The sequence below is a fragment of the Pogona vitticeps genome, chromosome 5 (assembly GCF_051106095.1).
Source record: "Pogona vitticeps strain Pit_001003342236 chromosome 5, PviZW2.1, whole genome shotgun sequence".
NCBI lineage: Eukaryota > Metazoa > Chordata > Lepidosauria > Squamata > Agamidae > Pogona > Pogona vitticeps.
In genome coordinates this window covers 22,995,603-23,117,498 of record NC_135787.1, presented here as the reverse complement: position 1 = coordinate 23,117,498, position 121,896 = coordinate 22,995,603, and the positions used below count along the sequence as shown (strand labels likewise).

Genomic DNA, 121,896 nt, shown 5'->3' with positions numbered 1-121,896 from the left:
AAAAGACATCCTGTGACTGAACAGAATTATTATTGGGTTAAAATGCTTTTTCAAACAAGGCCAAATTAAGGCATTAGTCCTGCAAAGGTTGGTTCTCAGCAATTTCCGTGAGTCAGTTCAGTATATAAAGTGAAAAATATTAGAAAGTCATTTCAGGAACAGGACCTTTGCCTTATCATATATTGCACTGCCAATAATTTAGGCATAGAGTTTACATTTTTTAAATGAAAGCCCTCATAAGAGCTGTTTCTCTGGATCAGACCAACAGCATATCTACTCTTCATCCTGTATCCTCCAGTGGCCAGCCAGAGGAGTAAGAAAAGCCTAGGAACAGGACAGCAACATTTCCCCTCACCGTGGTTGAAGAGTGTGCTGTTTCATGTTTTTGGACTGCAAAGCTCAGAAATCATAGTTTTCCTATCCATTAAACTCTATAGAGGCACCTCCTGAAGAACTATGACTCCCAGGAAGCACCACAATGAACGCAGCTTATGGCAGGAGCACAGCACCATCTGAGGCAAATAATCAGAAAGTCCTTCTCTGGGGTGGGCGGTGAAATATAGAGGTCATCAGACTTTTATCAGTGGGCTACAACTTAAAGAATTTTGCCTGAGTAATTCTTTTGAGAATTCTGGACTCTGCAGTCCCAAAATATGAAAGAACACACTGTACTATTGTTCCCAGGACCTGGCATTCAAAAGTAAACTGCCTATGATGATCCCAGAACTGGCCTATATGATCATCATAGCAGTAACCCCTACTGGCCTTCTACTCCTTGAATTTGTCTAATCTCCAGGTCATATTGCCTGCTGTTTTATTTCATTCAGTCTCCTAATAAGGCAAGATTAGCGAAAACTTCAAAAGAAAACAGCAACACAGAACCCTCTTGTCAATGGGTCAATTGCCATATCCCTACTTTTACATTTTCCCTTTTGTCAGCTCAGTGCATTCTACTTTGTCTGTTTTGTGTGAAACATACAAAAACCAAAAAAAAAAAAAAACCCAACAGAGTTAAAATGTTACAATATTTTCATTAACATAAAAAGGAGAAAATGAATTTTTAAAATAAAAGTTTTAGTTAACATCAGTACATTTACAAGTAAAATTAGAAGGATTAAAAAACAGATTAAATTCTTAAAAATAATAAAATTGTACGTAAAAAAAACCTTCCCAAGGAGAATATATTTATCAATTTATACAACAGATCTTTATACACACACTCCTTTTTCTCTTTCACACACATGGATGATATGTTGGCTTACTAAGGAGATCATGAGCTGATATATCCCTGAAATTTTTAGAACAAAAACATAAAGTCAAAGTTCAAGTTGTACTTGCTATAATATCAAGTATTAAGATTTGTTTTTCCCAATGATAAGGGGGCAGAGAGTTTGGAGAAGATGGTATAACATGTTATTAATTTCCACTCTCAGCTTAATATCCTATTGCCAACTAGTGTTGAGGTATTTAACAAGTAGGTACATCATTCAAACATTTTAATGATTTTTTTAAGCTCACATTATATTTTAATAGCAAGCTGAGTAGCACCATGATGTGAATTCAGCTCCAAATCCATATATATATATATATTTATATTTATAGAGATATATATAATATATAATTATGTATTTGTACAGTATTAAAATACTAAAGCATTAAAAATCTGTTTACAAGTTAAGTTACTATACATCTCTTTTGTTTACACTTTTAAACAAACTACCTGTTTAAAACCCACCACAGCAAACCAGCTGCCTGTTCTATATCCTTTTTTTTCATCAATAGAATCATACAGATTAACCCTGTGTCTCTTTCTTTGATAGTATTCAAAAGTCTTCCTTGGAAAGAGGGACAACATTAGCTGAGCAGTCATGTATACTGTAAGATAAAAGCTCATCGAACCCTAAAGCAGTCTGCCCAGTTATTATGGAGAGCTCTATGGGTCATTAAAAAACACACAGTAGAAATGAACTACTGCACTCAATTGTCAAGTCTAACCCATACAGCTAATTATAATCAGTGACATAACTTTTTAAAAACTGAACAACTTAAGGAATAAGCTTGTCATACTTACAAAACAGAAAATTCACAATATTTTTGTAAAATAAGCACCAGAATGTGGGTTCTGAGTAATAAAATTATTCCCTTGTATCCAGTGAGCCCCAGTTTGACTTTGATCATCAGTATAAAGGGATGCTTCTCTTCTCTGCTAATTGCAGTAAAAAGGCTAATAATATGTTTTCAAAACCCATGATGGGGGAGAGAAGCAACAGGGAACAAAAATGTAAAGTGCCCTTCTCTGCTTGTCCTCAGTGCCAAAGTCTGCGCACACTTGTGCCTATTTGCCTATAAAAACAAAATACTTAAAGGCTGTAATTTTTAAAGATCTCTTGGTAACATGCAAGTATGATTTTAAAGTTGTTTTATAACCTTAACACCCTTAGCTGCCAATGCTGAAGGTAGGCAAAGTTTTATCAAGCACCATTAAGAAGTATGGACAGAATCCAACTCATGTTTTACAGCTGTATCAAGTGAAAGGGTGTGAGTCATGATGACAAATTGCATTAATTAATGAGTTACAGGTTATGTTCTTGAATGTGTGCCCAAGAATGCAACCAACACCTTGTTAATTAGCAGCAATTTACTGCTGCAACCATCACCATTTCACTTACACAAGCATAAATGCCAGATGGACTCTGACCTATATAATTCATCTGTTTCTGGTTCATAATCAGGTTTTAACTGGATGGATAAACTCCAATAAGATCCAACAAAACTTCCAGAGGCATTGGGAATAGCAGTGCAAGCAATGGGAATCAAGCATGAAGTTTCTTTGGACCTTCCTACATATTGTAGTCTTTAGCACCATATTGCATAAGCCAGTAACATTTTTTTCACTCCAATATGATCAAAAGTAAAGTGTGCTGCTTATATACCACCCCATAGTGCTTCAAGCACTCTCTGGGCAGTTTACAAGTTAATTATGCAGGCTACACATTGCACACACCCCCAGCAAGCTGGGTACTCATTTTACCCACCTCAGAAGGATAGAGGGCTGAGTCAACCTTGAGCCGGCTACCTGGGATTGAACTGCAGTACAGCAGTTTAACAACTGTGCCACAAGGCTCTTTTCTCTCAAGAGAAACCACTTTGCTGAAACTGGAATAGTTAAACTTCTATTGTGCTGAGTTTTGAGTGCAGTTTATAATTAATTAATAATAACATGCTGTCAAGTCAATGCTGACTTAAGGCAACCCTTTTCAGAGTTTACCAGATAAGGAATACTCAGATTTCATTTCCCATTCTCTTCTTTTGGAGGGCACCCTGGGACTGTGCAGCTTGCCCAAGGCCACCCAGGCTGGCTCTACTTGCAGGAGGAACAGTGGGGAATCCCAGCCACTGGCTCTGCAGCCAGATGCCTAAACCTCTGATGCAGCTTCAACGTCAGTACTTGTAGTCTTTATTGGTAAATAAGGGAGTAACAAAGTCACATTTCAAACTAACATGGCCAGAATGAAGTTACTTTATGCTTTAATAGGCAATGCTCTCTAGTTCAAGCTACATTTAAAGGCATTTTTGAAGCTTTTTGACACATTGTTCATGGTTTTTATGTTGTTCTCCCATCAATCCTAAGAAGTTTTCTTTTTCAAATACTAAAATAATGAAAAGTAATTTCATTCAACAGCATTGTTGTTCTCTGCCATCAAGTTGGAAATGACTGATAGTGACCATACGTGAGCTATTTAAGCAATGGTTCCCCCCATTCCATTCCCCCAGCGAGTTTTCATGGCCAAGTGGGAATTTGAACCCTGTTCTTCAGAATCCTAGTCCGTCCGCTCTATCCACTACACCACACTGGGTTTCTCATGCAGCAGCTTATGGGAAACTATTTTTAAAAGCTAATATTCTGAGCAACATCCTTGCAATGGCAAGGCAGAATGGGGCAGGGAGAAAAAAAATAAAAATAAACATGAAGGTTATTCTAAATGTTCTTCCACTGAAAGAGGAGCATTATGGCTAAGAATCAAGAGAAGGAAGAAAGAAGTGCCAAAGGCATTTTTATGACCTGGTGGATTGGGCAAGGAATTCTTCCTTTTAAAAACAGCTTGGCTTTCCTCCTAGCTAGTTTGCAGCACAAGGCTGTCCCTGTCATTATACATATTTAGTACGTTTCTTTTTGACAGAATTCAGTTGAGTTACTTGTTGAGGAATTTAAAAAGTAAATTCATCACCTTTGTTAGAATGTTTGAAGACCAAGATGCAGCATTAATGCATTAAATTACTTTTCATTGCTTTAGTATATGAAAAAGAAAGCCACTTAGGATTCATAGAATGGCATAAAAACTATAAAAATTGTGTCAAAAAGCATCATAAATGCCTTTAGATGTAACTTGAACTAGAAAGCATTGCCTGTTAAAGCATAAAGCAACTTCATTTCGATCATGTTAGTTTTAGAACGTACTTTCGTTACATCCTCACTTACCAATAAAGACTGTTACAGGTACTGACATTAGCTTTAACTTATTATTTCAAAACTCTATCATTAGCCAGAGACCAAGACACAATGATGTACTTTGCTATCCATTACCTTCCTCCTCCTGTTGTAGCTCTCTGTTGTGTCAAGCAAACAAAACAAAACTGCTTTGGAGAGTTTCATGACCCTACAGAACAGGATTTTTAGGATATGCAAGGGGACTATCAGAAGGAAGTGGGACCACTGATTCTACCACAAACAGTGGCATTGAACAGAAGCACAGCATTGGCTTTTGGACAAAGTGTGGCACTAGCCACATAGCACATTTGAAAATACAGGAAATCTTTCACTATTTCATAGATTATAACTGTAATGTAGAATCAGGAAGAAAGAGAAGAGTGTTGAACGGCAAAATAATTTGACTGGCCTGGGGAACTATGCACACAGACGTCAGGTGGCAATAGGGACCATTTTCTGCTGCACCTCAGACAGTAAATGCCTCAAACCTGCCCTACAGTAAAGGTAAAGGTAAAGGTTCCCCTTGACAATTTTTGTCCAGTCGTGTTCGACTCTAGGGGGCGGTGCTCATCCCCCTTTCCAAGCCATAGAGCCAGCGTTTTGTCCAAAGACAATCTTCCGTGGTCACATGGTCAGTGACACTTAGACACGGAACGCTGTTACCTTCCCACCGAGGTGGTCCCTATTAATCTACTCGCATTTACCTGCTTTCGAACTGCTAGGTTGGCGGGAGCTGGGACAAGCGACGGGCGCTCACTCCGTCGCGTGGATTCGATCTTACAACTGCTTGGTCTTCTGACCCTACAGCACAGGCTTCTGCGGTTTAGCCCGCAGCGCCACCACGTCCCTAGCCCTACAGTAAAGATGTTCAATAGGTATAAGATTTCTGTAATTTTGTTTGCACAACAAACCCCAGAATTCACCAGGAATTCCTCTGGACAGAATTATGAGAGCTACAAGCAAAAAGACAACAAGCAAAAAGTCCAGAGGTATTTTCAGTTATTCACAGGTATAGGCTCAGAAAGCCTTCCTTAGCAAACTTCATTTTAACTATGAAGAAGGAAGTGGTTGGGAGAAGCTAAACTGCAAAGGACACTCGAGACGTTATGGGACCAGTAGTCACTCTACAAATTAGATTCTGTACAGGATGCCTCTCCAAAAAACTACCAATCTAATAACCCTTTGTGGCTCCCCTGCAACTTAGATCTTCTCAGCCACTTCCTCCTTCACAGTCAAAGTGAAGGTTACTAAGGAGACCTTCAGCTGGCTGGACAGCTCAGTGGTGTAAGTATCTGGCTATGGAGTCAGAGGTTGGGAGTTCAGTTCTCTACTGCGCCTCCTTCAAGTACAGCCAGCCTGTGTGGCCTTGGGCAAGCTACAAAGTCCCAGGGAGCCCTGAAGGAGAGAATGTTAAACACCTTTTGAGTATTCTTCACCTAGACAATCCTGAAAATGGTCACCATGTCAGAATGGACTTGACAGCACATGGTTAAGGAGACCTTCAGAAGATGGCAACTCTGAGTGAATGAAAACACATTTGAGAGCTTTGATTTCTTGTCTGTGGCTCCCAGAATTCTGGCTGGGGAAACTCTGGCTGTAAGAAAATATAGTATTTCTGCAAAAAGGGTCACTACCACCGAACTACATGACAATGTGCTATAAACTGATTGGCTTTAGTTTGGACGGTGGCATCACATATGAATGAACTGAAGCAAAGCTTCATCTTACCCACTCCTCACACTAACTCCAGTATAGGCACAAGGAGAAAACAGAAAGATATCTACATTTTGTTTTGAATTAACTAGGGTTTAACTTTACGGCCATGTCTAGTTAACGTAAACTCTGATTTGTTAACCAGCCAGGTTCATAAGCCATGGTTTGATAATAGCTTATTTTAAAAAAAGTTTCCCTTCTTTAGTTTCCCCTATTCTAAACTGACTGGTTTAGAATAGGAAGTTAATTCCTCTGTCTTGTTTTTCTTGATTGGACCAGGGAAGTAAGTGGGTGAATTGGAAGCACATGAGTCCAAGGCTCATTACTGCTCCCATCATGCAGAGAATATGTGAAACAGAAAGTTTCAGAGAAACCTCTGGTTTAACATGCCTTAATCCCATTGCTCATGTATTGCTTTGTTAGATCTTTTGGTTCTGACTCATCAAAATTCCCATTTGTTAAAAATGCATTAAAAAAAAAAAGACCAGGCTTACTGGATACAAAAGCACAAATTTTTAAAGATCCTGTTTACAGTTCAAGGATAGCACAGTATAGTTTTAACCCACTGTGGTTTAAAAAGGCATTAAAACTGTTCAACTGCTGTATTAGACACAATTCTTCTACATAGCACCATGTTTTAGAATATCCAAACAAATTCAGTGTTTTGCTTTGTATTCTTTGTTATATATGTAGCTATCCTGATTAAAAAAAATCAAGTCAATGATAAGATTACAGCAGAAAATAAACAAAAACAACAAAACCCTGCACGTTAAAAAGCTGCATGTTAAAAAAAGTTATATTTCCAGTATTTCAGCACATTGTAAATTCAGCACCTGGAGATATTTTAAAATTTCTGCTACTGAAATACTACAGTATGTTCACTTTAACAAACAGACTTCTCTTACTTATTAGCTTTCATTAAAATGGTCACAGATGCAATTTTTTTTTAAAATTATGAATATGGATTATTTCTTCCAGCAGTCAAACCAGATTTTCAGTGATAACTGGTGACTATCAGTGATTCATTTTGCATAGGGTGCTTTGGCTTTAGTTCTTAGCACATTACCCATGTTACCTGTGACCCCTCGCCCAATAAATGCAGTGGCATAATGTTACGCTGTTTGCTGGTAAGAGGAGGTTTTCCCATTGAGAATTTAAAAGGCAAAATACTGTCTTTTACCCTTTCTCTGCCTACAGCCTAGAAAGAATTATTATTATCCTACTGACATTTTTAAAAAAAGTATATAACAACAAACCAGATGAGGTAATGAACAAAGACTTGACTTATATGTATCTGTTGTAAGGCCCGGTAACCCGTGTAAAGGCATATGGAGATGTGGTAACTGTGGAGTTCGTGGTGAGTGACATCGTCCTTTGTGCAAGAGACCTGATGAAGTGCATGTAGGTTGGTTCCAAGTTCTCGTTTGATTCTGTGGGCTCCCGTTTTACTTTTTTGCCATGCACTTTCTGAGGCACATAATCGGGGCCATATTTTTCACAATCCTCCTCTTTTTCTCTTGCCTTCTCAGCCATTTTAGCCTCCCACAATGCGAGACCATGCTTTGGCTCATTCATACTTTTGTGCTGGTAAAATACAAGTGATATTCTTGTGGGATGGTTCCTATTGGGGTTTTTCAATGGGGTGGTTGCGTGGAGTTCACGTTTTGCACACTCTATGAGAATTGACCCATGAGATGGAGCAACAGCCACACCTCCAATGTCTGGATCCAAAAAACTTTGCTCATTGTCTGACCAGACCTCATCAGGATCCTCTGGATGATTAAGCACCTCAGTTTTATTCATGCCTTCTTGGGAAGAAGTTCTGTTGTGGTTAAGACCTGGAAACATGTTTGACAACCCATTAGCTGCTTGACTATCCTTGTTCTGAAGGTGGATTGAATGAGGACCATTGAACATGCTTGCAGCAGAGTGGTAGTCCTGTGTTAGGTGTGGAGGGGGATACAGATGGTCACCATTTTTATTCAGGTAATCTATGCCTGGCTTATTTAGATTAGATTTGAGTCTAGAAGCAATGTCCATAAAAGGATCTTCAACTTCATGGGTGGAGTAAGAAGGAAAAGAACTTGCATGCTGCACATTTGGTCTAATGGTGCAACTGTTGAAAGCATCTAGTTGCACATTTTGGTTTCCATAATTCAAGTACCTAGGGCCAAAGTTCTGGTTATTTCCAAACCTGTGCTGATATAATGTATGAATAGGAGGTAGACTTAGTTTAGATATAGAGTCTTGGGTCTGATATCTAAACAAGTCCATATGCTGAGGCTGGTTGGAATAGGAACTGTAGTAGGGGGAACAGTTGTCCATAGGCAAGTTTCCATTGCATTGGTAATGGGGATATTGGTTGTAGGGATTCATGAGAGTGGAAGAATTCAAATACGCTCCTGTAGGCTGTGAAGAGGTTGGGTAGATGTTCATGGGGCTGGACCCGCCATAAGGACCTGAAGCATGTGAAGAGTTTGGATATGGATTGGCTGGATTAGGTAGACCCATGTAGAGGTTTGTGGGGGCAGAAGAAGAGTAGGAGTTGATATGATTTGACTGAGGTTTAGTAGGGAGGGCATGATGCGGATGCGAATGCTGATAGAGCTGCTGTTGTGACATAGCTGGTCCTGAAAGACGCAACAGATCTGCAGACAGAAAACAAAAACAGGAAAGTGGTTTTACATGAGATAAAACCAATGCTAAATGCATAGATTTCCCCCCCTTCTCTTGTATTAGGAAGAGGCAATGCACATGCCAGTATTTTTGGAAGGTGTCCACAGTGATCAGTGAAGGAAGGTTCACTACTACTACTACTGAAATGTGTGTAGGCTGTCATCATTGTTGGAGATAAGAGAATGAGATGAAGCCTATATCTTAGGGGCACTTTTTTTCTGGTGTGCCTCATCCTTCATACCTTCTATCAGTTATTTTATTTATTGAGAAGACAAGCTCATCAAAAGTGGACAGGACAGGACATATTAAGAAAAAGCACTCCCTTTCCCCAGCATAGTCCAATAATGATATGTGTGCGGACTTGGAGATGCTGTATCGCTCTAGCCTGCAACACATTTTCAAGACACTTGTGATAGCGTGAGAGACAATAAAAGTGTGCAGATGATGTCCTAAGTCCTCTTTTTAGTATCAACTAGTTTAGATTCATTGAATGAATGGAACTTATGACCATTCATTCAATGGACTACTCTAGTTGGGACTTACAAATGGATTTCACCAAATGAGTACTAGACTTCCTGAAGGTACAGTCAGGAGAAGTCAACAGACAACTGATTAGCAATTCTCTTGCTGGTGACAGCATGCAGGAAGCTCTCCAAAAGCATCAGGTTGGAGCAGACTTTGGTTTCCCTTGTACTGATTTTGCCAGTAGTAGGGAAATGTTAAAGAAAACCTAAATTATTTTGGGGATCGAAAACTCTGTTTTGCAGGGAATTCTCCCTCCACTTTCTACTTTGGCAAGGCTGTGTGGAGTGGTAGGTGTGCCTTATTGCTTCCTGTTATTATTTTACACACACACACAAACACACACACACACACACAGAGCGAGAGAGCGAGAGAGAGAGAGAGAGAACAGAAAAAGGCTTGAAATGAAATGAACATTTATTCCAAAAGAAACCATTTTGCAACAGTTTAGCAACATTCTGGTAAATTCTAATAAAAAACATACAAGCAAACAAAATTCTCATCCCATCTGTAAAAGAAGTAAAAACAGAATAGGTGAAAGCTCCACGCCACAAATGAAGTTCCAATCATTCACCCAACCATTTGGAATTTATGTTGTTTGCTTGGTCCATGTGTATGTTTTATATAAACAATTAAGAAACTGATGACACTCTGCAACCAGACACCTAAACCACTCGAGATAGCCAGAAGTTCATACATTTTGTATATCTCTGTTTTGTATCTATTTGTATTTTTTAATACCTAGTATGATTTGTCAGGGTATATGCAAAAACTATAGAACAAATATAGCACTGAAATCCTAAAAGATACTGAGGCATAGACAGACTGTTTCTACACACAAACAGGCTGTTCATTTTTATATCAGTTCAATGTACAGTACCTATTCAAATGAAAACCTAAGAGTCAAACTGGATGTGACATTAAATGTACTGTTGCTTTTTCTTGCATTAGGTGCACTTAAAAAATGGAAATCATGCCCTCTGGGAGCTGAACACAATCAGGAATGCAGTAAGTGGGCAAGAAGGCATTTATATATCTCCCCTGCAATCATCCTGAATAAAAAATATCTTGCCTCCTGCATTGCTACTTGAATCAGGAAGAAAGTTCCCTGTGGCATGTTTGCACATGCTATCCAGTTTTGTCCAGAAATAGACATTTCATTATCCATCAACCATGAAACTTTCAAATGTATAATCAAGAATAAAACCATGGAACCTCTAGGACCCCCTTTCACTTGACTCCATTTTCAGCTCAACCGAGGGTCTCAGACAATCCTAAGAGCCTGGAGAGTTGCTGCCAGTCAAAGCAGACAACACTTGTCTAAGTGGGCAGACAATCTGATCTGATGTAGGGCAGTTGCTTTCTCTTTTCCTAAGCTTTAGGCAGCAATGGACTGAGCTATACAACTTGGAATCAAATACTACATTTGTCCTAGGAAAGGCAAATGTCTTAAACAAAAAGTGTGCAACTCATGTTCCTCCAGATGTTGTAGGTCTGCATAACCAATGGTCCATCATTGACTATGTTGCCCAGGGTTGATGGGAGCTGCAGCTTAGCAACATCTGGAGGACCATTAGTTGCCCGTTTGACCTTAAATAAAGAAACTAACACTTAAATATGTTGCTCAACTTTAGGAAAGTCCTGAGAGCTGAACATTTCAGCTTCAGAAAATGACCTAGTCTATCTCACACATCTCATAACCCCAATAGCACAAACAGCAGATGTAACAGCATGTTGAACAGTGGTGTATGTGTGTCCACAACCATACCTGCTAACTGTTTTGCATGAGCTGATGCCTCTGAGCTGGCCTGCTTCTGACGTGCTGCGGCTGATTTTTCTTTCTCATGTTTACTAGATCCATTCTCCATGGAAGCCAACTTCTCAGTTGCTGCCTTTTTGGCTTCCAGCTTTTTTTGCCGGCAAGTCTTCACAGGTTCAGCCAGCATTCTTACTTTTCGTCGAAAAGAAGTAAGGACCTGGATGCTGCCATTCTGCTTTTTCTCCTCCTGCCCTTCTGCGCTTCCAAATTCATCAACATCAGATACTTTGTACAAAGGGAGCACGTGAAGTTGTTCATCTTCTGGTGTTTGGCCAAGTTCACGATTGTCTTCTCGGGTTAGAGTACATACCTATTAAAACAGTGGGATAGAATGTCCTTTTAGTAAGACAGGACATTGTGATAGAGTTTGGCTTGTATATAAATATGATTTCCACCTTAAAAGCACACATGGCTAACTGATCTTGAATTCCAGCCTCTGTGTTGGGAACTTAAACCAAGAACTGTCTTTTGATTTTAAACCCTTAACACTTTCTAGTTTCCTCATTAACTTTTTTCTTTCTTTCTCTAAAAGGAAGGAAGTGACATAACTTAAGGTATTTCAAAGTAAATTCTATAACCTTGCAGCTCTAAGAGCAAAAATATTGACTGAGTCAACAGCTTTTTTCTCTTGGCTGGTGTTCAAAACAATGGCCTGAAAATTCATCCCAAACATATCATTTACTTAGCAACCTTGGGAAGTGGTGCCTTCTGGCTATTAGAAGACACTATTCTCTCTGACTCTGATTAGTCAATGGCTACTTTAACATCAATGTTGGAGTTGGTGCCTCTGTAATAGATGATGGTGATAATTACATGCTGTCAAGTAGATTCAGGCATGGTGACCTTTCCCCTGGTTTTCTAGATACACTGGACTTAAAAGTAGTTGAAAGTATCTTGTTCTGAGAGCACTCTGGGGTGATGCAGCTTGCCCAAAGTAACACAGGATGTTTTTTCTCCTGAGAGGCACTGTGGGGAACTGAACTCTTGACCTCAGCTTTGCAGCCAGGTATCCAACTCACTATCTAGTCAGCTCATTTCTCTATACAGTACCTTGTACAAATAAGTGATGGGTAGACTGCAGATGGTGACAGCAGCCACGAAATTAAAAGATGCCTGCTTCTTGAGAGGAAAGCGATGACAAACCTAGACAGCATCTTAAAAAGCAGAGACATCACCTTGCCAACAAAAAGCCGCATAGTCAAAGCTATGGTTTTTCCTGTAGTGATGTATGGAAGTGAGAGCTGGACTATAAAGAAGGCTGACCACCGAAGAATGGAAGCTTTTGAATTGTGGTGCTGGAGGAGACTCTTGAGAGTCCCCTGGACTGCAAAGAGGACAAACCTATCCATTTTGAAGGAAATTAACCCTGAGTGCTCACTGGAAGGACAGATCCTGAAGCTGAGGCTCCAGTACTTTGGCCATCTCATGAGAAGAGAAGACTCCCTGGAAAAGACCCTGATGTTGGGAAAGTGTGAGGGCAAGAGGAGAAGGAGATGACAGAGGACGAGATGGTTGGACAGTGTCATTGAAGCTACCAACATGAATTTGACCAAACTCCGGGAGGCAGTGGAAGACAGGAGGGCCTGGCATGCTCTGGTCCATGTGATCACAAAGAGTCAGACACAACGACTAAACAACAAAAATGTACTGATACACCATTGGGTGGTTGGCAGTAGATCTGTCAGGGCTTTTGGCTGAATGAAAGCAAGGCGTTCCCCCACCCCCAAAGATGTCCGTTTGGTGATTGTTATATCTGAGCTTTGGTACTCCTCATCTGTAAAATGGAAGTATCAATTACCGTATTTTTCTGTGTATAAGATACCCCCATGTATAAGACGCCCCCCCTTTTCTAATCCAAAATTAAGAAATCTAAGTGGGGCTTAGCAAGTGCAGGGGGAAATGGAACAAAGCTGCATTCCCCTCCACTTGTTTTTGTTCTCTCCTCAGCTTACTTCCATGTACAGTGGGGTCTTGACTTGAGAACTTAATCCGTATTGGAAGGCGGTTCTCAAGTCAAAAAGTCTGTAAGTCAAGTCTCCATTGACCTACAGTGCATTGAAAACCAATTAATCCTGTAACAGGCCGTTTTTGTTCCATTCTGGTTTTTTTCTGGTCTGTAAGTCAATTCTCAGGCTGCAAGTCAAACCTAAATTTTGCGGCCAGAGAAGTCTGTAACTCAAAAAGTCTGTAAGTCAAGCCATCTGTAAGTCAAGGGTCCACTGTATAAGACGACCCTCAATTTTTAGTCTAAAGATTTTAGACAAAAGTATAGTCTTATACATGGAAAAATGTGGTATATTCTTTTTGACCAGGTGTTCAGTGGTGTTGGCTAGTTGTTTGGTGGTAATGTTAGGGTAGAAGCAGATGTTACAGATAATGCATCATTAGAGCTGAAAGCATGTTGATGCTGAAGTAAAGTGATTCCAATGAAGACATAAGATTTCAAAGGAATCCTTGGAATCCAAATGAAGCTAGCAAATCTGCAAACTGGGAGATGCAAGAAGCTTCTTCTGTGACACTCACACACAACCAGCCTTTAAGGATTTTTTTTTTCAAACTACATAGTATCTACAATGGCTATTTCTGGCCTCAGAATCCCTCATCAATAGCAACTTCCATGTAAGGTTGTATATATCACATTGTATGGTTCATGAGATGTGGTAGACAATTGTGTCACATACGAGACAAACACAAAAGCAAGATTATTGTGGTACCTTAAAGACTAACATTTATTCCAATGCATCTTTTTTAAATTACATAATTTGTAAAAGCACACCATGAAATTAATTGTTAATCTTTAAGATGCCACAATACTTTTGTTTTTATTTTCACTTTGTCTCTTATAAATGCTAAAACAGACTAATGTGACTACATGTCTGAAAACTATTACACTTTGTGTCAGGCTTTGGCTTTACTGATCTCAGCCATCTAGCAGAAAACAAAATAGGTCCTCCAAGACTGTGCCAAGTAAAATTAAGTTTGGCTCTCTAAAAAACAAAAACTAGAATTGTCATCTAATTTTATTTATACAACAATTTTCAAAAACAAATTACTCAAAGTACATTAAAGAGTTTAACATGGCAACACTGAAGAGACCCTGTTTTAATTCTTCCTTGTATAACCCTGAATCAAAAAAGTTTCTTTTGAATTCGTGGCAACAGTATGTCATTGTTGGTGATGCCATTCTCCCTAAATTAATGTAAGCTGTGGAAAAGAATGCTATTGCTCTCATTCATAATTACAAAAGCTATGATCCTCAGAATAACATTCCTGAAAATTCAGCTAAAGACATGAGATCTTGCCTGTCCACATCAATTCATGTGCTGATCATCTGAAATCTCCTGTTTTTTCACTATGGAGGAAAAGCAACAAGGCTAGGATCTTAAGAAAAAACCCAGGGAATCTCTAGCCTGTTTTAATTAATATCCCGGAAAGTTTTCATCTTCCCTTTGTATCAATATTTCATTGTTTCTCCTTGCTGCCATCATCTGCCTGCTTAACTGAAATAATAGATTATGAAAAATCATGACCTTAACAGAAGAATTTAATTTTGCATGCATCATCCACGTACCAATGTGCTACCATTCTGCATATTATGCAAGTCCCTGTGAGCATGAGCACAAAAATCCAAACAGGCAGTGACCCCGGAGAATGGGCGACCTTCTTTTAAACCCAGACGACACTCAGGTGCTCTGTGTTCATATTCAATCTAAAAACAAAAAGAATCCATTATCAATATATATTACCATTTAAATTTTTGCATCACTCTACAAAATGATGATTATTTTAAATTTAAGGGAAGGAAACTCTGCTATCACATTGAATTCAGAAGCCAAGGCACTTCCTAAGAATATATCTACTACATCATCAAAATCATGTACGACAAGATCTACTGGAAGTTAAGACTGCTGGTGAGCTGTTATGATATACCAGATGGGCGGGATATAAATCAAATAAATAAATAAATAAATAAATAAATAAATAAATAAATAAATAAGTTTCATCTGTTCCACCTCTCATGCACAAGAACTGTTTTGTGGGATCACACCAAGGCCCTCAAACCTGTCATTCTCATATCCATCAATGGCCACCAAGATGCTCCAGGAAATACCTACACTGGGGTAAGGCAAGTTTGTTGTCCCCTCATCCTTTTTGTCCTCAGCATCTGACAATCAAAGATATCTCATATACCATGTGGACAATTTTGATGGGTCCATTTGGAGTAATTTTGTCCCCTAGGAACCACAGGAACTACCAAAAATGCCCAAAATTGGAAAAAAATGAAAGTCTAGAAAAAGAGGTGTGACGTCCACCCTCGTGCCCCTTGCTTGACCGTCAAGCCTCAGAGCACACGAAGGCAAACACTCTCTTCTTTTACATTTGCTGCCACCAGATGATCTCTAAATCACCATTACTTCAGAAAGATTCAGGTCCACACTTCTTCTTTTAAATAAAACTTTGGTTTATTGATTACAGAGATTCATAAATCTTCAGTAACTAATCATTCCTAAATTTCCCAAACTACACACTCTATTACTCTCCCTCTTACTCTCTACACACTGACTTAAACTGACTCTCTGACTCCGCCTCTTATAGCATCTCTCTTGGCTCCGCCTCTCAGCAACATGAATATTCATAAACCATTACATAATACAACAAGAACCATAGATCTAGTAAATGGAGAACACTACAAGAGGCATTTTTGATATTTAATGCTGGAATTGGGTGGAGTGGGAGGAACTATGACTGATTTAAAAGGTAAATTGCAGCTGATGAGCACTTCCAGGTGTGGCAAGGACCACTCTTCCTTGTGGTAGTTTTTTTTAAAGCAGTAAAGGCCAGAGGAATCAGGGACCTACAGAAACAGTTACACCTACTGTATTTTAACAGAAAGCTCATCCTCTAAATATGGATCTCTATTCTGCATAGGCAAAATAGCACAGGGAAATGTATCACAGGACTTGTGGAAGCCATTTGTTTCTCAATTATTGTTTTTTTTAAATCTTTAGGGGAAAACCCAAAGGCTGGAGGCAGGGGATGGCATCAAAAACACTCTAAAAAGGTCTGAGGATATTCAACAGGCACAGAAAGGTTAGAGACTATTGAGATGGGGGGAAAAATCCAGGGATAAGTGCACAGGAATGGAGCATTCTGGAAGAATGTGTTTCTGTCTGCAGTTACAAACAAACTTCTGTTCTATTGCTGGTCCCACTTGTATTGGTTCTGTTTGAATCTAAATGCTATCCTTTGGATTACCATGACCATTAGCTACTGCTATACAGTGGACCCTCGATTTACGAAGGTCCCTACTTACGGAAATTTCGAGGTACGAAAAGCTCCAGCTGCAAAATTTTAATTCGACTTGCGGCTGGAGCTTCAACCTACGAAAGGCAGGGGGAAAGGGCGGGAAATTCAAAGCAGCCCCTGCTGCCCTCTTGTATCCTGTCCCCGGTGCCCTCTGGACAGGAGGCAGAGGACACAGGGGGCAGGAAACAAGAGGGCAGCAGGGGACTGCTCTACATTTCCCGCCCTTTCCCCCTTTCCGCACCCGCTGCTGGCTTGGCAAGCCAAAAGCCGCTCTGCGCCTGCTGCCGGCTTTCGGGGCTTAGAAAGCTGCACCCACTGCCCTCTTGTCTCCTGTCCCCGGTGCCCTCTGCCTGAGGCATAGGGCACTGGGGACAGGAGACAAGAGGGCAGCGGGTGCAGCTTTCTAAGCCCCAAAAGCCAAAAGCTGTCAGCGGGCACAGAGCGACTTTCGGCTTCCTGGGCTTCCAAAACTGCACCTGCTGCCCTCTGTCTCCTGTCCCCTCTTGTCCTTTGGCTCAAATGGATTAAATGGTTTTCAATGGATTCCTATGGGAAATGGACCCTCGACCTACGGACTTTTCGATCTGTGGCCACTGTTCCAATAAGGATTAATTCCGTAAGCCGAGGGTCCACTGTATACATTCTTCATTAAACTTGTCTGCCCTGACAAATAAGAAGAACTGGATTCTTAAAGAAAGGTTTTATTTGAAGATTTTATAGCACATTCCTTTTTGTGAACAGTGATGCCACAACATTCTTTATCATTTGGACTGATTTGCCATCTTGAGAAACAGAAAAGAAACATAAATGTTAATTGGGAGAGACATGCATCAATAAAGTCACTGACCTAGCCAATATCTTACACACTCAGGAGGATGGATGTGATTTATCGACAGCTTCCTCTATGTTCTAGTTTAATACTACTTCTGTTTTATGTGCTGATATAAGATTTGTGGATTTGACGGAGACTAGGAAAATGCACTAGATGTGTGTGTATGCATGAGTGTGTGGGGAATGGTGTTAATCAATGTGCAACATAGGGAGAGACATTATAGCTGGACAGTTAAGACACCCCGGGAGAAAATGTTCTATTAGAGTAATTAATATAGATACTGTAATTATGCTCTGTGTCAGAAAGAACATGCTACACCAGCTGTTCTGAAAAGCACTTCAGGCAGAGGAAGCTCTAGGGATATCTAAGGAATCCTGCCCCAGGTATTCTACCAGTACCTTCAGAGCAAAGGAATAATCTATGACGAGAACTTGGAACAGCGTTCCCTGAATCACTATTTAATATGCTTTACTTATCATTTGCTTTATATAATTAAGAGTATTTTTGTCATACATTTCCACTTTCATCCACAGTATATTTGCCATATGTGATAACTCTTATTTGCATTAGTAAAACCACTAAGTGATCTTAGAGGTGCTACTATTTTCAAAGATTTCCCAGTGACAGAAAAAAACAAACACCTTGGCTATTAGGGCTAGCCAGAAGGGGTTGACCCCTGGCTACTTCATACTAATTATCAGAAAATATGTAAATGTATACTAAAATTTTTGAGGGGGGAGGGATCTAATTCCCACAAAGGATTATTTTAAAAAATTATTTTAACAAGACTTATATACAGACGAACAAGAATATTTTTGTGTTGTTATTAAACTCTATGTTTTGTTTACCTACCTGGTTGTTATATGCATCTGGTGCCAGTTTCTTATACGTGGGAGCCATCAGCGTTGACAGTGTCTGAAGATTGGATTCTAGCTTTTCTTCCTATTTGTTTTAAAATATTAATTCCACACATTACCACTGAATTGTGTTAATTTAACAAACTAAATCTCAAGTGCATTTGTACTTTACATCACCATGGCATTATTCAGTGGGCCATTAAATGGACATATATCATGGGCATATGGCATTACATTCCATAGGGCAGAGCTGAAAGAGCTACATTATGTCTTGCTTAGAAAAGAGAAACTTAAGGATAGAGATGGTCTCTATCTTCAAATATACGAAGGGCTGTTGCACATGGAACAGACTTCTGTCTTGTGGCAGGACTAGAACCAAGAGATGGAAATTGTAGGGAAGCAAACTTTGGAAACATACCAAGATAAATATCCTAAGAATCAGAGAGAGTGTTTGAGAGTGGAACATACTGATCAGAAAGGTCATGGGTTCTTGGAAGGTCATAGAGGCTGTACAACCATCTGTCAGGAACACTTTAACTTCTTCCTGCACTAAGCTAGAGACAAGACCATCTGCAATGTCCTTTCCCACACTCTGTGATCCTTTGTTTTTGTATGTGGATTTGTCTTTTTGCTTACTTTACTGCATTACTGTGAGCTGCTAGAGAGACAAGCAGGACAAAATGCAGCTCTGCAGCTAAAGGCAGGCATTGAGAGAGATGCCTGGGGCTCACCGTCAGGAAACTGAAGGACTGACATTTAACCTTGCTAGTCATTCTTACTGAGGCTAACAGGGATAGAAACACCCCAGAGACAGCAACATATACAGTTTTATTTAGCTCCTACCTCTTTTGGGTCATCCCCTAATAATTTGAACTTCCTTGGGATCTTGCTTCTGGCAAACTTGCATCCATTGTAGTACATACTCCATGAACAGCCAAAGGAAAAAGATGCACCACACGTCTCAGGGTCAAGACCTTGGCATGCACATGTTCGTCTACAAAAGAAGGCAGCATTTCTAGCAACAATGCAATCACAGCATGGATACCAGTGAAGTGTCTGTCCCTGAACAAGTATATATCTTGATGACTTTGCTGATCATCTCACTATGTACAACACCACTAAGTTGATTTTGAAAACATAATGGCCAGAATCCAGCTACATTTTTATGTGGCAATAGTGCAATTATTGTAAATTTTGGTGACAAACTGCCACAAATTAAATCAAACTAGGCATTTGTTATAATAACAAATGAAATGTTTTGGCACTTAACAGCAAACACAAAGACATTCACAACTGGGATCTACAATTATTGAGTTATGCCTAATATGATTCTGGCCAACATTAAACAACTATTACAAATTCAAATATGTGATGTTCACAAAACCGAGATGTAACTTCTTCCCGAAACATTCAACAGGCAATTAACAAAGTTAGAGAGGACAGCGATCATGTTTCCATAATTGTTTAACAAAATCTTGCCCATGGTGTTTTACAATATTAGGGCTGTGCATTGTTTTTGTGTAAAAGCAGATATTTTAATTGGGATTTAATAAATATAATGTAAATGTAATCAGTATCGACCAATTCTGAAATAAAATGTATTACTTCTTTGGAATTTTAATTACTTTTTTCCCCTTTGGAAGGTAATGGTATATGTGGGGAAATAACATCATGTAGCAGAACTTGATAAAAGACACAAACATGTCAGGTCAGATAGGCTGTACATTGACTGCTTCTATCACACTGAAATCCTGTGTTTAACCAGGGCAGTTTAGATGCATAATAAAGGCGGATTTAGATCTCTCTCTCTCTCTCTCTCTCTCTCACACACACACACACACACACACACACACACACACACACACACAAGAGAGAGAGAGAGAGAGAGAGAGATACACTATTCATTTCCTGAATCTATTGTACATGACAGGTATTATACAAATATTTTAAAATGAATGAGTGAATGAATGAACGAACGAACAAACAAATAAATAAATAAACAGCATTCCCATAATGCCAGATAGGTCCCTAAGATAATTTCAGAAAGTGGCAGAGGGAAATTTCAAAAACACATGTTTTCATAATTAGGATGCTAAGCTAGGCACCTTGGATGGAGCTTGCTGCCATTGTGGCACACTATGTACTGGGCAGAGATTATTGCAAGAAAAATCTATGCATTAAAAAAACTTACAAATTTTAAAAAATTAAAAAAATTATGGGAGAAATGAAACTAAGCTTCTGTTCTCCAGTTCAGACTAAAAATTGCATTTAGCTCATAGTAATTATAGTATCTGTAGTGCTTATGGCCTTTGATACTCAAATACATATTTCACTGATCTGCAACTGGAGTTAAGGACACGACACTGGAAACTGGAAAACAAAATACTTTAAAGCCAATTCTCTGGAGTTCATTTGTAACTACCAAACAACCTGTAGAATTTTTTTTAAAGGTTGAATATTAAAAATATACTGTTTTCCCTTAGCCCAGCTTAGTATAGATAGTACATTTAACAAATACAAAATCATATTACAGACACCCCAAAACAGATCTGAAATCACACTAGAGTTCCAGACATATGACAGAGGTGAACTTTTATGTCTGTGAAATCAGACTGAAAAACAAAGCCAGGTTCAGATCCAAAGATCAACCATGTAACAAAACAAGTTCATTTGCAAGACATGAGAAGTGAGGAAAAGCTCCTGTCATGATGATCATGCACTTCCTGTAGCAAAAGAATTAAGTCCTCTAATGACTAGTTATTGGTATGGTACAGGCTGACTTTTAGTTTGGGGCCTCCTTCAGCTCAATGCCTAGAAGCAACTGTTCAATTTGCCCACCCCTAAATTTGGCCCTGCATGAAGGGGAACAAGTACATACTTAACTTACTCTTCATTTAGAGCACACCGGCGATTGGTGAGCGTGCCATATTTCCTTAAAGTGTCAGAGAGTTCTGAATACAGTTTGTCTGCCAGGCTTCGTGGAATCCCTTCCCACACCAGGATGAGCACAATGATCACTGCCGCTTCACAGGTGTGGCCTGCACGCTCCCGTACCAAGCAAAGGAGTTTCTCTTCAGTACTGCTTCTACGAATTACCTGCATTATCCAACAAATACCCACCCAAGATAAAGGGACATACATGTTTTTATTGAGATACAAGAGAAGGTGGGATCTGTGCTCTTAAAATCACTTAGGTTTTATCCACTCTTCATATACTATAAGTTACAGCAGGTCGTACACATTCTTTATAGGCCATAAAGCATAGCATCTTCACATAACGAGATTTCAACACAGGAGGGTTTAGGAGACTCTTGAGTCTGTGCAGAGTTGCTGCCAGTAAGAACCAGCAATACTGGGCTAGATAGACCAATGGTGTGACTCAGTGCCTGAAATCCTGTTGGGTGAGGCCTATCTAAACAACAGGAATTATGTCACTGGCAGTCCCAAATTGCCGCTGATTAAACACTTCCTTTTGTGATTTGGGGGTACACATAAGGTAACTTTACCTTTACATGAGTTGTGTGTAGACCAAAACACAAAGGGAGATGTGCAACAGGATTTCAGAGAGTATAAGGCAGTGCTGTGTCTTCTACAAAATTGTATGTTAACAGATTAGAATCATAAATGATGGGATGACATTTTCTTTAATCAGGTTACTATGTACAACTTGTGTTGCCTGGTTACCTCCAACTTCAATCTGTTGTTCACTGAGGGTTTTAAATTGTTCTAATGATTTTTACTGTATCTGAAAACTACTTTGAGATTATGGGAAATGTACACTAAGAAATAATAAATTCATAAATAGAGAACATTTATGGAGCTTTGAATGCCTTTGGTGAGGTACATTTTCAAAGCATTCCATTCTTTTCTAATTATGTTTTTCTCAGCTCAGTAACACTATTGACAAGTTCCTTTTTATTTTCATTGGTGTACATTTGCTATAAAATCTGGCAAGTCTGGACAACGATTAATTTTAAGACACATTTTGCTATTCAGTATTTTAATTTCTAAATCCATTTCTGGATTTATCATATGTCCTTTAATAGCACTCCTAGTTAATTGCTAGGGCTACAATTTTATTTACTAAATATTTTGACTTACATGCTTATATAGAGTAAATATACTATTTTACACTTATATACCTTCTACCACTGGTTTCAATACTGGGCTGTGTGCCCCCTCATGGAGGTATGAAGTGGTGTGTGTGTGAGAGAGAAACACTGCATCGTCTTTCACATTAAAATTACTGTTTCTGCTATTTCTTAAGGCAAGTTTCATTTTGTTGTTTTGTTATATAAAAACCTATTTGTTCTTATTCTGAATTTAAAATAATTTGTACTACATTTTGGTATTTATTTTAATTTTAAATTTCAAAGTCATTTTTAAGGCAGTTGAATGGTGATAGTGGTGGAGTAGAATGACAGCTTTTCGAAAATAAAAAAAGGGAGATGCAGTGTTGAAAAGTTTGGGAGCTATTGCTTTATATGGTCATGTACACACAATTCTTACCCATTTAGCAATAGGACATCCTTGGGCACTTTTGCCTTCCTTCCCTGTATAGACAATCTTCTCTATTCTTATGGCTTTGCCTTTCTGTCCATATCTTTAAAAAAGAAAAGAAAAACCCAATCATATGAATGGACAAAGAGAACATGACCGTTGTAACTTAGGGTAGATTTATATATCATTAGGGCCTGTCAAATATTCAGAAAATACGTATGCTTCCCTTAGCTTTGTATATAGGTTTGGGGTGTGAGGATTAGATAACTCTGCACTAAAATGAGAACTGAATATATCCCACTCTAAATGTAGTATTTTACAGCAACAGAAGAAAGCTTTGTGCTGTAACATGTTAACCATACAGATGCAAGAAATACTCACAAATTGGCCTGGACTATAAAAGGGTAAGTCTCAACACACTGAAACACTGCGTTTTAAAAAAATACATGTCAACTGCTGCAAGTTTTTTTCATTCCTATGTGAAAGTAAAATGACTGGCACTTGTTTTGCCTGCAGCAACATTGGTTTTGTGCAAAAACATTTGTAATTTTCATATGAAATTTATTTTTCACACAAGATCCCAGTGTGTGTTTTTTTCTTTTTGCAAAATGAGAAAAATGCACGAACACTTCCTTAATTTTGCTCAGTAGAGCGAAGACTCTTGAAATGTTTGAGTCTTACTGTGAGAATAAAGAAACAAATATTTGCTAGTGTTGAAAACTTCTGGGAGTTTTAGTCCAAGAATATCTGGGGACTTAAAGGTTGGGAACATTGTTCTAGAGAGTATGTTATAACTGCTAGGGAGGGGCCTCAAATCCAGTGTTTCTCCATATTTCACTGGTGTTAGGCTAATAGGGTTTACCTCTGAGTCAGACATGCATAGGATAGCACTGTTGGGAGAACATTAAGCATCTGCATTTTTATTATAGTAGATATAAGAATGATTGGAACACTGAGCTAACATGATTCCACTTGTCATTTTTGTAAGATAATCCTCTGTGTTTCATATTGAAAATAAAGTGTAAAATGAGAGGGGGGGGTTAAGGGATCATTGGTTATAAATGTAATTGTGATTAAAAGCCTTACATGTGCTTTAAATTTGCAAGTCTGCAAAACTTTCACACATTCCTATATTTCATAATGTACATAAACACCTTCCATAAAACATACAATTTAAGATTTCCTAAGTTTCCTAAGGACTAACCCAGCCAATCGGAACAGAGTATGCATCTCCTATTTAATGTATGGAATCAGTCTTGCATGTGGCATTTGCCTGGCTGCTGCTTGAAAAACGCTAAGATAGAACCAAAGCAAAACTTGCCTCTGCATATCAGTTTAATGTTCTGTGGAAAAAAACAAACACTGTGATACTGCACTGTACACCTAAGTTCAAGACAAATTAATACCCAAGCTACAGCTGGTCACTTATTCACATGAGAAATTCAATGAATTTGATTTCCTCTTAATGGGAGTGAGAAGAAAGTTAACCCCTGATACTGCTTTTTGGAAGCAGCATGCTTTTCCCCCTTTAAATGCAATGGCCTCTCCTCATCTCTCCTATGTACCTTGGCATGCATGACCCCACTGGGAACACTAGGCCACTGCCTGCTTTTGTAACCACTGCCAACCTTCTTGTTTGGCAAGCTGGTGAATGCTTGTTCCTGTTTGGGTTTGCTGGCATCTGCCTTAGAGTGGGCGGCTTAGGATAGACAGTAAACCAGTAGACCTGTCAAATCTTGTGGCTCCCCAGGGAACAGCACAGTGCCCAGTGCTGGCAATGCTGGAAGAGCCAGCCTAGCAGTAATTACTTGGGTATCCAATTGTGGCATTCTTTACGTGTGAAAGCTAGTGGCGGGGGGGGGGGGAACCCTGACATGCACAAATGGATAAACTTTGATCTGTTGTATGCCTTGGTAATTCATTACCGTTCTTCCATTATTTGTCTAATTGCAGCCACATTAGGACCAGCTCCTAGATGGGTATAGAAAGGGCCTTCATCTTTTTCAATGATCTGTTCTGTTTAAAACAAGATTGAAACAAACAGACAAATTATTACTGCATTGTTGTTGATTTCTCTGAAAATCACACAGACACACACACAAAGTCTTACGTTTAGTTTCTGATTATTTTGGGCCACATTTCTTAACAACACCTAAAATTGTTTAAAGAACTACACAACAAAAAAAGAGTAAGACTAGCCAGTAAAGTTACTGATTTATAGCTATCACTTCAACATAGTGAGTGTTCATTCATAATTGATAATTAGGTGGGGTGGTTGACATTTTTATTTTTATTTCACTTTGGAAGGTTTTTTTAAAAATTTAAATATAAATATTTGCACTGAACAACATGGTAAGTAATATATAGGAAACAAGAATCAAATTGTTTTGGCTGATAATGCTACAGGTCGGAAATTTTTATGAGGCAGGGTTAACACAAGGAAGGAGGAAAGGAAGAAAAACTGTTTTATCTACAGCAGGAGGGAAGGAGAGAGAAAAATGTAAGCAAGAGAGTTGGGACAGCTGTTGTAGCTTGGATGAGGAGCCAGGGGCTAGGAGTCTGAATGCCCAGCATTCCTCCTGTCAAAGGGTTCAGCCAAGTTCATTTGAAGTGTGTGTGTATGATGAGGTTCTGTACCCATCATCTGTGTGGCACTGGGCAGGTTGCATCATTTCAGACCACCACCAGAAGGAGGTAAACCACTCTGAGCACTTTAAACCTAGAAAATGGGGGTCACTGCAAGTCAGAAAAAACTTGAGGGCATATGGTCATAATAATAATAATAATCAGGGGAACTGGGAGGCCTCAGTAAGCTATAACAGAATAAACACTGCACATATGTTCATTAAAAAAAACCCCTCAAACGCAACTCACCAACACAACTGCAGGAAGGGAAATCATATTGGGTTTTGACAGGTGTATCTAGTAGGTTTTTCACAGGACTATCAAATAACTTGGAAGGTGACTCTAAAAAATGATTGAGAGCTGTTCCAACAGTTCTTTTTGTTGGTGTTTTTTCATTAGAATGAAAGGCCTGTTGATCTAAGGAGGAAGCATGAAATTCTGCAGCACTGGAATTCCTTGACAGAATAGTGATGGGTCCTAAACTTTCAACTTTCACATGTTTTGGTGATTTGATAGTAAGGGACTTGTGATCAAATAGTGTTTTGACCTGAATCTGTTTCAGCTGCTGCTCCATGGTTTCAATGATGCTCTTTTGTTGCATGCTCTCACAACCAAAATGCTGAGCCTCTTGTTTGATTGCTTTCTTCCATGTTTTGTTTTCCAACTGCCCTGCCAATGGAGGGAGGCAGGGGTTCACCTTGGACCCAGCTTCAGATTTGATGGACTTGTGGGTCATAAGATGACATGTCTCATGTTTGTTTTGGTTAATCTGTTGCTCTTGCTTGTTTAAGATGTGCCACCGAAGAGCAGCATGCTTCTGAAAATCCTTGTGGGGTTGAGATGGATGATGGATCTCCCTTTGATCCAGGGCATGAGAGGTTACCTGCTGACTATATGATAAATATGCTTGTTGAGGATGGGTAGGTTGCTGGCTGCACATGTTGGCAGTTGAATTAGAACATGCCTGTGTTTGCTGGAAGGGTACTTGGAGAACTGAAGGTGGGGGAGACTGGGGCTTTTGTTCCTGAAAGCACTGGGAGACGTCTTGTTTGGGGCCCATACTATTTGGATAATATTGCATATGCTGTAAGTTATGGGTTATGTTTTCTGTAAACAGCTCAGTGTTCATAGGCTTTTCCTTATTCTCAGAAATTAAGTGCATATTGTTTGGGTAGGAGGAATGCTTTGGAGCAGCATTTGCTTTGAACGCATTATTGTAAAGGGAATCTCTGTTGTTTATACTTGATCCCTGTTCCGGTCTGGTTTGTGAGGGGTGTACTGGGAGCTCCACTGATTTGAAATAATTGCTTGCTGATTCAAAACATTCCTCTAATTTAAGCTGACTAAATGTTGTCCTTTCACGGTGTTGCTCTGGAGTGCTACGGGAATGGGAAATGATCTGGGGAAGTTCTCTGTTCTTCATTTTTAGTTCTGGCTGCTGAGAGTTCAAGGCCAGTTGTGGAGTCTCTGATAGTTGCATTGGCTGAGCCTGGAGCATCTGTTGCAAAATATGAGAATGCACGAATTGCTCATTCTCCAGTGGTGAAGGATTTAAGTGCTGTGACTTTGACTGAACCTTCAAAGGCTGTTCACTGCGGTGTTCTTCTTGTGCCTGGAAGTGGAAGTGCTTTACATTGTGTTGTTGTTCATGAGATTTCAACAGAGTCTCCATCTTTGAAGGAGATGATGAGTGCTTTTGGAACTGCATTTGCTGGTCATTTGTCAGATGAGTAGGCAGTTGCATTGGCTCGCTCTTGTATAGTGCTGGTATTTGCTCACATTGTGTGACATCCTGGTAACAGGTCTGTCCTGTAATCCCTTGTGACACATCGGGGCTCTCAGAATATCGTTTTGGATGTAGCTGTTCTGTTGAACTTGACTGGAGCTGAAGCATAGTCCTCAAAAGCACCTCATTTGATTTTTGGGGAGACTCACCGGGTCGAAAGTGAGGGGAAGTCATTCCTGTCCACAAAGGTTGCAAACGAGGCTTTGCCTGTTGAAATTGATTGTTCACTCGAACTTTTTCATTGTCAACTAGACTCTCCTGATTAATTTGGCCCAAGAGGTGCTGAAAGTGGTATTGTAATTCTTTACTGCTTCCTAATATTTGTTCGTCTTCAATTTGACCCTCCAGTTTTGCCTGCATTTCATTGGGATACTGTTCTTTAATGCCTGATGCCATTGCAGGGAGCACCAGATCCTTTTCTCTGACAGGTGGCTTAGAAATCTGAACATCTTGTTGAAGACTCTGTTGAGAACTAAGTGCTTGTTGGCAAAAGTCAGGCATTTGTGTTGCAAATTCCGCCTGTAGCTGCTGCTCTCCATTCTTTCCTTCTCTATAATGAGTCTCCTGACTCTGGGTCTCAGAAGGGTTATTATGCTTTTCTGAAGCTCCAGAGGATAGAATACTGTGTATCTCTAGCGCAGGAGAAGAAGCTGCAACTGGAGGTGCCGTAAACGAATCCTTGAACATGGGATCTTGTTGGAATAAACCACCATTTTCTTCTCCTGGCTCTGGCAATTTCTCTGAGTTATCGTTTAAAGCTTTCAGGTTGCTGTGGGGATTTACTGAAAAATCTTGATTGACAAGTGCGTAGTCTGAACTGTGAACCTGCCTCATGTTTCCCGGAGCCTCAATGTTCTCTGTAGGTGACTGGTGTGTGTTTTCCATCTTTTGCTGCTCTAACTGAAGCTCTGAATTCTCAAAAGTGTAGCATGGTGGCAATGTGGGTAGTTTATTGGAACCTTCTGTACTGTGGATATCAGTAGCCACAGAACCTAGCACCTGAGGCAGCTCAGAGTTTGAGGTTTGTGGGGAGCTGATCTGCCCTGAGGTATGGGATGAATGCGGTGTGCCACAAGCCAACTCGTTCATAGCCCGAGTGCTTATGGCATTCGTAAGAGATGTGTTTTTTTGCATTGCAATGGAAACATGGTCTGGATTATATTGAGAGAGCGTTTTCTCCAGGAGTTCACCATGCATGGTTTCCATAGAAGAGGCAGAAACGATAGCACCATTAGGCATTGGCACTGTCTTGTTCTTGTGTAGCAAGACAAAGTCCCTGTTGTGGCAATTAATATTTTGGCTCTCCTGTTCATTCTGAATTTGGGGAGCATGGGGAGATTCTGAAGCACCACAGTTGTATCTTGAAGACTGCATAAGAACTGAAGCTGCATTTTGTTCCACATTAAAACCCGTAAAGTTTTTCTCGCTGCATGTAGAAGAAGCACCTGGTTGCCTGCTGCCATCTAATGAGGTATCTTTTTCTCCTTTTGCATCTTCATCTTGTCTGAGTTTCTTATTCTGGTGAAGCCCATACAGAGACGGCTCACTAAAAGTCCTTTTTATCCCACCGTTTTGCATATATCTGTTACAATTTTTCTTTTCCTGCACAAGATCAGGACTTATTCGATTATTTCCATTTCCTTTCACAGCATGCTTTGTTCCGTAGTTGGCTTTGAAATGCAGCCATGTGTGGTTGCCATTCATTTCAATGTGAGACTTATCTGTGGATGGGCTTCCATTCTGCAGCTTCACTGAGAAAGGTTCTGCCTGGCAAACATGAGAAGGAGGTGGTATTAGAAATGGGCTCAGACTACTGCCTTCAACATGGTTGGTTCTATCCTGTTCCATCTGGCCTATTCTGGGGCCATCCACAAGGCTGCCCTCTTATTGTATCTGAAAAAGAAAATAGGGGAGGGGAGAAATCCACATTTACTTGACACACAGCACATAAAGTTGCACACCATCATAGTATATAACAATTGTTTCGTCAATGTGTTCACCTAATGTACACCATATTTCAGTAACCTTTCTTTACCTTTCCTAATTGAGGAGATGCTTCCACATTAGAGTAGACAAAGATGCTCTTTAATAGTCTTGGTACACATTTTAGCACCCAGGCTGGCACTTTGATCCACCGTTGGGTCTGTCCTGACTCTACCTGTGTTTTATCCTTGTCCGTAACTGTCTTACTTGAAGTTCATTTTTTTCCAAACTTTTGCAGTGGGAGTTTCTTTTGCTGTTGTTTTAATTTTACAAATAATCCCCCTTTTTATTATTCTAAGTGGTATGGCACTACATCAATCATCAATGTTGCAGATAGTGTATTTTTCTGCAATAGAAACTTCCCTGTCATTTGCTTTGATAAGCTGCTATTAACTTTAGACTTTCCCGTGCAATAGGCTGACAAAGCTTGCAAAGGCAACAATTAAGACAGAAAATAAGTGCCCCAAATTAAACAATCTTACATGCTGTCCATCAAGGTGTTAATAAAGAAACAATTTATTAAAGAAAAGTATGTTAATAGAAATGCTGGAATGATTAAAGAGAGCTTTGCAAGCAGCCACTGATGCATAAAAGGTAGTATGGAGGGGGGAATCCTCATACTAGTTGTGACAGAAGGGATGCATTGTTTAGGTTCCTTTACTTTCTACATGATGTTTGCTACTGTACAGCCATTATCTACAATGATGACATGGAAAAAGTGTGTAAGATCCAGAAAGTGTTCAGGTTATACCTCTTTATTCTAAACATATTCTGCCCAAGCATAAGGGAATGGAGAGACACTGGTTGTTGGTGGGTACCTCTGCCCCTGAACTCTGTGCTTCAGGCATTGATTTAACAAAGTACCTTTGGCTGCAATGGCATTTACTAGCAGGGCACCGATATCTGAGGTCAAAGCAAATGAGGTACAGTACTGTTACACTTGGGAAGGGAATGTCAGATCAAGCCTAGCGCAGCAGGGGCCTGTGTTAGAGAAGGCAGAAGTGGTCAGTACCTTGGACAGAGCACTGTGAGAAAGCTGGCTCAAAGGTGCACAGGTCTTCTCAGGCCTCATAAGAAATGGTCAGATGCCAGACTAAACCTACTGTCATCCTCTTGCCTAACAGGCCTCATAGTGGGATGTGGTGATTCTAAAAAGTACTTTGTTCCATCTGTGTCTTCATTTGGTTTTGAGTGAGACTGAAGAATAGGGAGCAAAACAAGTAACATGCCACTTGAACCTTTGCCTGTTAAGCTTGTTATGAATAAAATAACATAAATCTGCCCTGACTTGGATTCTAATATGTCTATGGTACAAATGCATGGTATTTCCTTTGACTTATTGAGGTGCTGGATTGAAGCAGTTTCACACACTGCAGTCTGAGAATGCCAGGAGGATGCTTGGAGAGAAACACTATATCGCCACGTGTTAATCACTGCATATCTTGGCTGTTAACATTTTGCTGGATATAGCTGCTATTTGGATCTGGAAGTTGCCTTAAGGAAGGAATAGTGGTTCCAATCAGTTTGGTGGCTGCAAGTCCAGTCTTAAAGGAAAACCATTCCTGAATTCCACTGACTTGTCTAAGTATCAAATACTAAGTTCCCTGCTTGAACAAAATACATAAGCAGACAAAACCATCTTATGGAGACTGGGAACTTATTGAACTATCCCGTAGCTCAGTGGTCCCCAACCTTGGGTCTCCAGATGTTCTTGGACTTCAAATCCCAGAAATCCTGGCCAGCAGAGGTGGTGGTGAAGGCTTCTGAGAGTTGTAGTCCAAGAACATCTGGAGGCCCAAGGTTGGGGACCACTGCTGTAGCTCATTTGGAAATGCACAAAAAAGTCCCCGCTCCACCTTCTTTGGACACTTCTCCAATTCTTAACCCAGATACATTGATGATTGTTTGTATAACACCCATTTACTCCAACCCACACAAACAAAAGTCAATAGCTCAGAGCCCACTTTGGCTGGGATGCCAGCTTTCTCCCTCCTCATGAAAATAACTTCTTGCCATATTTATCCACACATCCAATCTAGATTAAGGCATTTTATATGGAGTGCCTTCAAAAAAAATCTTCTAGCTTCAGCTGGGATAGATTAGGGTGGTCAAGCTACTGGCTAGGACTTGCAGCAATTAGTACATTTCATACACTATTCACAGATAGTGACCCAAGTCATCTCTGTTCTGTAACCAGTCCTGAAGCCAGATTGCAATAGATCTGGACAATCTACATCATTCAGGAACCTTTGGAGATGGGGTGCCACCACACACTCCAAAACTGTGCCCAAAAATTGAACACTGATAATTATCCAATGCAGTGAAATTTATGAAGGGCTTTTTTGAACAAGGGTCTTACTAATGCCTCCTTTGGGCATGCTGGTTCAAAGAGGCATTCACCACTCCCTTATCTCATTGTGCCAGTCCCCCTTCTTTATAATCCAGGAAGGTCAAGGGTCCAGCCCATCTCCAAAGATCTTGTCCACATTCTTAGGCTGCACCAGCTGAAATGTATCCATTATAGCAGGACAAGCAGAGGCCAAAGTTATATCAACAGGACTTATGTCAACTACAGCACTGAAGTTGGATTGGATCCAAGCAACTTCATCTTTCAAGTGTCATGCACACTCTTTACAGCATGCAGTCCAGTGGTCATTGTCCTCCTTTTGTGGCCATCTGTGCAGCAGGCCCTTGACCACCTGGAAGAGCTCTACTGGAAAGCTTTGTATAAATGCAATGATGGCAGAGAAGAATTGCTTCAATGCCACCACTGTCACAGAGTAAGCTTTCCAATGAACTCTAGCCTGATTTTGATTAGATCTGTTCTAAATTATCCACCATTGTCACTCTAGTCTCCATCCCACTTGTTTCATCATCCCCAGCTTCCTAATTAACCAAGGAACTGGTTTGATTACACTCCGTGGAAGGGGATACATAGGAACAATAGACCTGGGCACCTCTGCATTCTACACATCTGCCAAGGCCTTGACAGGATTGCTTGCCAAGACAATCAGAAACTCCTCAACAGCTGTCAGGAAACCATTTGGATCCACTAGAATTCTAGGGTAGGCCATTTTATTAGTCCCTCACACCTACAAAGGTTCAAAGCTTCAATAAGCCTAAACACTACCAAGTAGTGATCTGTCTACAGCAATAGAAAACCAGGTCAAGAGTGTGTTCTGAAACATGGACAGGCCAAATGCCATTTGAGACAGCTCCATGGTCATCATGGTAGACTTAAAGTCCTGAGCCACTCCTGGCAAACTGGCCTCCACAACAAAGTTAACGTCTCCCAGGACAATAAGCCTAGGTGACTGCAGTACCATACCGAAGACTAGATCAGCCATCTCATTCAGGAAGACTGTTGTGCAGCTGAGTGGGCAGTACATGAACAGAATCTCTATTCTACCCAGGGCACCCACTCTCAGGTACACACACTCAAACCCAACTGTCTGTGGGACAGGGCACCTAGTAAGAGTGACTGAATTTCAGTAGATTATTGCAACTCCTCCTCCCAGGTCCCTCACCCCAGGTCAGGCCAGTTGCTGCACAGAGAAATATGCTCAAGAATGAATAACTCCCCAGCTTCATCCAACAGGTCTCTGTAATGCAAGTCTGTTCATCCAGGATAAAATTCTAGATGCTAGCTGTCTTACCCTTCACTGATCTTGCATAATAGCGTATATTTTACAATTATTTTGATAATATATTTGGAATATTTTGCCAGGAAATTTGAAAACAAATGGACATTTACCATAACTGTAGCAATATAATGGAAAATTCCCATAAAATGGGAAGCTATTTAACAAGGCTATGAACCTTCTACATCATAGTACCAGTTTTCCAAATGTACTGAAAAATAAACCGCACCTTTTCAAAAGCACACTCTTTGCTGAAATAGTCTTTCCCATATGGATCCTGCTTCCATTAGTTACTATATTTGAGGAAGGATACGTATCAGCTTACATTTCTCCCCTACCAGCCCTGATTTGTTAGAAATTCATGGCACATCAGTAGCATCTGGGAAACAATTATTGCATGTTGGACCAATTCCGCAGTCTAATCCATCATAATTATGGCTGGCCTCCTTAAAGATGTCATGGTACATGACTTATAGCAGCACATTAGTGTTCAAATACATGAAGATCTCATTCACTCAATAAGCATGCTAAGTAATTCCACCAATACCAACTGACACTTTTCTCATATGGGGCACAACTATAAACAGCAATTTTGACATGTGTTGCTGCTGAGGCTACTTTTCCAAAAGACCTCAATTTTCAGTCATTTTACCTCTTTTTGTACAACAGATTTCTAGATCTGCACAATAGGCAGGACTTCAGCAAACAGAATGATTTCACTCAAAAAAGGCATATTTCTAGGTGTGCAGCAAGTTCCAAATTCCCCCATTTCATTTCGCTACAGGTTAGATCTAATCTATTTTCTATCTTCTCTGTGGTTTGTTGTTTAGTCGTTAAATCATGCCCGACTCTTTGTGACCCCATGGACCAGAGCACGCCAGGCCTTCTTGTCTTCCACTGCTTCCTGGAGTTTGGTCAAATTCATGTTGGTAATTTTGATGACACTGTCCAACCATCTTGTCCTCTGTCATCCACTTCTCCTCTTGCCTTCACACTTTCCCAACATCAGTCTTTTCCAGGGAGTCTTCTCTTATCATGAGATGGCCAGTACTGGAGCCTCAGCGTAAGGATCTATCCTTCCAGTGAGCACTCAGGGTTGATGTCCTTCAAAATGGATAGGTTTGTTCTCTTTGCAGTCCAGGGGACTCTCAAGAGTCTCCTCCAGCACAGTTCAAAAGCATCAGTTCTTTGGCAGTTGGCTTTTTTAATGATCCAGCTCTATAGTACCCAGATATTTATTAAGTAACACTAAATGGGTGAAACTTGTAAGTCAATGTTATTGGGCACAACTCTCTTAGGTTAGTAGCCAGGAAATGGGTAACTAAAGATGTTTGCTACAATACATTGTATTAAATATAAGTGATCCCATCAAGCAACATGAGAATTAACAAAGTTATCATAAATGTGCAACTTTCTACAGTTGACTATTGCCCACTCAGGCAACTAGTGTGGCTAGGGAAAAAGACCCATTTAATTCAGGAAATTTGGTCAACTACTGAATCCATTATTTGTCCATGTTACATAAACCAAAGTATCATCGAGTGCCTTATCAATGGTGGTATCAACATGTTTGAATACATCTTTAAATACCACCTGCGATCCCTATAAACAATCTTCTAGCCAGTAATGGCTGCTTTGATTTTTATACTAATGTCCCTAACTGCTTATTATTTTTTAAGTATTATATTTAGCGTTGTATTATATTTATATCATATTTATACTTTATCATAGTAGATTATATTTTATCATGGCACAGGGAGACTTTTATGTATTACTAGATATGGAGGGCAGTTTGCAGAACAAAAGGTACTTTATGGAACATTTGCCAGGCAGAAATATTTTTGGTGGCCTGAAATACTTTAATTGCCCTTCCTGCTTCAATGAAACAGGCTCTACACTCCCCTTTGTTGTAACCCTGATTCCCCACTGCACTTCCAGGGAGAAGAACCAGTCTGTGTTGCTTTGGGCAAGCTGCACAGTTCCAGAGCATCCACAGAAAAAGGGAATCCGAAACCACTCCTGAGTGCTCTATATCTAGAAAACTCTCAAAAGGGTTGCTATAAGCTGGAATCATATAATTATTGTTGTTTATGTTAGTACTATCTTTAATTGCTATTCTGTTATGTGCTCCTACTTAACAGCACATGCTCCTACTTATTTGCCACCTTTCTCAGTACTCCTAGGCATGTTCTGAATTTCAAGAAAGGTAGCCAAGTCCTGTTCCCATGTGAATGTGTTCCAGGAGAAACAAAACTAAGAAAGTCCTATGGAACCCCTATGGTCTGACAAAAAAATGCACACATTTTTGTGGACTGCATTTAATGAAGTTGACACATTTTTATCCCATGTCTTTTCTAATAAGTTCAAGGTGGGAGGTATTATCTAATTCTTCCCCCTCTGAAAGGTAGTGAGGCTGAGAGGCTGTGACCAGCCTGTTGAATTTCATGGCTCAGTGGACAGTAGCACCTTGATCTCTCATGTCCCAACTCATAGTTATAACTCCAATACCACACAGACCCTCTGAATACTGCCTATGAAATTACACAGGATAGTATGCCAGTTTGCTACTAAGGAGACAAAGTGCCTTTTCTTCAAAAATCAATATGTTTATTTGCCTGGAGTTTGTTGCACGTTTTTAGACACAGTATTGATTTTCAACATATTTTTTTTCCAAAAGTGACACAGTAAAATTGGGCACCATACTAAAATATCTAAATCCTATTACAGTGGGGTCTTGACTTAAGAACAGCTTGAGTTAAGAACATTTTGACTTAAGAACTGCTCTCATAGGAAAATATTGACTTGACTTACATACTTAGATTTGAGTTAAGAACTGAAAAAAACCACGTGGGAGGCAGGGGAAGTGCAAAATTTGAACTTTCAGTTAACTGTTGGCCAGTGAAAAGGGTGCCTGTCTGCTTCCTCACTCCTCCCCGCGTTTAGAGAGTGGATTGGGAGACAGTCTTCAGACTGCCTGGTACTGTACTGCCTGGACTGTATTTTCCCTGCCTTCCCTGAACTTTCTTGACCTAAGAAAAAAAGAAACAAAATATCTCCCTCTAGTGGTCAAAGGCAGAATAGCAGCTTCCCATTAGTTTCTGCTCCCATTAGAGCAGATACGGATCAAATGGTTTTCAATGCATTCCTATGGGAAATGCAGATTTGACCTGAGAACTTTTTGACTTGAGAACCACCTTCCAATATGGATTAAGTTCTCAAGTCAAGACCCCACTGTATTTCCCAATACAGTTTCCTTCCTTCTTTCTTTAATAGGATGATTCTTTCAATATGTAGGTCTTTGGCAGAAGGTATCAGTGGCTGATGGTGGCTGTAATTATTCCTAAAGTCAGAATGGCAATGGGTTGGGATGAAGAACAGCAGAAAGAATAACCCTAGAAGTGTCCTAAACACTAAGGGCCATGTCCAATCCAATCTCAAAGACAAAAGAGGACAATAGCTTGTCTGTCTTCCCTGCTCACATTTTAGAAAGAGGATGAGAAAACACAAAACAACATTGGATGACATAACTGTTTTCTCAGAACCCATTTAGGAATACATATTGGTAGGAACAGGTGCCTAATCTGTTTATGGAAACACTGTCAGAGTGGCATGCCAAGCATAATTCCAATAGACAGAGAACTATTCAGAAGTGTGATCTTAAAACGAACTCTAGCAACAGATGTATAGAACTCCACACAAAGCCATCGCTGGGCACTAAAGAAATAGTTAACTGGACTCCAACAATCATTAGATGCTGGGGGCTTTTCTCCATTTCCTTCTCTAGGCTTGATCCGGAAAATGCATACAGTTAGTTACAATGTTTACAACTGTCACTAATAGTAGTGATAATATATATAGTCATTCTTATTCAAAGGAAGTTTTCTCTTTAGTCCAACTGTTTCTTTGGAGAGTACATTCCATTAAAAGTGATAAAGAGACCATGTGAGAGCGAGAGAGAGAGAGAGAGAGAAAAGGGAGGGAGGGAATCCTACCGATATACACTTTATCTAAATGAAAAGACTAGAAAGTTTGCAGACTGAATTTTACTTCTACTTAGATGTTCTGATCTTTACCAACTAAGGCTTGGAAGCAGGGTTTTAAATAGTTCCATAGGGGACTTTTGTACTCCCCTCCCCAACCCCACTTTCCTTTTAAAACATACTCAAAGCTTTGAAAATGTCATGTACAGTATAACTCTGCTCTGGCAGGTTGCCATCTACTGCCAATCCAGTTCAGCTCCTAATCTTCCAAAGTACCTGGAAACCCAATTAGATTCAGTACAACTTTAGATGGCTTTAGTAGCGCTGCGTTTCCTTGTACATTTTCAGGTGCTGAGGAGATATAGGAAAGATTAATGAAAAGGTTAATGAAAAATGACCCTCTGTTAGTCTTTCTACAGACTTCTCCTTCAAAGTTGGTGACATGTTGGTTACAAGATTATTCCACAGATGCATAACTGTCTGCCCATAGTGTGCATGTAAGCATTGGTGAGCAAAAGAATCAGTGCAGCGAAAACAGATTATTTGTAAAAGAGATGAGGGTTGGTATAGACTGAAAGTGCTGACTTTTGAATGTAGCTTTTATGGAATAATGAGACAGCAAGCCCAGATGCATAAAGGAAATCACCCAGCCACTTCATAAAAGGACCTTGGGAGAAATAAAAGTACTTATCTTGTAAGTTTGTTTCACTATGGTGTTAGGAGAAAGCTTTTCTTAAATTGACTTACTGTAGTGTGGCTTTTTGTTTACTAAAAAAGAGTGATGCAGAGTCAGGAGGTTTTTTGAAACTGCATATCTGTGTTTGAAAGAGCACCAAGTAAGATCTAGCTTTCACAGCAACCATTTCCAGAAGGCTGACCAATGGTGTATGTGCGCATGCATGCACACATGTATGTGGGCATGATAATTTGGCAAAAATATAGATGGGTTTAGAGGATGGGCCATGTACGGTATATCACAGAAGTGAATACACCCCCTCACATTTCATAAATATTTTAGTATATCTTTTCACGTGACAACACTGAAGAAATGACACTTGGCTACAATGTAAAGCAGTGAGTATACAGCTTGTGTAAAAGTGTAAATGTGTTGTCCCCTCAAAATAACGCAACACACAGCCATTGATGTCTAAACCACTTCTGTGATATACTGTAAGTTTCATTACCATCAAGTCAATTCTGACTTATGGTGACCCTTTTCAGGATTTTTCAGTAGAAAATTATCAGAAATGGTTTACCGTTCCCTTCTTCCAGGGGTGCCTTTTGACTGTGCAGGTTGCCCAAGGCCATATAGGCTGGCTTTACTTCCTGGAGGCACAGTGGGGAATTTAACTCAAAACCTCTGGCTCTATAGCTAGAGACATATGCTAGCCAACCAGCCTAAGTTTCATTAGAAACCTGCATATAATAAATTTAAGCACTGTTGCATAGACAGTACCACACATGATTGACTGGTAACAGTCAGGAATAACTTTTACAATGAAACATCTCAAATTGTCAAAAAACTCTAGAACAGTCATATTAAAATCAATATGATGCTACCACGGTATGTGAGACAGCCCTCTGACAATTTGGCACAACAGTATGAAATAATATGCGCCTGCATAACTCTAAAAAAGCCAAGAGATTGATCATATCCCGTGGGTCTTGTGAAGTCATGGTGAAAACTATTGGACTGCAGTCCAGAAAGAAATAGATTTATATGGAGTTCCATGTCACAGCCAACAACAGCTGTAACAAAATTAACAAAGAAGTTGAACACAAGCTACATTTAGTAACAGAGAGCCTTTGGGGAGAGAAAAGCAGCTGTTAAAACAACAACAAAAAGAAGCTACCAATTGAAATGAAAGCATATTACTTTCAAAGACATGTGGGATCTGACACACTTATGAATTACAAGAGTGTTTAGTAATAGTTTCAGGGCTGGTGTGGGGAGTGGGAGAAAAGTTATCTACCAAGTGCAAGACTAAGTATGTTCACCTTTATTCTTATGTTCATTATTCCATGATGCTGCTCATCATCACCTCTATGGCCACTTCAAAATGTATAAATTCACTACAAATTTCACTGAAAATGTAAGTTGAATGCATGGTTGCTCTGTGGCATTTGCAGGAGGAGTTATTTACTTCCCTCTTGTGCATGAGGAAGCCCTGTTGCTTTCCCCATGGCCATTTCTAGCCCATGCAACTGCAAGCTAGCAATCATGTACACAAAACTCAGCACATCCTAATAGAATTCTGCCCATTTACAGCCAGAAACCTCCAATGTTTGTGTGAGGTCTGTTTCGTGTGCTGCAGATAGCTGCAGCTAAGGGAGCATCTGTTACACAAATGGGAGCATGACTTGGCATACAATCGAGATGTACCACAGCATCTTGGAAATTAGTCACAATTAGCCACAACAAAGCATGCAAACTACTGTACATGATCAACCACCAACAGCATTCTGGACAGTATGTTTCATCCCCAGGTAATCTAGATGTAATTAAATATCCCAGCAGTTTCCATTCACCCTAGTGATGTTCCACCTAGTGTATAACTAGTCCTCTCTTCTGTATCCCAGGCACTGGTTTAGTCTTCAACCAACCCTACAGCTACATCAACTCCATCTCCTATTTACCTTTCTTTTCTTACTTCAATGTTACTCTTTTTCATGATCCTGAGCATACTAGACTGAATGTTCTCCCTGTGTGTTTCTACCAACTGGCCCTCTTGTTTGCTAATCATCTTACATGCTCTTCTGCCTTTAATATATAGTTTTCCAGAATTCTCTATCAATGCTTCTCAGGTTCCAATGCTGTGTTCCAAGCACACTGTGTGTCACATTCTCCCCCCCTCCCATGTCTTTAAAGTACAGTGGGGTCTCTACTTAAGAACTTAATCCGTACTGGAAGGTGGTTCTCAAGTTGAAAAGTTCTTATGTTGAATCTGCATTTCCCATAGGAATGCATTGAAAACCATTTAATCCGTATCTGCTCTTTTCCGTCCATAGAAACTACAGTGGAACCTCTACTTAAGAACTTAATCCGTTTTGGAATGGTGTTCTTAAGTTGAAACATTCTTAAGTTGAAGCAAAATTTCCCATAGGAATGGACGGAAAACCAATTAATTCGTTCTGGCTGTTTTTTTGTTATGTAGAGGTGCGTTCGTACATTGAAGCATTAGTTCCCATAGGAACTAATGCAAAGCTGGTTAATACGTACTCTACCACTAGGGGGAGAATTTTTTTTTTTAACCTAAGATGACCTAAGGTTAAAAAAAGAGCAGGAAAGGTTATTTTTCCTGTTCTTATCTTGGATTTCTGTTCTCAAGTAGAAGCAAAATTGAGCAAATGGAGCTGTTCTTAAGTTGGATTGTTCTTAAGTAGGGACATTCTTAAGTAGAGACCCCACTGTAGAGAGGAAATATAGTAACACAGCTGGTCTAAGAGAGCAGAAAACAGATTCTGACTATGTCTTGCTCTCCCTGTCCTGAATGGAGAAAAGTTCCAGGCAATTTTTACACACTTTGTTTTCTCTGGAGAACACTGGAGGCCAAAGGCTGTTTGAAGCCTTTTTATTTCAAACGGCTTTAATACTTTATCCCTGGGATTGGATGGCAGTGGCTGCAGGGACAAGTACTATGACTTGGCCTCACATCCTATCATTTCACTGCAGAAAAAGTAAATGAAAACATTGGGAACCTCTGATGTCTTTTGATTTCTCTTTGTGACAAGTAAAATTAAATGTAAAACAGAGAAGAAAGCAAATTAGTCAATGGTCCATGATGAATCTCTCTCTTCTCACTCCTTCAATACCATCAGGTTTGTAGAGTATCCCCTCTCCCTTTTTAAAACAGGCATAAATGAGAGCTACTGAGTGCAAGGGTCAGCAAAAAAGGTAATATCAGATTCACAGCTTTTCTAAACTAAATTTATGATGTCCAAGCTAGTTTTCCTTCCCTGCTGGAAACATGATGATGATGGTGATGATGATGATGAAGAACCTGCCCTTGTGTTCACTCATTGTGATTCCAAACAGGTTTTCAATTCCACTTATGGACAGATGTGCCTTTAGAACAACCTTACTGCTTAATGCTGCTCATTCTTTGTCATCACACCATGTCCAGGAGAGCCCATGTAGTATAACAGCATAGTTCAAAAGAGGAAACCTCTTCTGAAGCAGCTTTATATTCAAATATTCCAAAAAACCCCATCAAATATACATTTGAAGAAGCACATTAAAGGCCAACACATGAAGGCAAAATACTTATTCCTGTGGCAGCTACAATGCAAATATATAATCCCTTTAATCTCTAAATTCAAATACTAGTATAAAAATACTTTTGTTTCTTAGATGTGAAAAAGATATGTCAAAAAGCAATATTGGAACAAAATGGTGTATCTTCATTTTTATCCAATCTTGGCTTCTGAGGGTGAGAAGAGATTTACGCCAATCCACTTTGAAACTATGTGACCTTCTGCTCAAGAGGGCTGGGGGCCTCAAGAATGCTTACAGTGGGGGACTGCAAGGGGTTAGGCAAAAATTGCTTTCCCCCCCTCTTCTGTTGTGCAGAAGCAATATGGCAACAATACACAGATTTTAATGTAGTAAAGGTAAAGGTTAAAGGTAAGGGTTCCCCTTGACAATTTTTGTCCAGTCGTGTTCGACTCTAGGGGGCGGTGCTCATCCCCGTTTCCAAGCCATAGAGCCAGCGTTTTGTCCGAAGACAATCTTCCATGGGCACATGGCCGGTGCGACTTAGACACGGAATGCTGTTACCTTCCCACCGAGGTGGTCCCTATTTATCTACTTGCATTTGCATGCTTTCGAACTGCTAGGTTGGTGGGAGCTGGGACAAGCGATGGGCACTCACTCTGTCGCGTGGATTGGATCTTACAACTGCTGGTCTTTAATGCATAACAGGTTTTCAATTAAAAAGAGTATTACATGAAATATACTTAAACGAACTATGTTACAAAGGGCCATGCATTATCCAAATTTACAGCAAATACAAGATCTTGCTTTTTGGTTGTTAACTTACTAAACATATACCTCATCTTTCTTTAACAGGACCCAGTTGGGTCATAATGTGACCCAAAGCTGTTACATCAACGTGATCTTTTACCAAAACTTTTGAAATTGAAGAATTGTGACTTAATTGGTTGTGAAGTAGCCTTTCATCTGTATCCTACCCTGAGATCTTGTGGTACAGGGTACAATATAAATATTTTTATAAAGAAATAAATATGCCAACAGATCTGAGACCTGGCCTTTGTTGTAAGGTTTGACACTATGCTCCTAATTATTCAGGATAAGTTGCCAGCCACCAACATAGGCCAACCTATGTTGTGTTTAAGCACATTGTTTGCTTATCACATAATGATAGATGACTAAAAAAGTTAAAATTATGATGGAGTTACACAGTGGCAACATATAAGAACTGCTACAATATTTTCTGAAAACAAGGAGCAGCATTGAGCTGGAGAATCAAGGGAGATTTTTGGGAAAGGAGAAGGGAAAGAAGAAATAACTTATCAATGTTCAAGAGAAACAAGAAAAAAATAAGGAAATAGTATAGATCTAACAACTACTGTTGATAATGGCCACTGGTCCCATCACCTCCTGGCAAATAGAAGGGGAAGATATGGAGGCAGTGACAGATTTTACTTTATTGGCTCCATGATCACTGCAGATGGTGACAGCAGCACGAAATTAAAAGATGCCTGCTTCTTGGGCGGAAAGTGATGACAACCCTAGACAGCATCTTAAAAAACAGAGACATCACCTTGCCGACAAGGGTCCACATAGTCAAAGCTATGGTTTCTCCTGTAGCGATGTATGGAAGTGAGAGCCGTATCATAAAGAAGGCTGACCACTGAAGAATTGATGCTTTTGAACTGTGGTGCTGGAGGAGACTCTTGAGAGTCCCCTGGACTGCAAAGGGATCAAACCTATCCATTTTGAAGGAAATCAACCCTGAGTGCTCACTGGAAGGACAGATCCTGAAGCTGAGGCTCCAATACTTTGGCCATCTCATGAGAAGAGAAGACTCCCTGGAAAAGACCCTGATGTTGGGGAAATGTGAAGGCAAGAGGAGAAGGGAACAACAGAGGACAAGATGGTTGGCCAGTGTCATCGAAGCTACCAACATGAATTTGATCAAACTCCGGGAGGCAGTGGAAGACAGGACGGCCTGGCATGCTCTGATCCATGGGGTCACGAAGAGTTGGACATGACTTAACGACGAAACAACAACAACTACTACTACTGTTGCAATTAACATTAGAGGAGTGCTCCATCATGTTGTACCTGTTAGTTCATTGGGTATCCATAAGTCTACTACTTATCTACTAAGATAAGACCCCTTAGCACTCAGAATCACACTTGCAACAATGAAGAACTTCATGAGAAACAGTAGCACTAAAGCACTCTTTTGAAGGAACTAACTTAAATAACATCAAGCTGGCATTACATCCTATTATTGCATCCTACTATATAGATATTATACTGTATCCATAAAATCACACATACTTTCCAAACTGTTATTGAAGAGTTATGGTTAATACTTCTGCCCATGAAGCAGTTTTGTGAAAGTCAAAGATTTGTATTTTTTCAACCTGTTGCTGATTTGAAAATTGCACATTGCACCACTTTTCTTCTAGGACAACAAGTGCAACTAACACACTTATTCCTGATAGCTGAGAATACTCAAAATCCCATTAATAGAAAACATGGGGCAGGGGACAAAATCAGCAAAACACAAAACAGTTAATATTTATTTTTATTTATTTATTTATTAACAATACTTCTGTCCTGCCCATCTAGTGATCAGGCACTTCTCTGGGCAAGTAAATAAATCACAACACAGTCTCATGTGTTGTTCATCTGAGGTTGTATTTACCTAATTTTCACACCTGCTAAGGACCAGATTATTATTAGTATTATTTGTTAGTTCCTGAGATGTAAAACCATAGAATTCAAAGAGAGTGTACTTTCTTTTTTCACAGCTATGTATTACTTTCTATGTGGAGAAAGCAACAATGGAGAGGCCAGGGGCCACACACTTCCCTCTAAATGTGATAATTCTATTCATGTGTAAGAAAAAGAAAACCCTCTAGAAAATTGGGCACATAAATTGATTGACCATCCACCACTGGAGGGCTGGTTTGAAGAAATAGGGCAATTGGCTTCCTCCATCATCAGTTATATTACCACATAACCAATCAGTTTTGGAAATGTGGCCATGGGATGTTGTTATCGTCACAATGGTATCATCCATGGAAGGAAAAGCATCCTTAAACAACACCATCACTGAGCTTAAAGAGGACCTGGAAGTGTCAAATAAAATTGAGACCCATTTTGGATGGGGAAGATTCTGTTGTCTCAAAAACACATCTTTAGCTGCAAAACTCACAAATTATGTGAACAGAAAGTCAGTTAGAGAATTTGAAAAAGAGTGGGAAAACTATTTTGACTATTATAAATAATTAGTAGGGGTACAGAACCAACTTTGCAAAAAGTACTATGTAAAATAGTGTTCACATTCAAAAATATTAACAAAAATTAAAATACAGCACTGTTTAGAATAATATGTATAGTACAGATGTTAAAACAAGGGTATATAAACTGCATAAATCGGGTGTCAGTTGTCCTTGATATATGTGTAATGTATGAAAAATTTTATATATCTGTAGTTTTCCTTTTGTACTTCTACATATTTCAAAATCAATCAATCAAACAAACAAACTAAAAGCACATCTTTAGTTTAGCCTGCAATATGCCCATGGATGAAACTTGAAAAAATCTTAACTACAAATATTTTTTTTTTCAATGGAAAAAAATGTTTCCCTGTAATTTTAAAATCATGCCTCCGGGCTGACCTTGTGAACCTAATATTTTCCAGTTGCTCACTAAACTTGTAAAGGCAGTCAGGTGGCTCCCCTTACAAGAGGTTGATATGAAACTGAAGAACTGACTGCAACAGAAATAGGAAAGTGTGCACTGGGAGACCTGAAAAAGAACAAAGGTAAAGATTGTTTCTTCAGCCCCTTCTAATTTTCATTGAGGCTTTTCATAATAGCAAAGACTGTGAGCTTTGTCCCCCTCCCCAAGAGAGTTCTCATTAGACCCCCTCCCCCTGAACGAATTACCATCTTTATGCTTTTTGTTCAGTGGACAGAACAGCCCAACCCTTGCAAAATATCTGAATTCTGCATGATTCTACAATTAACATGCTGCTGAACAAATGTTGCTGCAGTCCCAGGGGATTTTCAGTGATGCAGAAAGTCATTTCACCCTGAGATAAAAAAGCTGAAGCTTGTTAATGTTAAAGAAACCTGTGCTCTTTGAAGTCTGGAAAACACTGAATCTATTTTCAAGCAGGGAGTTTTCTTCCCAAAGCTCTACGGTTAAAAGAACAAAAGGGGAGGGATGAGCACTTTTCCCACCCCTTTCTCCCATCCCTGTTGTCAATATGCTTCACAGAATCTATTAGCTTTTGTGCAGGAACATCAGCCCACTGGCACAGACAGCCTGCCATTTTGACTGTCTGCATTAAGATGCATTTATGTATTGCCCACTGTTTCAAGCCTTTTCTTATCCCTGCTCCCTTTACCTTTCCTTCTCTTTTCCAAACATCATCTCACTCCCATAATTCAGCTCTCAAAAGATGATTCCAGCAATTCTAGGGTTTTGCTGCTGTAGCATCTAAGAGACAGAGCTTGCCTCTGCAGAAGAAAATTAATCCTTGTACACAGATCAGAGATGTGAACAGGATATGGGGAACATTAAAATGGAGATTAAAGTCCATGATGCTGCACTCGGAGGCAGAAAGAGACCTGATTTTTTTTTACATTTCCTTAAAAAAAAAAACATTTCCTACCATGATAGCTGTCCAGTGAGAGTTTTCATAAGACACAGTTTCATGGTGAGGAAGCAAAACAGATTTGAAAGGAATTATTTTATTTAATTCTCTTAATTTTTTCACCCACACGTGGAATTTCACAATAGCAAAAAATTAATAGTAAGGATTGTCTTTGTTTGTTTGTAGATGACACAGGTCATGTGCTTGTCACCTGTGCCATCACAACAATAAACAACCAAAGAGAGGTTGTCCTAAAAATAGAGAGGATTTGCTTTGCTAATCCTTCATTAGTACTATCCCTGATTGGCACAACAGTTAACTGTCTTAAGAAATGGCTGTATTCAAGGACCAGGCACTCACTCTCCCTCCCTCTAGTCTTGTCACTGTGGTTACTTGAGGAAACAATAACCTTTCTTAGACTGTAAACTTCACCTCTTCCCACTTATGCCACTAAAGAACTCTGATTAGCATAATCGCTGAGCAGCAGTGCTTATCCCTACACTAGGGCATTCACAGAGTCAGTACAGCATCTGAAGCCATAGCCACAGCAATTTGTATGTTCTTGGATATAGAGTTTTGCATGTGTACATAACCATGCAATATGTGTCCATAAGCAATGAAAGAAAGACCAACAAATAATAAAATTCAAGAAGTGCAGATTATTTTGATCATACAATGACACACAAAAAGTACAGACTGTTACACCTGACCATTCAAGGTAAAATAAATGGGGAAAGAAGGTGAAGAAGATAGTGGCTGTAGGTGAAGGTGAAGAAGATTGTGGCTGTAGCATGCTGGATAAAATACAACATCAAAGTCAGCACATCTGATGGCAAAACAGAAGTGGTAAAACTGACCCTTTGCCAAAGAACAATGAGGAACAGCAACAAAGTAGGCAGCACTAATAAACAAATAAACACCAGTCTGGAATTTCATTAAGGCTACAGTCTTACAGGCAGCAACATGTGCTGGAGCATAAGTGCTATGAAGAGTGATAGAATATAGGTACAAATAAACATATAAAGGATTGTATTGTAAAGCTACTCTGTATGACCTCTAATTTCCTACAGTGTGATACAGCCTTAGAATAAAAAGGAAAGGCTTATGTGCATTTGATTTGCATGTACAAATCAAATGTGTTTGTCTATGGAAACATTTGGATGGACCTGTAGCTCACTATTTTGCCTGCTTTTGGTGCTGTCTAGCTCACACCAAATAACAGCATCCATGTATGTCTTGACTTAGAATGATCCATCCTGCTCCTTTTTAGAGCTGGTCCACTCCTTTTTGGCACAGCGCTAGGGCTGCAGGGTTGGGTTTTTTTTGGCACAATTCAGAGTACTCCTAATTGTCCCATTCTGTAGCCCATGCAGTTGGTTAGTTCACAGCCAAATAGAACTATGGGGCAGTGTTATCTGAGTTGACAACACTGTGACATATTTGGTGGGTTGGGCCATTGAAAGGGATAATGGAGAACTCCCCTCCTCTATTTTCATCCAATCTACCATTTAAGTCTTTAAAATTTTTTCCTATTGATGCAGCTTTTATCTAGATAAATGAGATACATGCTAGGTAGATGCTTTGCTGTTTCACTGTTTCAGTTACTTCACTATGTCCACAGGAAAGTCATCACAGTCTGCTGAATGACAGCTGTGGGAAAAGGTGGAGAAGGGGTCAGGAAGGGGAGTGTCATTAATCAAAAGAGGGACAAACTGGAGCAGTCCAAAGACCTGCCTGGACCCTTCTCATGGGAGAAGAAACGTTGATCAGTGTGAACAGAAGGATTGCTCAAGTGAGAGATAAAACAGATTGCACTAAAGATAAAAACCTCTTAAATGCAAACCAGACTGCTCTGACTTCTGCTTTCTGGATGTGGCCTGTGTAGTTTCCTTTGTACCTGTTGTTTTAAAATACAGTCTTTATTGTATTTTTTTCTCTGTACTGAAGCCCCAGAAAGGTAAAACAACCACTGAGTTTAAAGAAGTTCATAGCTTGCTGAACAATACTGCAACTTCTGGTTTCTTGATTTTAAGAGTACACAGGAACAGCCTTAAGCAAAACAGCAAAGAGGGCTTTTAGGGAAAACACAGGGTAGATGAAATATATGTTTGGGTTGGGAGAGACAGAAAAAGATAATCCACCTTCTTTGTTTTTGTTTAGTCATTAGGTTGTATCTGGCTCTTTGTGACCCAATGGATCAGAGCACGCCAGACCCTCCTGTCCTTCACTGCATTCTGGAGTTGGGTCAAATTCATATTGGTAGCTTTGATGACACTGTCCATCCATCTCGTCCTTTGTCATCCCTTTCTCCTCTTGACTTCACATTTTTTCAACATTAGGGTCTTTTCCAGGGAGTCTTCTCTTCTCATGAGATGGCCAAAGTGTTGGAGCCTCAGCTTCAGGATCTGTCCTTCCAGTGAACACTCAGGGTTGATGTCCCTCAAAATGGATAAGTTTGATCACTTTGCAGTCCAGGGGACTCTCAAGCCTCCTCCAGCACCACAATTAAAAAGCATCAATTCTTCGGCAGTCAGCCTTCTTTATGGTCCAGCTCTCACTTCCATACATTGCTACTGGAAAAACCGTATCTTTGACTACATGGACCTTTGTCAGCAAGGTGATGTCAACTGCTTTCTAAGATGCTGCCTAGGTTTGTCATCGCTTTCCTCCCAAGAAGCAGGTGTCTTTTAATTTTGTGGCTCCTGTCACCATCTGCAGTGATCATGGAGGCCAAGAAAGTAAAATCTGTCACTGCCTCCGTATTTTCCCTTTCTATTTGCCAGGAGGTGACGGGTCCAGTGGCCATGATCTTAGTTGTGTTTTTTTTTTTTTGATGTTGCACTTCAGACCATTTTTGTGCTCTCCTCTTTCACACTCAGTAAGAGGTTCTTTAAGTCCTCCTCGCTTTCTGCCATCAGATTGGTATCATCTGCATATCTGAGGTTGTTGACATTTCTTCCGGCATTCTTAATTCTGGCTTGGGATTCATCTGGTCCTGCCTTTCGCATGATGTATTCTGCATATAAGTTAAAAAAGCAGGGAGACAATACACAGCCTTGTCGTACTCCTTTCCCAATTTTGAACCAATCAGTTTTTGAACCAATCTGCCTTTTTAGCTAAGTTTAAATCAGCTCCAAAATGACTTTGTGGTTTTGTATTTCCTGTGGCTCACTTTTCTAAGCAAGATCTAAAGCAAGAGGCCCTGGCTGTTATGGTCACTAATGATCCAAAAAGCATGTTTTGGAATAAACATAAGATATATATTTATTCCACAATAAGTATACTCATTATGTGTCACCTGGTGCTTCTTTCTCTGCCCACTACAACAGGTATTTAATAAATGGCTGTCTTCATTTTACCTCTCCTGACACACAACAACCATATCAGACCACTGAAAATGCTCATACAAAAACCATGTCACACCAGTATTTTTACCCAGCTAGAGAAACAGAACAGAGCCTTGCAGCTGCTTGAGTTTTGGCACTTCCATTTTCTCTCTTTTCTGTTCAGTAAAGACAGACCATAGAGGCAGGAGTCATAGTACAGTACTTAACTTTTCTGGTCCAGGAAATCTAAATGGCATGCCTTGATTGCACTGGTCTTATCACTCTCTCCTTTAAGGGCAGGGAATTCATCATTACGCAGCACTTTTAGCCTCCAAAATCTTTTTGGCTATAGCTCCCAGAGTTGTCTTTCAACTATGTATGGAGTTTGAACTGAACACTAGTTGAAGGCCAATGTATCTAGAGGGACAATAGTTCTTGGCGCTCCCTGCTTTAAGGGTAACTACGCAATCACAAAATGATGTTTTGCAGCAAAGATTAGGAACCTTCCATCTTCCAGATGTTCAGATTCCCATAATCCTTTATCACTGGCTATGCTAAGTGACTAATGAGTGCTGCACGCCAGCATGTGGAAGGTTAACAGCTCCCCAGCCCTACTACATACAGTAGGTTTAGCAATACCTGTATGTCTTGTATCTCAATCAAAGGTTAAAGCAAGCTTTGGAAACTTGTGCCCCTCCAGATGTGTTATGACCACAGTTCCTGTAATTATTCACTATTGGCTATGCTGGCTTGGGCTGTTGGGGATAACAGTCGGACCACATCTGGAGGGCTAAAAATCTGCAGATTAGAGATTTGGCTCCTTTAGAAAAAACATCAAAATTTGAGGACTTAGGTTAGCTATACATAGCTCTCAAGATGGCAAGTTGAGGAATGCACCCTGACCCTAACCCATTTCTTACCCAGGGCATGTCTTACCATGACAAGAGCATGATTACAAGGCAATAAAATTTTGCCTTTTCTTAATATATATGAAAAGGGAAAAAATGTCATTATTCAGCTTGAAATTTCTTAGCTTGATGTACTGATTTTTCTCCCTTTGAAGAGCACACCCGCAGAGCATTATGGGAAACCCATATACTTTCCCCAAGAAGGACTGAAAAATTGATTGCTCTTTCCAGTCTGGAGATTCATAATACTTATTTTTGTATATTATTATAGTTCTTCGTTTTTTTTAACAAACAAATCTGCAAGCATAGCTCCTCCTGCTGTTAGCAGAATCTGTGTGTTTCAGTTCATCCGGGTAGAAAAGCCAGAGTAAGATTCATTTAGGATTACCAGTTCTGGACTTTAAGCCAGGAAATGTTGAAAGTTTCATGGTGAGGACAGGATGAGTCCTGTCAATTAATACTGATTCTGAAACCTTTAATGGCACTTAGGTTAATACTGTACAGTATTTCCTTCATGCTAACTTTTCTCGTGGTACAGGAACAGCCCCATTTCTGAAGAGCGCTGCTTGGCCAAACTGTTCCAATGTACCCCAGAGTGCTTGGACATAAAAACAACAGTCAAAAGGACAGATTAAATAGTGTTAGGCATGTGTAGATGTTTTAAAAATAATCATGGCAACAGAAGACCTTTAGCAGCTCCCTTAGTAAATATATGAATTAAGAATGACAGGATGCAGGATTTTAGCTGATGTGGTCAGTCTATGACTACCTGATATGAAGTACACCATGTCTAAATTTGCATAGCTTGGACCAGTGACTGAAACACAATTCCATCTGTAATTGATGCATAAATTTAGCTAAAAATCAGATAAGCCTGACGTGCGGGCTTATTTATTGAACAGTAGTCTGGACAATGAGCCTGCCAGGTTCAGCTAAGGATACAGAATGGTATGTGGTCATGACTACAGAAGATAAATGAGGCCATGCGTTATCAACGAGTAGGTCAGAGATTGCATAAATTAACTAGTAGACTTCAAGGAGTCTAGAAGCTTTCTGTTTCCGCCCACCCATATTAGCTTTCCTGCACATAAAAAAAGACCTTTCATAGCTCTGCTGGCTAGGGGATTAAGAGAACAGAAAACCAAAATATAATTTTCTAAGCTCCGGTTGTAACAATTTAGGAAGACGGTCTTATATTAAGGGGCAAATTGCTCGTTCTTCTATTGATTATGCTGAGCGGCAGAGGCTGTTTAGAGCACTGGGCAAGGAACATACATACGGTACTTATTATTTAATATTATTATATATACTTTTTATTTTTAAATGAATGAATAAATCTGTAAGTTTTGCTCCTCCTGCTGTTAGCTGAGGTTCTTGTTCACTTGCCTAGCCTACAGAGGATAAGGAGGTTTTCCTGTTCAGACATGTTATTCGCCACCTGGAGAAAGCAATGATGGCAGGAAGAATGAACCTTAATAACAACTGGGGAGGTAATGTGTGAATAGGATTAGTATGTGCGTGTATATATACATACATGTGTCAGGAAATCTTGACTGGCAAATGTAAAAAAACTGGGTCTTGCTTGAGTGCAGAGCCTACATGTGAACAGAAATTTCTTTTCTTCAATCCTCTATATACAGCCATGTCTCCCAACCTTGGGTCTCCAGACGTTATTAGACTACACTACTCAGAAATCCTTGCCAGCATAGCTAGTGGTGAAGGCTTCTGAGAGTTTTAGTCCAGGAAAATCTGGGGCCTCAAAATTGGCCACCACTGATGTAGACAAAGATGAAACAGGGAGCAGAGGGGGCAGTTGCTCCTCTCTAAGTGTGTGTCAATAATAGGGAAGCAAGGACTGAACAGGGCTTTATTTATGAGTGCCATTTACTGTGGCCATCAACTAAATCCTGTTTATGAAAGTTAGGCATACAAGTTAGTGCCAGATCTTTTCCTGCCCACAGGCTCCTTCCATGGCCGGTCTCCTCACCAGTTTGACTCTTAAGCTGGGGTCAATTCCAGTTCTACCATCTGACTGAAGGAAATGTGTCAGAGAGAATGAAGTTGCAAGGCTCCAGGCAGGAGAACTACACAGATAGGAAAGATAAGTGTCTGTGAATCAAAACTCTGATATACCACCACTAAAATGCCTCAGAAGTTATTTTGTATGTTTAGATGTAAAACAGATTTTCCACCACTGTTATCAGTTTTTGACTTTATGCCATTCACGGAAAAGATTCCAGGGAATATTTATGCATATAGGCATTCTCCTTCTAGACAGAGGTAAACAAAGAAAGAAGGGCCCAAGATATAATGAAAATGCAAACAAACAAATATCATCTTGGCAATGGGTTTCACCTCATTAACTCATATCTGCCATCTTTGCTGCAAATGTGTGCATTTGTTCATGATCCTGCATAACTTCTTTGCCCTCTCTGGCTGTGCCAAAGGAATCATACAAAATGATCAAATAAAAGCAAACCTATTTAATTTTCTTAGGAGTACAAACTTCAAGGTACTTTGATATTCATGAAGCCGTCTTACATGGAGTCAGCTGTATCGATGAGCTGGCCCTGCTGCGAGACAAAGTGAGGCAATAATAACTATGTAAACAATGTATTAAACACTGGATGTTTCCATACATTTGCTTAGTTTGTATAATTTAATCTGCTTTGATTAGTATAAAAGAGAGGAAAGCATTATCAGAGGAGATGAAGTTCTCCAGAGAAAATTAATTTCCACCCTACTCCAAGCCATACCATGTAGACAGCCAAAACTTTAACACATCCTCCCAAAACTGATGCTTTCAGCCTTGAGAGTTGGAAACTTCCTTTTCCTCAAAATGGGGAAGTTTGTCAGCATCCCAAATGTGACAAGAATCCTATGATTCTATAGAACAGTCATGAACTGACCATGCAACACAGTCCTAAGTGCAGGACTGTGGTTAGAGATGGGATAAATGGTGGTTAGCAAGGCACAATTTAAAAAATGGAAAAAGCAAGCCCTCCTGTTTGATGTAGCATGGACTTTGTCAAATGTGACATTAAGGTTGACCATTCTTCTCACCTGAAACCCTCAGGGCATCCAGAGAACCACAAGGATACAGAATGAAAAAGCCACATTAACCAATGAAAAGCCAAGGATTCCCTCTGTGCTGTACCCCTGTAGTCCAAAGAGGTTCTTTTATTACTTTACAGTTACTACCGCAGTGAAGCTGAGTGCAGACCCAATTCACAAGTAGTCTCTAGAGAAACATTTTTACAGTCAAAATGGCACCAGCTGAAACAGATAACAAACAAGACCTAACTAAATCTATATTTGTACTTATAATCCAGAGTTCTTCTGCCCTATTATAAGCAATTCAGTCTACAGTCAACCCTCGACTTACGAACGGCTCTAGTTACGAACATTTCAACTTACGAATCGCTCTGATAGGAAAATATAGACTCGACTTGCAAACTTGGATTCTGCAGGGAAGGCAGAGAAAGCAGGAAATTTGAACTTTTAGTTAGCGAAGAGGCTGCTTGTCTGCTTCCTCCAAACGGTTAGAGAGTGGGGAGAGAGACTTGGGACTGCCTGGGACTGCCTGGTATTGTAATTTTTAAATGTAAAATTTAGTTTAAAAGGTGTTTTTTTGGGGGGGGTTAAATGGTGCTTGGGTAAAAGGGAGCTTGGTTTGAGTTAAAACCTGCTTGGGTAAAAACGTGCTTGGTTGCTTTAAAAGCTGCTTGTTTTGATTTAAAAGGTGCTTGGTTGAAAAGGTCCCTGTCCTGGTGTAAAAGGTGCTTGATTTAAAAAGCATTTTTTTAAACAGTGTTCTTTCGTTCCCTCCGTGGTTTCCTGCCTTTTTTTTAACCTACGCCATCTTAGGTTAAAAGGAAAAAAAGAAAAAATCTGCCCCTAGTGGTAGGAATGGATTAACCGGCTTTGCATTAGTTCCTATGGGAACTAATGATTCGAGTTACAAACCGCCCCTCGACCTAAGAACCCAAAACAGCCGGAACAGATTAATTGGTTTTCAATGCATTCCTATGGGAAATGCTGATTAGAGTTACGAACTTTTCAACTTACAAACTTCCTTCCGGAACGGATTAAGTTCATAAGTTGAGGGTTGACTGTATCAGGAATAGAACAAGTGGGCTTTAAAGGTAATCTCTAGGAAAATACTATTGCTTTGTAAAGCATTTTAGTACCACCCAAGGACTCCCAGAAGTACAAGCTGGACTCCCAGAAGTACAAGCTGGATTCCGAAGAGGCAGAGGAACTCGAGACCAAATTGCTAACTTGCGCTGGATTATGGAGAAAGCCAGAGAGTTCCAGAAAAATATCTACTTCTGCTTCATTGACTATGCGAAAGCCTTTGACTGTGTGGACCACAGCAAACTATGGCAAGTTCTTAAAGAAATGGGAGTGCCTGACCACTTTATCTGTCTCCTGAGAAACCTATATGTGGGACAGGAAGCAACAGTTAGAACTGGTCATGGAACAACTGAGTGGTTCAAAATTGGGAAAGGAGTACGGCAAGGCTGTATATTGTCCCCCAGCTTATTTAACTTATATGCAGAATACATCATGAGGAAGGCTGGACTGGAAGAAACCCAAGCCGGAATTAAGATTGCCGGAAGAAATATCAACAACCTCCGATATGCAGATGATACCACTCTGATGGCAGAAAGTGAGGAGGAATTAAAGAACCTTGTAATGAGAGTGAAAGAGGAGAGTGCAAAAAACGGTCTGAAACTCAACATCAAAAAAACTAAGATCATGGCCACTGGTCCCATCACCTCCTGGGAAATAGAAGGGGAAGATATGGAGGCAGTGTCAAATTTTATCTTCCTGGGCTCCATGATTACTTCAGATGGAGACAGCAGCCCTGAAATTAAAAGGCGCCTTCTTCTTGGGAGGAAAGCGATGACAAATCTTGACAGCATCTTGAAAAGCAGAGACATCACCTTGCCAACAAAAGTCCGAATAGTCAAAGCTATGGTTTTTCCTGTCGTGATGTATGGAAGTGAGAGCTGGACCATAAAGAAAGCAGACCACCGAAGAATTGATGCCTTTGAATTGTGGTGCTGGAGGAGGCTCTTGAGAATCCCCTGGACTGCAAGGAGAACAAACCTATCAGTTCTAAAGGAAATCAACCCTGAATGCTCACTTGAAGGACAGATCCTGAAGCTGAGGCTCCAGTACTTTGGCCATCTCATGAGAAGAAAAGAGTCCTTGGAAAAAACCTTGATGTTAGGAAGGTGTGATGGCAAGAGGAGAAGGGGACGACCAAGGATGAGATGGCTGGACAGTGTCTGCGAAGCAACCAACATGAACCTGACACAACTCCGGGAGGCAGTAGAAGACAGGAGGGCCTGGCGTGCTCTGGTCCATGGGGTCACGAAGAGTCGGACACGACTAAACGACTAAACACACACACACCACCCAAGGACAGTTTTACCAGAGATGACATTATGGAAGGATTTCCTCGGTGCTGGCACTACATTGGCACAATGATTTTAGAAGGCTATGTTTGCCAACGTATGGGATTTTAGGCTTTTGCTTTCTCACTTTATTCTTCTCACAACCCAGGTGAGCTTCCAAATAGAACAATGAGATGAAATTCTGCAAAGCCCTGAAGGCAATCACAAAAGGCACAGAACTCACAACTGATGACTCCACAACCAGATACCTAAACCACAGAGCTATCCAGCCAACTTTTAGATTCCACAGCAAAAGATTAAATTGTCATATTTTGAAAGATATATTATATATCAACCATCCCCACACTGGTAGCCTCCAGATGTAGACTAGACCTCCCACCTTCTCCAGGCATTGTGATTGTTGCCTTGGGAGGGTACTATAGTTTATGCCCACATATAAGTATCTTTGTATATGTGGAAAGAATTGTGTTCCAGAAGGGAGCTATACTTTCCCCGCTTCTTTTCAGGTTTTCTTTGGGAAGGAACAGTAGGCATCCTCACATGCTAGCCACATATATGGAAGAATATTCTTGAAGAATCAAGACCAGCAAGTTGATTATGTCTGATGGTGACCTATTTTTCTGTGAACAAGAGGATAGCACAGTCATACCTTTGTCATGGGTTGGATCTGCACATTCCCACATAGTTGGAATAAATCAAGATGTACTGTAATACAAAGCATACCCATGTTTCTTTGAAGTTCCACTGTGTCTTTTGGAGCACTCATCTTTTAAACTGTGATCCAAACCCGGCATTTACCCTCACCACAATATTTTATGACATTCCTTCATATGATCAGTCATGGATTCCCCAGGAACAAAACCAGATGCCTTGTCTGATTCACACTCCTCTCCATTTCAAGCAGCCTCATTTTATAGGATAGCAATTAGTTCTGCAAATGTTCATGCATACAGAACTCATGCAGAATGGAGCTGAAGCAGCTTAGCATCTGCCAGCCTTGTACAAAGCTTCTGAGCAATGAAGCTAAATGACACCTAGTTGCCCAAGTCAGCACCATTCTGCAGAATGTAGTTGATTATGTGGTGCAAGTATAAGCTTTGTTCAGGGAAAGTGAATTCATACAAGATTAAGAGTGGTAGACTATGAAGCACTGATCTGTGTGATATAAATAATTTCACTATGATTCATATAACATAAAGCCCAACAAAATACTGTAGGATATATGATTATTAATATTTATTTTTTCCCCATAGATTGTACAAGACTACTGTTTTCTGCAAAAGTACTCCTTCATCTTCCATCACAATTAGAGATGGGCATGAACTTCGATTCAGAGGTCTGTGCTGGTTTGTAGGCCACGTGTTCCCTTCCTCTGCCTCCCCAGCCAACAGGTTTGCCTGTCCTCCCACCTTGTCTAATTGGGCAATCAGCCAAGGAGGTGGGACAGGGAAGCCTGTGCTCCTGCTGGAGATGGGTCAAACAGCTGAAGAGGAGGAGGATAGCTGGTGAGGGGGAGAATCCATATGGGTAGGTGGGGGAAGTGAACATGCTACACCTGTGATGCCATGCATACGAACTGGCATGAATCTACAAACTGAGATTTGTGCATATCTCTAATAACAATCTTTGTGGTCCTGAGTATCTGTGTAACAGTACATTTGGAGTTGCAATTCAAGTTCTCAGGCAAACCTTTCCGGGTTTTGGTATTCAAAATCTTTTATGAACATGCAACCTTCTGCATGGAAAGCAGTTTTTCTCCCTAGGAAATTTATCCCCTTCAGGCACAATCACATTAAGAGAATCCAATGCACTTCTTTCTCCTTCACCCCTTGGAATCTGAGGTGTTTTTGTTTATGTGCAGAATCAGTCCAATTCCCACATTGCATAAGCAGCAAAATACAGCTTTTCTTAAGATATAAATCTTACCTCTATCCACATTCCATGTAGCTTCAAGGACTTCTTTAGCAAGCCACTGAAATATCAAGTATCCTGTTCAAGCAGGTCCCACTTAAAATAAAGATTTCATCCAGGTGGGCACATTTACCATTTTATTCCATCTAATATCACTCCTCCAAGTGTATGCTTCAAGAGCATTTCAGCTGTTTAGTAAGGAGACCACACATTACACAAACCACTGCTTTCACAGAGCAGTTTCTATAGCAACGATCTTATTAAAGCAGCCATCTGCTTTAAATATTAAACTTCACAAGACCATCACTGCTAGCTTTAAAACAATATCACATGTTCATGAAATATTAAAACTGGAAACAAAAGGCTGCTACACAGAAGAACTATTCCCTCCTGAATGTATATACAGTATTTACATATGGGTTCATGGATTCATGAACAATAAATTTCCAGTTATTTTAATATACAGTTATTGTTTATTATTTTATATGCACATATAGCAACAACAGAATCAAAACGAGAGAGCTTCCAAGGTTTCCCAGCTTTAAATAAAGAGGCTAAAATCGTGTTGCACAGTTAAACAAAAGGCACTGCTTTTGGAGGTGAACAGCCATAACTTCTTTGTATACACTATCTGCTGGATGTTAAGTCAAGCATTTATTTATTTATTTATTATATTTATACCCTGCCTATCTGGTCAAATGACCACTCTAGGCAGAGTGTAAATTGGTATGCACCAAGTAAATTGGTGTGCAATAGAGAATGTCTATGGAAGTTTTTTAACATGGCAATTCCCTTGTAAAAAGTATGTCTTTTGTGTAACCGCACAACAGGATTTCAGCCAATGTGGATAAAAATCAATGAGAGGTATATAAAAATCAATATAAAACATGAATGAAAATTTAAAAATTGATTTTTTTTATTTAAATAGTCAAAAAAAATTATTTTTAAAATCGAAATCCATTTGATTTAAATGAACTCCACCCCGATTTCAACTGAAAGGTTTTAATAATATCTCTCAAGTATTAAGGCATCAAATCTTTTGAACACTGGTAAAATGAAGTGTCTGAACCAATGAAGAATTTATTTATAATTTCCCCCCATCTCCTACAGTGGTATGTGCTGAACAGTTTTCAAAACATCATACAAAATACATTTTATTAAAAGGTTTTATCTCTAGGACACAAATCCTGATTGTTGGTTATGAAAATATGGAGTGGAGGGGCTGATATATATTAGTATCCAGTATTATCGAAAGGGTGGCAGATTCCCCAGCCCTGTTGAAAAACATAAGATCTAGGAGTCTTGCTATTCCAAATCACACAGCAACTAAATTACAAAATGTTACCATGTTGTTTGCAGCAGTAACATCCAATACTGGCAAGCTCCTATTACTCATATACTTAAAATGTGAAACTTTATTCTTGCCACTTCATGTTCTTTCTCTTATCGAAGGTTCATGATCGTACTTCTCGTTTTGATACTTCCAGAGGTAGCAAGTGCTTTCCACTCTGACCTACAGAAAGGAACTTTGTATGCAACAGGTTTTACTATACGCCCAGAGCCCTGATCAAAATCCAGCAAAAGGATTTCCCTTTTCAAATATTCCTTCCCTTCCTTTGAAATAAGGTTATCTGGGACCAAATACTATAGTCAGGTAGTCGGACGTGCAGTTTCTCAAGGACTACTCCTTGAGCTATACAGAATTTCAGAAAGAAAAGGTTTACAACTGAGACTGTTGCATTCAAAAAGGGAACCGCTGCCTCTTAAGCTCAAAGAAAATTCCTGTTTGAAGCATGGGTACTTCTGCTTATAGTTGAGCAACTTAGAAGTCCATGTATGCCAAAAAGGTATTGATGTGCTATCTAACCCTGCCTTTATACATTTTTTTTTACAGCTAGAACATTTCACAGCAATGTCTCAACCCTGCCCTTACATACCTTGGAACTATTTCTATTAAAGCAACAGAGATGAATCTGTTCAGCTAGAGGAGTGGCTTTGTTAAACCTGCTGGACAGGATTTCTTTTCCTTTTGACTGTTTAGATGACAAACCTGTGACAGCACATTATTCTGAGATACTAATCTGAAATACTAAACAAACAACTTGCCATCATGTAGACAGCAGCTCTGTTCTTCCCCCTAATGTTCTGAATATTGTCTCATACATTGTCCTGTTAAAATTATGTAATTACATGGAATCTTCATATTTCCCTGAAAAGACCTATAGACAAAACAGGTGCAAGGTAAAAAGTCATGCCTACCTCTTTCCCTGACCTGCTACTTTTCCATGGACAGGAAACATAACTGCCATACAGAAACATTCTACTGAACTTCTGAGACACATAAGAAGTGGAATGTCTTTTGGGGACTTTATCAGATTTTCAGATAATCCAGTCAGTTTCAAATGCTGCGTCTTTTGTTCCATTCTGATTATATTAAATTGGTTTAATTATACAGACTTTTGAAGGTCAAGCTCCAAAGATTAATGACTTCTGTGAACAAACATACATAACGTATAAACAGGCACTCTAACTTTATTGCTTTAATTCTGTCCTGTTGTTTGTGTTTGTTACCCAGAGTGGTAGCAAGCACAAACCACAGCACAGGATCAAAAGCAGTAAAGTAGCTGTTTAAACTAAACCTTAAGAGACTGTCAAAACATCCTGTATAAAGGGTTGGTTGTCATATTGGACAGGCTATACTTCTGGAATACTGCACACATTTAAAATTAAGTAAAGATCATGGGGTGGCAAGAATTAATTTGCCATTGGTTATTTGATACCTATGAAGCAATATGGAAAACAAGGAAGCAGCCAACTCATTTTTAGAAGATGAACTAATACACTCATCATAGATGCTGTCCCAAAGTTGGTATAAATTTAGAGACCCTGACCTTTACAAACTGGGAAGGTGAGAAGATGAGAACAAAGTTACTGGAAAATATGGAAAGCAGCAAAGATACTCCATGCTATTAAATTATTAAGGACTTTTTTGGGATGGTTGTTTCCAGAATTATCATGGCAGCATCTTCTTTACCCCCTTCACCTGAACAGACTGTCTCAGTTTCTCAAAGTTTCATACTTCTTAAGTGTATAGTAATAAAGGTTCCTACTTTTTCCCCGCCCCACCCCATCATACTCTGAAACACCCTTAGTAAAATGGAGGAAATGTTGCAGAACTGTCCTCTCTGCCTTTCTAAAAGCGCCTTGCTATGGACATGTCTCCTTCCAATGAACTGTGCACAGGTCTAACAGAATAGCCTCTTCTATGGTCAAAGAACTGTAGCATTAATTGCTAATTAAATAATAATACGTATTTCAGTGGTTCCCCAGCCTGTAGGTTCCGAGTAGCAGAAACCCTTACCGTTGTTCTTCTGCTAGATGAAATCTAACTACATCTAGAGATTCCATGTTGTGAGCCACTGATTTCATTCATTAATTTACACTAGAAAAGTAGTTGCTTCATCCTAGAAATTGTCATGAAAATTATCCCTATTAACAAGACATCAACAAATAAATTGTAAAAAAAATGGTACAATTCCTTTTCAAAGATCTTCATTGTATGTCTGCAAGCTCATGATGCAGCAGACCAGTTGAAGTAAGTGAGAAGGCTTCATTGGCAACAATGGGCATACATGTTTTGTATACATACATATGTAGGCATACATATACAAGCATATGATTGTATAAAGATAACACAGCATGCAGAGACAGCATGTTGTAAATGAAGGTTGTTTCACAGCTTGTATTATATCTCTCCCCCCTCTTCCATTAATGCCCTTACTTTCAAAAATGCATGGTTAAAAGGCAAGTTGATTTGAATAAGAAAATCAGTTCAGAAAAATACACATCACAAGACAACTCCTTCCTGTTTTTATACCTTTTGAAAACATTTTCAGTTATTAAAGAAATATATTTATTCTGAAGTTCCTGAACCATTCACTCAAGCTACTTGATGGCTGCAGGAACAAGGTGATGTGCTCAGATGATACTCGAAGTGCATTTTCCTAGAGCGTGTGTGCGTTTCCTAGAGCGCGCTTCCTCTGTCCAACTGCTTCACTGATTCTATGCCAACATCCACGATCCAGGTCATTTTAGTTAGCTTGAACAGCACTTGCTGACTGTTACATAACCGCCCTCAGGAATTCTGGGATCATGTTTGTAAACAGTACAGCCATGTGCGCGCAGCCACGTTGTGAAGCATCACAATAACCTAGAACTCCTGCTCCAGAAGTAAATGTCACCCTGGCACTACGATATCGCTCTGACTCACGCTCTCGCTGCAGCATCAGACTGGCATGTTGCTACCTATTTTGTCTCATCAAGCATGCCACCATGGCAAGTAGTATTAACCGATTAATGATGGCAAGTTTATTTGGGTTTTTAAACCAATTAATGTTTGATTTATACTCCTAAAGAGCATTTGTGTTCAAGGCCCACCCTCTTGAAGTCCAAAGTCTATGTTTTCAACCTGTAACAACAATTGTTTTAATATGCTTGACAGACAATCTTAAGAGACATTATGAGCATCGCAGGTGTACCAAGTATGCACATGTGCATCATCATTAAACCAGCAGCACAAAAACAACATTTTTGGTGTTTGATTTAATAGAACATTAACAATTTCCACTTGTTTTGTCAAGTAGCTCAGTGCAGTTGGTATGTTAAAGAATTAAAAAAAGTTCATTCTTCCTTAATTATGAGATTAAAAAGTACAGCCAAGAGGGTTCATATGAAAGCAACAAAAATATTCTTTTATGCTATATGGGCAAGTGAACATTGAAAAAACTAGCTACACAACAACAGCAGCAAGATATCCTGATTTTTTTTCCTTTGGTCTTACAGCATAGCTTCACTTCCTTCTTTTGTGGAAACCATTAAAATGTTGTTAGAAGTTTGAACAGATGCCTATAATTTCCCACACACACACACAAATGCACATACATTTTATATACTATCCAATTTGATATCCAATATGCTAACAAACAGTGAGATTCTCCTTAGGCTATTTTACTCTAACTGGCTTCAAGAATACCCACAACACAATGAGAATTATAATCTGTGTGTTTCTTTAAAAAAAAAAAAAGCTTTATGCCTCTGCAATCTCTTTGAAGCACAGCTGTGGTCATCTTTTGCTTTTGACCTTTACTGTAAAGGCTGAAAATAGGTTAGAATTAAAACACAACTAAGCTGTCCTAAGCCTGATTTCTTCAGCTTGTTTAAGCCAGGAATAATAAGGAAGGCACACAGATCCCGTCTCCAACAAAAACAGCACAGAACCTTAGAAAACACAATATTTTGAAAAGTATAATCTTTTCCTTCTAGAAAAAGATAACATGCTATTTGGCAAAAGAAGTACTGTATTAAAGAATTCTTAAGACAGACTGGTCAACATTGCATTAAGAAGATATGTGTAAAGTGGTATGCAGTTTTTCCTCTTAAGACTACGACAGATATCAGTTAGGACTATTATTCTACTGTGTACTTACTTGGAAATAAGCCCAGTGGTACTTCCTTCAAAGTAAACATGCTTAAAATTGTGCTGTGCAACAGAATTTGTGTATATGTACATATGAGTATATTTACAGAGAGGGGTAAAGAGAGCTTTTGCTGATGGCTACAACAGCAGTGTTCTGGAACTGCAATTAGAAACATGACACATTAGTTCATGACTGTTACTCCATGGCTTTCTGCTTCAATTTTCCTAAAGTCCATTCCTAAAGCATCCATGCTTCTCTCACAACCTTAAACAGTTAAGACTACTTTGCACCATTTTCTTCCATTTATACAACCTGCCTGTGTCAGGAATTCAGCCCTAGATAGTATTTCCTAGCTGGAGTGTTCAAAACTTTGTACTATCCAACAAGAGAGAGAGAGAGAGAGAGAGAGAGAGAGAGAGAGAGAGGACAACCATCATGACTTTCATGTGTTTGTACTTGACTGCAGGCTCCCTTACTCCACTTGACAAGCAAGAACTAAAAATTACTTCTCATGATGAGCTGTCACTACCCTAGAATGCCCAGGTCCAACTCTTCAAAGGCAGTGATGCTTCTATTTTTGGTTCACCACACACGACCTTGCTGTAAGCGACAGACAGAGCCGAATGTCATCAAAACAAAAGGATTGTTTTTAAAGGAAGGACCAAAAAACAACAACAAAAACCCTAGCTCGTGGAATACTCCAACCAACTTGTCATAAGGATATGGTAGCTGTGGATAAGAGTAAAAATGGTGAAGAGAAATAGACCGCCGTAGACTAACACTGCTGACTCATGAAATGTCGCACTCGCCTGTAATGCAACAGCTCCTGGGAATTCTGGGAGGGTGTTTGTAAACAGTGCAGCCATGTGCGCAAAGTCCACGTGGTGACTTGACTCTGGCTGTATCTGAAGAAACTCAGAAAAAAAAAAACACCTCATGCTGCGGCAATGAAGTAAAAGTAAGTTGGCACAACAACAAAAAAAATCTCAGTCTTTCTGGAGAGGTCAATGTTAGTCAAAAAAGTGCTTGTTTTATTATCCAGGCAGTCATTTTCTACAACAGTTCATACTCCGTGTATCCCAAGCTCACACAAAAGTACATGTCAAGTGAAAAAAATCTGAATAAACCGTAGGACTGGCAGGTCAACAAGCTGTAGGTATCTAATATATGCACCTGCAAAACAGTGTTAGCATCAGGCCCTTCTAAACACAAGTCAGCTTTAGAAAACAACTAAGTATGCCTGAATGGCTCATGAAACAAGAGATACCAGAATATATTCTCAAAGCTGCAGGTTTCTGTTTAATGATTAATTATATTGCCGGCCGTAACCCAACAATACCAAGTTTCAAGCAAGTCACATTAATTTCAAGAGCGCTTTTCCTTCTGAATATACTTTTCCTTCTGAAAGGTATGGCCTTTGGAGTTGCAGCACTGCATATATAGCAAGTGTGAAGCTCTTGCTGTACATTTTTATTCCCCTCCACTACAGCCCAAAGCCTGCAAAAAAGTTGCAATTGAAAATGCCATTTCTCTAACTGCAAGTCCAGTCAAATAAAATAATTACAGGCAAATGGGTTTGCAGTCTAAAAATGCAATAATTTGTTATTTTTTGCTGATGAGGAACATAGAATATCATCCAGAAATTGGCTGAAATCTTGCTGTGCAGCTCTATCTGCATAACCCAAAGGTTAAACAAGCTGTTGAAAAAAATTGTGCCAAGGTGAAAGTGATATTCACAAAGGACTTCCACAGGTGCGCTGCACAATCACAATTGTGCCATGAATCACACAATCAAATTGCATGATGCGGATTGCTTGAATCTAATGCTCTTCACAATTCTGCAGGCATAATTTTGCATTATGGCAACTTCAACGGGAATTCAGCCAGAATGTTGGAATTAATCAATGAATATCATATACATATGATAATGATTTGAATTACTATGTAGATTTCAGAGCATGAATGTTTCATTAAGGAAACTGGAGCAATTTCTTTGCTGGAGTGACATGATACACCTTTATCCCCCTACTGCAAATTCTGAATTATTGTTACTTCACTGTAGAAGGGTTTTTATTGGAGGCATGAAGGAATACAGGGACCAAAACTCACACAATAAAAGATCAGCAAGGCTGAAGTGAGGGTTTTTTTTCCTTTTTAAAATCTGTTTGGCATTCTTCTGGTTTTAAGTGTTCACTTTCTAGACATCAAAACAAAGTAAGTGTGATGTACAAGGAACCAAAAATTTTAAAATTGACATGAAAGAGCCCAAACTGAGTTACTTTACATAGACATTCATAGTAAGATTTTAAACATCTATAAAACTGAAATGCTTAGCTGTGGGCTTCATGTGTATTTGTCAGCAATTCACTTTTCAACCAATTTCAGCACTTACATTGCTTTACACCACAATGGCTGAAATCCTGTTAAGCACGAGAAAAGCAAAAGGCATAATATAATTAGTCATTTAGCTGGTGATTAATGAATTGCTGCTGGGATTTTCTGAATTATCATTGGACACATGTGCCCACTGGCTTGGTATTATCTAATGAATCTGTATATTTTGGCTTCTTTGCTTTCTTAAGTATTATTAAAGCCTATTGCACTGGCCGGAAAACTGACACAAAATCTCTGAGTATCATAAGGCTTTGAAGACAGATAATTTTACCAAAGTTTGATGCCTATTTACATTTCATGCAAATGAGCATGGTTTACCTGATACACTTAGGTTTGGGAAGAATGCATTTTGAGTATTACAGAATCATACTATCTCTTTATTAAAATGGAAACATGTTCAAATAGTACTAAAAAACTGGCAATGTGTGAGCGGAATACAAGAATGCTAGGCACATGACATTTTATCTTGCACCAGGTGAGCACCTATAATCATTGGGAAGTAGATCACTAGACATGACCTGGCTATTTCCCCCTACCTTGGGTTCAGCAGTTTGGAGTAAAATCTACCTTCTTCAATGCTGTAGGGTGTTTTTTAAAAAAAGACACTCTAATTTGAAAATATTTTGGTTATTCCTGATTTTCGTTTTTGATTTTTCATTTTCATTTTTCCTAATTTTCATTTTGAATTGATGCTTTTGAATTGTGGTGCTGGAGGAGACTCTTGAGAATCTCCTGGATTGCAAAGAGAACAAACCTATCCATTCTGAAGGAAATCAACCCTGAGTGCTCACTGGAAGGACAGGTGCTGAAGCTGAGGCTCCAGTACTTTGGCCATCTCATGAGAAGAGAAGACTCCTTGGAAAAGACCTTGATGTTAGGAAAGTGTGAAGGCAAGAGGAGAAGGGGATGACAGAGGATGAGATGGATGGACAGTGTTATCGAAGCTACCAACATGAATTTGACCAAGCTGTGGGGGGCAGTGGAAGACAGGAGGACCTGGTGTGCTCTGGTCCATGGGGTCACAAAGAGTCCGACATGACTTTATGACTAAACAACAAATTTTCATTTATTTTCTATACATGCTGTACTTAAGGTCAGGCTGTTTCTTCCATGCTTTATATAACTTTAAGCCCATACAGCCTACACATCTAGCTTTCCAGAGAGCCAACATGACCCCAACAAGTCATTTGTTGGGGTCATGTTGGCTCTCTGGAAAGCTAGATGGGTAGGCTGTATGGGCTTAACGTCCCCATTGCTAGGGTTGCAATGATTTAATGGAACAGTATTTAAACTGTATTTAACATGACCCCAACAAGTCATTTGTTGAGGTCATGTTAAATACAGTTTAAATACTGTTCCATTAAATCATTGCAACCTCAGCAATGATTTAATGGAACAGTATTTAAACAGTGGAAAGTTTAGAAGCAGAACTATGCACTAGGCTAGGACAATCCAGCCCTGTTAGTGAACCTTCTATAGGTGACTGTTGTCTATATGTGACGTCAAGTCACCCCCAGTGCATGGCAACCCCATGAATGAGTCGTTAACTACTGATCACATTCTAAGATAATTTTTGAAGACACTGCATGGCACTGTAGCAAAGGCTTCACAATTCAACCACAAATTGAAAACTGAAAAGCTACCTGAAACTTTAGCTCTCTGCATGTAGTGGAGGAATCATTTCACAATATTTGTTAAGATTTGTAATATCAGTTTCTGCAGCCAAAATGCCTTCTTCCATATCCTGCACCCACTTGGCAACATATGTTGTGCAAGACCTGAATGATTTGAGGGTATTTCCAGACAAGAGAAGAATTTTCATTGTAGTTTCCTGAAGCTCTCCTGGCAAGTCAACAAAACAGTCACTTCACTTATAATAGATTAATTGCATACTTCTTTCACATGGGCAATCATCACACTTCCTGCAGAGTAGCTAATGCTCTAGCAGAGAAAAGAGAATGGGTATTATTAGAGTATTCCACTCAGAATGATGATGATGATGATGATGATGATGATGATGATGATGATGATGATGATGATGATGATAATAATAATAATGATAATAATAATAATGATAATAATAATAATGATAATAATAATAATAATAATAATAATAATAATAATAATAATAATAATAATAATAATAATAATAATAATAATAATAATAATAATAATAATAATAATAATAATAATAATAATAATAATAATAATAATAATGCAAAGGTGTCAAGATGTCCACAGTTATGAATGCTTTATTCTGTTTGATGAAGACAGAATTTCAGTGACACAAAGCAGAAATCAATAATTTCTGACAAAGAGATAAAACCACACCCTTTAAAAATAAATTGGAGGTATCTGTTTTGCACAGGAAGAACTATGCTAATCAAACTACTAGTTGGGGGCCCCCAACTCTCTTTAAACTGTGGAGTACCTCAAAAAGAAGAGTTATACATGTATTTACTAAATAGCTGATGATCTGCTGCTGAAGATATGGATTGACTCCACTAAAAAGCAGTTTTGTATCTGGTGATATGAAAAGGCAACCTATGGTGGTTCAGTCACACATGCCAGACAATGTTCACTGAAGATACGTATGTCAGCTAGATCACACTGTCTCTTCTTTGTATTTTTCTTTTGTGAATAAGGTTCATATTTTACATCTGTTCAGAGTTCTGTTCAGATTAGAGGCAACCTGAAAAAAATCTCTTTAATTTGCTTCAGTATAACAAGGGACAGAACCTTCTTGACCAAGAAATTTAGAAGTTGCCATTAGAGTAGTACACGTTCAAGAAACTCCTGTGTACAGTCAGGCTATAGCAGATAAGGCAATTATATAATTATATTTACATTTGTACAGTATGTAATGTCCAGTTTATGTGTGTTTGGCTATCATCCTGAATTGGAGCCATAGTTCCCACTAACACGTATAATTTCACCAGAACTGGATTCCCTGAAGATCTAAGTCCCTCTGTTCTTGGTGCAGGAAAGAAAATGTTTCCCCATACTAAATGGCAGGAGCAGTGATGGGGACAATTTAAATTCTAGGTTGTGATGTACCCTCTCAAACAACATCTGTTAAGACCAAGTGTCCCGGTTTACTCAACAATGCCACCTAATGTGAGAACTACCTACATAAATGCCTTCCAAAAATGTTTGCAAACTGTGGTGGTAAGTGTTACCAATATGGAGAATTCATTTTCATATGAACAACTAATGGTCATTCCCTTACTATATTTGAAAAATCTGTTACAAATTTGGCACTGCACTCCTCTCTGTCTGTGGAAACTGTGGGGACCCATAGCACACTAGTCATAAGAGCAGCTAATGACCAATGACAACTACACATCCTATCCCACTACAGCTGCACAATATGCATAACTGTCACTTGTGTATAACATCCAGCAGGGAATAGCAAGAATAGTTCCCAACAGGGAGCAGTAGTGGCGACACTGCGGCTGTAGAATTTCCTCCATAAAGAATCTCAAGGAGTCGCTTCTCTTCAGTTTTACAAGGCACCAAAGATTTTTTTTGAAAAAAATTCAGCATTGTCCTTGATCTGTTTTAATTATCTGTTCCAGTGATGCACTTTTAAACACACTCTTGTCTTCCTATGTATTGTGGCAAACGGCTTCAATGCATAAGAACAAGAACAGTATATCTTCTATGTGGTTGAGGCTACAAACATATATCCATCTGTCTAGGAATAAGTTCCACTGAACTGAATAGGCCTCATGTCTGAACAGACATGCATAAGATTGAACTGTAAGTGTTCAAAGTTCTTCACATAGAATTGGCCAAAATCCTGGTTATTTATGCTGGTATGAAGCACAATAAATCACTGCCTGTATTCTTTGGCATGTGACCATCATGTGATTTAGCACATGACAAGGAATTTAGTTGGTAATGTACCACTGCAGTTTACCCTTCTGCACTTATGGTGACATAAATAACCAATGGGATTTGTGCACAATATTTTTGCAATCCTTACAAGAAACCAAATATAGGTCAGAATGAAGGAAGCATGGCAGAGTGGATGTTTTGTATGAAAAAGGTTCCAAGGTTGAACTGCTGATAGCTGGAAGAGACTCTTATTTGAAACCATGGAATCCATTATCACTTGGTGTTAAACATTATTCACACACACACACACACACACAGAGAAAGAGAGAGACAGAGAGAGAGACAGAGAGAGAGAGAGAGAGAGAGAGAGAGAGAGAATGATCTAAAGCCAGTTTGTAACTTCACTGCAAAAGCAAAACTCATCATGAGGACTTCCTAATTCAGTCTTTTAATCATTAATTAAATCATTAAATTAAGACCCAAATTACAGCTGTCATTTGCCCTTATTGTTGGCATCCCAGTTCCAACACTAGAAGTCAGCATGTTGGGTGGACATAGGACGGATGTCTTTGATGTGTTTTGAAGCTCTGAGTAAATGACAGGAATCCCAACCCCATCTAGTTAAGACCTAATCTGATATCATTTGGATATTTTCTATGCTTCTACAAGTTGACTGAAATGGATTTGCTGTTACTTGCAATTCAGAATAAAATTATAATGGAACAATGACAGATGAATGCAATTTTTTCTTTAGTTTCAACCTAGTCATATGTTTCATCTCTGATTCAGACTGCAGTTAGTTTTTTATGATTCATAACGCATCCCACTGCGTTTCAGAACCAGCAGATGAAGCAAATAGCCTTTCCAGATGATGTCACAACACTCAGAAATGGCAAAGTGCCCTCACAGCAATCACAAATGAGAACTAAGTCAATACATGATCTGGTTTGGCAAATAATTGACGATTGTGCTCTTTAGCATTATATTTTCATGATGATTACTGATTCTTTTTGAAAGTGGCAACTTAGAAGGGACTTAAATGTACATGGAGGGAAGAGAAACAGCATAAACAGGGGCAGTTTTCAACTAATACCAAAGCTGGCTAGTAACAGCCTAGATCACCGTTAAAAGGTTATATTCCAGCAATTATAGTTAAGAACAAATCTTTGCAGTTTTATTGCCTGAAACATCAATGAAGCACCATCCAGCAGAACTGTTTCGGACAGCAAGAGACATGATAAATCCACACTGTTCCATCCAGAACACAAACAAACAAAAAAAGTGTACACACCGATTTTATGATCTGGATAAAGATCTATCTAATCCACCTTTAATTCCAGGAGTACACAACACTCGCCTTTGGGAGTTTTATAAGCATTGTGTGCTAGAAACAGCTACCCATTGCTATTTGTCTTAGGCATAAGATAGTGAGAGATTGTCCCTGAATATGACATAGTAGCCCATTGAATTGTTAGGGATAATGACTATTGATAGACCTACTTCCAATGAACTAATCTACTCTACTAAATTGAGTGGTCATTCTTACACTGCATCACACACAGGGAGATGTGGTGTTAGCTCCATCAATAGGCTTCAGTGTGAGCTTGGAGGTCCTTGAAAGAATGGTACATGTAACAAATATCATTTCATGTTAATACCATCAAAAAGGAGATGGAATATAAACTCTTCTAGGCTCTACAGATTTATAGCTTAGGACTGCTTTCTGACCTGAAACTGTTCCTAGAAGCTGCAATGGTGACACCTACCAGCTTTTGTAAATTCTGCTTTGTGACATGATTAGGCACTTCTCCTTGAGAGACTGGAACTAGTAGTAATCATTCCTGTCAGTTATAAGGTCGGTTATAAAATGTTCCCCACAACTCTTTAGAAATTTCAGCTAGTGCAAAGTGCCAGAAGCCTATAGAAGCAGACCACTATAATTATACCACATCCATGATCCAGTGTTTCCAAGGGTTATATATGTCTTCCAGGCTCAAGTCAGTGTTAATTTTGCCTAGGAACCTTACAGTCTTGTGTATATCTTAAACACTTCTAATGTAAATCTTAGCATTTCTGATGTAAATTTCAGCATGATCCCTAGCAATCGCCAGGAAAACTACGCTTAGTGACTCTTTGCCAATTTTGACTTTCAAGGGAAAACAGTTCTCAGTTACTATTCCTCAGCTATGCATCACCCCAAACTTCACCAAAACTAGACTCTTAGCATCTCCCCAAAATGGCATGAACTGCCTTTATTTCTTCTAGTTGTTGGGACCAAAAATTAAGAGGATTCTTTTCAGGCTAATATGCATAATAACTTCAGACACAATGGAGCCCGCAAATCAAGTTACAACTCTATAAAACACATTGTCTACCTTAGAAGACAGAAAGGTTCCTCCTGATGAAGTTTAGATTCATCACAAAAGTATAGTTCTTTATAATCATCAAATGAAACAAGCTTGAGAAGCTGTAAACTTTGAAAGGATAATCTTTACCATCTTCAAAAACAGCAAGAACAAAAATGCCCAGTATAACACAAACAAAGTTTTTTAAATAGTTCACTTTACTGAGAGTTTTTCAACCTTTCACCCTCCAGATGGTTAAGACTTCAATTCCCCAAAGTCCAGACCATCCATTTTGGGTGAGGCTTCTGGAATATGAACATTAAACTTCACAGAGGACTGAGCATTAAGAACCACTGGCAAAAACCTGACTCTGTGTTGCAACTGGATCAATAGGGATTTGGTGAGTCAACTTATTCTATAAGTTCCATTGATCCAATGGGCCTACTCTGCTCGAGACTTAGTATTGGATTTCAGCCACAGAGTTTGATGTGGATGAACTTCTCTTAATTTTTATGGCTTTACTTCCTTTGAAGGCACTTGCTATCAAGAATGAAACTATTTCTTAATATTTCAGAGTCATTCTCAGCATCTTATGCATTATAAGCCTGTTGTATATGCTATGGGATGCTGGACTTGCTAAGATGTTTGAACATAGGAGATATCCACTGCAAGCTAAGAGAAAGCAAGCAATGAAAGAAAGACTGTGTCAGGTTGAATGTTGCTTAAGAGGAATATCAGACTTACACTATAATTTAAAGCAAATGTAGTCAGCCCTCTATATCAGTAATGATCTGCAACTTAGAACTGCTGGATAGCTAAGTGGTATAGAGATTGGGAGTTCGATCCCCACTGTGCCTCCTTGACAGGGACTGGACCTGATGATCCATAGGGTCAGCAGTTTAAAAGCTATTATTATTTAACTGCAAAAGCCATATGTAGCACTGGCTGACGGTCACAAATATAAGGACACACATACACAAACAACCTTGGCACAATACTCTCCCCATCCTAATGACTGCTACTGAAGTTGATGGTGGCTGATGGAACTTTTATCCACTTCCTCCCTCCATTCCAGTTGGAACCCATCCCTTCCCCAGGAATTGTCATGAGGACTGCTGTTTTCTGAGTACTACTAGAAAGCAGCGACATAATCATCTCAGCAGAAAGTCCTGGAGATTGGAAGGTTTTGCTTATAGTCCATTGCTGTTGATCTCTGTTGAGATGACTGTTTCTCCACCAATAGCAGAAGGGGCAAAACATTAGATTGCTGGAAGACAGATTAGACTACACTTTCATCTCTCCCAACCAAAAGTGATCTTGATTAAGATTGATATGATGGTGCTACTGACAGCAACATCAGAACAACATTTTTTCCTTAACTACCCGGCTGACCATAGGAAAAAAGTAGATGACAAGATGCATGTGGAACAGCCAATTGAGGATGTAGGTACTCTTCCTTACTGAAAAATAAGTAATTGATTGATATACATAATTCTGTAGTTACTTAGGGTCATACACAATTGATAAATACATTGTCAATGTTCTCTGAGGGACTCTGTAACCTAAAGAAGAAAGAGTAACTGTACCTAGATGCCTACCTTAAAGTAAGCATCTAGGTACAGTGCAACAACAACACCCCTCTCCCTGCGGTTTTCTATCCACAAGAGCACATTTCTGAAATCCTGAGCACAGAGATGCTTTTAAAAGTGAAATTCAAATTTCACTCAGTTTCAATTGGCATTGCTGGGATAATATTCCCAGTAGGTTTGAAAATCAAGACAATGAAGAACAACATGCTTTCTCTGAGCTTGTATTTTTAATAGAAAGTCCCATAGCCAATCCATCAGGGCATTAAGAGATAGAATCAATCTCTTCATGCTATCAGTTCATTGAATACAATATACTCGACACAACAAGGCTTAAAACCAAGAGCACCATAACAGAACAAGACTCAAACTACAGAAGCTGAATCAGGGAGTGTTGTAATGCCAAAGACCTAGCAAAAACCATGACAAAACACCAATATTTCAATGAAGCAGCAGATGTATTAATCCTCCTTTTTTCTAATGCAGCCCATGGAACATTTGAGAACATATGCTGAGAACATAATTAAACTCTAAAGCACTGATGTTATTGGACTACAATTCCCAGAACTCCCGGCCAGCACAGCTAATGGTGAAGGCTTCTGGGAGTTTTAGTCCGAAAACATCTGGGGACCCAAGGTTGGGAACCATTGCTGTAAAGGATTCATCATAAATGGGAAGAGTTTTCTCACTAGAAAGGACCTTACTTCTAAAAAGCAAGGCATGGAATAACTGACACTTCTCCTTGCACCCCCATCTGGCAAGTAGGTGCAGATTCAAGTGCTTTTGAGAAACTGTGGGTATGTCCTTACTCTTAAAATACTTTTATTGGGTTTTAGAGCAGTGGGATGAAATCTATGGTCTTCCAGTTGTCTGCTGACAACCTTCATCATCCAGGGCATGCTGGTGGTGTTAAGTGAGAGCTGCAGGGCCATATCTGCTTGAGGGACACAAGCTCCCAATCCTCAGTTACAGAATCCTTCACAGAACACTGACAATATATTTATCAATTGCACATGACCCTGAGTAACAAACTACAGATTTACATTTATTAATCTTTGCTTTTTAGCATGGCAGATTACCAACAAGATTCAGCATTCTTTCTCCATAGCTGTGCACATTATTATGCAGCCAGAAGAGAATAACTGAGAACAAAAGACTGCAACTGTACTACAATGTGCAGAGTAGGTTGGGGTGACATACAGCCCGCCAGGTGTTGTCAGACTGCAACTCCCAAGATCTGTCACTATTGTCTGTGCTGCCTATGACTGTTGAGTGCTGCAATCCAAAAACATCTGGAGAGCTACATGTTCTGAACCATGGTACAGAAACATGCACATCCCTGTACATACAGTGAATAACACTCAAATGTATATTACTGACCCATTTAATTCTTCTTCATGCTTTTCAGGGTATTGGATACTCCTTAGCAAAATATAAACTTGTGTACAGTATATGTAAAAAAGTTTATTGATCTAGTATGAAATCATGCCAAGTATCAACCTGTACTGCTCAAGATGGTGGTTGGATTGCAATCCCTAGCTAGGTCTGATGGGAGTTCCTGTTATCTGATAGGTCACATTGACAACCTAAGGGGTAAGCTTATTTTTTAAAAAGACCTTTACACTGTACTTCACATATATATTTGCTTAAATAAAACAATCATTATGTAGGTATTTATCAAAAGGGGCACAATTATATTTTTATTATTTTTCAGAAGGGGAAGGAACAACATGGGAGTAAAAGTTCTTAGAAAATTCTTGATGCATCCAAGTACAAGCCAATGAATTGCCATAACCTTTCAGAAACATACTATAAAGGATGCGGCAGCTTGGACACTTGACCTCAGAGAAAAAAGTCACAATGACTCCCAAGGGAGACTTTCAACAGGTAGTGTTTTTCTTCTGGGAGGGAGGGCAGCACACTGCATTTGAGAGTTTTGTTTTTGTTTTGCCTTTTAAACATCCCCTTAACTAAAACCTATTCATGGTGCTTGACCATGAACACACATCTGCTGAATTTGCTTTACAAATGAGTCCCCCTCCTTTTATTTTTTTAAAATTTTTTTTTTTTTGGCTAGTTACTTTTCCCCCTTAAAGTGCCATCATGGAATACACATGCAATTACACAAATGAATATACAGGCTATCACTATTCCTTCTCTCCACCATAGTGCCAGTGTCAGCTAGCCATTAAAATGCAAATGCATTGGCCTCATTAGCTAGCAAACAACACCCACTGACCTTCTGTACAGAGGGAAGATCTTTCTTTATCCCTCCCCCCTCCCGGTTTTTAGGACAGTGCTTAAATGTATAACAGCTAGCAAAGTCCCTTTCTTTGGTGGCTTATCATTTCAAGGCGGCAGGTTTTGTATTTGCATATCCACCACTGGGAGGGGGAGGGGGATTTTAAATGAGATCATTAGAATTAATGTTTCAGTAGAAGACCGCTGAGATCACATCAGTTCTCCCCCCCCCATCTCCACCACAGTCAGTATACAGAAGGGAAATATACTGTATAACACTAACCCAGCCGTGGGGGAAACCTGCTAAAATTGTCAAGAAGCAGTTAAATAAAAGCTTCCATTATCGGTCGCAAATAACAGGAGAGGTGGTGGTGATGGTGGTCGGAATTTTGTTTAAAGCGAAAAGCAAAGTAAAACAAAAATACACGAACAGGTCAAAATATTTTGCCTCCGGTTGGAAAATTCCTGCCTGTTTTTTTTTATTTATTTGAACCTCCCCGATCTTTTCAAAAGGCAATTAAAAGGACAGAAAGATAATTGCGCCCCCCCCCCTTGAGTTGGCATGGGACAAAGCTGCTCCGATGACAAAACAACACACTGATACTACAAATTATGAGGGCAAAGAATGGTGTGATGTAAAAATTTTCCCTTCTCTTTCCCCCCCCCCCCCTTTCTCTGTGTTCTTAAGCGCCCTCGACCTTGTAGTTCTCAAAAGTCCACAATACCCCCTTCTCTCCCCCCCTCCCGCCCCCGCTTTTTCTCCCTTGGACTGCGCCTGCCTTTGTGTCTGCCTGTCACTCACCAGCAAACCAAATGAGAGCTGATTCATGAAAAGCACAAAGCCAGAAAACAAGACTTTCACACATAAAGATTCACACACACACACACACACACACAGAGCCCCTCTCTGCCGGGACGAGATGAAAGTCCTCGCTACCCATTGAAGGCACATCTCCGGAAAGAGCTTGCATTTGCTCAAAGATCACAATCCCACTTTTTAAAAAAAAGAGGGGGGGGGGCAGACGGCGATTGAGGAGATGGACTCTTAAACTTTCGCTCAACTAACCCAAACAGTGATTTTTTTTTTTTTAAATTGATTTCAAACCACCACCCGGATCGCCTCCACACCCCGCTTGGAAGCCTTTTCCTTGCATAAAGCCGACGCGATGAAGCCACTCAGCACGTGTGTACATGAGAAACACACACTTCAAAAAAGCCTGGTGGAGTGTGTCTCTCTCCCTCTGTCTGCGTGTGTGTGTGTGTGTGCGCGTGTGTGTGTGTGTGTGAGAGAGAGAGAGAGAGAGAGAGAGAGACGAGTAGTAAGTATGCAACTAAATAAAGGGACAACTTTGGAAAGGCAGCGCGACTGGACACGCCAACAGTGTCTCCCATTCAACACAAGAGCCAGACCCAACTCCAGCTAAAAAGCCAAATTCGCCAGGCGAAAAGGGGGGGAAAGGGGGGGGGAATGGAGTCGGGGACGGAGGGGAGAACCTGAAGCCTATCTTAAAACCTCGGCTTCAAAATTTCTATTTGCCAGCCATGTTGGAGAAGCAACTGTACTGTACTTTTTCCCCTCCTTTCTGATGAGAACTGCAGAGGAGTTGTGGGGTGTGTGTGTGTGTTTTAAGAAAATTCAATAAAAAAAGTCACACGACTCAGCCCGACAGGCAGCCGGGGTAGGAGGAAGACAAGGGGAGAGTTTTGACAAGAGCCCGAGAAAGAGAGAGAGAGAGAGAGAGAGAGAGAGAGAGAGAGAGAGAGAGAGAGAGAGAGAGAGAGAGGAAACGAAACGGGAGGAAACGAGCCCAGGGAGGAAAGCGAGCAAGCGCTCTGTCTGACCTCTTTGCCGGCGTCCCCTCAGCCCTCGCAGGATCCAGCCACAGCAATCCGGTCTTCCCTTCTACCCAATCCTAAAGGGCAGCCATCTTGCTTCCTTCTGCTCCTTTACGAAAGCAGCCTAGCCTCCGTATCAATATTCATAAGGCCGTTTTGACGTCTGTTCCCTCATCACTCCACGAAGCCCCAGCGACGGACGTGACTGCCATGTGAACGAGCGCGAAAGCACACGCGGGGCGGAGGGGGGGGGGCGCGGGAGGCCGGGGCGGGGAAGAGGAAGAGGAGGACGACGACGAGGAGGAGGAGGAGGAGAGGGGACGGGCGGACGGAGGCTTCTCTGGCAGCCCTGGCGGGGAGCTTAGTCCGCCCGCTGGCTGGCTGGCTCCCTTGCCTTGCGGAGGAGGGTTCCCGGGCGTGTGTCTTTGTGTGTGTCAGTCTTTGCTGAGGGCTTTCTCTCTTCCCCACGTTATGGTGTTTAGGATTACGGTTATGCGCCTCGTCCCTGAGCAAGGCAGAAGTCGTGAAAGGGACAAACCGGGACTGGAATTACAATAAATGCTTTCCTAAAAATTCGTTTTTGTGTTTTTTTGGTGGGGGTGGGAGGGATTTTTTTTTATTTTCCTCAAAAAAACAAACAAACAAACAAACAAAAAAACCCACCACAAACGAGAAGGGGAAAAATATATATATATAAAACGACTCGGTAAGCCCTTTTCCTGTCATAGGCTGGCGCGGCGGCTCCAAGAACGTGACACGGTTGTAGACAAAGGACTCCGAACAAGGAGCTGTCATTCTTAACAGATGTTGTTTCCTGGTTGGCCCGGGGAGGGAGAGAGGGAGGGCTAGGAAGGAGAGGAAGAGAAAGACAGCGACGCGCATCGCCCGCCAGTCCCTTTAAGTAGTAGAAGAGGGCGGGGTGTGCGTGTGTGGTTTTCACAATGGCTTGTCCTTCCTAACTTCATCTCCGTCCCAGGCTCCGCCCCCTAATTTCCATATCCAGCGCTCCCGCAGCCTCCATTGGTTAGAAGCGTGTTCCAAAAGGCTCCTGGTGCTTCTTTTAAAGGCCTGCTCGCGTGGAAGTTCTTCAAACTCGAGGAGGTTCTCCGAGAAGCGTTTGGGTGGTTCATGCCGGCCGTGTGAATGAGTGGGGAGCATGTGACACGCAGGGTTGTCTGGATTAGGAAGGCCCCCCCTTTTTTACCTTGCACGCGCGTAATGCAGTCCTCCTGAGAAGCTGAAGAGCTGAGGTTTTCAAAGCCGCTTTTGTCCTTAAACATTAATAGTTTCCATGGGAAAAGTACGAGCCCAAGAGACCTAGCCTGTTATTATTACTCAAAAACACCAGGCACAGTTCATCAAAATTATAAAAACATTGACTGGTTTTACATACCAGATATACATTTTAACCAAAAACCTAAGTAAATGTAAAGTGTGCTGCTTATATACTGCCCCATAGCGCTTAAAGCACCTCTGGGCAGTTTACAAGTTAATTACACGGTCTACAGTCACATTCCCCCTCCCCCCCGCATGCTGGATAACTCTATTATTATTATTATTATTATTATTATTATTATTATTATTATTATTATTATTATTATTATTATTATTATTATTATTATTATTATTATTATTATTATTATTATTATTATTATTATTATTATTATTGGCACAATTATGTCACCTCTATGGCTTCAGATATTTTAGAGACTGAACATAGAGATGACACTGGCATGTCCAACTCTGGATGATACTATTGACATATAATCATCTAGAACTGCATAAAAATATTTTTTTAAACTTGTAAAGCAATAAAATACAAAAGAGCAAACTTTTAAAATTTAGACATGTAAAAGATGCCTAACAAGTTAATCCTCCATGTTATAAAGCCTTTGCTGGCTGGATAGCTCAGTGAGTTGCGTATCCGGTTGCATAGTTGGAAGTTGGGAATTCAGTTCCCTGCTGTACATCCTAGAAGAGCAGGTCCTGTGTGGCCTTGGGCAAAACTGCACAGTCCTGGTAAATCAGAATTGACTTAAGGACACGTGGTTATGACAACAATAAAACCTTTGGGATGCAAACACAAACCATGGAGCTACAGAATGTTGTAAAATAAAATGTTACATAGAAATGGGCACATCAGATACAAAAAGTAACACTGAAACAAAGTGACAAAAGTATATTGTAACCTAGAATATATTGTTGCTTGATACATGTTAAAATGTGTATGTTGTATGATACATTATCTTTTAACTAGGTTACACTTGGGTGTGCAATGGATATACAACAGAGTTTGAAGACATGCTATGAAAATTTACTTGTAATAGTTTTGTTGCCCTTGCCTGTTGTAATAGTTAAGAAATGTTTCTTGCTAAGGTTGTTAAGATTTCTCGAACAGCATGGCTGCAAAAACTCATGAACTTATTTTAGGTATATGTGTGAACTGTTTCTGCATCCTTCATTCCTTGATCACTTTAGTCTTTTGCTTAAGCGATGCATACCGTGTCCTTTCACCATTTTATAAAATAAATCAAGAGTTTGGCTAGATCACTGGTTCTTAACCTTGGGTTACTCAGGAGTTTTGGACTGCAACTCCCAGAAGCCTTCACCACCAACTGTGCTGACTGGGGTTTCTGGGAGTTGCAGTTCAAAAGCATCTGAGTAACAAAGGTTGAGAACCACTGGGCTAGATCAGCCGATCTCAAGGGGGCGGGGACCTGTAAGGGTTTGGGTTTTTTTTTCTGTTTCAGAAATAATGCACACAGATGAACTTATTGATTATCGATAGGTCCCAAACACATGTTATTGGTCAGTTGACATTTATTGTAAATTTTATTTTAAACCAGGTTGTACTTTTAGATGCATATCCCTACAATAGGAAAGGATGTCTACATATTTAGTCTTTTAGCTCTCTCCACTGATAGGCACTGTGCTTAGTAAAATGATCCATGAGGTCATTTCTTATTCATTTCATCTTTTAAGCTCCTGCCTGCCCTGATCTGTGCTCTTCTGTATTCAAGCAGATGGCTCTTGTCTGTTTGGAATCTTCTTTGGCTTTTGCCCAGCTTGCAAACAAGCCTAACCCTGTTTGTGCCCATGTTTCTCCTCCTATGCTGTGACATGTGTTAATGGGTGATGGTGGTGGTATCTTCCTTCACCCCCACCCCAAAGAAACAGCTGTTGACCTGGACAACTTGAGGTTTGTGAATTAAAAATTATCATTAAATGGCTGGTTTGTGTAAAACATGGTTTTTCTCTTGACATAAGACTAACAAAAGAGAAGAAATGAAAACACATACTCACTGTATCTTTCATGCTGAATATAGGAAGTAAACAGCTACATTCTTCAAATGCTTATTCTTCAAGGTGTGGCACAGATTTTTTTTTGAGAGGCACTTCTATATAACCAGCAAGAGATCTTATTACTTAGTGGGTCGAAGAAGCAAGGAATAGTGCTCAGGACAAAACAGCAGGTTATTATTTCACCAGAGATGGTAACCCTTGGACACAGAAGGTACACCTGGCCTTTTCCTTGGCCCTCCAGAGATGGTCACAGTAACCTCTTCATTTAAACAGTACAGTATATGGCATAACAAACCCACAAAAATAACAGGCAGTGGCATCCAAACTCAAAGATACACTGCCAGTCACAGTAGGTTTGGAATGGGCAGAATCCTCTAGTGCCAACATAGCTATAGTTGTTCCAACACAACTGCTCTTGTGTCAGCATGGTCCATTGTGCTGGATGATCTCAGAGCTGCCAGCACAACTGCCAGTTGGAACCAGCCAGCAGAAGAGTCAAAAAGAGAGAGCGGTAAAGAGGTGGTGCTGGGGAGGAGAGGGGAAGAGCATCCCCAAATATCCAGCATCCCCAAAGAGGGAGGAGTTTGGATTTAGCACAGCCTCAATTAGCTTAGTCCCCAAGGGGCATGGTGGTGCTGCAGGCTAAACCGCAGAAACCTGTGCTGCAGGGTCAGAAGACCAACAGTTGTAAGATCGAATCCATGCGATGGAGTGAGCGCCCGTTGCTTGTCCCAGCTCCCACGAACCTAGCGGTTCGAAAGCATGCAAATGCAAGTAGATAAATAGGGACCACCTCGATGGGAAGGGAACGGCATTCCGTGTCTAAGTCGCACTGGCCATGTGACCACGGAAGATTGTCTTCGGACAAAATGCTGGCTCTATGGTTTGGAAACAGGGATAAGCACCGCCCCTAGAGTCGAACACGACTGGACAAAAAATTGTCAAGTGGAACCTTTACCTTTACCAATTAGCTTATTCGCAGCTCAGGAAGTCCTCAGCTATCTTAGTAAGTTAGGATTGTACCCTTGGGGAGGTCACGATGTGATTTGTACTCATTGAAGGCTATCAAGATGTTCAAGCCAGGATTCCATACTGAATCTTCATTGCCTGCACCATTATCTATGACTGTTGGGTGGGGTTTATGGAGGTCCTGGGCACTTAAAAAAACAAGCACTTTAATGACCCCCTACTTCCTACCCTCCGGGAGGCAGTGGAAGACAGGAGGGCCTGGCGTGCTCTTGTCCATGGGGTCACGAAGAGTCGGACATGACTAAACGACTAAAGAGTGGTCATATTGACCAGATAGGCGGGGTATAAATAAATAAATAAATAAATAAATAAATAAATAAATAAACAAATGACTAATCAACAACAACAACAACTTCCTACCCTTGAAGAGAAATACTGTAGCACAGTTCAGTCACTGTGTATATATTTGACCAGTCAAATATTTGTGTATCTGTTTACATGTTATGTTTTTTTGCTTTTTTTTAATGCTGAGAGAGTGAGTGAAAATCTTCTTTTTCAAATTTATTATAAGTACCAACACACTACTGCAATACATTACACATGATGCTGGAAAATACTGATGTATTATGTTAAATTTTAAAGAGAAAAGAGGCATCTGATCTGCAAATCCAAAATTATGAGTAATACCTATAACTAGCGGGGGGGGGATAACTCAGTGGTTTAGGTATCTAGCTGTGGAGTCAGTGGTTGGGAGTTTGATTCCCCACACTGCCTCGAGGGAGATGAGTCAGCCTGTGTGGCCTTGGGCAAACTGCACAATCCCAGGATGCCCCCAAAAGAAGGGAACGGTAAACCAGTTTTGTGTATTATTTACCTGGAAAACATGGAAAAGGGACACCATAAGTCAGAATTGACTTTATGGCACATGACTATTATTTTAATACTTTTAATAGAATCTTAAAATATTATAGAAATATGAACTTTTAATCCCTGAAGGACTTTTTCATCAGCTGGCTGCATAGGCAGTGTATTGGTGTACTTTGTTGTGGATCAGTGTTCAGGGGTCAGGAGTTAAATTCTCAAATATGTCTTTGAGGAGAGCCAGCCTGTGTAACTTTGGAGCAAACTGCACAGTCCCACAGAAATACCAGAAGACAGGACTGGTAAACCACTTCTGAGTACTGTATTTTATACCTAGGAAATCTTGGTGAAGATTGTCATAATTTGGAATCAACTTGACAACATGCACATTATTATATTACAGGACTTTTCATCAGACTCGGCATTGCAAAATTTAAGATGGAGATGGGGTGGGGAGAGAAATAGAACATTACAAAAAATATGGTGGCCAGATGTTGAATATTAAACTAAAATTTTAAGAAGGACTTTGCGATTTTGAAGAATCAATTTGGACTGTGATGGTGGGAAGTTTCCCCTTGGGTCTGTGGTATCAATTGTCTTTTCTATCTCTATTAATTTTAATTTTAATCTTTTCCATGTTTTCATTTTAATCTTTTGATTTTATTTTAAATCATATATTGTTTAATTCATCTTTTAATATTTAACTTATTGTGTTTTTAATTGTGTGAATTTTAATGCTGTGAGCCGCCTAGGGTCCCTTGTTGGGAGAAATGTGGCATCATCATCATCATCATCATCATTATCATCATCATCATCATCATCATCGTCGTCGTCGTCGTCATCATCATCATCATCATCATCATCATCTACACAGAGGGCTGCCAGTCATTCAGTGAATACTCCATTGCTTCTTGTGGAAGCACATGATGTGGGTATTGGCAGGGTGTAGAAGCACCCAAAAACACAATCACTCAGTGTCTGGAAAGATGGACTACAGAGTCAGTAAAAGCCATATTAAGAGTATACCCTAGTGATTAGAGGAAGATAGAGTTCTTGGTGTAGTGCAGGTCTTCCTCGGTGATACTAACTTTCCTTAGTGTGATTGTAGATTTTGGTCTGGGCAGCTATCTGTTGTACTTTCCATAGCAAGTTTTTTGTTTTTGTTTTTCAAAGTGCCATGCTCATATGCAAAATCCATAATCAGGAGAGGTTAATGCCTTTACTGAATCACTGCGGCATTGTTGAAAGGTGATCTTGCTTAAATGTTGTTAAATACATCCAAACTGTAATTGTCACCCATTTACCATCTTAGTGAGAATTACCGTGAAATCAGTCTTTGCAAACTAATAGAAAACAATGCCTGGCAGTGCCACCCCACATATATCTGTCATTGCTTTGAGCTGTCCTGTTGGCTCCAACTTATGGTGACCCTATGAATGAGCAATCTCCAAAGGTCCTGTCCTCAACAGCCCTGCTCAGTTCTTGTAAAGACAAGGCTGTGGCTTCCTTGGTGGAGTCAATCCATCTCCTATTTGGGCTTCCTCTTTTCCTGTGGCCTTCAACTTTTCCCAGCATTATTATCTTTTCCAGGCAGACTTGCATTCTTATGATGTGCCCAAAGTATGACAGCCTCAGGTTCATCATTTTTGCCTCTAGAGAATATTAACATATCTAGTACATGCCATTGGCTTTGTGAGATTTCCTCTGAAATAAGCATGCATAGAATTGCAATTTGAGTCTTAACAGAGAGAAAAGGGGAGAAAGTGGCAGCAGTGTGTACGTGTGTACTCAAAATTTAGCCTTTTTGATTTCAGTGGAGCTTATTCCACGTGAGTGTGTTTAGGATCTGACCTTAACAGGATCTTCTTACCCTGCATAAATTAACTGTATCAGAGAACTTCTGTGAACGATTGAGTCACCTGCCTCATCTGGAGATCGGTGATTTGCTAACTTGCCTTGTAACCTGTGGCAAGAAATACTGCTGACTATTTTGTGTTGTAAGCTCTTGTGAAATATCATATGAGCTTTTTAAAAACTGGACTATAATATTTGCTTTTCATATTTCATATGCATTTGTGGATTTTATATTATACTGATTTTATACATTAAATATTTAAAAATAAATAACTATACATTTGGATCCAAATTTAAGCCATATGCAACCAAGGCGGCTGAAATTTATTTATTTATTTATTTATTTATTTATTTATTTATTTATTTATTTATTTATTTGTTTGTTTGTTTATTTATTTATTTATTTATTTATTTATTTATTTGATTGATTGATTGATTGATTGATTGATTGATTGATTGATTGATTAATTAATTAATTAATTAATATCCCGCCTATCTAGTCAACTCAGGACCACTCTAGGCAGCTAACAATCAGCAAATAATAAAAGTAAACATAAATAAAACAGCATAAAAACGAACCTGCCTCCTTCCTTCTCTCCTCAATAACCCTTCCAGCCCCCTTCAGATAATATATATTGAGAGTTGGAAGACCCTGCTGAATGGAGATAGCATGTGGATAAAAAAGGGAAAAAAGCGGGGGAGGGTGGGGTGTAGACACTCGCCACAGACACATCTGCCTTGTTTTATAACAAAAATAGCCAATGATTTTCATTATCATGAAACATTAATGACAATTTATCTTAAGAAGTAGCAGCAATAAAACTATGATGACAGATGCTACAACCCACAGTCTCACACCTCTATTAGAACTATTTCATGCCATCTGAGCAGGCCAACTCTTAGAATTTCTTCAGGTCACTCCAAGGCGGGACGCTTCTCAATCTCGGAATCAATGGATTCCACTATAGAAGATAACACAGAAGCTTTCACCGAGCTTCAAGAGAGGGCTGCTGAGTTCAGCTTTCTCCTTTTCCACTTTTCTTTTTCTTGTGTAGTTATTTATTAAGCCCCCACCCAAAAATTTGTGAAAATGAATGATATAGTTTTGTAATAACTCATAATGCTTCCCATTACCTTGCTTTTTAACTTTTTCCTTCCTTTTTTAAAAAAAAATTATAAAGCTTATCAATGCTAAGAGTAAGCCACCTTGGGTCCTTTTCAGGAGATAGGAGGGGTAAAAATATAAGAAAGAAAGAAAGAAAGAAAGAAAGAAAGAAAGAAAGAAAGAAAGAAAGAAAGAAAGAATAGAGTATGGCACAAACATGGAAAAATGGCTAGAAATACTTTAAATGGCATAAAGGGGTAAATTTCAAAAGTACGTAATCAGAAAAAAAAACACATGTTAGACTCACACAAGCAAATAATGTCCTTTTCATTCATTCCTGTGTTGCATCCTTGCTGGGAATGAAGAAGGAGGAAGGGGAGTAGTTGTTACAGACACTATGTTCAGATGCATTACTTCCTACTTTTCTTCATTTCAACAGCATATGGCCTGAAGCATTTTTGCTCGGGAAAACTGGGAGTCAGTAATTTACAAACCAGATACAGAACTTCCAACATATTTCACTGTCTCTTTTAGCCAGTGGTGACCTGGGACAGTGTAGGGCAGGATGGTCAATGGAAAGAATGTCAAGATAGCTAATTCTTTGTTTGTTTTGTTTGTTTCCTTCCTTCTGCCATGCTATAACCCTGCAGTTCAATTCCTTGATATTTAATGTGACAGGTAGTGACTGGTGTTGGTTCAGGTGATTTCCATATGATGTTATTCTTCATTCTATGTAGAGAGACTTAACTCTTTGCCTGGAAGGAAATGTGGATCTTTACCATCCTTTCTAAGCATCATGCAGGTAGAAATGCGTCATTTAACCATGGATGCATTCTTTCTGTCAAGCTCTGGCACAGAGGCTTCATCTAGTTCAATAGTCTCTCCCCCCCCCCCCCCAATAAGTATCCTGGGCTCACATCCACATTAAAATGTTGAGTTTTGCATGTTCAGGAGATGCCTCCTTGAAAGTAAGTTACTGAAAAGATAAACTAGAAGGGAAGAGAAGGGAGTAATCTGTTCTTTTTTTCTTTTTGATTTCCCACTTGTAGGAAGGGGTGGCAGCAGGACTGGTACGCTGATAGAGCACAGTTTCCTGTTAGATCCAAGTCCTCTTCTTCACACATTGTATACATCTGTTTCAGTTCATCTTACTTCACAGACTTCTCCTAGTGGCAGCCTCATAAGAACTCACAGAGAAATGTTGTGCTGGAGCTGTTACACAGCTTCAAAGTCAAGCCTATAGAAAGATGATCTCATTGCTTACAACCTGTTTCCAGTCATCTATAAAACTGGGAAGTGCCATCAGAAATGCCATATAGTCAAGGTCACACGTTAAAGTAGAAATCCATGTGAAATAACTGCCATCCCATTAGTTCTATGCTCAAAAGCTGTTGGCACAGATTAGAATTTCTCTTCCACTCTTTAAAATTCTTGGATAGTATGGGGTAAAACTATGAAACATGTTAAGAAACAGAAAGCGGTCTCAAAAACCACAATATTATTATACCCTGAGCTGAAGTCCCATTTAACTAAGTGAGGCAGATTTCAAAGTAGATATGCATGGGATGGGGTTTTCAGTGGTACATGAAATACTAGGACCAAATTAGACATAGCTTGTCTTAATCATGAATAAAATGTGCCATTCCAGTTAGCCAAGGTGGTCAGAGGCCAGCTGAGCTGATACAAGGAAGAAAAAACTGTCTGAATCCAAATCCTAGCCTGGAGGAGTTGACCATTTCTTGGAACTAACATCACCTTGGATTCCCAGTGTGATGTAGTGGATAGAGTGATGGACTTGGACTCTGGAAAACAGGGTTAAAATCCTTACTTGGCCATGGAAGCGCTCTCTTCCCTCCCACACACACACAGACAGAGACAACTGCACCTTGGCCTAAGTTTGTGATGGCAAAGTGCCTGTGACTTTGGGTTGGAACTGGAGGAGGTTTGGAACTGCCATAATTTGGCTCTTGTCTCACTGTGCTTCTTTTGTGCCCATGGTGGTAGTGATGGCAGTGGTTTGGGTTTTTTGTTGGCAGAACTTCACCAGTAGAGCAGTTCTCCTGGCAGATTGCTGGAACAGGAGATCTCAGATACTGGCTGGCTACTAGAACACCATTCTCTCATTATGTCTATAGTGCTTATAAATCACAAAAGGAAAAAAAAATGCCCGTTATAGGACTTGGTGTTTTAGCTCCTTAACTGTGATTCATCGGGGGGAGGGGGGAAAGCACATTATGTTCTTCTGTCAGATCTGTGCCACTTGAAATTACAAGTAAGGATATTCCCCTCTGGATTACAAGTTGTTTCTTTAATTGCACCATTGTATTGCATCCTTGGATTGCTGCCTTGTCATGGTGAAGGGGTTTGTGTAATTCAGAGGAGCTATGGGCTATGCTGTGCAGGGACACCCAACACGGACAGGTCATAGTGGAGAGTTCTGACTAAACACAACCCACCTGGAGCAGGAACTGGCAAGCCACTCCAGTGTCTTTGCCAAGAAAACTCCATGGACAGAAACAAAAGGCTAAAAGGTATGACGCAGGAAGATGAGCCCCTCAGGTTGGAAGGTGTCCAACATGCTAATGAGGAAGAAAGGAGGACAAGGACAAGTAGCTCCAGAGCTAATGATGTGGTTGGGACAAAGCCGAAAGGACAGTCAGCTGCAAACGCACCTGGAAATGAAACGAAAGTCCAATGCTGCAAAGAAGAATACTGCATAGGAACCTGGAATGTAAGATCTATGAACCTTGGGAAGCTGGAGGTGGTCAAACAGGAGATGGCAAGAATAAACATTGACATCCTGGGTGTCAGTGAACGAAAATGGATGGGAATGGGCAAATTCAATTCAGATGATTATCATATCTACTATTGTGGGCAAGAATCCTGTAGAAGAAATGGAGTAGCCCTCATAGTCAAGAAAAGAGTGGGAAAAGCTGTACTGGGATACAATCTCAAAAAATAATAGAATGATTTCAATATGAATTCAAGCCAGGCCTTTCAACACCACAGTAATCCAAGTTTATGCACCAACCACCAATGCTGAAGAGGCTGAAATTGAACAATTCTAGTTAGACTTACAATACGTTCTAGAACTGACACCAAAGAAAGATGTTCTTCTCGTTATAGGGGACTGGAATGCTAATGTAGGGAGTCAAAAGATAAAAGGAACAACAGGAAAGTTTGACCTTGGAGTTCAAAATGAAGCAGGGCAAAGGCTAATAGAGTTTTGTCAAGAGAACAAGTTGGTCAGCACATACACTCTTTGCCAACAACACAAGAGGTGACTCTACACATGGACATCACCAGACGGGCAATACTGAAATCAGATTGATTATGTTCTCTGCAGCCAAAGATGGAGAAGTTCTATACAGTCATCAAAAACAAGACCTGGAGCTGATTGTGGCTCTGATCATCAGCTTCTTATAGCAAAATTCAAGCGTAAACTGAAGAGAGTAGGTAAAACCATTGGGCTACTCAGGTATAATCTAAACCAAATCCCTTATGAATACACAGTGTAAGTGAAGAACAGATTTAAGGAACTTGATCTGGTGGACAGAGTGCCTGAAGAACTATGGATGGAGGCTCGTAACATTGTACAGGAGGCAGCAACAAAAACCATCCCAAAGAAAAGGAAATGCAAGAAAGCAAAATGGCTGTCCAACGAGGCCTTACAAATAACAGAGAAGGGAAGGGAAACAAAATGCAAGGGAGATAGGGAAATGTATTCTCGAAGGGAAAGCTACAGAAAATTGAATGCAGATTTCTAAAGGAGAGGCAAGAGGGCCTTCTTAAATGAACAGTGCAAAGATATAGAGGGAAAAAATAGAAAGAGAAAAACCAGAGATCTGTTGAAGAAAAATGGAGATATTAAAGGAACATGATAAAGGACAAGAATGGTAGGGAACTAACAGAAGCAGAAGACATCAAGAAGAGGTGACAAGAATACACAGAGGAATTATATTAGAAAGATCTGGATGCCCTGGACAACCCAGATAGTGCAGTTGCTAACCTTGAGCCAGACATCCTGGAGAGTGAAGTCAAGTGGGCCTTAGAAAGCATGGCTAACAACAAGGCCATTGGAGGTGATGGCATTCCAGCTGAACTATTTAAAATCTTAAAAAATGATGCCCTTTAGGTGCTACACTCAATATGCCAGCAAATCTGTTGCTGGCATATTGAGTGTAGCACTCAGCAGCAGCCAGAGGATTGGAAAAGATCAGTCTACATCCCAATCCCAAAGAAGGGCAGTGCCAAAGAATGCTTCAACTACCGTCCAATTGCACTCATTTCACACGCTAGCAAGTTTATGCTCCAAATCCTATAAGGCTTCAGCAGTATGTAGACCGAGAACTCCCAGAAGTACAAGCTGGATTTTGAAGGGGCAGAGGAACTAGAGACCAAATTGCTAACATCCAAGAGTTCCAGAAAAACATCTACTTCTGCTTCGTTGACTATGCAAAAGCCTTTGACTGTGTGGACCACAGCAAACTATGGCAAATTCTTAAAGAAATGGGGGTGCCTGACCATCTTATCTACTTTCTGAGAAATCTATATGTAGGACAGGAAGCAACAGTTAGAACTGGATATGGAACAACTGATTGGTTCAAAATTGGGAAAGAAGTATGACAAGGCTGTATATTCTCCCCCTGCTTATTTAACTTATATGCAGAATACATCATGCGAAAGACTGGACTGGAGGAATCCCAAGCCGGAATTAAGATTGCCAGAGAAATATCAACAACCTCAGACATGCAGATCATACCACTCTGATGGAGAAAGTGAGGAGGAATTAAAGAACCTCTTAATGAGGGTGAAAGAGGAGAGTTCCAAAAATGGTCTGAAGCTCAACATCAAAAAAACTGAAGATCATGGCCACTGGTCCCATCACCTCCTGGCAAACAGAAGGGGAAGATATGGACGCAGTGAGAGATTTTACTTTCTTGGGCTCTGTAATCACTGCAGATGGAGACAGCAGCCACAAAATTAAAAGACGCCTGCTTCTTGGGAGGAAAGTGATGACAAACCTAGACAGCATCTTAAAAAAGCAAAGACATCGCCTTGCCGATAAAGGTCTGTATAGTCAAAGCTATGGTTTTTCCAGTAGCGATGTATGGAAGTGAGAGCTGAACCATAAAGAAGGCTGACCGCCGAAGAATTGATACTTTTGGATTTTGGTGCTGGAGGAGACTCTTGAAAGTCCCCTGGACTGCAAGGAGATCAAACCTATCAATTCTGAAGGAAATCAACCCTTAGTGCTCACTGGAAGGACAGATCCTGAAGCTGAGGCTCGAATACTTTGGTAATCTCATGAGAAGAAAAATCTCCCTGGAAAAACCCCTGATGTTGGGAAAGAGTGAAGGTAAGTGGAGAAGGGAACGACAGAGGACGAAATGTTTGGATAATGTCACTGAAGCTACGAACATGAATTTGACCAAACTCTGGGAGGCAGTGGAAGACAGGAGGGCCTGGAGTGCTCTGGTCTATGGAGTCACAAAGAGTCAGACACGACTTCATGACTAAACAACAACAACATTCAATTTTTCACCCAGATCCTTTAACTTTCCTCTCCTTTTAGTTTTGTCACTGCTGCTAAATCGATGGCGATCTGTTAGCTCCTGCTTTATTCCTTGTAGATGAGATAAAACATCACTCAGAATGTTACCATAATGAAAAATGTGGCTTCATGTTGTTTGGGTTCTAACTTTCTGTTTGCATCACAACTTGTTCTTCTTCTAATCTGCTTGTCATTAGGAAAGAAACAGTGCATACCCAACAGCAGTGAGAATGAAAAGGCCCAGCAACATATATGTGACAGCACCAAGACTGAGCACACCGGTTGTATGCTGCTAGTAACAACACCCATTCATACAGTAATTATTCCAGAGTTTTAACATGAGCTGATTACAGGATTTTTAAAAAGAACAGAAGGGAGGTGGAATTATTTGACACAAGGAAGACAAATAATTGGAAGGGGATAAGGATGATGACATGGTATGAGGGAAATTTCAAAACTTAAAACCTTTAAACAAAAAAACAAAAAAGCAGAACACACTGAATCTGGAAAATAATTATAGTTTCAGAAAGATTCAGAATCAAATTTTACATTCATGGAAATATGTATTTCCTGCTCCTACAATATTTTCTCTGTAGGCACAGTTTCTTCAGAGTGCTCTGACTGGCAAATGAAGCCAGCGTTTATCTCTCAATGACCAATCAAAAACCAAAAACAAGTTAATATACAAAAGGCACAGCAAAACATGCTCATGAAAGAAAAAACTAGACACCTTTCAGCATTTTGGGTAGCTTTATTTCAGCAAATTATGTGATGCCAATTGTATGTACTAACTATGTACCTCAGTGGGATAAAAGTGAAGAGGAAGATCATGTATGCCACCTTCAGCTCCTTGGAAGAAATAAAAGTTCCCTCTTCTTTTTTTCCTCTCTTTGGTTCTTCTGCTTTTCTTCTCCCTCAGAATTTATTTCCTGTCTCCTTCCAAGGACAACTTCAAATATAAATACAACAGCTCTATTATCCCTGAATTGTCTTTCAGCTCTTTTTAGGACAAACCAAGCAGTTTGACTATCAATAATTCACCCACCTGAGCAATTTAGAGTAGATAGGAGGCGTGTGTAATGATTTAACTTTACTCTTTTACAGTCAACTTCAAAATGTTTCTAATACTGGTTATCCAACGAGTTCCCTCCCCCACCACCAGACTGTAACTCTTTCTCTCGCCTGTATCCCACTTCCAAGATCTTGGGAGTAAGATGTGCAGTGGAGTGGAGTTATGTAGTCATGGCTCATGCTAAGTTAGAGTCAAATTTCAAACTTCAATCAGCTTGGATTCTTCTATTTCTAGCTACAGCTTTATTCTGCTAGTATCTCTGCAGGAGCAGCTGACTAATACAAAACGGAGATCAGCCTCACTTTCTACCCATGCAAGCAATTTTCAGTACCACAGACCCATACCAGATCATGGGCTTCTCTTTTGTGAAAAGAAATGTTACAGAGAAAGAAAGAAACACCATCACCTCACCCATGAGTTTGCAGTTCTGAGGTTGCATTGCTCAAACAGACCACATGTCAGTTAGTCATTGCTGCATCATCAGAATCAAATCTTAGATCAGTTGCATATCCGGTAGATCTCTGTTGTTGTAACTGTTAAACTAGCAGAAAAACTAGTAGAAGGAAGAGACAGATTCATGATGCAATGTTGCCAACATTAGATTTCAGGTTGTAATTTTTCCCAAAAAAGAAAGTAAGTAAGAAAGAAAGAAAGAAAAGAAAAGAAAGAAAGAAAAAGAAAAAAGAAAAAAGAAAAGAAAAGAAAAGAAAAAAAGAGCTACAATTATCAAAATTACGAACACTTGTACAAAGGTTTTGGACCAGATAGGCGAGGTATAAATCAAATAAATAAATAAATAAAAAAATAAATAAATAAATAAATAAATAAATAAATAAATAAATAAATAATTGTACCCTCTTTTGTCTAAGAATCAAATTAAATGATGCAGTTAGCAGAGTTCCTGTAAGAGATAAGATCTATCTGTATCCTAGCATGATCATTCCCCAGCTCTGTATGTTGTAAATTTCAATTGCTTTTGTTTTGTGACCCCCCCCAGATGTAAACATGTACTTCATTTGCCTAGAGGGAAAAACATAAAAGCAGGAAATGCACATTACTAGTGCCAGGTTGATACAGATTTGCAACCAGTGTCCTGGCTAGCTATTTGAAAAAGAAACTCTGAATTTTATTTTTCCCAACCACTGAAGTTCCTAGCAGTGTCTTCCAGAGCACATCATTCTTCTCACTCTTCTTATGCTCCTCTTGTTTCCCTAGATCTTGGTTAACGCTATTTTAGCCTGGCATCCTTCAATTCTTTTTATATGCTGCCTCCGTAAATCCCTTATTACTTAGGCCTCCTGTTTTCTGTGTCCCCTTTCCTTCCATTCTTCTCTGGTTTTCTCCCCACTCCCTAGAAAAGTAGCTGTGTGCCACTGATAGTCAAAGACAGTTCTATCTTTGACAGGCTGAATGACCTTTCCATAACATTGTGGGAGTCCACCCAATTGTTGCTAGATCTTCCACCATATAAGATCACTTAGTACAGAGGTGGACAAATTGTGCCCATCCAAAGCTATTTTTTATTTGGAGGGGGGAATCTGCTTTTGGAAGTAGACTCCAGGAGTGGTGGTTCTGCAACAAAACAAAGTATAGACCCGCAATCCCACACCAGACACCCCAAATCCACAACAATGAAACAGGAAGTGGCTATCCACCAACATTTTGGTTCTTTGCAATTTTTGCTCTTTTGAGAGGCCGGCATGAACCCAGGGGTAATGGGGTCTGAAAGCCTCTTTCAAAAAAGCCCAAATATGGGCCCCAGAACCTCTAAATCTGTCAATACTCCCTACAGAGTATTTGCTGCTGTTGTTATGTGCCATCAAGTCAGCCACAAGTTATGGTGACCCTATGAATGTGTGATCTGGAACATGTCCTGTCCTAAACAGCCCTGCTCAGCTCTTGCAAATACAAGCCTGTGACTTTCTTCAGTGAGACAACCCATCTAGTTGTCTCACTAAAGAAAGAAAAGAGGAAGGCTATGTCTTCCTCTTTTCCTGTGGCTTTCTGTTTTCCCCAGCATTATTGTTCCCCCGCCCCCCGAGAATCTGTTTTCTCAGGATTTGCCCAAAATAGGACAGCCTCAGCTTCAACATTTTTGTATTACACCCGTGCTTTTGCTGGATAAGCTCTTAGGTTGGGAAGCTTTCCCCTCCATGTATCTTTTGTTATGATGTGCATTCTGACTCACAGTACTATGAAAATGAAGGGGGAAAAGTCCGCAGGGTAGCAAACACCTGATTATTATTTTTCCCCACAAAAAAAAAAATCTAGTCTAGTCTGTATCCTGACAAAGATGAGCTGTGTGAAAGGGGAGAAGGGGGGGAAAACATGGGTACTGCTTTGTCATGATTTTAATGAGTAGTTTTAAAAGCCAATCTAAAGAAGAAAAGAAGGACCATGATTATTCTATAAAACAGCCTTTTTTAAAAAAAAATATCCACACTTTATTGCTCTTTTCATTCAGTTTTCCATCTGTCTCTTTACTGCATAGTTCCCATGAGTGGATGCGAACTAACTAACTAACTAACTAACTAACTAACTAACTGACTGACTGACTGACTGACTGACTGACTGACTGACTTGTTATTGAGAGATCCATATGAAAACAGGATGTAAAGTATTCTTCGCATCCTTATGAGTGGGGGATTTCTGAATCATTTTTTAACACTAGCTTTGCTAGCCAGATACACACAAACACAGGGTATCTCTTGCACAAAAATACACACAGCTTTATTTGACTACATGTTATATCCAGACATCTAATTCCCCACCCCAATTTTTCCATAAATCAAGGCTGAACTCTTTCCAGACTTACCTGGAATTAAGCCCAATTAGATTTAATTGGGATTAAAGGTAAAGGTAAAGGTTCCCCTTGACAATTTTTGTCCAGTCATGTTAGACTCTAGGGGGCGGTGCTCATCCCCGTTTCCAAACCACAGAGCCAGCATTTTTGTCAGAAGACAATCTTCCGTGGTCACATGGCCAGTGCGACTTAGACAGGGAATACTATTACCTTCCCACCGAGGTGGTCCCTATTGATCTACTTGCATTTGCATGCTTTCGAACCGCTAGGTTGGTGGGAGCTGGGACAAGTGACGGGCGCTCACTCCATCATGTGGATTTGATCTTACGACTGCTGGTCTTCTGACCCTGCAGCACAGGCTTCTGCGGTTTAGCCCACAGCGCCACCACGTCCCTTTAATTGGGATTAAGCTCAATTAAATTCACTTGCAACCAGGGATGGGGAGTTGAGCTGTGAGACTTGCTGGCAAGTCAGACTTACATTGCACTGATGACTCGACTTGGACTTGACTTGGGTTTCCCCCCCAATGACTTGAACTTGACTCATGACTCAGAACCCACACACTCCCCCCTTTTTGCTGCAGGAAAAAAAGCTTATTTTTAATAGGGACTCAGGGCTTGGTATCAAAGACTCAAACTTGGGACTCAGACCTGAAGATGTGCCAACATCTATGCTTGAAACTACACATGGGGCTGAATTTATATACTAAATCAGTGCAGGCTTCCTCAGCATTATATTTGTGACTACAGCAATATGCAGTCATGGCAAAATAAATTTGGCACCCTTGCAATTCTGTCAGAAAATGCAACTCTTCTCTCAGAAAATTGTTGCAGTTGCAAATGTTTTGGTACTCACATGTTCATTTATTTGGTTTGCGTTGGAACAACCCCAAAAGCAGAAAAGTCAAATCTGATACAATCCCACACAGAAACTCAAAAATGCACTGGCCAAAATTATTGGCACCCTATCTAAATTGTAAGAAATAATTGTTTGCCAAGCATGTGATGCTCCTTTAATTTGTATTGAGACACACCTATTGCAAGTAAGAGGTGTAGGCAATATAATAATCACACTTGCAACCAGTTAAGATGGAGAAAAGTTGAGTCAACCTTTGTGTTGGATGTGACACTGAGCATGGAGAAAAGAATGAAGTGTGAAGAGTTGTATTCGCGAAGGCTTTCACGGCCGGGATCTAATGGTTGTTGTGGGTTTTTCGTGCTCTTTGGCTGTGTTCTGAAGGTTGTTCTTCCTGACGTTTTGCCAGTCTCTGTGGCTGGCATCTTCAGAAGACTGGAATAGCAGACCACTCTAGTCCTCTGAAGATGCCGGCCACAGAGACTGGCGAAATGTCAGGAAGAACAACATTCAGAACACGGCCAAAGAGCCCGAAAAACCCACAACAACCATGTGAAGAGTTGTCTGTGGATTTGAGAGAAAAAACTGTGGAAAAACATCGACAATCTCAAGGCTACAAGTCCACCTCTAGAATGTTCCTGTGTCCACTGTGTGCAATATCATCAAGAGGTTTATAGCCCATGGCACTGTAGCTAACGTCCCTGGATGTGGATGGAAGAGCAAAATTACTGAAAAGAGGGTGGTTTGAATGGTGGATACAGAATCCAGATTAAATTCCAAACAAATTCAAGCTGACCTGCAGACACAGGGTACAACAGTGTCAGCTTGCACTATCTGTCGCCATCTGAATGAAAAGGGATGCTATGGAAGGAGACCCAGGAGGAGACCATTGCTGACACAAAGGCATAAAAAAGCAGGACTGGAGTATGCCAAAACTTATGTGACAAAACCACAATCCTTCTAGGAGAATTTGCGGTGGACATATGAGCCAAAAGGAGAGCTTTTTGGTAAAGGACATCATGGCACTGTTTACCATATATGAGCCATGCAAAGAAAAGAACACAAACATGGTGGACTGTATGAACGGTATCATGAAATCTGATGATTACCACAGATTTTGGAGTGCAACATAGTGGCCAATGTCAGAAAGCTGCGTCTCCACCAAAGGTCATGGGTCTTCCAGCAGGACAATGACTCAAAACACACTCCAAAAAGCACTCAGAAATGGTTATAAACAAAGCCCTGGAGAGTACTGAAATGGCCAGCAATGAGTCCAGATCTGAATCCCATAGAACACCTGTGGACAGATCTCAAAACAGCACTCGGGAGAAGACATCTTTCAAATCTGAGGGCCCTGGAACAGTTTGCAAAAGAAGAGTGGTCCAAAATTCCAGTAGAGAGGTGTAAGAAACTCATTCATGGTTACAGGAAGCGATTGATTTCAGTTATTTTTTTCCAAAGGGGATGCAACCAAATATTATGTTAAAGGTGCCAATAATTTTGGCCAGTGCATTATTGGTTTCTGTGTGGGATTGTATCAGATTTGACTTTTCTTCTCTGTTTTTTCATGTTGTTCCAACGCAAACCAAAGAAATGAACATGTGAGTATGAAAACATTTGCAACTGTAACAATTTTCTGACAGAAGGGTTGAATTTTTTGACAGAATTGCAAGGGTGCCAATATTTTTGGCTATGACTGTAAACATTAGAAGCATTTGCTTCATTGTGGGCTCAAAAGCTAACCTTGCTACAGTATATGTGCGTGGAAAGGTACTGTACCTTTAAAAACTAATTCATAGTTACAGAGTGGCAAAAAGTACTTTGTGGAACTATTATTGTTACAAAATTGGGGTAGGATAGCATATCACATCATTTATTATGTTGGCCTTTCATTGGCAAAGATATCCGTGCAAAATTTTGTGTTTGTTTATCTGGCCATTTCAGTTCATTAAGAAACTTATTAAGTCTCAGCATCCACTAGACTGCATGGTCAGTGAAGACATCACCTATCGAGAGCCTGTTTTTGTGCTTGTTGCTCTAACTGTTTTGATTCAATAAAAGGGCTACAATTTCCAGAATCAACCAGGTCACACAGCTGAAATAGCTTTAACCCACCCATTTATTTGAATTGAGACACCAGCACTATCCAGACAAAATTTCATGTTTGTAGCTTTTGTCATTTCAGAAAATCTTTTAAGATAAGAGGATTCCAATGTCCAGAATCCCCCACCTACTTTCCTTAAAATTTAACAGGCACTATGGCCAGTTGAGGTGCAGCCTATCCAGGTATCTAAAGCTACGAAATCAATAGTATCTGTGTAAATTTTGTTGTTGCTTGCTCTGACTGTTTTGAAAGAGAACTACAAATCCCAGAATCCACCAGCCTGCACATGTAACCCAGCTAGTTGCTTCAGCTAGAATGTCAGTTGTATGTAGCTGTCATTATTTCTTTAAATCCTACTGGGCAAACACACAAACTTATAAGCCATATATCTACAAAGCCATTCCATTCCAAACGCTGTGTTTGCTCCCTTCTATAGCTCAGTGCTATGACAACTGAGGCACACAGGAAAAAAGATAGAAAGGAGAGTAAACAAATTGCCTTTCAGTGCATGAGATCCAATTACATATTGACAAAAGGGGGGGGGACAGGATTGAAGAGGATATGGTTTGTATAAAACCTGCATTTTCTAATTTATGCTGATAGGTGCACACTGAGAACTAAAAGAAAAATAGAATATGTAGATCTCAATTCTTGGAGCAAGGTGGCATACAAATGAAATAAGTAAGTGAGTAAATAAAAATTCTTATGGTGGGGAAAATCTGTGACCACGTGACTTGCTTGTAAATCTTGGAAATCATGCATCAGTTTAAGGTGTTAAGGCTAAACTTGTTACTTTCATGTTAAACAGGAGGAATGCAACTGGTCTTGAAAAAAAAGCATGTTGAAAGCAATGTGTTATCATTAAATCATTGCTTTTCATGTGTTGCTCCCCAGAAACATCGAATGACTTGTCCTCCTATTTAATGAGAAAGGAACCAGTTTAATCTTAATGTGTTAGTTTCGACCTCTGACTGCACATTTTCCCAGCTTGCTGTCTAGGCGCTAACGGTTACTGCCAATACCCTGTCTTCTTACACCTGGTTATCTCTAAGCTTGAATTGAACAGGCCAGCCCTTCAAACAGAAGACATGAAAATGTTGATTAAGGGGGCTGTCCTCTGTAAAGTATGAGACAGGGCATGTAGCAAATGTTATCTTTCTGTCTGTTGTGAAGTACTATAGAAATGTTAGAACTCCTCATTAGTCAGTGCCAATTCAAGTGTGGGGTAATAGCAGAAGGTACAGTATTTCCTAAACCTTGTCAGTGAAAGAGGGAAGGCAGGTTTGAATGCCCCTCCCTAAGTTCTCAATATACAGTATATCACAGAAGTGAGTAGACCCTCTCACATTTCATAAATATTTTATATCTTTTCATGTGACAACACTGAAGAAATGATACTTGGCTACAATGTAAAGTAGTGAGTATACAACTTGAATAACAGTGTAAATGTCCTGTCCCCTCAAAATAACGCAACACACAGCCATTAATGTCTAAACCGCTGGCAACAAAAGTGAGTACACCCCTAAGTGACAAAGTCCAAATTGGACCCAAGTAGCCGTTTTCTCTCCCTGGTGTTATGAGAACTTTATTTTTATTTATTTTATTTATTTATTTTATTTATATCCCGCCTATCTGGTCCATTAAGACCACTCTAGGCGGCTCTGGAAAAAAATTGTTGCTCTACATAAAGATGGCCTAGGCTATAAGAAGACTGCCAAAACCCTGAAACTGAGCTGCAGCATGGTGGCCAAGACCATAAAGTGGTTCAACAGGACAGGTTCCACTCAGAACAGGCCTCACCATGGTCAACCAAAGAAGATGAGTGCCCGTGCTCAGCGTCATATCCAGAGGTTGGCTTTGGGAAATAGACATATGAGTGCTGCCAGCATTGCTGCAGAGGTTGAAGGTCACCCTGTGAGTGCTCAGACCATACTCCACATACTGCATCAAATTGGTTGTCCCAGAAGGAAGCCTCTTTTAAAGATGATGCACAAGAAATCCCACATACGGTTTGCTGCAGACAAGCAGACTAAGGACATGGATTTCTGGAACCATGTCCTGTGGTCCATTGAGACCAAGATAAACTTATTTGATTCAGATGGTGTCAAGCATGTGTGGCAGCAACCAGGTGAGGAGTACAAAGACAAGTTTGTCGTGCCTACAGTCAGTCATGGTGGTGGGAGTGTCATGGTCTGGGGCTGCATTCGAGCTGCTGGCACTGGGGAGCTACAGTTCATTGAGGGAACCATGAATGCCAACATGTATTATGACATACTGAAACAGAGCATGATCCCCTCCCTTTGGAGACTGGGCTGCAGGGCAGGATTCTAATATGATAATGACCCCAAACACACCTCCAAAACTACCACTGCCTTGCTAAAGAAGCTGAGGGTAAAACTGATGGACTGGCCAAGCATGTCTCCATACCTAAACTCTATTGAGCATCTGTGGAGCATCTTGAAATGGGAGGTGTAGGTGCGCAAGGTCTCTAACATCCACCAGCTCTGTGATGTCATCATGGAGGGGTGGAAGAGACTCCAGTGGCAACCTGTGAAGCTCTGGTGAACTCTGTGCCCAAGAGGGTTAAGGCAGTGCTGGGAAATAATGGTGGCCACACAAAATATGGACACTTTGTGCCCAATTTAGACATTGTCACTTAGGGGTGTACAGTACTCACTTTTGTTGCCAGTGGTTTAGAAATTAATGGCTGTGTGTTGCGTTATTTTGAGTGGACAATGCATTTACACTGTTATACAAGCTGTATACTCACTGCTTTACATTGTAGCCAAGTGTCATTTCTTTGTAGATATGCATATGCAAATAGAAAGTTAGACTGGCTGAAATCCTATCCTGTAATTTATGCCTGCATAAAATCGCTCATCAGTGTGGGTGATTTTATGGTTGGCAGCAATTTCATTAACTAAAGACTTTCTCTTTCTGGCCCCATGGCTTCCACAGCTTCCCGAGAAATGAAAGGAATTATATGGGGGCTATGGGAACTATGGGACAGAAGTAGGAAACGTTTGATTTCTGAAAAATTGTTGCTGCTGGTCAGTCTTATGCAGCCATAAATTCCAGAACAGAATTTCAGCCAATCTCCACCTGCAAACTGAAATAATGTGTTTCAACGGGTTAAGACCAAATTCTTTTTTGATGTGTGTGTGTGTGTGTGTGTGTGTGTGTGTGTGTGTGTGTGTGTGTGTGTGTGTGTGTGTGTGTGTGTGTGTGTGTGTGTAGTATGCTGTCAAGTGTGTAGTATGCTGTCAAGTTGGAACCAACTTATACTCCCACAGTGAGTTTCCATGGCCAAGATTTGAACCTTGTTCTCCAAAGCCCTAGTCCGTCATTCTGTCCACTATACCACATTGGGATAGATATAAGATACACAAAATATTGCATGTGGCTTGGATGGCTCTCCTTTGACAGTTTTCAACCAAAAGAGTTTCCCTCCACATATCAAGGCCAGCACAAATCAGCAGGAATAATTGTTAAGTCATTAGCAGAGACTAAACACCACTTATCCTAATATTAAGCCTTCTGCTGCTCTCCCTGGAATTGTCTGACTTGCTTGCGTCCCTGTTACACTGACAATCTGTTTTCTGTTATCAGCAGATAGGCTGACAGCCATTTAAATTCTCATTTAGAAAATCCAGGAGCCTTCGTGTTTTTTTCTTCCCAGTAGGGATGAGTCACTGAAACCAATGATTTACACAGAATGGTAATGAATTTAAAAAGGGTTGGTGAGGGAGGCAATGTTGAGGCTCTGCTGCCAAACAGCAGCAACTGCCAGGTTGGGCCATGATTGTATGGGAAGCAACTTCAGAGAGATTATTTTGTCTCTTTATGTAGGGAGAATCCAGTTTGTCATTTTTCTCACTCTCTCTTTGCTGTGCCAGAACTCCATAGTTAAGGGATATGAATTTGTGCATGGCTCAGTTAATAACCACGAGAAGAGTCTAACTTTCCCCTTCCATCTTCTTCATTGTTTTTCAGATACTATGCTAGCCTTCTATCTTTGTGTACTGCTTGATCAAGAGAATCTGGTCTGGGTAGTCCTCCAAATCCTGTTCTGCCTAAGTTGTAAGCATGATAAATCACTAAACTCCACAAAAATTGAGTGAACAAACAAAGGAACCAATGAATGAACCAATGAACCAATGAATGACCTACCTACCTACCTACCTACCTACCTACCTACCTACCTACCTACCTACCTACCTACCTACCTACCTACCTACCTACCTACCTACCTACCTACCTACCTACCTACCTACCTACCTGACTGACTGACTGACTGACTGACTGACTGACTGACTTGTTATTGAGAGGTCCATATGAAAACTTGATCTTAAAAGTTCAAACAACCCCACACTTAATAATCTGTAATTAGACAGGTACTCTATAACCAATCTTAAGGAGCTTAGTGTGCCTGCAAATATCATACACTTCAAAGAATGAAAAAAGGTTATGGGTGGTTTTATATTTTCAGTGATGGTTTCTCGAAGAACATTCAGAATGTTCTGAGATCTAGGGTGAAGCAAATTGGCGTCATCTGAGGTGAAGCAGCACATTTTCTGAAGCATCCAATGGAGGTCTGAACCAAATTTTGTGGTCTAGGAGTACTGTACTGCTAGAAGCCTGCAGATGTCTGCCTGTCTACTTGGAATTTATATTAGGAATTCCTATTCTAGAAATGTATAGACCACCCTTCTGTTAAGTTCCCTGTATAGCTCTATCCAATATTGATTTTGCTAACTGCACCGGGCATAGTAATAGAGAGGCACATTATAAATTGAATGAATGGAGAGACAAACAGATAGATGAATGAATAAATACATTAAAGTATCTTCTCATATTGGATAGAGTGGAATAGGGTGACAGGGTAGGGCTCTGGAGAACAGGGTTCAAATCCCCAATTAGCCATGGAAACCCACTGGGGCGTGGGACTGGCAGAACCACTCCTTAAATATCTCACTCACCTTGAAAGCCTTATTGGGGCTGCTATAAGTTGGTTCTGACTTGACACCACAGAACACACACACTGAAAAAGGAGTAGATAATCAATGGAACTCACAATGCCGCCCACCCTCATTTGTAAATGAAATACCTGCTTTGCTGAAGTGGATGAAACAGAGACCCAAGTGGTTATTATTTTATGGTTTCTCTAAAACTCAAGAATAGGATCTGACATTATGCTGGGTAGAATGAGCTGTAAGACTAACCATTCAGCACATGGTTGGTTATGCCTCTTGTAGCCACTTATCTGAATTAGAAGCAGGTGTGGCAGATTATTTCCAGAATCATTATGACTTCCATTCTCAGATTCTCAGGTTACAAGTGTTACCATTCCCCCCCCCCCGCTGTAGATGAGTCATCGGAGTAAGCTGACATTTGGAGCAGAGACAGTCTCGGAGTTATTGTCTCTCATGGTCCTTTTTGTCAGTTCACACTGAAAATGTCAGAACGGCAGCTATGCAACAAATTAAAGTGTCTGGTGGCACCATAAGGGCGAACTGGCTTACTGCGGCACACATTTTCCAAGCTATGTGCTGGCTGGTGTATCCAAGATGAAGAGTCAAGCTGCAATGTGGGGATAATCGGCATATGGATTAGGAAGCAAGATCATGCCTATTGGTTTATATTAATGCTTCATGGATGTTTTGCACACACTTGTGTGTCTAATTCCTAGATTAAAAAAACCTGATCAAAAGGTCACAGTTCAGAGCTGCCGACAGTAATAGGACTTAATTAGACAACAGTAATGTGGCCAACTGTAAGGTGACTCGGTTAGATCTTAATTGGAACTATTTAGGATTAGCTAGTTATTTGTAGCTAGTTACTTCCAAGCTCTGGAAACACTATAATTTAAATAAAATAGACCGTATCCTATTCAGGACCATAGAGTGAGAGGGCAATCTCATAAACGTTCCCCTGAATGTGACCCATCTTGTAATTTTTCTGAGGGCAGGCATATGACAGGGTTTTGCTAGAGCGAGAGAAACTTCACACAATTGTCTTTCTACTCTGTGCCTCCTGTAAGAGATACTAGCCAATGCATTTCATCATAGTGAAGAGGCAGGACCAGCTCTACCATTAGACGAAGTGAAGCAATTGCCTCGGATCGTGCAGCACTGTGGGAGGTGGCAGACTTGATCCCATCTCTCAGTCTCCACCACTGAACCAGCTACTGCTGGCTTCTTTCTTTAAACTAAAAGAGACTCCCAAATTTTTCTTGTGCCAGCTGATTTTTTTTTTAAAAAAACCACACCTCTACTTCAGGTTCTAGTCATGCAAGGGAAGGAGAAACATTTCCTTCTGGCCATTTTGTCACATTGTAGCCAGAACCCTTGGGAGCATTCATGCAGTAGTTACTCTTTCTTTCTTTCTTTCTTTCTTTCTTTCTTTCTTTCTTTCTTTCTTTCTTTCTTTCTTTCTTTCTTTCTTTCTTTCTTTCTTTCTTTCTTTCTTTCTTTCTTTCTTTCTTTACCATCTGCTTGCACAAATGGGTGCACAACTACTTCCACGATCTCAGGAAACAGAAGTGTATAAGGGGTGGCCAGCAATGCCGGCAGGCTTGCTTGCATGTTTGCCTACTAACATTATGCGAGTTCATCAGGATTCTGGCTCATATGCAATTTTATCAATTTCTACCACTTCTCCCTCTCAATTATCCTCCCTAAGCAGAATAGTCTCTGTAACTGTAACTTTTCTTCCTCTCCGAACCTTCTATAGCTCTGCAATATATTTTTGGAAGTACAACAACTTGAAGTGTGCACAGAATTCCAGATGAGGCCATCTACTTGAGACTCCTATAGGGCCATTATAATAAACCGGAGTTCTATTTTTGATTCCTTTGCTAATGACTTCCCCCCACCCGATGGAACAAATGTCTTTTCCACAACAGCTGCACACTGGGGCTAATGTTTTCATTCAGCTCTCCGCCATAACCCCACAATTCTTTTCATAATGTCAGTCACCACCCACCTGAAGCACATTGACAGATATGCAATGCTGGATTTTCATTTTGTCCCAATGTTCAACACTTTGAAAACATGCATGCATGCATAGTCTGGAAAACTTTCCAAAAACATCAGAGGTATGTAGTTGCTTATTGATACAGCAATGTTCAAGGTGGTTTAAAAACTGAATGCCAGAGCAACAGTGGAAAATGTAAAGAAGTCAAGATTAGAGATGGCATACTCGAAAGATCAGCTTGAAGATATCAGATTTCATCCACGGGATGCAGAATCAATTGCCTCCTTCTTTGTCTCTGTTTAGACAAAGAAGTGGCTGTCATCTTCTTTGTCTTTCTACAAACAAAGAGATGCCAACCAGTTAGTTAACTCTCTCCTGCTTTTGTCAAAGCCCTGGGTTCCTGTACAGGCTCTTGTGCTGATTCTCTAAATTTGTTGTCTCTGTTTTGCAACCCGTTAACCTGGATCTTTAAGATCTATCCAAGGTGGTCTTGGATTTTGCTGTCAATCTCCCTGCTTGGGTTGTTAGATTAGAAGCATCTTCTTGTCTGAGATTTCAAGGCCAACACTGGAGACAAGGGGACAGGCTTTTGTCACGTAAGGCAGGGAAAGTTTGGGAAGGAAGCCAGAAGTACTTCTGGGCCAACTAATTATAAAATTGGGCATCTGAAGAATCTCAGCAAATGGGCCCATAATCCAGATTAAACATGCTAACTGGGCAATATGGCAGACCAGCACTAGGGGACAAAATGGATGGCTACCCAGTTGGTAAAATGCATCCCACAGCTTTAGAAGCTGGCTCCATTTGTGCTAGGCTGACATCTTTGCTGCTTTACCTGCACTGCATACAACATGGCTGGAGTTGTGTTAGGCGCTCCACTGCTGTTAGAGTCCACAGTAAGCTCATTGCGAATTCACAAACTTTTTTTTCCTGCCTTACTCAAAATGGTAGGCACTGGCTGTCTATCCAGTTCTTCTGTCTTGCTCCTGGCATCTTGGCGCACTCCTATTGTGCAAGTGCACCACACACGTACAGACACTATGGGACTGAGCCTGTGATCCCTGGCACCAGCTGAGTACTGGTAGGGAATGACATGAAAGCTCTAACAAGCCACCTCAAGGACAAACACCAACTTTTGTGTTATTCCATTGCTGGCTGCCCCCAGAATCGTCTATCAGGAAGGCATAGAATGTTCTAAAACTTGAGCCAACCACCCAAGACACAAAACCCTGCTTTCTCCATAGCCTCTGTAATGCCTGGCAAAAAAGGAGCCTGAAAGTGTGTATTTTTAAGAGTATTTTAGTGGACCAATAAAGCTATTACTCAGTCTTACTTTTGAATTTTGCTCATGGTACCCATGGCTGTAGATTCCCTTTTTTGAGTTTGCTTGTTTTATCTATGAGTGTGAGTTATAAGATTGTAACTTTAAAAAAAGAGAAATGTCTCAGCCTGAAATAATCTGTCATGAATCAGGATACATTTTTTCCCTCAGAGCAATTCTGTTTGGATTCAGGAAGAATTATATTTGCGCTTCAGTCAGGCATAGCATGGCTCCCTGACTAATTTTTTTTCAGGCTCCACTAATTTTAATTTCATTTTTCTATGTCTCTTAATTTAGAAGACAGAGGGTTTGAAAAGGGTTTTGCTTTCAGCATGCTTTATTTTGTTTTTTTAAAAAGAATCTAGTTGATTTAGACCCATAACAGTGAACACTGTAATACTGAAAATATCTTTTCTAACAGATGTGTTTTTCCTTCACATACACTTTCTTAGTTTGAAAATGCCTTTCCTTCACTATCTAAAAATAAGAATACCATAAAAGTGCACCCCCCCATGAATACGTCTGCAGAGTGTGAAGGTGCAATCTATTGTAATTAATGCTAATTAAGTATTACATGGTCAAATGAGCAAGTAATGCACAGCCAGATTCTGAAAAGTTAATTGTATGAAAATTGGATAATCAATTGCACGTTTGAATGCATGCCTGCATAAATGAGCGAATGGCAGAGACGTCTCTTTTTCTTCTTTTTAAAGATCAGTGAGGATTTTGAAAAGACATACATGAAAGTGAACCACGTCCTAAAATGCTCCTGACTGAAAGAAAAGCCAGAGGAAAAGCAAGTAAGGGAGAGAGGGAAGAAGTATGCATATGAAGGAAATAGGAGCCCAATTTCATTAGGCTTCTAAAAATTTCAAATGGAAAGTGTTACACAGTACTGTATATTCAGGGCTGGGTATGGCAGGAGTCACACTGATAACAACAGTAATACAAAAGAAAGGTAGGGGCTGTGAATTGACACTCTTGATGTTCACAATAAAGAGAACAAAACATCAGAATGTTTTCTAGAACCTTTATGATTATCAGGTTTTACTTGGTATGAGCTTTTGTGGATCATATTCTGCTTTAGCTGTTGCAGGAGCTAAACTCCACACAAGTAGACTATGATCCACAGAAGCTCACACCAAAGAGAACATGTTGGCCACAAGACTCTTTGTTATTTGTGTTACAATGAACAAACATGGTTCTGCTCTCCTCACCACCCAGAATATTTCCAATAACTAGATATGGTCACTAAAGAAAAGAAAAAGATAGAGAGAGAAAGAGAGGAAATGCTCTAGTGGGTGAAAAAGAGGAAGAGGACAAAGATCTGCATAATGTTTGGGGATGTTTATTTACACATATAGATGTACATTTAGAAATAATTCCTATAAATGTAATATTTTGTAGGTTGGAACAAATGATTCCCTTTCTAGAAGTCATGTGAAGTTGCAATGATTGCTGTGAGTAATGTGACTGTAAGAAGCTTGCACACAAGAAAATGTCCCTGTGAACAAAATTAAGTATCTGCTTCTAGAGGCCAATGTGGTCTAGTGCACTGGTTCTTAACCTTGGGTTACTCAGGAGTTTTGGACTGCAACTCCCAGAAGCCTTCACCACCAACTGTGCTGGCTGGAGTTTCTGGGAGTTGCAGTTCAAAAACATCCGAGTAACAAAGGTTAAGAACCACTGGTCTAGTGCAGTGGTCCCCAACCTTTTCTAAACCAAGGACCAGTTGGGGATGGGGTGGGGTCTGTTCATGGGGGGCACCCCTGCTTGCGGATGGGTGGGGCTCACGCTCACACACATGCACGGGTGGGTGAGGATTTTCAGAATGGGCGGGGCACCTCTGTGTGCAGGTGGCTGGGCCGTTCGTGCAGGTGGGTATGCAGGGGGGGGCATGCATGAGGAGGAGAAGGAGATCTGTCTCTGTAGACTGGTCCTGCCAAGGCCATGGTCTGGTACTGGATAAAGTGACAGACTAGGACCTAGGAGATGTGGACCCCTGTTGGACCTGGAAACCCACAGGGTGGTGACACTCCTTAACCATCTGAAATATTTTCAAAACCCTACAAGGCTTGCTATGTTACATACTCAATAGTACATAACATAACAAAACACAGTGATATTTGGATAAAATGGTGCCTCCTGTCACTTTTAGCTAAAAAGGTAAAGGTTCCCCTTGACATTTAGTCCAGTCATGTCCAACTCTAGGGCGTGGTGCTCATCCCTGTTTCCAAGCCATAGGGCCACCATTTGTCTGAAGACTGTTTCCGTGGTCACATGGCTGGCGTGACTAGACACTGAATGCCGTTACCTTCCCACCGAGGTAGACCCTATTTATCTACTCACATTTTTACATGCTTTCGAACTGCTAGGTTGCCAGGAGCTGGGACAAGCAACGGGAGCTCACTCCGTTGCGTGGATTCGATCTTACGACTGCTGGTCTTCTGACCTTGCAGCACAGAGGCTTCTGTGGTTTAACTCGCAGTGCCACTACATTCCCCTTTTCCCCTGTCACTTTTATCTTTTGTTAAATGTTCTTGTCTTTTGAAATATACCCATAGTATTAGAAGTTGATATGCATTTAGTTAGGACGTGGTGGCGCTCTGGGCTAAACCGCAGAAGCCTGTGCTGCAGGGTCAGAAGACCAAGCAGTCGTAAGATCGAATCCACGCGATGGAGTGAGCGCCCGTCGCTTGTCCCAGCTCCTGCCAACCTAGCGGTTTGAAAGCATGTAAATGCAAGTAGATAAATAGGGACCACCTTGGTGGGAAGGTAGCGTTCCGTGTCTAAGTCGCACTGACCATGTGACCACGGAAGATTGTCTTCAGACAAAATGCTGGCTCTATGGCTTGGAAACGGGGATGAGCACCGCCCCCTAGAGTCGAACACGACTGGACAAAAATTGTCAAGGGGAACCTTTACCTTTACCTTTACCTATGCATTTAGTTCCCAGTTTGGCCACAGATTTTGGAGAAAGCCTAAGAGGAAGGCATGAACATGAAAAAGACATTGAAAGCTAGTATGGTATAACTACTGGATGGCTCAGTGGTTTAGGTAGCTGGTTGTAGAGCCAGAGGTTGGGAGTTCAATTACCACTGTTCCTCCTTGACAGGAGCTGGTCTCGATGATGCCTAGGATCCCTACCAGCTCTGCACTTCTAAAATTATTATTATCTAAGATATGTATTTTTGTAAATAAAATTCAGCATAAGCATTAGTATCACAAATGCATTCAGTGCTTTTTTAAAAAAAGAAACCCCTGCACACATAGCCTAGAATCTATCCCCTGATGATAAACTGAATGATTCCCTGAGCAATTATGCATGCTCATAAATGATGGGTTCATAATTTTTAAATGGTGCCATGAGCAGCTTTAATTTCTCCATTCAGATAATTTGCTTTTCTGCATCATTTATATGTCTGTCTTTTCAAGTTGCACCTGGCCTGTTTGGAGTGAATATTTGAATTTGCCTAAGACTTTTGTATCTTGCATTGCAGTACGTGATACTGGTCTGATTCTGGGCACTTTTAGTACCTAGAAATGTCCAAATTTTAATATTGAGAGAGCCTTGCACCTTATATGGCTGGAACATTTAGCCTGTTTTTCTCCCTTCTGCCATGACAGCTGATCGGAAAATATGACTCTCTATATTCAGAGGTAAAATGGTGCATTTTGAAGTATAGGCACTCACTTTGACAGTTTGCATACCTGCATCCCCAAACAGAGCCCAAACAGGCAGAAATCTTTGTTAACCTACAGCACATTTTATCTCCACCAGGAACAAATCTTTTGTAACTATAAATACTGAATGTGGAAACATGAAAACTTCCATTGAAATATGGCTGTTAGACTTTAAGACTAACCACAATGCCTTTGGTTTTGTAAATTTTTTGTTTTGTTTTTGTTACCCATCTTTAGAAAGTAACATTTCCGAGCTCTGTTAAAACGAATTCAAAACTATACTATCATGTCAAAGGTAAAGGTAAAGGTTCCCCTTGACATTTAGTCCAGTCGTGTCCGACTCGAGGGCATGGTGCTTATCTCTATCTCCAAGCCGTAGAGCCAACGTTTGTCTGAAGACAGTTTCCATGGTCACGTGGCCAGCACGACTAGACACAGAACACCGTTACCTTCCCACCGAGGTGGTATCTATCTATTTGCATTTGCATGCTTTTGAACTGCTAGGTTGGCAGGAACTGGGACAAGCAATGGGAGCTCACTCTGTTGCATGAATTTGATCTTATGAGTGCTGGTCTTCCGACCTTGCAGCATAAAGGCTTCTGTGGTTTAACCCACAGTGCCACCACATCCCTATACTATCATGTAAAGCAGACTTGTCCAACCTGCAGCCCGAGGGCCGCATGTGGCCCAGGTCAGCTCATAATGCGGCCCAGTGCAATTTTTTATTTTTAAAGAAATTCCAAAGTTTCAAGTTACACTGCCAGCGCTTGCGGCCGTAATGCGGCTGGGGCACGTTACAACGGTGGGGGGGGGGAGAGAGGGAAGGAAGGAAGGAGTGGGAGGGGACGGAAGAGGGGGCTGTGTGACTGCATTGCGCCATCCCCGTCAATAGGTGAACCCCCTCCCGGCCCCATAAATCCACCAGAGTTGAAGTTGGCAGCCTCTGCTGTCTGAGATTGCAGCAGCCGGTAAGTGCATTTGGAGTGGGGCTGCGGAGGACGGCTAGGGCTGCCCCTCCATGCGGCCCAAACCAAATTTATGTGTGGCCCAAACCAAATTTTCATCTTCTAATGTGGCCCAGGGAAGGTGAAAGGTTGTATACCCTTGATGTAAAGTGTTATAATAATCCAAATATACAGGACAGTCAAACTGTAATTGATGCACCTTTGTACCCTCTGGATAGCAACAAGAATGACAATTGATCACGGTTCTGCAAACTGGGAGCAACAAAGCAGAAAGCCCTTTTCCTCTACTTGCCAAGCTGCACTGTGCAGGTTCTGGTGCTTCTGGAGATATCAGCAACCAGGTATGTTAGTTACCCAAGCCCTACTATTTAGACACTTTAAAGTTATGAAAAGAATAGAATTGGATCTGGAAAACCACTGGCAAACAGGGCAGATCTATCAGAATAGTTAGCAACTTGGGTGTTTGCATTTTCCTTCAAATAAACTTCCTGGTAGCGCCATCTTCAGCACATTGTAGTAGGCTATCTGTGGTGCAAGCAAAGCATGGATGATTGTTGCTGCTTCAGGCTAATACTAACTCTCTACCTCACCCCATACACACATTTTTGCAGCAAATACTAAACAAGACACATATTTGCATTGCAATTTAGATTTATTTGCATCTCACAGAACTTTTAGAAGGCACACTGGCCTTCATTTGGTATGTTCCTTACCTGATACTTAAGTGTTGATATAAAATATGTTAGATGGCATGCTTTTCGCAGTTATCCTTATCCAGTTCAAGCATATATGGAAGTCCCTGCGATGTAAACTTTTTCATTTCCTGAGGAAAGGGGTGGGACACAATTCAAGAGAGGGTGGGGCCACCAAAAGTGAACCAACAACAACATGTGGAAGTTACTTCCAAATTTTTAATATAAATCTACTGATAGCAATGTTTTCAGAGTTCCAGAGTGGACTGACAAATTTTCTTCAAAGCTGATGGCTTTGTGGAGTTCTGCTTAAAGGAGCAAAGATACTTACAAAGCAGAAAGTGACATAGACCACTGTCACTGTGAACTTTTCCATACCACTCTTCTTTTGTTTTCAGTTAAGAGTGAAACTGTGTGTGAATGACTTCTCCGTATATCCTACATATGTAACACAGAGGTGCAAAGTCTAAAGGGAAAAGAGACTTTTCCTTAGTAGAATCAACAATGTGCAAGAAACAATATGCAGATTTTGGTTGAATATCAGGAAAAACATCCTAACTGTTAGAGCAGTACAACAATTACCTCAAGAGTTGGTGAGTGCTTCAACACTGGAGGCATTCAAGAGAAGTTTAGACAACCACCTAGCAGATATCCCTTGATTTGTATTATTGCATTTACAGGGGATTGGGCTCAATGGCCTTAAATGCCCCTTCCAACTTCATTATTCCATTCTGTGATTACAAGACTGAAATCTGGGAATGTAGCATATATAAAAATTAGCATAAAAGAGTTATGATTATGGTTGTTGTAGGTTTTTTGGGCTGTTTGGCCGTGTTCTGAAGGTTGTTCTTCCTAACGTTTCGCCAGTCTCAGTCCTTCAGAACATGGCCAAACAGCCCAAAAAACCTACAACAACTGTCGGATCCCGGCTGTGAAAGCCCTCAAGAATACAGAGTTATGATTAGTCCTCCTCACAATTTTGTTAGGCTTCCCTCTTCAGTCTGTAAGCTTCACCTCTTAAAATTGATTAATGGAGGATTCTTCTCACACTTCCTCGCCAGATATACAGTGGTGTTATTGTTTATATCCCAGAGAAGAAAAGATATATGTCCTTGTGGTGACAGCCGACATGTCACTCCTGTCAGTCATTTTAGAGCTCTAGTGAAGGAGCCTATGACAGGACAGGAGGGACAGAGTCAACAGAACTGGGAGAGACCGAGAGTCAGTTAAGGAAAAAGATTGTGAAGTGTTTAGACAATAGATTGGAAAGTTGGTGCATATTAGAGAATATAAAAGAGAAAAGTAATAAGAAATACATAGACAGTCAGAATATTGAGACCTTGATTAAAATGAATGAATACAAGCAAGCTTACATGTAATCAAATCCACAGTTATTGAATGAATAATAAAAGAACATCCATGATTTTATTTCTGTGATTTATCTACCTAACCATAAATAAACCTTGTTATATTTTGCAGCAATGGTCTGAGATTCATATTTGGTACAGTGAGGGTAATATCCTCTGGTGGCAGTGAAGAAGGGTGAAAAGAACAAGTCGTGTCCGAAGGTGAACCTGTGAGTGGGAAAACAAACAGGGGACACTGGGGGTGCGTGACAGTCCTTTTATATGACTCCCTCCTTGTCAGAGTCATAAAACTGCACAGAATTTCCTAAAGAAAGTAATGAATTCGAAACTGAATTTGGTACTGAGATGTATCTTGATGGACAGTGGCCGGGGGGGGGGGCAGGGGATGGTTAATAAGAGAACACCTTCTTCCTCTTGCCCTTATACTTATCCCCCCCTTTTCTTTTTGGTCCGTAATGGTTCATCATCCTAGTGAACTTGGCAGAACCTTGTTCAGATGTAGATCCTTCAAATCTTTGATGATCTCCCTCTAAAATACAGAGTACAGGCAAGAAAGAAAGTGGAACAGAAATGTCTAGAGATTCCTTGGACTGTGTTCAACTGCCAAGGTCAAAAGTGTGACCTCAAACAATAACCTCTGACCACTATAAAACTTTATAGTAGTCTATATAGTCTGGTAGTCTGATTCTGTGGTAGTTCATAACAGCTGACATTTATCCCTGAAAAGGTTAATTACAGTGTGAAATCAGACAACTCCTTTCATACATATCAGTGTTCATCTTGGTATCCAGGAAGAAAGTTGTTTCATTGTTGGAATGATTCAAGATATAGCATCACCTTACCTAATGCTACGAGCTTTATTCACCTACCTCGCTTCTATAACAAAAATTCTGGAGTTATTGAAAACATGTAACTTTTTGAGAAGTTACAGGCACATTTCAATTATATAGCAATCCATCTTATGGCTATGAAAAGAAATCCATTCGTGCAACTTGTGAACAGCTGCAGGTATCCTTTCCATCAAAATTTGTACAACTGTGAAAAGTTGCCAGTAAGAAATGATCCAAAAGTAAGACTGAAATTGTAGGCAGAACTCCCCAGAAAAAAAAATCTGTTTCAGTTATAAATGATCTGTGATGATTCAACATCCTTGTGAACTTGGCAAAACACTCTCCAGTCCCAACAACATCCACTTTTGTGCGCAGATGCTGCAAATCTTTGATGCTTCTCTTTTAAACATGGAGTCTGGGCAAGCAAGGAAGGGAAACAAAAATGCCCAGAGGTTCCTTGGACTCTGTGCAACCTTTGCAGATATTAATAACTATACTCTCTTTTCACAACGATCTTCTTTAGTTTAAATAACCTTGTTCTTCACCACTTTAATTCTTTCATAAAGTGCTAAAATCCTTTTATTTCATTTGAGGAACAAATACAGTTGCCCCTGCTTCCAGCAACAGACTCGTAGAATCAATTTCTACATTCCAGAAGGAATTTGAATGTTCCCAAAAATATATATTTTTTAGAATTTATAGCTTTTAAATAATGATTTAAATATGTACGGTATATGTTATAGTTTTAAGTCTTAATCAAATTGTTTTGATTAATTGTTGATTTAAGTTATTAGGATGGTGCCTCGGGTCCCCACCAGGGGAGAAAGGCAGGATAAAAATAAAATAATTGTATCAACACATACGTACAGTACATACAGGCCCTTATGCAATATAATATTACACAGTCTATGGTTCAAGTTCAGAAGAGCTAACTATGCTAATCATTTTGAAATAGAGTTTTTTAAATTATGGCTGTAAATTGATTAAAGCATTTAAATAGATTAGCTGTGTGGATTGGAACTGATTAATCCTTTAAATTTAGAATATATTTATGTATTGCAGAGTCTCTATTAAGGAGATTATTGAGGCTCCTGAGGGAGATGGGCATTTCTCTTAAAGATTTATACAAATTTACACGCCTATATATGCAGTCTGGCACTGCTATTAATTATAGGGTTGGTCCAGAGCATTTGAACCATGTTCAAGGGTTATCCGATTTAGACATGGGAACTTTCTATTTGGATACCAATGTGGGGCAGCACAGGTGCCATGGTGTTCTGCTCCCTTTCCCCAGAACCAGCTTGGTCCACTCACCGGGCTTCATACGGCATGTGTGGCCACTGTTGGTAACATTGCACCTATCGTGGAAGTAGACTGGCTGGCGCTTCCCTGCCTCCTCTGGCAGGGAGGTGGGATGACGTGTCTCCCCATTCGGCTGCTGAGTGGTAAGCATCACAGAGAGGCAGGGAAGCACTAGCCAGGCTGCTTCCGTGATTGGCAGCACACGGACGACAGCCATGTGTGCTGTGCTGTGAATGGTAAGTGGACTGGCTGGTCCTGGGAGGAGGTTCCAAAGGCCCCCCCCACCTGTGGTGGTGACATTTGTATGGAGACAAATATGAACATCCCATCTCTAATCCAATCCCTTCCAATACATCAACAGGGGAACACTGAGCCAATCCCTGGTCATTTTTGTCCATTCAAAGAGCGAGGTGTCTCTGCTCAGGGGAGGTTCCTGCTTGTGTATAGGCTGTCTGTGCAAGCCAGAATTCCAATATTCCGGGGCCCCTGCTCAGATGGAGAGTCTCTATGTGCACAGAAATGTTTCCTTTGCAGAGATATTACTCTTTGTATGGAGATCATGGGGAGGAGAGGGCTAGGTGTTCCCTTGCTCTTGTGCAGGAGAAAACTAGAGATGTAACACCTGAATAGGGCTTTTATTTCCTGAGGCAGAACAGCAACTTATTCTCCCTTCCCCTCACGTCAAGATGCACTGTACCCAAAGTAAGCCAACTTGTTTTAGTAGCTGAAGCAGAAAATCTCATACTACAGTACAGATAAAATAACTAGCAATTTACTTTCATAATTCCAGTTGCATGATAGGGTCTGCCTTTGCTTCTAGGTCACACTGAATATTGGCAATATTGCTGATTTGCTAGTGCTGCTGAGTTGGAAAACTGAGGGGGAGGAATATGAGTGTAGTTTCTTACATCATTCCTTATTTCAGCTCTTGAATTCGCCTCCTGTTTCCTTCCTCTTATTGGCTTGAAACAAAGGAAAATATTCTTTTCCCCCAAGCAAAGTGGAATAGAGTCAGAGCTGAGGCAATGCTTAAGAGAGAGTACAGCAGGCAGGAAGTGGGAACCACACTTGAAATCATGTTTCAAGCAGAACCAGTAAAAATGACTAGACCCAGGAAATGTTGTAGCCTGAACAGGAAACTCTTATCATTCTTCCTAGAAAGAAGAGCTGCCTGCTAATTTTAGAACCAGGAATTATTTACTACAAATTTTAGAACCAGGAATTATTTATTGCCCAGGTTAGGGGGTGGTGGAGAAAAATCTGTGCCACCCATCCCAGAGCTTGGACTACAAGCTCCACCATGCCTCATCATTGGTTAGGCTGATTAGGGCTGAGGTGAGTTGCCTTCCGGTAGAGAGCCAGTGTTCTCCCTGCAGCCATGACTTAGGAAAATATTTCCAACATGAAGCTCTACTGATTTGAGAACTGAGGTGCCATAAACAAAGCCATTGCATTCCTAGGTCATAGTACCTGAAAGCTGGAGGGAGGGAGAATACATTCTTTAACAGATTATTTTGTAGGGTAAACTGGGCTGGACAGTATGTGGGCTTGGTGTGAGCCCCCTAGCCCTATATTATAGTTTTAAAAAACAGCTTGAAATTTCCCCTCTAAAGGGTGGGGTGGGAGGTCACCATGTTTTTAGAAAACATGATGGCGACTAGAAAGTGTCAGGTATTTTTTTTCAGTTTTGTGAAAACAGTTGTTTCAAGAAAAATGTGTGTGTGTAGGGAGGGCATTAGGAGTAGGCCTGGGATGTGCCTGTACAGATCTCCATTTCTGGGTTGAGGACACAGAAATAAATTGACCCTCACTGTTAGAAGCAAAGGGCACCAAACATTTTCCTCCATCTGATTTTGGAATGCGACCTTACTGCTTACATTAGTGTCCCAAGTGGGAGAGGTCATAGCTCAGTGGTAGAGCTCATGTTTTGCAGATCAGAAATCCACACTCCAGTCCCCTGCATTTCCAGGCAGGGAACATGATAAGCAGGATTGCTGTTGACTGTCAATGTTGATAATATTGATGAAAAAAGACCAAGGCTCTTATTCTGTATAAGTCAGCCTCCTAAATCAGAAAATTAGCATCTTAGAAGCACACCAATTTTTCAGAAGATCCAGCTTTTAAAAATGCATGACTATTGATTTCAACATGTTTTTGTTGCCTTTTTTTCTGAAAAGAAGCCATAATTCTTTCATTCAATGTACTTAGCAAGGAACAAGCAAGACAGAAGAATCTGATTTACCATATTTTTCATCTAATTGGGTCTGAATGAAAGGAAATAGATTGTGGTCAGTTGGTTTGGGCCACTGATTAATTAAGAGCAAATTAAGCAGTGGTTTAGTTTATTAATGATATCTGTTAATCATTTAAAATCTAGCCATATTTCTTCCCTGAAATTTATTCAGATCTCATAAATTGCTGATTTATTTGAGCTGTAATTTCTTCATGGCAAAGAACTACTGTATATTTAATTTTGTAGTTTAATTTATGTTTTAGCATTAATATTCAGCTAAGAGAAACTGAACATTTAGGGGTGCTAAAGACAGCAATAGATCACAACAACTGTAGAATTTGCTGCCATTTGCATTAGGTAGAATGAAAATTCCACAAAAATGACAGTTTATAATAGCCATTTGTATCAGATCAAATGTCTATGAAACTGGGAAAAATGGTGAATTGGCGGTGAAATTGAATTAACAAAAACTGAAGAGGTGAGATCATGGTAGGTGCTAATTGATATTAATTTAACATTTCACAGATTATAAAATTACTATTGACCTAAAACATTAAAATAGTAAATTACTGATACAGCAGGCAAGGCTACAATAAGGAAGATTAAATTAGTTAATAAATCAACATTAACCAATGTCTGAGCTAATTATATTCATGAATGCAACCATATTCTCTGCAAGTATCAGAGGCAGAGTCTGTAAGAAAGAACAATTCTGGAGGCATCCTCTTTTGCAAATAGAGTTCATTCGAAAGGAACACTTTCTTGTTGTTTATTTTGAAGACAGTTGTTGACAAATATTGGTGACTCTTAAATCTCATCAAGCTTTCAGACTGTGTCTCAAATGTACCTCAGGCTATTAATTAAGCTGTAATCATTTCTCACAGCATGTCTGGGGAATGGGTGTTCCTCAGAATTGCTCAAGGGCAATTCCTGTCATCCCTCCTCTAATATCTTTAGTTATGCTAGCTAAGGTTGATAGGGGCTGTAGAGCAGTGGTCCTCAACCTTTTTGGAACTTCGGACCAGTTGGGGGCACGAGGTCTGTGCATGGGGAGGCCGGGGGCACCACCACACTCACGGGTGGGCATGGCACATTCACAGATGGATGTGGTGGCTCATAGATGCGCATGGTGTGCTCGCACGCATGGGTGGGCATGGTGCACCTGTGGGTTAGTTGGGCATGCACGGGCACCTGCAAGCAAGTGTGCCACGCCCACCATGTGTGTGTGCGGGGGGGCGGGTTCGGGAGATCTGCAACTTTTACCTTGGAATTGTGCTGTTGTTATCATCTTAGTGGCCAAGGTCTCCATTCCAATAGTACAATGGGAAAGCTAACAACACCATTCATGAACTGGGCATTAGACACCTTCCCAGTTTGAAATGGCAATGTGTTCTTTTGAATATTCAGACCCAAGTTAAAATCACACCTCTGAATGTTTTGGAAAGCTTTAAGAAAGAATGTTTTGATGAGCTATAGACCTGGTATTTGTTTTTAGACTGTCCCAACATGTATTTTTTGGAGAAAAAGTCAAGTTGAATATAACTTAAATTGCACATCATAAGGAAAATCAACACTCTGTGAAACAATAATGTTTGTACAATATACAAGAGGTATTTGAGCATCATTATAAAACTGATATTCAAGAAATCATTTATGTTGTGAAAATCCTTGCCCTAAACAGGAATTCCATCTCAGTATAATCCTGTGTGATGTAATGGTCAGAGCATTGGACTTGAACTTAGGACATTAGACTGGAATTTGCAAGATCCAGGCCCAAATCTCCAAACGTCTTATGAAACTTGCTGAGTGACCTTAAGCCAGGCCTTCCCTCTTGCAACTTGACCTACCTCACAGGGTCATTGTGAGGTCAACACATGAAAGAGGAAAGCCACATAGAATGTCTTGAGCTCACTGAAGGAAAAGCAGCACATGAAAATAACTAATAAAACAAAATAAAAATAGCATTGCTATGCAAATTTGTTTAGATAGGTGTCCATTTCAGTTTATGTAACTAGGTATCTATGTACTATCCATACCTGGTCAAACATGGATGCATCTCCAAAACACCCACAAGACTCAAGGAACGAGGAACTTGATATAAGGATAAGAAATTTTTTATGCTATGGATTTTCATACATCTTATACCAGTCACACCAAAACTAGAGATTTCAGCAGACTCTCAGCTTTGACTGAAAATGGCAGTCTAGAACCTCTGCCTTGTCTGTTGTTTCTTTCGTCTGCTAATGTCTAATACTCCAATATATGTATGACACAGCATTCTCCTGCCTTCACAGGCAAGCAATCAATGAAATAGAGCACAATGACATCACACCATGTGTCCCACCTTCAGTTCTAGGGGGAAAACATTCGCATCTTACCCAGCATGATAATGAAGAAGCAAAGACTTGAATGCTCTGTGTGTGCCGAAGTAAAGATATATGATATTACTGGGCCCAATCTAATCAAACAGAATGAATGCTGTAGGGCAAAAACAGATAAGCAAAGAAATAAATCCCAGAGTAATGGTAATTAAAGACATCTGGATGAAGCCTGCCTGCCTTAGAGGCTGAATCGTAAAAACCTTAGAAGCATTCTTGAAATACTCATATAAATGGATAGCCTCAAATTTTATGCCTCCATATGTATGCTTATTGTTTATGTCAATGGTGTATTCACCATTGCATGCTGTGTTTGCAATGGAAAAGGCATGTTCTTAGAGTTTCACAAGGCGTGCTATTATCAATAGTTGAGAAAGGATGACCAGAAAGAACTTCAAAGACAATTGCCAGTAAATTAAGATTTAGTGAGGTACAAGAGGTCATCAGTTTGATGATTCTCATTTTGTTTCTGTGGTTAATGAGTTTGTTTCACTGGAAGTGGTCTCAACTAATCCTCAGTATTTAGGGTTTGTGGGATAACCTTGTTTTTCTTTGTTTTGTCAGAACAGATACTACTAGTGTGGATTATTTTGCTTGTTGCCCCACTGCCTTTGATTTTAGAGACATCTGAGCCATGGCGGCTCAGGAGATTTGAGGAGCTATCATCCAAACCACCAAAACTACCACCACCACCACTACCTTTTTTCCCAATGTTCTGACTGAAGCTGACCCCACTGCTTGGAATGAAAATAGAACATTTCATGAAAACAGGGGGAAAATTGAATGTTTAGAAATGTTTGCAAGGTTTCAAGCCATCTGCTGCATATTGACATTTGTGGCTCAATTTGTTGTATGAGTGGTTTGCCCGTTGCTCCTGTTTTCTTATTGGCACTGAAGCTTATGGATGAACCCTTATTTAAGGGGCTGCATGATTTTCCAAATGGCTTCATTAAACAGTGATCTACTCAGACAAACAATGGTTTCCTAAATTCTGGTGGATCAAGCCCAACACAATATATTCCACTGAGGAAAAAAGTGAGTAGAAAGCATGAACATTAATATTCTTAATGGCTCATGAGATTTTAATAGTTGTACATGTAATTGCTAGATCATTGTGATTTTTTGAATTATATGTGATGCAATGTGACTTATGTTACTGCTGTCAAGAGTTATGTTTAACACCGTCTTGTTTAATGACCTCTGAGTGAAGAATCCCATTTTCATTATCATTAACTGGCTACTGTCAAATACATCAACACTCCATTCTTTCAAATATGGTTCTTCTAATTTTATTAAATTTAATATGTAGAAAAATGCTACTAAAAATAATCATAATAGAAGACAGCTATTGTGGGGAAAGGATGCAGCAAGCAGCACGCTTTATTAATGGGAATTAACATCATCTTTAAGTTACAATAAGTTTTAATCTACGTGTCCTAACAGGAGCAGTGAAGGCAGAAGAATGATAATTATTCTAAAACTTATTCATTTGTATAAACATATTATGGGATATGTGTCCATTTCTTGTTGCCCTCTTAGCATGGCACCTCTTAACTCTTGGAACTACAGTAACATCACTTTACAGTAATTATCAGTGTGGTTTTGTTTCATTTATGGGACGTGGTGGTGCTGTGGGCTAAACCGCAGAAGCCTGTGCTGCAGGGTCAGAAGACCAAGCAGTCGTAAGATCGAATCCACGCAACGGAGTGAGCTCCCGTTGCTTGTCCCAGCTCCCGCCAACCTAGCGGTTCGAAAGCATGCAAATGCAAGTAGATAAATAGGAACCACCTCGGTGGGAAGGTAACAGCTTTCTGTGTCTAAGTTGCACTGGCCATGTGACCACAGAAGATTGTCTTCGGACAAACGCTGGCTCTATGGCTTGGAAATGGGGATGAGCACCGCCCCCTAGAGTCGAACACGACTGGACAAAAATTGTCAAGGGGAACCTTTACCTTTACCTTTTTTGTTTCATTTGCAGTGCAAATAAACCGAAGTGATTTGTGAGAAATTTCGGAGCAAGACGTTTGGTCTAATGCTTCTTCAAACTGTTGAGATAATAACAATCTTGCATGCACCAGTGCTGAGTATCAGTGGGAGGAGCTCTTCACAACCTAAAGTGATTGTCCTCTAGCACTAACTTGTTGTTAAAGTTCTTTTTTCCCACTCGAGGCAATCCTCCCTCCCCTTCCTGTTTGTTTCTTTCACCTCCTTTGTTTGTTAGGCTCTCTCCTTTCCTGACCTCCAAGCATGTAGCAGAAACACATAGCAAGTGCATCTGTGTTGCACAGTTATAACAATACTACTAGAACAGCCATTATGCAATTCAACTGAATTCTGGGATCTATTGTTTAGTAAAATGTTTAGAATTCTCTGCTGTCATGCATGAGAGTGCACTACAATTCTCTAGCAAAGAATTTGGAGTAACTCATCAAACTGCAGTGCCTAGGATTCCTCATAACTATGGCACTATAGTACTATGCACAATGGTGATGTGAATTGCCCCTCCCAGCCCCTGTCCATGTCTGCAAAAAGAAACACAGTTTGATGCCTGATCTCACTTGTACCCTTTTTGGAGACACTTCAGCCCAATCCTAATTGAGGTCCATGATGCTCTTTTTGTGCTTCTGGTTCTCTGTGAAAAAACTCATTCCTGCAAACGGGGTAGTGTCATAGACTGAATGATGCAGCAGGAGAGAGAGATGTTTGGCCAGTGGCAGACCTCAGAGCTAGGAGCTCCATTTTATTTTTCCTGTTCTCTTTCTCTATATAATAATTGTGTGCCTTCTAG

General features: G+C 40.1%; 1 protein-coding gene across 2 annotated transcripts; it reads right to left on the bottom strand.

Annotated features, from left to right (window-relative positions):
• Positions 1 to 5,595: 5,595 nt before the first annotated feature.
• TET2 (tet methylcytosine dioxygenase 2) lies at positions 5,596 to 77,130 on the bottom strand. Of its 2 annotated transcripts, none has more exons than XM_020796411.3 (10): positions 76,888 to 77,130; positions 25,590 to 29,019; positions 24,641 to 24,731; positions 22,725 to 22,818; positions 21,103 to 21,311; positions 19,059 to 19,209; positions 18,211 to 18,300; positions 14,791 to 14,928; positions 11,169 to 11,529; positions 5,596 to 8,850 (listed from the first exon to the last, which is right to left on the bottom strand). In XM_020796411.3, the coding sequence occupies exons 2-10, from the start codon at positions 28,972 to 28,974 to the stop codon at positions 7,487 to 7,489; spliced, it is 5,883 nt and encodes a 1,960-aa protein (XP_020652070.3). In that variant the 5' UTR covers positions 28,975 to 29,019; positions 76,888 to 77,130; the 3' UTR covers positions 5,596 to 7,486. The 2 variants fall into 2 exon arrangements, with proteins under 2 accessions (XP_020652070.3, XP_072857947.2); XM_073001846.2 differs by lacking the exon at positions 76,888 to 77,130 and adding an exon at positions 57,178 to 57,412.
• Positions 77,131 to 121,896: the final 44,766 nt, after the last annotated feature.

Excerpts from the sequence above, each read along its gene's own strand:
- TET2 (XM_020796411.3), bottom strand. The coding sequence starts at position 28,974 with ATGGAACAGGATAGAACCAACCATGTTGAAGGCAGTAGTCTGAGCCCA. Across the intron at positions 24,732-25,589 it reads CCCTTCCTGCAGTTGTGTTG|AACAGATCATTGAAAAAGAT; the intron begins GTGAGTTGCGTT and ends TGTTTTAAACAG. Across the intron at positions 22,819-24,640 it reads AGACAAATAATGGAAGAACG|ATATGGACAGAAAGGCAAAG; the intron begins GTAATGAATTAC and ends TCTTTTTTAAAG.